Below are 143304 nucleotides of genomic sequence, written 5' to 3'. Positions count from 1 at the left end.
TCTTATACACTTTCCCCCCACACTCAACACACACTCTTATTACACACACACACACACAACAAACAAATACACACACACACACGCACGCACACATACAAACACCACAAAATTTTCCCACATAAATTTTGACTGACTTTTTTTTTTGAGCGAGCAGCGATAATCTTGGAATCGCTGCATCAAATAACAAAATTATTTCTCAACCTCAAACAAAAAAAACAAAAACATAAAACAAAAAACGTTAAGAAAATGAATGAACAAAAAACTCAAAATCAAACAACAAAATAAACATAATCAAAATGAAAACAAAAAAAAACCGAAGGAAAGTTAAAATATAAAAAAAGGAAACTGCAAGCACACGATTTCAGTGTCTTCTATTATCATTTTTTTTGTAGTTTTACGTTAATTTGTATTTGTACAATATATTTAAATGAAAACAAAAATGTTTTAAAAAATAATAAAAAGAAAAAAAAAAAACAACAAAAAACAAAAAACCAAAATTTCCAAAAAGCGGCACTTAAAATTTGTCATAATTTGTATATTTACAATTAATTTCTTTTCAGATATGCATATATATATTTTTTTTTTCTAGCTAGCAACCCAATTTTGTCTTTTCATATTGGATTATGCATATATTTAGATATATGGCTACCCACTGACTTACTAACCAGTTTCTTTTTTTTTTGGCAGTGGTGGGGGGGAAGCATTCAAATTTGAATAACAAAACGCGTTTTCGTTTTCAGTTGAAATTTGAATTTGCATTTGTTTTATGTATGTTTAGGGAGACAGGTTTTGTGCCTAATACCAATTGACTCCGTCGATCTAGAATTAGATATATTAGCAAAAAAAAAAAACAAAACACTAGAGAAGACAACAAAGAAAACGAAGAAGGGGGGGAAAAAAAATGTGAAATAATAAAATCACTTGATGATTTGCTAATTTATATGCGCACAAATCAATGCAAGAAGCAGATGATTAAGTTGATCATCATTATCATCATCATCATAAGGTGAGGATGGTGATGATGAAATATCCCCACCCCTTCCCCCGGCCATGCCATTCCATCTCATTCTCCCTGCACACACACACAATTTAAAACCTGTTCCTCTTTCGAAATCAAAACAAAATCGACAAAAAAAAAGAGTTGCTAATTAATTATTTTAAGCAAATTGCAAATCTCTTTTTTTCGCCTTCCTTTTGGGAAATACCAAACAAAATATATATACATATATCTATGAAGAGATATTTATGTGGCTTACAAATTTGCCTGTACAAATAAATACACAAGAAATTTGTTTAAACCAAATATCATACTCATATATATGTATGTATATATGTAGGTATATATTATTTGTAGGTTTATATATATATACATTTGTCTTCTGCTTCTTCTTTTTGCTGATATTTGTTGCTTTACGAGTTCGATGCATAAATAAGTTTTATCACCCATCAAGGTAAGCGGGCTTCGGACTCTCGGACCGAGGCTGCTGCAAAAGTGGCCCAAAAAACAAGTTAGCTAGGCTCGAGATTTAAAGTATCTCTATCTCTCTCCCCGTCTCACCTGTCTGTCTGTGTGTGTGTGTGTGTGTCTGACTGTGTGTGTGTAACTTGAGCAAACTTTTACTTTTTTGCCGAGGTAAGTGAACTAGTTGCAAAGTGGGCGATTTGCATAAATTGCACACACATAAGGCTAAGGAGACATGTGGAACGGAACCCAATACACAGACCAAAAAAGTAATCCATTCACGCACAGTGGTGCCAAGTTATAAAAAATTATCACTAATTTGTATATGTTTATGGTTTTATTAATGTTTTGATGATCTTGTTTCTTATGATCTTGCCATATTTAGTGTTAGTTAATAAATTACTAAATTAGAAAAATATATAAATATAATATGTTTAAGTGCCTTCTACTATGAAAAGTAATCATAGACGGATCCGGGCGGTCGTGAACACACCTCAAAATGTCAATAATTTAAATAATTTGTAACTCTTTTCATCTCTTATACCCTCAACTAGTAATTCTTTAAGGGCAATTTCGATAAATTCTCAACAAGGATTCTTTGATCGGATCCTCTGTGAATAAATTTTCTAGATCTATTCATGAAAGTATTGTATAATATATATATTTTGATTTTTCAGTGAGAAAACTTTTGTTTTTCTATTTTCAAATTGGTTTTGTAAGTCTAATAATTAGTTGGAAATAAATATATGATGACAATTGTTGATATATAATGGCAAAGTTTCCAAAACTTTATCACTTTTACTTTCCTTTGATTAGCAATACATGTCATACCACTGTGCCAGTTGACTAGACACTGGCCATACTAGACATACTTCTCGAATCTGCTTCCTTGTTCTTGATTGTAAGATTGAAAGGCCGATTGCCCCCTTGCCCCACAAAATGTCAATATGCTTCCCTCCCCCCCCCAGCTCTTGGATATATCACATCATTGACGTCAATATATGAATATGGTTGACATAATGCTGGTTGCCAACTGGACCCAGATGGTGAATAGCTATCTATATAGACTATATGTGAGAGTGTATGTGTGTGAGTGTAAGACGTGTGAAGATCATCAAGAAAACTAAATGGTTGAAAAGTTATACACACACACACATGCAGACATTGAATTTTTTGTGTGTATAATTATGGATCAAAGCGTTGAAAGATCATAGAGAGTGGAGATGAGTTGATGAGTTTTTCAAATGGAAATTGAAAAATTGAAAGTCAAAGTTAAATATTGCATGAAGATAAAGACTAAAAAGAAAGTCCGTTATTTGCTGCAGGCCTTCGAATGCTCTTCGCTTGCCATAAATTAAAGAGATCGAAGAGGAAGAGCAACACCAACAGCAACACCAACAACAACAACAACGACAATAATACCCAAGACTTATGCAACCCAAGTCTCTTTCTGTTGTTGTTGTTTTTTTCTCAATTTTTTCGTTTCGTTTATTTTTTAAATTTTTTATTTTTCTTCTTTCTTTTTTTTATGGTTATGCATTTCTTTTTTTACAGTTTACAGTTTACAGGCTCATCTTCAGCTTTAATTCCATACACATTTCCTTCATTAACAATACCGTTTTGTTTCGTACAGTTTTCTCTTTGCAAACACACATCACGCACACACACATCACACACACACACTCGCACACACACACACACATACATTCAGTTCAAACATTTTGCATACAGGTAAATAATCTTAAATGATCGAAGGACTTTGTAAATGCCCACGCCCCAAAACGAATTCACACTAATCACAGACAGCAAAGAAAAGGGCGTGTCTAGGACAGAATAATCAACGAAAAAAAAAATCAAAATTTGTGCCAATTTTATCTTGGCTAACTTGTTTAAGTTTTGGCAACGACCTTTGTCAAACATTTTAGTCCAACAAACCAAAAAAAAAAAAAATTATGTTAACTAAGCTTCACGCAATTTCTACACTCTACTATATATTTGAGCGCCATCACATAAACTTAGGAAATGAGATCATTACATTCTCTAGAACACACATATGCCATAACTCGAATTTGAATTATCAACTGTTTGTTTAGAAAGTAAGAAATAAACTAGTAGAAAAACTGCTAAATTTGAATTAATGACTGCCAACTATTTCCTGAACTTATTCTTGCTGTAAAAACATATTTGTCATATAGAACAGACGGAAGTTTAGTAAAAATGTCGTCAATTATTAGCAAGATGTATACAATTTTACAATCCAGGACCTCCGCTACATTTTACCCAAACGGCATATATCTATTGATCTAAGATGGTGAAGTAGAATATTAAAATCACTAAAATCGATGTAATAGGCTTTCGTTTGCAATCAAATTAAATACACTTAATACGAAGAAATATGGCAAAGGTTTCCAAAGAAAGATTTTTCTAGATTTAATAACTGAAAGCGGCAAAGTTAGCCAATTGCACGCCTATAGTGCTCAATTGCTTAACGGACAGAGATTTTGCTATATAAATTGATAAATTTTACTCTTATGAATTTAAAATTAATATTTCAGTCGATGTCGTTGTGTTGTTTGCTTCAATTTTTTGTTTAAATCTAGTTACGTTTCTAAATTCCAATAAAATTTGATAAAAACTTTATGTTTTTAGAACAATAAAAAGGCTAACTTTGGCTAAGCCGAAGTTTTTATACTCTTTTAGTACCTTCCCTTTTTAAATAGTTGATTTCTTTAGAACATTTCCTTAAATAAGTTTAATTTTCCAAATATTTTATAAGAATTTTCGATTTCTTGAGAAATTTCTTACTTTAAAAGGTCTTTACCATAGTTCTACTGATTGTAAAATATTTCTTAATAAAGTAGACTTTACGATCGCTGGATTTTATGGCAGCTATATGTTATAGTCTTCAAAGCCGACAAATTGTCAAACTTATTCTATATTGGGAAGTAAAAAACTTAACTGGCAAGTTTCATTCAGTAGCTTCCTAATTAAGTGCGTGACGCACAGAAGGATATGGCTATAACGATTTGGCTTCGGATGCTGATCAAGAATAAGTATATATAGTAAAGGTATATAGTTTTTGGAATCGAAAAAGTTGCTTGTAACAAACATTTGACTAATTTTCTGAATAAAAATTGACATTTTCATTTGCGAATTAAAGTTAATGCAATTTCAACTAAGAAATTTCTAAAAATGTATATACCCTGTAATGACAGGTAAATAGGGTATTGAAAAATCAAATGAAATTAATAGGTTAATACACACATTTACAAAATTCAAATCGCAACGCATCACATCTCAACGTATCGTATCGTATCGATCAGGCATCGATTGGGATCGAACGAGGGCAAACCAAAATTATGTAAATCCGTTAAAAAAAAAAAAAAAAATTTAAAAAAGGTTTTCACTCTTCTCATCTGGCCACGATGCGACCCAATCATCACCATCACCAACAACAACCAACAACATCACCAACATTTTCACTCTAATTGAAAAACCAGTTTAACAAATGATTAAAAAATTAATTTCAAGAGACAAAAAACTCTAAAAAAAAGAAAAGAAAAGAAAAAAGAGTAGGTAATAATAATAATCTGCTGGTGGTGTATTATATCACAAAATTAATTGTAACTTTAGTTTTTAAAACAAAAAAGAAGGTAAACAACTTTTTTTTTTCTTCTTTCTGTTGAGTTGTCTTAACTTTGCTGTTTTTTTTCTCTTCTGTGCTGAATATTTTTTTTTTTTGCAGCTTCTTCGGGCAACTCTTATTGCCAGGCAATGCCATGGCAATTAAATAATTTAATTGTAATTTGTTGCAATTCCAAGAATTCGCCAACACTCACAAATTAGAAATCCACAAATCAATCAGCTATATACATAGAATTGACTTTACGTGCATATATAGTATATATCGTTTTTTTTATGTTCTTGTCGCTTGTCGTTAAGAAACTTGTTTTCAAGTTCAGGAAATAACTCGAAATACTCGTACTTGGTACAACAAATTGCAATAGCATAGCATAGACATATTCCTTCTAGATCAGACGCGAATCAACTTATTTAATTGACTAGAGGCTAGCCACTTGCAGAAATGAACAATTGTTTAATTCATACACTAACAATCTACATATGTACATACATATATATTTGTATATACATAGGTGTATATGTATAGCATGTTTATGCAAATTAAAATCAATGTTCTCGAACTTTTGTGGATTGCAATTCAAAACACTTACAATAAACAATATCTACATGCTACATGTTGGAAAATTTGACTCATTTATCCCTTGAGATATGCCTATAGCATATCCTTTTCCACATCCAAAGACAATATCCGAAATTTCGATGCTTAAAGAAGTTTAGTTATCGACTCCATAAGGGATCAGGTGACATTTGTTCAAATGAAATCAAAATCAAATTAAGAGCTCAGCTGATCTCTAGTTTAAAGTCATTAGACTTGCGTTCTACTTAAGTATCTTGTATATTCAACTCAACTACTTGTATTATAAGTACTTACTTAGTATACAAATGAAGCTCATTATTCATTTCAATGGAAAACGATTCGGCGAAAGTTAGTTCAAATACATACATAGTTTCCTGTTTATAAATCTCAGCATATCCATAAGGATTTAGAACTGTGAATTCGCGCCTTAAAGTATGCAATAGGTAGGGAAAGTATTTTATTATTTGCAACAAATTCATAATTTTTAGAAAGCCTAGTAAAATGTTAGTTTTGGGGATTTTTTTTTATCCACAGAGTATTTCAAAATATGTTTATAATATAAACTTTATATATTTCAAAAAGCGGATTCTTGAACAACTTATTGCATACTTTTGGGAGCAAATTTCCCTTATTCCTCCCCTTTAGATTTGCCTATGCCTTATAAAAATCACATATGCTCATGTCTCATGGTTACTTAGTTTTCTAAAGGTATTGGAAAAGCTTCTGTATAGTCAATATTCATCGAACGATTTTGTCTCCATTTTGCAAATTGGCTGACCTAGGGTACTCATACATATATATTCTGATGAATCGTCAATAAGTAAATTAAACTAACTAAAACTGATCCACTCCATGATTGAAATAATTTTTAATGAATTGCTTTAAGGTCTTTTGCAAATGCCTGAAATATTTTCGTATTTGGGTTGATTAACCCTTGAAGATCTGATAAGATCATTAGTGATCCTAAGTACTTTTGTCTTTTTGCTTATCCCTCTCAACTCAATTTCACAAGCAAATATTGACAGTTTCCTGTGAGGAGGAGCTTGAGCAAAAGTCATGGTAATTTTCACAAAGACGACGGCAACAACAACAACGAATAAAAAACAAAATAACAACAACATTGATTTCATATCCGCAAACATGCACCGTTTTATTTAATTTTGTCTTTTGTGTTTTTTTTTTTGCTTTTTGATATTTATTTTTCACTCTTAACTTGCTGATTGAATAACAGGCCAGGCCAAGCCAAGCCAAACCAAGCCAGGCCAGGCCAGGCCATGCCGGGCCAAGACAGACCAGGCCAAACCAGGCCAGGTAGTTAGCCCTCCGCTGCTTTACATAACATCATCAAGTTGAAGGCAAAAGGAGTTGATGTTAAATTTAAACAATGTGACTCACAGAAAGAAGAGTTCGAGAAAAGAAGCAACAAAGCTACAAAGGAGTTGGAGGAGGAGATGCCAAGCAGCAGCAGCAGCAGCAACAGCAGCATGCGGTTTAATAACCTTTTTATATGTTTTAGCCACGTTAACAAGAATTGGCCGTTGTGTGCTTGTGAGTGGAATTCACAATTATACGAATTGATATGCATGAAATGAGTGTGGGATTGCCTAATTGACAATTCCTTACATGTTCGGGTGAAAATAAAAAGGTAACTAGACAATAAATGAAAAGAAACGTACACACAAGCTCAAAAACCAAAAAACCGAAAACCAAGAAATCAAAAAGAAATAAAAACAGTTACGAAATCGAGATTTCCAGAGAGAGCAAAAGATAATTTTTGTTTTTTTCTTTCTTCTCGGGGGGGTCTGGTGGACGGAGGAGGCCGTTGAATCATACACAAAATACGAAAAACAAATTCAGGGTCAGTCAAAAAAAAAAGAAGATTGATTGATGGATAGATGTATGGATGGATGGGGGGACAAAAAAAAGAGACTTGCGTATGTGATTTATGACTAAACTAAACTCCACCTAAAAAACATCATACATAGAGTTGGTTGATATTTACATAGATTGAGGTTCGTTGGGTGCAGCAGCCAGCAGCAAATATCACCCACATGCATGCACCATTCAGAGACAAAAGGTAAGGTAACCCCACCTGCAAAATGCTAATTAACCTTTCTTCACACTCCAAGAGAGAAAGAGCGAGAGAGCCTACCACACACACATGCAGACATACACACATACAGATGGACAGACAGCCTTCTGGCATTTATTCAATACGTTCCACACACCGTTTTGCCCCGTTTTGGTTAAAAGCTTTTTTTCCAAACTGTCATCGGCTCTGCCGTGTTGAGTATGCAACCAAAACTCACCTCAGCTCACCACCTCGGCTTAATAAATAGAACTCGTTGCCAGTGGCCAACACCTAGTGTAAGCGTGGCTGTCTATATAGGAAGAGTGGCTGTTACCATCAGTTACACTCAACTAAGAAGAAGAAGCCGCCCCTCTCTCTTTTCCACCCGCACCCACCATCAACTTGAATATATACTTGCATTTAAAAATTAAAAGAAGCCACAACAACCAAAAAAAAAGTAAAGTTTTTTTTCATCGAAAGTGATTTTCGTGTTAATTTCCAAAATTATTAATAATTTTTTTTCCAATTTTTTTTTTCGTTTTTTTTCCCATTTTCCTTAGGCGCCTGTAAAGATGGCGCATTGGTGGGCAATTTTAAGCATTTTAATGCTCTCGAGTGCTATAGGTGAGTAACAAATTTTTAAATATAGATATCTATGTACATATATATACATATATGTACATATAGTCGGTTATACTTATATATATATATATATATGTATATATAACCACAAAAGAGTTAGAGCTTAAGCCATTGTTGTGACCTTTGCAGCAAAACTTGAGTTTGAGTTTTGCAAGGTTGCAAAAAAAAAAAAAAAAAAGAAAAAAACAGAAGCCGTAGGAGAAGACCAAACAAAACGACTAAAAACCATAATGAAACAAGGCAAATAAACTTGAAAAATTATATGAAATAAAAGTCAAAGTGAAAAAGGAAAAGTCAACAAGTTTCAATTGTCGTAAATCATTAGCGGCATGCAATCAAAATATCGATCGATCGTTCCGATTATTGATTGATGATGCAATATATATTGACATGAGCAAAATGAAAGAAAATAAAAGAAAAGAAAAGAAAAAAATTGTGATAGGAGGATGTAATCGGAGATAAAATCTTATTTTTTAAAAGTTAAAGAAGAAGGAAGAAAGATACAAAAAATTAGCATGACCAAAAAATCCGGCTTTAAGCCAACAATATTCATTGGTCTTACAGTTCCCCTATATACATACATACATATGTATGTGTATCGGTTTATGCAATATTCAATTTTAATGTTAACCATAGAAACTGGTTTAATAACCACACTCAAATCTGTTGCTATCGTCGCCTGCTACAACAACAGTTAGCCAATAAGAAAAAAAAATAAGAAATAAAATAAAAGGAAAACCAGTTTAAATGCAGACACCTTACACGATTAGGTAGCGGTAGTATTAGTGGTAGTCGTAGTACTACTACTACTACTACTAGTAGCAGATTGTAGGATCGTGATGCCCAGACAGACAGCTTGAGAGACAGACGGATAGACAGATTGTGAGATGGCGGAGATGATGACCAAGAGTCGTGTTGTTGCTTTCATTTGCCCTTTCGTTTTCGTTTCCAAACGAGAGTTGTTTTGGTTGAAGCTATGAAAACCGGTTCAAACTTGCTCTTGCTTCAGACCAAAAAGAAAACCAGCAATAACTTGGTTAAATGACATTTTAGCTTCCAAAATGATGTAATTATAAATTCATAAAACTATATGTATGTATGTATGTTCACATGCATAAATATGTATAAGGAAGCTAACTAAATACTATTTTATTTAAATGCCATGCAAATTTAATCATAATTAATAGCAAGAAAAATCAAAAAAAATCGCATCAAACAATATATGGTTAAATTTTTAAAAGATGTCTTTAAGAACGTTTTCAGAATGTTGTTCTCCACCTTTATATAGTGCTCTAGAACTGTAGAATGGAAACTAATTATATTGTTATTTTTGATTGCTTTCTTTTTTTTTTTGTAGCACAACAAGACAAATTGGAAGGTGTTGATGTTGAAGAAGTATGTGCGGATCGTCCTGCCGATGAGTATTTCCGTTTAGACACCGAGGGCGATTGCCGAGAAGTGTACAGGTAAGTTCAATAAAATACAATAAAGTTTCACTGAAGAGAAACATCAGCAAAAGAAAATCAAAGAAACAAAGACTTCAAAACTCATCACATTTGTCCGATTGTCGTGTATATGTATGTTGAGAGATCTGACTATAAAAAAAAAAAAAAAAACAAAACCAAACACAAACAAATATATTCTCTATCCTTTATCAATAAGATGTGACAGTGCCGGTGAAAATGGTAGCAATCGTTTGGCACCGATCCGTTGTGCCGGCGGCTTGGCTTTCGATGTATTGCGTCAATTATGCGATTGGAAATCGAATGTCAAGAATTGCGATATCAATGAAAGTAAGCAAGATTATTAAAAGCAAACTTAAAAACAACAATAATTTGTAGCTCCATCAAAAAACAATGTTTTAAAAGAAATTCAAACGAAACAAAATGGAGCTAAATATATTTATATGCCTAACCCACATTATATATATAATATATTATATATATATCTGTTCTATCTGTCTGTCTATATCTATATCTGTCTTCTATCTGTGTCTGTGTGTGTGTGTGTGTCACTAAAACAAAAAAAAAACAAAACAAAAAATTAAAGCCAACAACAACAAACACCCTTTTAAGTCATTTGCATACAAAGTCAAAAATCTCTTCATATACCCCTACCCTTTACACCTCCCACCCCAACCCAACCCAACCGACCCCCTAGCAGACTCTTACACAGTGCCAAAGTTCCTCTAGGTAGTCAAAATGTTAGAAATGAGTATCATCCTCTGAAATGAAAAACAAAAAGAAGATCATTATGATCGAACAAAAAAAAAAAACACACTTTACTATTTTTAGATGTACTAAATCGGGTTTGAAAGAAATTCAATGTCCCTCCGGTTTGGCTTTTGATGTGCTTAAACAGACCTGCGACTGGAAGGCCAAGGTGACCAATTGCGATGAAAAAGAGAGTAAGTTTTCCAAGTTTCCAGGGCACCAACTCTTTTTGTATATATCTTGTCGTAGATTATCACAGCAATTAAAAAAAAAAAAAACAAAAAAACACAACAAAAACTTTTTGTTAGATACGAAACTTTGGTAGAAAGAAAAAGTTGACCTAACCCAAAACAAAAACTATTCAACTTCCACTTTAACCCTGAACCACTCAAAATCTCTTTTGATTTCGTCGAGGAAAAAAAAGAAAAGGAAAAATGTTTGCTGACTAACAATAATTGCACTTAACCCCCTCAACCAACAAGTCCAACGCACCGCACTTCTCCTATACCTAAAATTTTATGTAAATATTTTCACATTTCAAAATTTATAGACATCTCTTTGTTGTCGCTAACACATAACCACTTCACCCACCCTCCCGCATAACCCACTAAACTTGCCTCTCCCTCCAGCCTGTTTAAGTATCAGCTAACAATTGTACGTATTTATATGTTTATTAAATAAGTTTAATTGTAATTGTTGCTATTAATCGTTTTTATTATTATCTATACTATATACTGGTAAACATTTCTATAATTATCTTGTTTAGAACCACGCAAAGTCAAACCCATTCTGAAAACAGATGAACCCATCTGTTCTGAGGGTAAATTGTCATGCGGAGATGGTGAGTGCCTGGATAAGGAACTCTTCTGCAATGGCAAAGCCGATTGCAAGGATGAGTCTGATGAGAATGCTTGCTGTGAGTACAACGACAACAACAACAGCCTGATGATTCTAGAGATTGACTGTGTGCATTGTCTGTTTTCTTCCCATTTATTAGCTGTCGATGAGGATCCCAATCGTGCTCCCGAATGTGATCCCACACAATGTGCTCTGCCCGATTGCTTCTGCTCGGCAGATGGTACTCGCATTCCCGGCGGCATTGAACCCCAACAGGTGCCACAAATGATCACCATCACGTTCAATGGTGCTGTTAATGTTGATAATATTGATTTGTATGAGGATATCTTCAATGGACAACGTCAGAATCCAAATGGTTGCTCCATCAAGGGTACATTCTTTGTTTCGCACAAGTATACCAACTATTCGGCTGTCCAGGATTTGCATCGTCGTGGCCATGAGATCTCTGTATTCTCATTGACCCACAAGGATGATCCCAACTATTGGACTGGCGGCTCCTATGACGATTGGCTGGCCGAGATGGCTGGCTCTCGTTTGATTGTCGAGCGTTTTGCAAATATTACAGATGGCTCCATTATCGGTATGCGTGCTCCTTACTTGCGTGTGGGTGGCAACAAGCAATTCGAAATGATGGCCGATCAGTTCTTTGTGTATGATGCTTCGATCACAGCATCGTTGGGTCGTGTGCCCATCTGGCCATATACTCTGTACTTCCGTATGCCCCATAAGTGCAATGGTAATGCCCACAACTGCCCATCACGTAGTCATCCCGTGTGGGAGATGGTCATGAATGAGCTGGATCGTCGTGATGATCCCACATTTGATGAATCTCTGCCTGGTTGCCATATGGTGGACTCTTGCTCTAACGTTGCTTCTGGTGAGCAATTCGCACGTCTATTGCGTCACAATTTCAATCGCCACTACAATAGCAACCGTGCTCCATTGGGTCTGCATTTCCATGCCTCGTGGTTGAAATCGAAGAAGGAGTATCGCGATGAGCTCATCAAATTCATTGAAGAAATGCTGGGACGCAATGATGTGTTCTTTGTCACCAATTTGCAGGTCATCCAGTGGATGCAAAATCCAACTGAGTTGAATTCTCTGCGTGATTTCCAAGAGTGGAAGGAGAAGTGCGATGTTAAGGGTCAACCCTATTGCTCGCTGCCAAATGCCTGCCCATTGACCACCCGGGAGCTGCCCGGAGAGACTCTGCGTCTCTTCACCTGCATGGAGTGCCCAAATAACTATCCCTGGATCCTTGATCCCACTGGTGATGGCTTCTCCGTCTAAACATAAAACACACAAATTCTTCTCCTACTTAAAAATAAAAACCAACAAAATTTTTCTTTAAAAACAAAAAACACACTCACACACACATACACACAAAAACACACGCACACAAGAGAACAACTCTTAAGTAGTTCCACCGAGAGTCTGATAAACTAACAAAACAAAAACAAAAAGAACAAAAAAACCAACACACAAAACGGAAATTTCTACAACAAAATACTCAATTTTAAATTTCTTCAAACAATTTTTTTTTTTTCGTGTTTCTTCTATTAATTTATGTCATCTTTTCTCTCTACTCTGTTAACCACATTTTATCTATGATCTGAAACCGTTTCCTTTTTTCTTTCTGTTCCGTTTTCTATCTTCTCTCTAATCTCTACCATTTCCATTGTTGAAAGTGATTTGTTTTCTCCCCCTATTTTTTTTTTTTATTTACTTCTTGCTGCAAATATTTTCACAAAACAAGCGCCAAAAAAAAACAACAAACATTTTGTAAGCCAACAAAAAAGAAAACCAACCAGCAGCAGCTCAAAATATCTTTGTAATTATATAAGTATTTTTTATAAGAAAAATATAAAAAATATATATAAAAAAAAACCAAAACGAATATCTTTTATGCTTTCTGAAATGTATGTAAGTAAAAAGTCGAATATTACTTTAACGAACTTGTAGAAACTTTAAGCACACAAAACCGAATGAATATTATGATACCTTTATTTACAGCGTTTTGAGTATTTATACGTCACCAAATCAATTACAGTATTTATTAAATTCAGTTGAAAGCCTCATTCAATCAAGTCGATTAATATATAGAGATTGGATTGGAAAGTGGAATGAATGTGTAATGATACAATTTCTCACAATCAGACCGATTAATATTCCAATTCGTAGTTCTATGTGACAGCTTTTTAATACAAGAAACTTTTATTATTATTATTATTAGTATAGGATATAGTTGTAAGCTATCAACCTAACTATAATTTACAAGCATTAGCAACTAAGGCCTTCGGCTTATTGTTAGACGAAAACTACTTTCATACACTAGCCTGGGATTCGAACCCGGATCCTCGTTGTTCAGTTGCCTAGATGACTGGGCCACTTAGACAACTCATCTACCGAGGACTGCACAAGAAACTTAATATTATTAAATGTGTAGGCAGACGGGGACTGCTTCTTATACTGTGTTTTTATAGTGTTTTTAAAAAAATATGACTTTGTTGTTTTTAAATTTACCCCCTAATTAATATAGGTACCTTTGCATTCGTTCGAGCCCCTTGGTCATAGCACTTTTTTTTATTTCTTTAAAGACTCCTCAAAAACATGAACATAGTTTTTGAATTCTTTAACTACTTCTTCGGCGCTTTTAAATCGTTGACCACACGTTTTTTTGGAACACCCACATGGTGAATTGCTCTTTAATTCCCGCCTCATCAGCATATTTCCATGGTTTATAACCTGTGCCAATTTTACAAATGTCTTTTGAAGCATCACAGTCGAATTTTTCACGCAGTTTTTTTTACTCCAATCGACGTTAGATTTTCTTGAGCGATTAATGATTACAACTTTTTTACAACAAAGTTCCTTTTTTTGAACGATGTACAATAATAAACTTAATTCATAAGTCAAAAGTGACCAGAAGGGAACCCTGGCGACATTACTTGATAGTAAAACAAAAGAAAAATCAACCATAATTTAATTTTGGTTATAATAAGAAAGACACTAAATACTTACCTAATCAATTTTCTTAAATTTTGGATTAAATTCAAGATATAAGGAGCTTAGCAGAATTAACACAACCAAAGTCTAGACTTTTATTTAAAAATCCATCATGATGACGTAACAGTTTTGTTATTATTGTCATTAACAACAAATTAAGTCCTTCAGTTCAGATGCTGTGAGTGAATTTAGTTCTTAATGCGCTCAGAATTCTTAAAATGTCTCATAATTAGCTTAAAAATAATGTCCAAGTGTATGTAGTAACGTACGAACACGCCCATAAGTATGCTATGTTTATGGTATATCACGTATACGTAGCAGAGTCCATAATAAAAATCCAATTGATAAACGAAATGTTGTTGAATCGGTGCTGAGTGAAATTATGCATTTTATTGATGCTTCTTCTCAAAGCTACAAATCTTTGTTGACTAATGTTTATCATTTACCAATTTTAGTAATTCGTAAATGTTATTAAACAGATAGATAGATAGAGAGAAAGAGGGAGAGAGTATTAATTGCTAAAGCCCTCGAAATGGAGCCAAATGGAGATACATATAACTGTGTAAATAAACATTAGAGCCACAGGCGAACCTGTTGATCCCAACTGGTTGAGGCCAAACACATTCCATTGGGGCACAGACTGATGCAAGTGATGCGATTCTCGTGACCAGACAATGTGCCTGAATTTAAGGTACCAACCCAAATTCAAATCCAAACAGATACAGCACAAACGAAAAAAAAAACAAAAACAATAAAACAGAGAAGAAAAAAATCAATATAAGTCAAGTGTGCTTCCCCTTCTCCTCTACGCAACCTACCCGTGTGCCTTTGCTTCATTGCATCCCATGAGTGCACATTGCCCTCAATGCCGGCGCACATTATATAGCGTCCACTGGTCGATAAAGCTGTAGAAAATCAGATTAAGAAAATGTCCAAAAGTCAAGGTAAGCAAGGAGAGCGGCTGGCCTCCAACCAACCAACCACCCACCCACCGACACCCACTGTCTTGCTCTTTTCTTTTTCTACGCACCACAAGAAGTGAAGCCAGTGTTCTTTTGTGGCGGCTCATAGAGTCCAATTTGTTGATCCGATCTCAAATCGTACATTCGTGCCGTCTGATCCTCCGAACAGGAGGCAAAACCAAAGCCACTGGGATGGTACTGCAACCAAATAATTACAGGAGGAAAACCAAAAATTAGTACTTAAAGGAAACCCTATCCATTTTGTTTTGTTAAACGTGATGCATGAGAGATTCAGTTATTGCATCATCAGTTGGGAAGAATGTTTTCGTTTTTTTTTCTTTTGCACTTACGCAAACAGATGACACATCCATATCATGGCCAAAGAACATTTGCTTATGACCCTGTTCGCGTACATCCCACAATTTGGCAGTTTTATCCACAGAGCCAGTGATATAGGTCTTCATATCGGGCGATAGCGATAGACCAGCAATATCACCTGCATGTCCATTGAAATCCATTGTCTTGACGCCCTTCTCCAGATCCCAATGGCAACTGGGGCATCAGAGATTAAATTCAAATGTAAATATGTATGACATCATTGTCGAATCACTTACATTTTCATATCACCCGAACCGGTGATTAAATGCCCATCATCAAGAAATCGACAAGAACTAAGGAAACCCTCATAGCCGACCAATTCCCGTACCATTTTGGCCACACCAGATGCATCACGATTGTTTACATCGTAGACGGTGCAAGCATTATCCATGCCACCACAGGCCACAAAGTTGCCCGATGGTGAGAAGGCAACGGTCATAACCCATGCAGATCGTAATGGTATAATCTGCACTTTGTTGGCTGTCCAAGTGTCCCATATGATTAGTTTGCCATCAAGAGAGCCTGTGACACAGTGACGCGAATCGCCAGCAAAGTGTACCGAATTCACCTTATTGATGTGACCTTTGAGAATCTTTTTCGACGAGAAACGAATTTTGGAGACATCGCTCATATCCCCGCATTTGTCACCCAGCGAACAATCAGCCTTGGACTTTTGGTCCTCCTGTAATATTTAATTGGACATCATCCAATTTATACACTAAATAGTACAATAAAATCGAATCGTTAATTAACCTTAAACTTTGCTATCAAGCCATTAATCTCGTCGTAAAGTTTTTGTGTCTCTGCATCAATTTTTGGCATTGTGAATGGCAAATAAAATTTAACACAATTAAAAAAATAAACAATGTTTCTTTATGGAAAATCCGTTATATGTTTTATGCTCTAGACCAAGTGGCCAACTAAACTACAATTTCTCCTTTACAATATAATGATGTTTTTTAGTTTTTCTTTTTGTTTTTGTTTGTTGCTAATGCAATTAACTAATTGGATTAGTTTGGCTGTGCTTAACGAGAAATCGAAATGGTTTTATTTCAAATTCAAGCGGTTAGCAAGAATTACGCATTGCAACACTGAAAACATAGACACAATGGCGCCAGTTAACAAGTAAATTGTTCAACACTGTTTTTTAATTTCAGACAAATTATTGAACAGCTGTTCATTTTGTTTTAAATAATATACATATAATATAGCAAATGTTAAGAAATGTATAATAAATTAAATTAATATAATAATTTATAAAAACATTGAAATAACAGTAAGAGAAAATGAAAAAAACAGTAATTCAAATTGAATTGGCGCCGCCAGCTCAGTGGCGACAATTGTATTAGTTGTTTTTCAACACTTATTAAGTTTTGTTAAATGCTAAACGGTAACACTAAATATCTCACTGAACAGCTGTTTTCGTCTTTATTTATTAACATTTATTTTTTATTTTAAACGTTAGTAGAACAAAATGGAAAACAGTGTCACAATTCCCAAAGAGCAGTTACTCATCTCACTGGTGGCCCAGGAGCAAGCCCTCTACAATCCGAAGCATCAAAACTATAGAAGCACCAAGAGCAAAGATGAAAAATGGAATGAAATTGGAAGTCATGTGGGTTGGACGGGTAAGCGAATGAAGATGATGTTGACAGGTGTAGCGTAGCTGGCGGTGGGTTTTTGGGGGGAGGAGAAGATGCTGCTGCTGCTACGGTTGTTGGTGTTGGTCGAAAGTTAATCGTTCGATATATCATTCCATTCTATATATTACAGGCACTCAATGCAAGGCCAAATGGAAGGCACTGCGGGATCAATACTGTCGCGAACTGAAACGTGCCAAAACCTGTGTCAAAGCCGTAAAATGGAAATACTATAAAGAGCTTGACTTTCTACGTCCCTATGCTTTGGCAAGAAAGTGAGTAGTAGCATAGTGGTGGTATACACATCTTGAAAATGGTATAATCTCTTGTGTGTTCTAGTTACCGGGGAAGGACCACACAGATTGTGGCAGGCCAACAACAAATTGTTTCCACAAATCAATCGTTTAATAGCAACAGCAGCAGCAGTGGAGGTGGAGCTGGTGGTGGCCATAATCTAAATCTCGCTGGTAGCATTAAAATTGAAGATGCCACACCAACTAATAATCATCATTTATTGAGCAATTGTGGCTTTGTCCCATCATCCCAAGGCCAAGGTGGCACAGTGAACAATAATAATAATAATAATAGCAACAACAACAGCGGCGATAAAAATGTCTCATCGACGACAACGACAACAACCTCCTCTTTCATAATTCAACAGCAGCCAACGCAACAACAACAACAACAACAACAGCATCATCAGCAGCAGCAGCTGGATAACAATTGGAATTATCTAACCACAGATGGTGGAACTAATGCAGTACAGACATCGAATGTTATTCATGCCACAACAGTTGATAGATTATACAATGATTATGTTGATTGTCTTCATGCATCAACTGCTGCTGCTATTGCTGCTGCAAATGCGCCTTCTTCGTCTACTCCCTCTGCCGGGACTTCGGGCACAGTGAATGCCGATTTGGAGGAAGATGATGATCCGTTGCATACATTTCTAAACATGGAAACCTATTTTGAAAAGGAACTAATATCGCAAGTACAACAGGAGGATATGATCTATAATTATGGCAATGAGAATTATCGTAATGCAAAATTAAAAATGGAAGTATGGGAGGAAATTGCAAGGAAATTGAGGAAATCCGGTAAATAATAATTCGTCATAAATCTATACCCTTTGAAATCGAAATCTATTATTTATCTTTTTACTCAGTGAAACAATGCCGCCAAAAATGGAAAGCCTTGAGAGATCAATATGCTCGGGAGCATAAACGTCTACGCACATTGATGCCGCATTTGGATAGCATATCATCGCGCTGGAAGCATTATGACTCGTTAAATTTTTTACAAAAATACATACAGCAAAAGACACTGTAAGTGTTGTAAAAATATGCAATCTTATATGAATAATTAATTAAAATTCAATTAATGCAGTGATAACAATAATGCCACGGCCAATGATGGGTCACATTTCAATATGTTGCTGCCCAAACATGTTCCGGTTAGAGATCTAGAAGCCCCCCCAAATACGCCACCGCCAGCAACAGCTTCAGCTCAAAGTACTCAAGTCCAGCAATCGAGTCCTGTACAGACTGGTTTAGCTTTGCCACCGCTCACTGGGCCACATAAGGTCGAGATGGAAGAGGATCAACAGCAGCAACAGCAACAGCAACAACAACAACATCAGTCAGCAAGTGATCTCTGTGTGGCTAGTTATGATGAAATGGATATAGAAAATTATATCAATGGCGATGTTCCACATACTAATGAAGATGATGATGATGACGACGATGTTGATGATGATGAAGAAGACGTCGAAGAGGAGGAGGAGGAAGAAGAGGAATTGGATGAAGATGAGGAAGATCAAGAAATGGTTGTTACAGTAGATGCGCCAATTCAAGCATCACCACAGCAACAACAACAGCAACATCAAGAACATCAACAGCAGCAGCAGCAACAACAACAACAGCAGCAACAACAATCCCAACTTGAAGTCAGCTATAACACAAATGAGAATCCCATTTATATGACCCTCACCAAACAAGAGGAACAACAGCACCCACCAACAACATCTGTTGTGGAAATACCCACAAATTCTCATCCAACTTCCAGCCATGGTAACAACCTCAACTCACGTTACTCACTGCCTGCTCCGACTCTCAATGATGATGATGAAATTGGTGCCTTCTTTAAGGCAGTGGCCATGAAAATACGTAATGCCCAGCTGGAACCTGTGGCCTTTACGGATCTCCAAATTGATATTCTGCATGTCATCAACAAGGCATTAAGGAATCACTAAAAGATGAATCCCATAAATCGGATTCTAAGAGTTGACGCGAATTTTATGCCTGTTTAGTTTTCTTAAATGTTGTTTTAATTTCTATTTTTTTTTCCCCCGTTGAGGTTTTCCAAAGTTATCATTTTTGTTCACATTTGAAATCACACAGTAAGGTAAATACATACATATGTATATATGTATGTATGTATCCTACATATATGTATTATAGAAGCAATTTTTTTTTTCAAAAAATATCCATCTAGATTTAAGAGAATATATTTTCGGAAAAAAGAATATTAAATAAAAACAAAAATAATGATATTTTCGTTTGGAATTAAAAACAATTAACTTAAAGAGTAAATGATAAATATTTATATTAAAGTTATCGATTTATTTATTTATTTATTTGTACAATGTTAGCTTATAGATAAATCTATAGCTACAGGGAGGACAGCCATAGCTGCTAAGGCCTTCGGCTGGTTCATGTTTAGATATTCATTCTTTTAATATAATTCATACAATTTTCTTAGTCTAGAATATATTATTTTGCTATGCTAGCTTATCTTATAAGAGGTTCATAATATTGGTTAGATTGAGGTATTTTATAATTTCTTTTAGATTTTCAGGGGTTGGGTTTATATCTCAAGTTGTTAGGTACAATATATACAGAACAGAAACTCTAGCCAATATATTCATTGAAAAGTATTCCCTTTTAGAATATTACATCGATTAATTGATTTAAACTTTAAAAATTGTAAAGATGTAAGCCAATTTTTGAAATTCCTAACATAGTATTAACAATATCCTGTTAATGAGTAAAAGAGAATTTATATGCAATGATGAGTATAGAGAAAGTTAAAATGAAACCTTTAAGGGATTTCAATAAATTTAAGAAGAATATTTAACTCTGTTTTACGTACAGTGAACATTTTGTTATTCTATGATAATTCTAGATTGTCTGTCTGTCATTTTACAGCATAAAACTTTATGGATTCCTTTATCTGTCTTATCCCATCTACACAATAGAGTTAATCACGCTCAGACATTTAATGTTTAGGCAATAATATTATGCCTAACGTACATATCTGATGAATAGTATTTAATAGACATTTAAAATCTTTCATAAAAGGAAACAAAGAATTGATAATAATTAGCATAATCAGCATTTCGGCTAATGTAAAAGATATCTGCGAGTGCCTCTTATACCCCAATGTCATAAAGGCAATTTTTCCAGGTCCAGTGTAAAAGGAAAATCAATGTAACTTGGCAGTAGTATGTAGTAGTTGTAGTCAATGGCAGTGCTCTTAGTTGATATAACTTCCTTCTACCTAACATCAAACCACCATACCATAGGCAACTCAACTTAACCCAGGCCAGGCCATGCCAGACCAGACCAGACCAACCCAACCGAACCTAACTCAACCCAATCCATTCCCAATCCCATTCATTCCAGATCTCTACACAAACATTTAGACAAACGACACAAAGTGAAGGAGCAGCTGCCACTGCCGTCGTTGCCACCGCTTGGATTCAAGTGGAGCAGCACAGCGCACTTGCCAGATACAAACGGGACCCAACCCCTTTTCCTGTATATACTCTATATATGTATGTATGTAGATATCCTCTCCCTATACCTTCTATATACATGTCTGTATATAATCAAAATTTGTCTTTCATGGCTACCATTTGGCATTGGCTCAACGTCCAGAAACCGGTTTCATTTCTACAACCAATCGTATCGCTTTGTTGCAGTGGAAGCGAGACAACCATTGTATTGTCTATTCGGTAAATAAGGAAAAGGGGCGGAGCAATAATCTGGGTGTGGCCACCACCAACCAGCAGCAGCAATAGTAAAAGAAAGCAGCAGACGGGCAGCTGGTACCAGCTGGTTCCTTCCATCCCCACAAGAATAAAAAACAACAAAATTATGTAAAAGTGAAAATTTTTCATAAACAAAATTTGAAATTTTCATTTTCAAGCGGAAGTTCCGTCCTAATCAGACGGCAGCAGAGAAGTTCGCTTGATTGATTTCCATATGTGGGTGCACACAATTCCCATTGCAATTGGGTTTGAGTTTTGTTGGTTTTCCTGGTTTGTTGCAAATTAATTTCAATTCGTTTCTCGGAACGGTTCAATGGGCGCGTATTTTTAATTAAAACATTTGCATTCAGGAGGTGGAGTTGTCATCAGGTCAAAAGAGTTGGGATTCTTTTTAATTACCTGGCCATAACTTTCAACTGTAAATCATCTGTCTTAAATTTCTGTAAGATTATATTAATTTTTTCTGCCTTCATTTCTAAATATGTCGAATTTACAATGACTTGATAATTTCTTTAAAAGAATGGAAATCGGAACCCAAAAGCTAAGAGCTTTATTATGAAGAAACTTATTTAATCTTTACTTTTTTAAATAAATTTACTAATAAGCAATACATGTCAGCTAAAGTTTAACACACAATAAGACTTAAATTGTTAATATTTCAATCGATGATTAGATCTAATTTTAAATGCTGAAAATACGAAAAAAAGGGTTCTAGTCTTTTTTGAATGTACATAAGAATATAAAAATAATAAGTAATTGAGCAACTCATATTAGATTCTGGATTATGAAATGTTGAATGTTGAAAAAAAAAAAACAAAGTCACGCAGTAAGCAATAAGAATAATGAAATGAGAATAAGAAAAAGACCTTAAAGACTTAAGACAATGTACTTAGTTAATAAACATCTGTTTTAAAGTAATTGATTGATATTTTTGAGGAAAATATGAAATCTGTCATAGTCATTTTGATTGTTGTACTTTTTCTTTTCGCTATCCGATAATGGATTATTTTTATTTTGAGTTTCATTGGCCAATATCGATTGGTAATACATCTTATTGTTTACTTAATTTTCACATTTAAAATATACATGTCCTTTGAATTATGCCTTCTCTTAAAAATAATAGCAGAGCAAAAGTTAGTGTCTAAAATTTTGAGAAATGTGTTGAACAAAGAAACTTGTAAACGAATACGTATGTCTAATCAAATATCTGAAATATATCCTCTTCAATGCTGTCTCTAGCTCGTTTTATCACATGGCTTGGCTTGGTTTAATTTAAAAAGGTTCGAATTCTAGTTAAATATGTTGAACAAATTAAATTAAATTAGAGATTATATTTGCGTCCTCACAATTTTTATTCACTTTGATCAAAAAGTAGTTACCACATATTTTTTTACACAACTTAAAGATAACTTTCAATCTGCCACCCTCTTAACATTTGAGATAGATATATTTTGCTTGCCAATTTCCCCTTAGACACGGAAACTATTTTCGCGGCTCATTTAACGGGATTCTGCTCAGGTCTAACAACTAGAAAAAGAAAATCACAAGGAAAAAAAGGGCAAAATACAAATACATATAGAAAATATGTACTTATTTTTATTTATTTTTTTTTTTTTTATGGCCAAGAGGCATGTTTTATAACACTTAAGCTTAAGTTAAACCAATTTGCAAACTCATTCCAACCGCCCCCCTCAAGTATAACAAATTTGGCGACGATGAAGACCACGCCTCAATGCATTCACGCCTACAGGCTGACAAAAAGGCAAATACTCAAAGAGAGACGGAGAGCGAAAAAGCGAAAAAATTGTTACGAAACTCATTTCCTGTCTTGGAAGAATTTATAAAGATTCAGCCGCCTCAAGCTTTGGGTCAACTTTTTGGATGATGAGGACAAGGATGAGGACGTAGCAGACGAGGATGACGACAAAATGCTGACAAACTGTTGAGTGTATTGGCTTCGTTGCTGTTGTTGCTCTTGTTGTTATTGTTGCATGTGGGTTGAGAACTGTTATCATAAATAAACGCAGCTAAATGTCATAAAGCAAATGCTGTTGCAAGTGGCGCAAAGAATCGACACACAACAGAATGGGCAAAACGAAAAATTTAAAGTAAAACCCATTCACGATTTATTGTTCGATATGTTGTTGTGTTCGATGCGATGCACTCTTTTTCTGAATTGTTTCCGGGAACTGGACAACACGAGCACCAGCAACAGCAACAACAACTACAACAACAGTAGCAACAATGGGGCAACAACAAAGCGCTGAAAAGCTTGTAAAACATTTGTTGCAACTCACAAGTCCAAGTTGAAGTCAGACTCCAAGTTGGAGTTGGAGTTAAAGTTGTGAGAGTGGCTGCTGCTACTGCTATTGCTGTTGCTGTTGTTGCTACTGTCTTGACCATGTTGCTGCTGCAATAGCAACAGCAATAGCAGCAGCAGGAGCAGATCGAAAAGCACAAAATGTTTTATTCATAAAGCCTTAGCGACAAGATCGTCGCCCGGCCCGAATGGAGTGAAGTTAACATTTGCTACCAAAGACTCTACATGTCCAGAGATCCCCATGCTGCTCCATGGCCCATGCTAATTTCATATGCAACTTATCAGCCGCCGCGCATCTTGTCAAGCTTAGAAAAAAAAGGCAGGCCAAAAACCAAAAAAAAAAAAAAGAAGAGAATATATATATATATAACATAAAAAAAGGAAAGGAAACCGAAACTGAAACCAACAAGCAACACACAAAGGGGTGCTAATCGCCAAATTTACAACTTGATGCTCTGATCCATCCGCAAATGGTCCAGAAAACAAAACGACCGCAAACATTGAAATGGCTCAAAATGATGGCTATGGCAATATAGAGGCGGGGATAACGCGGAGGGCGGAGGGTATCGCAAAAACTATAAAAATCAACACACAACTCGGTGAGGCGGCTCCTGCTCCTGCTGTTGCTGTTGCTGTTGCGGCTACAGACGTCCCAACAAAACTTTCACTGGCAACTCCCCAACCCCAAAAAGCATGCTACGGACTACGAAAAATGTTCCATTCCGTTTGAAAAATGTACTTTTTTCCGCACTGTGTCCAAAAAGTGTGAGAAATGTTGTAGCACAAACATGGAAAGACGAATATCCGTGGAATGGGCATAAGTAACATGGCAGGCCAAAGAGAGAGGGTCACAGTGGGACAAAAGAGCTCAAAACAAACTAAAACAAAATGTCACCTGATTATTATTGCTTAAAAGTTAAGACATGATAATCCGTTTCCGGTGATTTGCATCTATAAAGTTATTTTTGTTTATCTTTCGAATTATAATATCAGTTCTACAATGCTAAGGCAAAATGTTCTATTTTTTAATAGAAATTGTTCCTCTTTAGATATATTTTAGAGGCAGTTAACTACCATACAGCCCCAGTCTGGGCCGGCATAGCCAAATGCCTCATTCAAAACTGCAAGGTATCCAAAATAAAATACTAAATATGATTTTCGATTTGCCCTTAACTACTCACCGTCGACTTACATGATAAAGGTCATACTAAATTGCTAGACATAGTCTTCTATCTAGTAATTGTGTACAATGTACATGTTCAACTTATTCCCACAGATATATTATAGTATTAACTAATATATATTAAGTACTAGTCACCTAGTTAGAACAAGGTAAGTAAATTTTCCATCCTTAACATAAAGACCATATATGCAGCCAATATATGTTCCATGACTATTTATAATAAGCAAAAAAAGCTATATAGCCTGAACTCCTAACTTTTTTGTTTAATAATTTCAGTTCAATCCCATTATTGTCAGGATTTATATTTTTATAAGTCGAGTTTTTATCAATCCCTTTTTGACTTATCTGCTGACGCTTTTTGGTTACCTTATTTCGCTTTATACAGTTGCAATTCTCAACTGGTTTTAGTATTGAAGTAGAGGTACGACCTTGCAATTCTCGAGTGGTTAACAAAGTCTGGTGATGAGAGAACTTCTAGACAAAGTGCCTTTTTTTCTCTATTCCAAAATGACTTTAAGCCAGCTCATTCAAAGTATGTTATTCTAAATTTTTGTTTAAAATTTATTTATAATTACTTTAATATGATGTTAATTCCTGTCCTCAAAAACTGTCAATAAAATCAGTTTTTGAGATGGAGATGTCAAATTCGTGTTATTATTCGTGTAAATGAAGTAATTAATTTGCGTATTATTTCAAGTAGTTTGTTCGGAACTTTGTAGAAATGATACATAGAAGTAACTGCCGACGCAAATCACACCATTAAAGCTTGAAATATAATCCAAAAAACTACTTTCTATATTCAATGTTCTCAATTTCACTTAAGAGACAAGACACATGCAACTTTTTTGTTTATTGTTTTACCCACTTTCGACCCAAGGTATCTGAGGGTTGCCGCTTTCAACAAAAAGAAGAACAAAACAAAAAAAAGGATATATGTATTTTACAGCCGCCGCTCTGTTCTGCCCCTTCCATTCGTCCCATCTTAGAAAACGGCAAAGTGGAGTCGTGTACACATAGTGTTAGTTATACAAAGACACATAACAGTTTGTTATTTGCGCTTGACAAAGTTGGGCAACGAGACAAAACGGTAAAAGTGCTTAGTGCCTTAGTTTAAAGCAATTCCTAGATACACAGATATCTATATATGTATATATGTATGTATGTTTCTACATCCAGGGGATAAGAGATAAACGCACACACCAAAACACACTCATACTCACTTACTCGGCGAGTGAAATTGTCGAGAATTGGGTGCTAATATGGTCAAAGCAGGGCGCAGCACTTTTTTGTTCCTTTTTTTTTATTTTTTTTAAATTTTTCAGATTTGCCCGAGCTGATAAAAACCGGGAACAGCGCGTTTGGGCAATAAATAAATCTCATATATAAAGGAAACGGATAACGGATATTTTTTGCGGAATTTGTAGACACGTGTGTGTATGTGTGTGTGGAGCGGAAGGACTTTGGTAGGGTGACTTTTTCGCATATGTTTAAAATTGTAGATTGTAGAACCAGTCAAAGGTAATGGAGGCGGGAAAAATCCAAAACGTTTTGCAATTGCTACAAAAGGCGAGGGAGGTGAAGAGGCCTGAACGGAGGAGAAACAGTACAAAAAGTAGCAAAGTGCCAAAATGCCAGGCGCGTCAAGATTCAACACCTTTGCTTGGCAAAACAAAAATTATAAAAAAAGGAAATGTGGCAGCAAAACTCACAATCGCCGCCACATGCTGCCCCAATGCATGATCCACTCATTGTAACAACAACAACAACAGGGAAACAAAAAACAATATACGAAAACGCGGCTGCATCTTTGGACAAAATGTCAACTTTATTAAAAGAAATTATAAATTGGTATGCCAGTCGGCTGGGCCGGGTCCCAGCCGCTTCACAAAGAGACACCGCGCGCAAAATTCCAGGCTCACACATCATTAAATGAGCAAAAAAGCCAGCAAAAGATCCAGCCAGTCTGGGATTGGGAGTGGGATTGACTTGAACTGGCACTGGCACTGGGTCTGGGAGTTGGAGTTGGACTTGGTGACTGGATGTTTAAGTGGTTGCTCCTTGTGGTTGTTTGAAAGCGCTTTGAGCCATTACAATTACTGACAAAAAGCATCAAGGTAATAATAAAAACAAAGTTTCAGACAACGAGGGTGGTCACAAAAATTTCTGAAAAATTGTTAAATATTGAATGTGACTAAAATCTTATTGACCTAAAGCCGATTAACAACCAGTTTTCATTAACCATTAAAAGTTTAAAGTGTAAACAAAAACAGTTAAACAATTTTATAAATTTTTCATCTAAATACAAATAAAATGAAAGATTTTCTTTAAAATCTATTATAGACTTCTATAATTTTTGCGGTTACTTAAATTAATACCAAGAAAAAGGGAAAATTATACGATTTTTGAAGTTGTAAATAAATTGTAGATAATATAAATGAAAATATTTATAGAATTGCAAATTTAAGATCTATTTAATCAATTAAAAATAATCGGGCAGTTCACTTAGAGCCCTTTTAGCTCTTTTTTCTGTCTGCTTAACTCTTTCATCGACTCTCTTTTGGTACCAAATTAAACCATCTGAAAGAATTCTTTACCAAAAACAAGGCAAGAGCAATGAAAAAAAGGGAAGAGCTCATGTCAAAGCATTTAGAATTATGATAGAGTTTTGATGTTGTCATAAAAAAATTTAATTGAAATACCAAAAATGGCAATCAAAAAAAGTAAAATAAAATAAAATTAAAAAAGCAACAACAAAAACAGAGGCGAAATAACCAGAGGCCGATGCCGCAGAAAAGCAATGAACAGAGCAGAGTAAAGCAGACAAAGATGTGGATGAAGATGTCAATGTTGAAGTTCGACTTTTAATGTGTATATTTTTGCTGTGTTTTTTGTTGGTGTTTGTTTTTTTTTTTTGGTAGGCATTAAGTATTTATTGGCCAAGACAACGTCCACATGTATCACTTCACTTCACTTTACTTGGAGGAGTTCAGTTCAGTTGCGTTGATACCAAGTCGCGCACCGATCCTCAGCTATATAAAAAGAAGATGTCAAAATGAGTCCACTTAGGCGAGAGACCAAAAAGATGATGACAACGATGATAATGATGATCAAGACGATCATGAGGTTGACGATGATCAGGATGGCAATGGATGGCAGCCAGCAAGTAGCCAGACCGCTTGCTGTGTGTGTCTGTGTGGGTCTTGGTTTTTAACTCTTTAAGGTGTCGCCCAGACAAACAAGTTGGCCAACAGCCAGCAACAGTGCGGAGATGCCCCCAGAGGTGTAAAAATATAAGAGTAAAAGACACAGAGAAAATGAAAGAATAAAGGAGGCGAGAGTATGAAAGAGAGAGAGGGAGAGAGAGCAAGAGAGAAGGAAAGGGAGAGAGATAGAGGTGTGTGTGTGTGTGGTGGCCACATTTCAATTATGTTTTGCGGGCAGCTCCATTTAAATGAAAATGCCACACATTGTCAAAGGAGGCAGAGGCTGAAACTGACTGGAAGTTGGTGCACAGCAGGAGCACTAGCAACAAAGTGCCGGCCCGCACACACTACTCTCTCACACACACACACACACACACACACACACACTCACACACATGTTCAACTCGCAGTTACATATGTGCCGCGTCCTGGTGCCCAAGTAAGTAATCATAATCTTAAGGTAATAACAGGCACATTACATGTCACATTAATAAACGCTCGGAGACTCTTTGGAAATTAATATCATAATTCATATGCGTAATAATTTAGCATGCGCCCAAAAACCATACCCAAAAAATAAGAAAGAAAAAAAAAACAACAACAAAACACTGGGCAAAGGGAAAACGCTTTCCTTTCATCGTCCTTTGCTTGCTTATTAATTTTATGTGACTTTCTTGTATTTTGGTTTTTCCTTTTTCCACACTCTTCTCTCCTCACTTTTTCTTTTTGGTTTTCGGTTTTTGGCAAGGGTGAGTTTACGCAAAAAGACCAACAAATATGTAAGTAGCGAAAATTGCGCTTTTATACATTTACATTCAAGTCCTTTAAGCTTGATAAATGAGTGAGTTACATACATTATTTGGGCCACCAGGGGGAAAAGGAAATATAGCCGAACGAAGATTCGCAACAACTCACATGAGGTCATGCGGTGGCGTATGCTTAATTTCTTTACCCAACTTCCATGTTTACGTCAAATTGTCGAAATATACATATACATATATGTATATTGATATACGCTTTCCGCAATTATTTTAGCCTAGTTTACCAGATATAAAGTTAATTTTAATGTTAATATCTACTAGAATCGAATAAAAACCCATAATGATCAGGAATAGTCTAAAAAAATTATCGAGATCTTAAACTTTAAAAAATTGATCAATTTTGATTTAGTTTTCCGAAAGATGCTCAGTATTTTAGCTCTAAAATTTTCAAAATTAACTAAGACTGAAAACAAGTCTGGAAAATTTTGTTAAGTCTTAAATACATCTAAAATTACTTTAAATTTCCGTTTAATGTTAAGACGACTGATCGATCCATAACTCTTAAGCAAGTGGAAGCAACAGGTTTTTGTTTATTGTTTTACAACAACTTTCTGTTCATTAATCAACTACTGAAAAAATATTTGTCATTAAAGCTTTTCAATTTGCATTTAATTTATGCTCATTGGACTCAAGCTAAAATGACTATTGACTTGCTGCATATAAGAGAGAGTGAGACGACTTGGATTTACCTGGTTTGGGTTGCATTTCATTTCATTGACAGCAAACAGCAGAGCAGTCAGAGCAATGGCAGTGCCAGTAGCAGTAGCAAAAGTACAGAGAAGCTCTGTACACAAATGTCAAAAACAATTTAAAATGCCATTTTTACATGACGATTTATTTGTTGACATGTTTAGCAGTGAGTTCGACAGTCGAGAGTCGACAGATCGAAAAGATTTTTACATGAGAGTCTCGCAGCTGCAAACACACGAGCACACACAGACATACACACACACACACAATGTCAAAGATTCGACGCAGACAGATTACGTGTTTTGCATGGACTTGAGTGGGCACTTGTCCAGCCTAGGACCCTCTATTCCGCAATCCTCTATAACCCATAACCACAGCCCAATTTGGTCAACAGCACCAGCAGCAGCAGCAGCAGCTTCTTTTAAAACTCAATTTGCGCTAATAAATCGCCAAAAAAAAAAAGGAGAAACGAAAAAAAAACACGCGGCATTTTGACAGCTTATGATGCTCAAATGGCGTGCGCATAAATCTTTAGGCATTTTCTGTTTTTTTTTTGTTGTCCATTTACTCTGCGACCACTGTGTCTCGGTGCTTGCATTGATTTCCAACGAAAATCGCACGAGCGGCACCCAAAAACCATACACAGAAGCCAAAAGGCCAGCAAGGAGACCACATGAAGAAGAGGAAGGTAAAGGACACAACACAACAACGTACGCACTCGTGTGTTTGTATAAATGGACGATGACAACGTGGACGAACGCTACGTCATTATTTGTTCATTTTTAGCATTTAACATTCCGCCAAAGTGCGCTACGGCCAAAATCGGAAAAAATCTAAAAGACAAAAGCCAAACGCCAAAAGATTTTAGTTTGGTGTAACAGTGGTACAAAAACCAATCGAAATTTATGTGAAATTTATATATCAAGTAATCTTTTCTAAAGTATGTTTTTTAGTTACAATTGTTGTTTCCACATTTTTGTTTGATATTTTGGAAAAACTAGTAGAAACTAAACAAAATTTATTGTTCAGATAAAAAAGATGAGTACTTACAATCTACGTACATTGAATACCAAGGAGCTCATGGAAGTTAAGGAATGGCTGAAGGTGCATAATTACGAATTGAATGCGGCCACTCGTCGCGATTTCACCGATGTCTTTGTGGTGGCTGGACTGATTAAGAATATACATAATAAACTAATCAATTTGGATAACTATCCGCATAGGGATGGCACAACAAACAAACGTGAAAACTGGGAGACATTCAATTATAAAGTGTTGAGAAAATTGAGGCTAAAGCACACGTCATCGGCTCTAGAGAAACTTGCCAAGGGCAGTGTGGGTGCCATTGAATCACTGTTCTATGATATAATAACAATGGGTAAGGCTCGACAAGTCACAAGCCTCCGACAGCGATCACAGTCTTTAAAATCACCATCACCATCATCACAATCACAATCACCATCATTGAAATCGAAATCATGTTCTGTGGGCAAATCTTGTTCGGCTCATTCTATAACAAATTTGCGAAGGGTTGTCACCATAGATGTGGAGGAGCTAATCGATGGTGAAATTGTAAAGACAACCAAAAAACTTGTGGCCTATGATGATTATCTTAAGGCTCTAAGGAAATGCCAAAAGAAAGATCAATTTATAAGCCTCATGGATAGTAGAATTCACCGTTTGGAGAGCATTTTACGAAACGAGCCGGAGGTATCTGTTTAAGCAAATGTTTTTTTTTTTGGTTTTGCCCATCAGGATCAGCATCAATTTTTTAAAATCCATCAAATACGTTTTATAATGTGAATGGGAAAAATTTCATAGGATGCAAAAGTCCATTTTGATTACTATTATAAAAATTTTGTTTTCAATTTTTGTAATCAAATTAAAAGCAAAAATCAAAAGTTAAGCAGTACAGTGGAAATTTAAAAAAAATGTTTTTCTTTTTCATTTTCATAAAAACAATACGAACTAAGTGCATTATTTAGATATCCAACGTAATGTATCAGCATCAAAGATCATAATATAATCATGAAAGAATGACGTTATATATCTTATGTTTGTACCAAGAAGTTTTCCTTGTAAGTAGATTAATTTAAGTAAATAGCGAAAAGGAGCAAATATTAACCTGAATTAGAACATGAAACACATGGAGTATTTTATATATTTTAGCTTTTTTTTTAGTGGAAGTGATTAATATTTAGATTTCATATTATTAGATTCGATTTATATATTTTTAAAATGTTATCTTATCCACTGTACACTGTACTAGAGGAATTACTGGTTTCGTTATTGCTTATTTGATCATATGGCTTTAACTTTGCCACCTCCTCCTCTCTATCTCTCTCTCTCTCTCTCTCTGTCTTTCTTGCGCATTAGCCTCTCTTCTGATGAGTATTGTATTCAATTTTTTTTGGCCAACAACTTGGTTATTGTGATCATCATCATTCTCGTCGTCGTCGTCGTCGTCAGTCTGTCTACCATGGCTATAACGTTTTTTGGCTAAAACTTCTTGTTCTTTTTCGTGTACTCCCATTGGACTAATTAATTCCCTTAGGGCAACACTTTTTTCTTGGCTTATTCTTGATTTTTGGTTGGCTATGGAACAAAATTTACATATACGCCCTATATACATAGATATATATGTACATATATACAAGTAGTTGGAGAAGCAAAAGAGCCTAAGCCTTTTTCTTGGCCATTGTATGGAAAAGTTTTTTGGTATTCTTGAGAAAAATCAGCTCACTTACACACCAATGCACAGACACACAAACACACACATACACAGGTGTTCGATAATAATTTTTCAACTGGGCAAACAACTTTTCCTCCTGTTGCCTGTTTGTCTGGCTCTGCTCCAGTTGTCTCTCTCTCTCTCTCTCTCTGTGTGTGTGTGTGTTGTCGTTGTCCAAGTCCAAGTCCAAATCCAAATCCAAGTTTGCATTGCAGTCGGAAAGTCCGAGTCTCTCTGGTTTGGTTGGGCAATCTCCTGGAATTCCATTTCAGTTGGGCAGTCGCAAAGCTCAAAGATTCTTTATAAGCGCGCACAAAGTCAAAGACAATCAAAATATTTGCATATTACCAATTTTATATGCAAATATCCTCCTGATGTCAGTCGTGAGGCGGCGGGTTTGTGTTTTTTTTTTTTTTTGCCTTCTCTGCCTTCTTGTGTTATGTTGTTGGCTTTTTTTTTTTTTGTTCGTTTTTTGTCTGTTTTGGGGCCGCTTTGGCGGCTTTGGAAGTTTACATTTTTACTTTACACAAAAGCCTTGGGACTGCAGAGAGTCGGCAAGAAGGGAGATGGGGGAACTACATAGGTCTGTGAGTGGGAGAGCGAAGGAGCGGTGGGGGGTTATAGTGGTTGTACTTACTCCTCGTACTTGTGCCAGCAAGTGGTGTGACAATCGCACGTTAAAGTCCAATGTTCGACGACGCACGACAATGCATCCCCTCCTCCGAATGAGATGAACAGAAGAAGAAGGGGGCAAGCGAGAGATATGGGGCAGGGTTAAGCTGTTTTGGGCCAAAGGGCAGCAGCAGCAACAGCAGCAGCAGGCATGGAAGGCGATTTATATAAACAGAAGACTCCCCAAGATTGGGGGAAGACACACGAACTAGAACTAGGAGTGTGGCAGCGACTGGGGCAGGGCAGGGAGTGATGTATGTATACATAGACCATATGGGGCAATTAAAGTAACGTTATTGATGCATTCCTTAAGATCATTTCACATTCCCCCCCTTTCTTCTTTACCCTTCCTCAATAACAATTGATAATTGATGACAGGGGATAAATGGGAATTGATAAACGAAACTCTTAACATCAATACATATATATAACAACAAATTCATTCGAAATACAATATACAATAACTAAAATTTTGTAATTCATATTATTTAGATCATCAAAAACAGAATTTGAGTTGCAGAAGTAAGAAATTCATGTATTTAAAAGGATTATGATATAAAATTTACCACTAAATCTATGCCAAAACTTTCTTTTAATCATAATAAATAGGTAATTTACAAATATTGAAGAGACAATGCAGAAAGAAAAAAGTTATTTGATATAATATCAAAACTTCTAAAAATCTTACACATTTACTAAGAAATTTCTTTCTTAAATTCTAATAGATTCTATTGATATCAAGTTGAATTAAATTTTGCTCTTATATTTGTAGAGTACAGAATGGGGCTAAACGTATACAAATTTCGAGCCATAATACTCAAATGTTTTCAGTCGACTCTTTTATATGGTCCTAGTCATTCTCTCTTTGTTACTCATGATGCTCTAGAAGTGATTAGTCGTCTGATAGCCTTGCAATTCACATTGTTACGAAATTGTGTCTCTTTATGAGGCATGAAGGCGGTATTTTGGTAAAGCGAAATGTGGTAAAGGATGGTAAGAGGGTAAAAGGAGAGACACAACAGATGCAATCAGCAATTGAACCAACAGTCAACAGCAACAGCAGCAACAGCAGCAGCAGCAATAGCAATGACATTAGCATTATGTCAGTCAGTCAGAGTCTGAGTCGTCGGATTCATAGTCAGTCTGATGTCCTCTCTGCCGTGTCTTTTAGGCCGTCATATTGTTGCAATAATGTTGCTGCTGCTGCTGCTGTTGCTGTTGCTATTGCTGCTGCGATTGCTGCTGTTATTGTTATATTGTCATTAGCATTGACAATTGACAATTCGTCCCCTAGCCCCATCTTCACTCCTCACTTGCCTCAAAACAAGTTGCATTTCGCGCCAGGTTTGTCTGATTGCAACTCTAAATGTTTCCACCCCTAGCCCCTTCCCCCTTCCTTCGCTTACGCATCAACCTCATTTTCAAGTGTCAATTTTCAACACCAACAACAACCCTCCCAAAACAGAATATAATAATAAAAAATGAGTCAAAAAACAAAAGAGGAAAAGAAACTGCTGGAAAATCCCTTAAATTTCACGCGCTTTGACCTTTTCCGTAATGCTCATGCTTACTCCACTGGTATTTACAAGTTTCTTTTCATTTACTTTTTTTCCGGGTTTTTTCGTTGCCCAGAAATTTTTATTTTATTTCGTTTTTTTTTTCTTTTTTATCTCTAATGCTTTACACATTTAATTTGATTTCTTTTTGAAGTTTGATGCGAGCTCACACTTTACCATTGAACATCCAGATGGGAATGTGGCAACAGAGAGATGGGGAAGTGCATGAAAGCCAAGAGATAAAGTGATAAAGTGGAGCGTAGTTTAAAAAAGCGAAAAAAGGAGTTTTCTAGCTAAATTGGAAGGAAGATGTACATATATTATATGCCTAAATAATCAAAACATTGCAAAATATTTCACTAACGGATCGGAATAAATGATAAGCAAAATGGATAGATCTATAGGGATCAAGAAATTGTTGAATGTTTTCTTCGAAAAGACCTTTATGAGTCAATATTTTCCTATTTTTTGATAACATACTTTTGGGAGCTGCAGGAAATGCCCCTTTTGTTAGCATCCGCCCCTGTCGTTACTGTCGAACTTCTTGACACCAGGAAAACTCCCACAGGTGTTGCCACCGCTTTACTTAGCTTAGCTGCTCATTTAGCTGGAGTGATTGTGAATCTGAAGCCCACCCACCAGCTAATTGTCCAAGTTGCCTCAAATTTTTGTAACATTATTTAATTAAATTTGGACCGTTAAGATGAGGAATTTTTTGATGCTGATTAAGTGGCGACCGGAAAAAAAGAAGCGTTAACAAAAAACCAAGAAAATTCAGTAAGGAAGAATAAAAATCTTTGAAGATTTTCGTCCTTTTTTCTCTCTGTTGCTTTGCTTGGTTCACAAACTGCGTTAATTGGCCAAAGAAGCGCAAAGAGAACATTTCTCCACCGAAGGAAATTAAAAATTGTGCAATGAAAAGTTGAGAGACCATCCAACCGACCTGCTGTCTACCCATCTGTCTGTCTGCCCACTGTTATTTTTTTTTTTTCTGATAATCTTTTTTTTTTTTCTGTACTTCTTTTTCTCTGCTTTGGACACTTGCAAATTAAGTAAGTCAACAAAAGCACTTTGCGGATTTAGATTTGCCATACTGGCGAGGAGCAGCAACCAACGAGTCTGATGTGATACCCACCTATGGTATATATTTAGTATGATAAGGGGAGAGGGGAGAGCTGGCGGGGTGGGTAGTGGGTAGTGCGATGGTGCGCGTTTTGGGAGTTATTTTGATATGCCCAACCAATTCTATTTGCATTTGCGGCCAACGCAGACAGATTTCGTATTCCAGAACCTAACGAACTCGAAATAATGCGTTTGAAATTTAAAAAACGTGCAATTTATGTTAAAAATTTAAGCAAATACAAAGTGTGAGAAGATACATGGATCTCCATCTGAGAGGGAAAAATAAGCCAAAAGAAGAAAAAGATTTCATATGTATGTATGTATGTACATATTTCTGTTTCATATGGATAATTAATCATATTGGCTTCAATTGCCATTCCCTTCTTGACCACCATATTTAACTTGTCTATGAAAATGGCATTAAAAATCAACAATTGTTGTTGGACAAGCCAGCCTACTTTATTTTTCTTGACTGCGGCCAGCCAACCAATTAAGAGAGCCAACTGGCCAACACCAGAACCAGAGAGCGACCATGGCCAAAACCAGAGTCAAACAGTTCGTATAAATCGCATTAAGCTGCTTGATCGACTGTGGTATGAGGATTGCCAAAGTGAGGAGGGGGGCGGAAAAAGGGGTGGTACAGCTGTTCGAATTGTGTTTCGATTCGGTTTTCTTAATTGCCTCGCTTAACAAAATGGCCCCAAACCGAAAATGGTGTTTATTAAAATTACGAACAAAAAAGAAAAAAAAAATAGTACAACAAACAAAAAAAAAACAGAGAAATCCAACAACAACACACAGAAAAAATACTCATAATTGTAGAAAAGAGGAAACTGAAGAGTTGAAGAGACGAATGTAGTGGTGGCTGCAAGCCGTCGACATCGTCTGATTTATGTTGTTTGGCCATTTATCATTTACGAAAAAACAATCATCGAAAAATTGTGAAACAAAAATAAAAAAAAATACCAAAAGGGTTAATGCGATTTATAAACAACATTTCAATATTTTTGCTATGAGCCATTCAAGTAAGAAATCAAGAGATTCGCATATGCTATAGAAATTTTAAAGTGACAGAGAGAAGAGAGAGAGAAATTTCGAGTAAGACAAGTCTTAAGTTTGATCTACTAATGGCTAAAAGGAGAATCTTTTTCTACAACTAAGTTAAATACCGTTAGCTGCCTATGGCTCACAAAGACTACAAACTTTCCCAAATAAAAATGGTGTTCGTATTCAACTTTGATAATATAGAAAGGCTAGTGATGGCAAATCAAAATCATTAATCGATTATTCAATCAAAGGTGTGCGATTATTAATCACGTCTAATTGATTTCTATTTAGGCATCAAGAAAGAGTAGTACGGACAAGTGCTGAATCCGTTCCTCTTCTCAGTGGAAGTAGGGACTTTAGGGATAAAGAAACAATTTCGACAAGCTAAATCGTTTAAAGTTAAGATCGTTTCGAAAAAGTATCTTTGCCTTGTGACCTTGTGGCCTTGAACATCTTTTAGACTTTTATTTGTTATTGATAGTTTAGTTATTTCTGTTGTAATATTTTTATAGACATCAAGATCTTGAAAATTACTTTTTTTTCAAGCCTGAAATCAAAAATATTGTACACCAATTTGATCTATAAACGATTCAATTAATCGAAATATAGGATTCGATACAATTAAATCTTAAACTTATTATAAAATTAACTGTGCCATCACTAGTCATGTCAAGACACAAAATATGACTAATTTAATATATTATTATGAAAATTTCTAGACCAAAAATTTACAAACATATTCTACAATATTTTTGTATTCAATATGGTCTAAAAATATTTACTACAACTAAGCGCAATTGAGAGCATGACCTTATAATCCATATGAATGCAGAGAAAGATCTAAAGAATTAGTTGATATTAAACATTTGCTCAATTGGCAATTGAATTCAAACGAAATAAATACATGCCAGACCACCCATGACCAACAAAATAAAGGAATCTATATAATCATCAGCATCATCATCAATAATTGAACTGAAAGCAGAAGTAACGAAACGAGAATGAGTGGCCAATGGGGCGTTGGGGAAATGGGGAAGGGAGGTTGGGTGGGTGATAGGGGAAAGTAAAATAGCAAAATCATATTTCACTAATATCAAAAGAGCAACAATTTTAACCTCAATAATAAACACAATAATAGTAACAACAACAATCGCAAGTGCGGACAAGCGGATGTATGAACGACCGCAGTTGTTGTAGTTGCTATTGTTATTCTTGTTGTTGGTTTTGTTGTTGTTATTGTTGTTGTATGCCATGGGATCACCATAAACAAATCGGAAATCAATTTCAACATTGAAAAGTATAACTCACAAAACCAACAAACCAAACGATGCAAAGGGCGGGGCAGATAAACGAGAGGGTAACGATTCGGCGTGCTGCTGCCATATGGTGCCACCTTTCGACTGGCAAACCACACACCCACACACACAAACACACAAAGAAGGGCAAACTGTGTGTGTGTCTGTGTGGAGTGGGAGGAAACTTTAGACTATAGCACGCGTGAGTTCTATGGCACTCACCTACAACAACACACTCTCGCTCTCTCTGCCTCAATCCCCCCCTTTGTTGGGCATCCCTCATAAAAAGATTAGTAAATGGGGGGAAAGAACGACGAAAAGTGAAGGGGCCAAGGGGTTTCAAGGGCTAAGGTGTTGGCGTCTTAACCCCATCTGAAAAACAAATGGCAATGCCTTTTGAAAATATTTCAGCTATTTGAACAAATAAAACGACAATTTAATTTGTCTGACGTTTCGCTTGCTGCCTTGCCTTGCCTTGCCTTGTGCTGCCAACGATTAGCGTAAATTTCATTTCCAGTGACACACATTAAGCTGTTACATGTCCCCCTACCCACCCCCACCCCGACTCCCATCCCTTCCCCGTTCATTTTTTGAAGTTCTTCTTCCGTGGTCTCTTCTGCTTAATTGCACTCATTATTATTGGTGTAATATCATTTTCCAACCCCTTTTAACTGAGCGACGACTTTTCTGACTAAAAGTTACCAAGTCACGAGTCATCATCATCATTATTCTGCTGCCACATTGCTGTTCTCTCTCGCTCTATCTCTTCATTTGTGTCCTTCTCTTATAGTCGTCAGTTCTCTTGTCTGCCGGCTGTTTGCATTTGGTTTTTATGTTTGCTGTTCTTCAATGCCCTTTAAACATTCTTGTTTTTGTTATAACTTTAAATATCTGACGCCACATAAAACGGCTTGCAAGTGAGACTGGGTTGAAAGGGTAAGAGTGTGTGGGGTGGGGCGGGAGACTGCTAGTTAGGGGAACATCAACAATTTGGCGTGAAAATGGCCAAAGTGAAGTGATTGGCATGGCCTGAGATGAAATAAAGGCAATCGTTGGATCATAAAAAGCAAAGAGACAGCTGCTTGTAACATAGTTTTAATGCCCTTTCGATTTATATAAAGTAAATAAAGTTTATATAGTGTTTTGATTTGAAACAATCGATTGCATCATTAATACTTTTAAAGCAATAGGTGAAGTGAACTTATATAGACCTAAAAACTCAACATTCTTTAGGAATAGTTAACAGGTTACCAAAATAAATTTTGGTTTTACTTTCGAAATATATTTTTATACGCTTGCAAAAAGGGTATATTAATTTTGGTCAAAAGTCTGCAACGCATAGAAGGAAGCATTTCCGACCATATAATGTATATATATTCTTGATCAGTAGGACGAGACGAGTTCATATAGCCATGTCCGTCCGTCCATTCGTCTGTCCGTTCGACAACGCAAACTCCTCCCAGACCGTAAGAACTACAAAGCTGAAATATTGCATGCAGGCTTGTATATACTGCAGAATTTGTACTGTGTGCCGAATTTGATAAAGATCGGGTAAATATATCATATAGGTCCCACAGGAACGATCGGTGGAAAGCAGTGACTTTGATGTCTTTGATATCTTCGTTATTTCCTATGTTAAGATTGTAGGCCGTTCTTTCGGAAACATAAGCCTTTTTAGCTTAAATGTTTTTCCACTTTGATGGCTATAGGCAAGGAAAGAGTTACCAAAAAAGTTGCAAGGGTGTACAAACTTTGTAACTGTCCACAACCTTGCCCAATTTTGATATCTTTGCAAAACTTCTCTCTTAATTTGAGAATACTAGAAAATATATGTATGTAGGTTCTTCCTATAAAAATAATCGGTTGGAATACAAATTTAGTTCGGAAAAGCCCTTTTTCTTCTTAAACAACTATTACCAAAGCAAGTAACAATCATATATACATAATAATTCGAATAAATTTTATAAAAATCTTATGACTATAAAGTTCCCAAAAAATGTATAATAAAATTATATGCTATACAATTTCTTTATTTAACCTTAGGTTTTTGGTGGTTCTTAAGTAAGATAATACCTGTAGGCGCCTTTTGCTTTTCATAATACCGTCTGTTATGGTTAACAAATCATAAATTGAAGCACTTTAACTATTTTGTGAAACTCTTTTTTGATTAGAAAGTTTCGCATCTAACGAATTCTCTCACATGGAAAGGCATTACAAATTGTTAAGCTCACTTTTCTCCTGCCACACACACACACACACACATACACACACACGCAGACCGCCCTACGCATATTTTGTAAAAGCAACTGTTGTTCCGTTGAACTTTTGACCACCAATTAATCAAAGCATACCAAAACCAAAATTTTTGAACAAATTCATTTTTCGGTGCAACATATGGCCAACAATAAGAACAATAGCAACAAAAACGGCAGACTCCACTCGATACGATTCGACACTATGCAACACAGACTGCTTTTTGTAGTATAGTAAGTATCCATCATGAGTGTTAAAATCGAAAATCCTTTCACTCACTCCTCCAACTGCCCCATCCCCTCAATTTAATCGTCATACCACAGATTTCAACATGAATAATTCGCTTTTAATTAGGTTTTTACACACAATTTCTGAAAACACAGCGCACAACAACTGAATTACAGAGAGGGGTAGATGGTCGGTGGGTAGAGGGAAATGGAGAGTGGGTTAGTGGGTGGCAGTGGGCGGCGTATGTGTGGACTGGCCATTATAAATAATTTTGTATAATTAGACACACTTGCCGTCCACGTTTGGACATATGACATATGAGCTCAGCATTGACGACAGGCTTGACTCTCCTGCTTTGGCTCTGTCTATCGCATTGCGTGTCAAATCGGGAAAACCCGCATTTTCTCCCAAAAGATCTCCACACCCCGTTACGAGATTTTTGTTTATCTTCTCTAACAGGGAAAATCCTTTTTAGCCTGATGCTGCTGCTGGGCTTAAAGGACAAGCACACACACACACAAATACACACAGACAAAAGCCTTTATCTGGTAAATTAGCCACAGAGTCTCATAAATTTTCCAATGACAACAACATGAAGAAGGCTTTGTGTGCCGCTTGGCGCTGTTGCTGCTGCTGCTGTTGCTACTGATGATGGTTGGCCACAAAACTATTGGCCAAGTTATTTTAATGCACTAAGCCAATTAGTGGTCGGTCGGTCGGTCTCGGTCTTGGTCTTGGTCTTGGCCTTGCTTTTAGTCTTCTTCAGTTCGGCTTGGTTCATTTGTGGTCCTAGAGCATCTTTAAGGATTCTATCTGGATGTCATCAGGAACACGTGCGCATAAATAAAATTGTTGTGCCTCCCCCCTTTTAGTGAGAAGAGTGAGATGAGGTGGAGGGGTTGCAAACAAGGTACATGAAGAAAGAAAAAGTTCATCACCCAGCCTACAGTTGAACGTGTGAGAAACTTTTATAATATAGTCACACCGTTTCGCTTATATCATTCGATATTTTAGTTCCGTATAATAAATCCTTCATCAAGAAATACTATGGCCAAAAGACAACAGGACCAAAGTTTAAATTACTGCACAGGCTGTCACATAGTAGACAACACACAAAGAGAGAGAGGAATAGAGGTGGAGCTAATGCGGGGTGGTAATCGAGCGGGACAGCTAAACATGTGTGAAAGATGAGTAATACTAGTTGGAAACTTGAATTATGATGATACATCAAATTATGTATGAGGGGTTAGACTAAATCTATTAGAGATGGCACACAGGAAAGTCTCCAAAATGATCTTATAAACATTTTACAAGCTCCTAAGTCTTAATCTGTAATTATTAATCTGTCTTGAGAATTTATTTTAAAGATCTTCACAACAGGACTTTTAAATATGTCTGTATAAAGTCTCCATTTTACAAAAAGTTCAACAAATTCGATCGTATAAAGTTATTAAACACATTCGATGCTTGCTTCGCATCTCTGGGAATTCTCCAACCTATGATTCTAGCTATAAAATGAAATTATCGTTAATATTATTGCAGTTTAAACCGAAATGTACAATTTCCACAAAGGTAAAAATAAAGCAACTCTACAAATCTCTAAAATTTTCAGATTATCCTATCAAAAAGAACTCTACATATTAGAAATTTGGCTTCTAAACATACATATAACACTTTGCCATCTCTAAGATGAAATGTTTAATATAACTTTAATGGCTCTTTTGTCCATATCCTTGCGCATAAACACACACACACACACATACAGAACAACAATAAGGGACACTGCGAAGGACTTCTACGAACATTTTCCCCCTCTTATTGTCAGTGTCATTGTCATTGAAGTGACCACAACAAATTGAGCTTATCATTGACGGATTAACACTAAACACACACGCATACACACATGCATGTGTATGTATATTGTCTGCTTGACTAGGATGACTTGGGTTGTGTCCACTTGTTGGTAGAATAGGAAGAGATACACATATAAATCTCGACCCACACGTATGCTGGCTTTTGCCGTAGGTTGACTAAACTTGAACCAAAATTAGCGAACGAAAAAGCATATTGATGAAGCGTTAAGTCCGGTTGAACCCATCTGTAGAATGAGAGATACTACTGGGCGCATCGCATTTTGGATTCGGAGTTGGAGTTGGAGTGGAAATGGGAGTTGAAGGTGGTGGAGAGTAGGTGTGAGTAGCGTTTGTCGCTTGTCGTTGGGTGGAAAATCAATGCCCGACGACAGAAACATGACAAGTTGAGCCGTTTAAGCCGCAAGTTATGCCAGCCACGCACATCATGCCACAGGAAGACACACAGAGAGGAAGGGGCGACCATAGGAAACAGAGAGGAAAAGAGATGGTTGAGGGTTGACTTTTTTCGTGTTCGGTTATTTTTTTTTTCACTCTCTACTTATTTTTTTTTTCCCCTGGTTGCTGTTGCGTTTTTCTGTCACTTTCTGTGTATGTTTCTGTGTGTGTGTGTGTGTGTGTGTGTGTGTGTGTGTGTGTGGATGTGTTTGTGCAAATCCTGTTAAAATTGCATTTGGAACATGTCAACATTTTGGACCAAAAACCACAAAAAAGAAATACATATAAAAAAGAAACGAAAAATCCAATTCGAACCTTTCTTTTTTTTATGATTTTCGCTTTGTTTCATGGTGCAAATTTTTTCGTACATTTATTTCGCTTGTAATTCATTTCCATTCCATATTCAACATTCAGAATCGTTTGAGTTTGGATTTTGTCTGGGATTTGTGGGGGATTCACACTTGGTTTTGCCAAGTCGCATCTGGGTCGTTTTTTTTTTTTGGGAGTTTGGAGGAGTTTGTTGGGCTTGACTTTGACACAGAGCAAACGATTTTGTCACTTGGTTGTAATGCGGTTTCAATTAATTTGAGGGCGTGGCTGAAAGAGATTGGCATGAGCCAGCTACCAGCTAGCAGGTGTTGGCTCAGGGGTTGACTGGGACAATGGTAAGGTGGGTGGTGAGGAAACTATATATTTTAGATTGGCTTGAATGGAGGATTGCAAGAGGATTACAAATGGTAAATTAGAATATTTAGTATACGATAGATTAAGAAAATTTGAAGGGGAAGATATTTTGTGTATTCCAAAAACAAGCGTGCAAGGGACAACTTAAAGCATAGGTCTTCTTTTTATCAATCAAAACAATCCTTGCTATACCCCTGCAGAGGGTATTATAAAATTGGTTTGGTTTTTGTAAAAAAAAGAAGTGTCCAGAGATGTGTCCGAAGATGATGATTTTCTACCCGTCCATCTGTCTATATAAGTGTTATGTATACGCCACGTATTACAATCTTTTTGAACCGTTTTCAACCTCAACAATTATATATGTATTCTCGATCAGCATAAGAATATACATACTTATATCCGTGTCCGTAAGTTCACATATTTCAATCAATCTCAAGCCCTTAATTACCATAGAAAAATACCATAGAATGGGAGAGTTGACCACCATAATCTATTTCTGCGGTTGGAAGACTCGGACACAAAAGATGTCAGTGAAAAAACGAGATTCTTAGCTCTTTTAAAAACAAACGAAAAAAAATCATTCATAATATTAAATTAAAATCCTATATTCACAAGCTCCAAAGAAAATTTTAATGCTAAGAATAATTTATCACCAAAAAGAAACTTTAGTTCTTATGAAAAACCTTTTTGCTTGTTGGAATAGACGATTTAAGACATTTTTTTCTCCATAGATAGCTTCAAAGCCAATCGAGAGTACGACTTTGGTAGTTTTGGTTTTAAAGTAAAATACAATTTTCTACGATTTTTTTTTAAATATTGATAATTGAATCATGACAAAAGTTTTGAAATGGTTGACTATTCAAACCTTGCGACTCGTCGACTCCAATTAGTAGAAACGAATTGGTTTATTTAGTCTACTCTTTTTTGGTTCACTATAGTCGAAAGTTCTACTAATTATTTATTCCCTAATTATAACGTATAATCGGAATCGGTACTTTAAGATATTTCATTTACTATCAGAGTGAATAATGCCGACATCAAGCAAAATCAGAAATATTACACATTATAAAAATGAAATTGATTAATTTGAAAACTGAAATAAGGAACATCTTATAATTAATGTTTAAGATTACTATTTTAAGACTTGTTTTTATATATCTAGATTGTTTTTGTTTTGTTTATAAATGGTTGGTAGAAATTTTGTACTGCTTAAGGCATAAATTAATCGAATCAACACACAGCGTGTGTGTGGGTGTGTGTGTGTGTGTGTGTGTGTCTTAACCATCATAAACTATTTAGCAATTAAAATCCAATTTGCACTATATTTATAGACACATACTAAAACCTAAAGCAAACTACATTAAATTATAAGAAAATGATTTGCCACAAAATTATTAAACAACTGCGAAAAGCTACAATAAAGAACAAAACAGAGGAAAAAAACCAACAAAAATGGAGAAAAAAAAGAACAACAACTCTCAAGTGGCAGCTGCCTCAATGGCCACTACATAAATTAGCTGTCAGAGCCAAGATGTGACAAGTTGTATATACCTACATACATATAAATATATATCTGGTATATATCTTTATATATATGTATATACATACATACATATGTATGTATGTATGTGTATATGTACAAGACATATCTAGGTAGATGACAAAGACAACGTCGACAAGTTGCCTGTATATATACATACATACATATATAAGTATTATATATATATATAGAGCCACACCCACATGCGCCCATAAAGAACAAGTATTTAATTTTGTAGCTGCTGTGGAGACGACAGAAAAAAAAAAAGAACAGAAGGTTGACAAACTGACAAAGACCAAAAGAGGAGACTAAGAAGAAGTAGAAGAAACAGCATAAAAAAAAATAGCGAATCAGCAGCACATAAATAAAATGAAAAATCTACTGACAACGCACACAAAATGCAGTACAAGCAAGTCCTACTGCTAGTCCTGCTCCTTGGCTCCTGCTCCTGGCTCTTGGTCTTGACTCCCTGATGCTGCTGGTTTCTGGTTAGTTACTCTACTCTGCTAGCTCACTTGCCCCACCATCCTGCCCCTTGGCCATGGCTATGTGTACATAGACACATAATGTAGGCTACCTCCAACGTTGTATTCTGTGTAGGCGCATGCTCTGAGGAGTACCCGTAACGCTCTCTATCTCATTCTCACAGCAATTCTCAACCGCCCATCATCATCTATCTCTATCTACATGCATATGTATATGTATGTGTGTTTATATATGTAAGTTTCTCTCGCCTTTCATACATTTCTCTTCCGTCTCCTCCTTCACACTTCTGGCACTTCTTCACTTTGGTTTGTTGGCCTGTAATAAACCAAAGTCGGAGGCAACTTTCTGGAAATTATCAACTTGCGCACAAAGGAATTCTTAAAATGTAAATTTAATGAGCAAAAAATTAGATGGAGAAATCTTGGCTACCATCAGCCAACCAAACATGGTCAAAAGAAAATTTACTAGGCTTCAATTAAATATATATATATATATATATATATATGTATTTATATATAAATGGTGGGGGGAGTGTGTACGGTAGGTGACAGACAGGCCCCATAAACATGTCAAAAGGTTTGCCTCTTCTCTTTCATTTTTTTCTGTATTCTTCATCGTTTTTTGTTGTTCGCGTTTTTGTTCTTGTGTCTCCTTTTTATTTAGTTAGTTCCAACACATTGCTAAATCACAGTAACAACAACAACAACAACAACAAGTCATGAGGAGTTGGCTTAAAGGCTTCTTCTTGTGGTTGTTCTTTTTTCTTCTTCTTGTTGTTGTCCATGTTTAGTTGAAGTGCTTGGTTGTTGTTGTTTTTATTAATATTCTGTGTCACAGATATTTTCAATTTCCGACAGTGGAATGAATGAGTGTGAATAGAAGTGGAGTGAGGAATGTGTGCGTGTGTGTGTGTGCAAAAGACCTTTCTAACTTTCTTATCCAGTACTGGACTGGACAATAAATCATACATAGTTAGCAATCAAAAGAAACTAGATTATTTAGTCATTTTAGAAATTAGAGAAATTTTACATATGTATATGTAGATACATTTATTGAAAGATCGAATATAGATACAAAGAACGATTAATTGAAAAATCGAATGTACTAGTCATTTTGATTATGAAATTGATTATGAAATAAAAAACGAGAGAGCTTTGTTCGTCGTCCATTTTTAGTTGCACTCTTTTTTTACGCTTTTGAAGGGATTTACTATATCGTCTATAATACCTAATCCTAAACTGTGTTTTAAATAATTTTAAATTAGCTTTCATTTATTTGTTTTTATTTTCTAAAAATTCATTAAGAAAAGAAACAGATATTCTTTCATGTTGTACAAAAAGTACAACTTTTTACGGAACTTTTTCAGGTAATATAAATATTTATTAGATCGTACAATTAGAGGGTAAGAATTAGATACATACATATTTAAAACAAAGTTTTTTTTTTTAAATTATTTTTAAATTTTTTAAATTTGTACGATTTGCGTTAATTTAGTTGTTTTTTTTTTTATTTTTGGTTACATTGTGCGATGAGGTTGGTATTACTCCCTGTCTAACCAAAAATAATGAATAATGGCTTAAATATTTTCAGGATATATTTAGCTGCATAAGTATTAATGTCAAACCTCTGAAAAAAGAATTTTTGATCCAAAAAGAATATTCTAAAATATCAAAGTTTCTAGTATACATTTTTAATCCCCTTACTTCTGGGCTTAAATGAAGAAGTAGTTTATAATCCTAACCCGTATTTGCATCCAACATTTTTGACGATTTTTTCGAATAGTGCAAAACGAAAAGTGCTTAAGTCTTGAATAAAATAGAAAATCTTAACATAAAAAGAATACAAAAACAAATTTCATTAAATTAAACGTAAAAGCAATTGTACAATTAAAAAAAATCTATATAAGCTGACCGACTTGTGACTTAAAAGGTACTTTCCTCTACGAAATAGTCATTTAAAAGATTAACCTGTGAAAACTCTGACGCATAAAAAAATAACATGACCAAACTTTTACATTCTACGAATCGAACTACTTTATTAGTTTCTTAAGCTTTTCTTGATGTTTTCATACAACATTATTTGTTAAGGTTTTTTTTATTAAAGTTACACTTTTCTCAAAGAAGTAAATTTTTCGTTTCGTATTTCTAAGATATTTATTTTTTTCTAAGTTTTTAGACAAAGTTTCGAAGATAATCATGGATCATCCGCCATATCCAGGATCTATGAAACGAAATGTCTATAAAATCGAATGTTGACCCATTTTATTTATAAATGTATTAAACATAATAATAACGTTTTCGAATTTTTTCCAAAAGAAAACAAATTTCAGATAGAAGCTTTTAATATAATGGCGAAATAAAGTAATAAACTGAAAATCCTTTAAAATAAGAATCTTTCGGCATAAAATGTTTGATTCAGCATAAATTGTTTTGGAAATTTTTGTACATTTTATTCATCTATCCCCTTCTCAATATTTGTCAGTCACACATTTTATCCTGGTAGATACCACAGTAATGTGGCAATATTAAGTGTCCGGCAGACAACAACAACAAAAACAACAACAACAACACAAAAAGCAACAGTAAAAATAAAAAGAGACTTCCAAGATACTTGTCCAGCAGAGAAGTGCCCAACCAAGGGAGACAACACTGAGAAAATGCCAAAGCCAAAAGTGGGAAAATGCTTCTCATACGGTTTATTTACACAAAATGTCAGATGAAGGATGAGAAAGAGTAAGCGAGAAGGAGCCATTGAATGCGGGCGAGCGACAGAGAAGGCGAGAGAGAGAGGGAACTGCTGCCCAGTCCCAGGTGCTGGCAGACAAACAGGCAGATAAACAGACAAACAATTTTGCCAACCATTTTGGAATAATAACAAACTCTTCAGCACTCCCCAGCATTCCCCCTCCAACAGCTTACCCTATCTACCTACCTAACCCCCCCATCACCATACCACCATGCATCCCGATGCACGCCCAGCATTCACCTACCGTTGAGACTCCCCCGTTTTCGCCCACAAATCGAGTGAAGTGTATTTGGTATGTACGAAAAACCCGATGGGCTTGCACACCGACAACATTCATGGAATGGTGTAGAGCATAGGATAAAAAGAGATGGCACATATGGTATATAAACCGGTTCATATGCCCTCTCAGCCAATCAGCAATGGAGAAATGTCGTCGACTGCGCAGTAGCTAGCTGCTGCTGCTGCCAGTCAGGCAACTAGCAAGAAGCAGAGACACAAAATTCGAATTGGAACTACCAACACCAACTGCAGACAGCCTCAGTTGGACTTTTGCTGCGCGTACGTGCGGGTGCGAAGCGAAAGGAAAATCAAATTCAAATTCAAAATCAAAAAGGAAAAACAAGTAACAAAAAAAAAAAACAAACAAACAAGAAAGTCTTAGAAGAAAAAAAAATCAGTCAGCTGATAATCATAATTTAATTTAAGAAAATTTTAATTCTTTTTTCCCGACGCGCGTTATTTTTTGAACAAATTCTCTCTCCCTCAATTTACATACAACCGATAAATGGGCAATAATTATTTACCAATAAAAAGAAAAATTGTCCATTTTAATTAGTGTGGAAGAGAGTGTGGAAAATATATATTTAGATATATATATACATATATATATATATATATATATACATGTGTTGAGGTTATGTTTTAGTGCCAAAAAATTGAACGAGAAACGAAGAGATATTCAGTCTTCCCATTTAGATGGAAAACAACGCATTTGGCAATAGCCATTTGCCATCACAAGCGCTTGTTGTTCTATCGGAGGCCGCTTCCGGTTTGCATGAGGCTTTGCGTGGACAACGTCCGTTTCCATCAAGAGTAAGTAAAACTACAAAACTACAAAAAAATGTACTCCCGAAAATCAAAATTTAACTCGGTGTCCCCCAAAATATAAACTCTCCAACTTCAAGTTGAAGAAATAATCAGAATAGGAGAGAGAAGGAAAAAAGACTGAACTGAAGGACGACTGATTGCATATCGAGGGGACATATTTATGACAAATCATAAAGCAGAAGCCAGAGACGTGGCGACCCATCTTCTCAGACTCAAATCCAACTTCAATACCACATCGAACTGCAGCAGTAGCCCCCAATGCCCCAAAAAGATATTCAGCTATAAATCAGACGATCACACCGAAAGCTACCGCAGACACAATGGCCCGCATTGTAAAACCACAAAAAACGAACTTCGATGCCAAGTCCAACAAAAAAAAAAAACAAAAAAGGAACTTAGTCAGTCAAAAGGCAGATTTGAAACGCTGCTAAGAGAGAGACAGAGATAGAAGGATAGAAAATAAAACGGTCAAAACAGTGAAACAATTAATAGAAACAGCAAAATACTTAATATTTGGAGTAAAGATATGTCAAAAGGCAGCTCAATCGTTTAGAAGGCATAGAATTTATATAGGTACTATTCGATCTAAGCTTTTAACTCTCATTGAAAAAGACCACCTTCACCTAAACGTTGAGACAACATTTGGACATGAAAGTTGGAAAGACAAAATTGGTCAACCTTGCATGGTCCAGATATATATATCTATGTAGTTAGCTTTCAAATTCGTCAAATTTTTATACAACTCGATTTCACTGTGCCCCTGTTTTGCTTCTGCTTCTACTACTGCTGCTGCTGCTGCTGCTGTTGTTGCTGTTACCTCTCCTTGCCTCATTCACATTCCGATCGACGAATGCGTTTGCAAACGCCCCATTGTGTGTAGATTTGTTTTTTTTTGCCGACGAACAGATTTATGATAGCTACCAATACCAATTCCAATTCCGATTCTGATTCCAAACTACAAAACACAAGCAGCACCAGCAACAACTACAACAACAACAAGCATTGGCAAAATCAGATGATGATGATGAAAAGAACGTCATCTTATGGTAGAGAGTCAACAAGGAGCTAAAGTTGCCTTCGAATTGAAGTTGGAGTTGTGGAAATTGAATTGGAGTTGTTTCAACTGGTGGGAGACAGAGAGATTCAAGAGTTTTCTGTCATCATTGTAAACATGAGCAATGATCTTGACGCTGATGCTACAAATGATGAAGAACTCGAACGCTGATGATGTCGGCGGCAAAAGGTTTCCATGTGCCATGCCTTTCCTTTTCGCATCATCTCCTACATATGTATGTACATATGTATGTATGTATGTATGTGCCTTTTGTTCTTGTTGAATAACTCGATCTCTCTGGAATTGAAACTGGTTGTTTGGTAGTCAAGTAGTGCTGCATAACATTGAGTAGCGTTAAGATATGTTAAACATGACAACAATATGTCGGCCTTCGCCAAACTGGATGATTCGCAAATTGGATGCAAGAAAAAAGGGAAAGTGTAGTCCAAGTCCAAGTCAAAGTCCAAGCCATTAGAAACCCATTTGGTCAGGAACGTGACAAATGTTTTGGCCTCTAAAATACACCACCATTGACCTCCCCTCTTTTGGCAATTCCCCCCAAAAAAAAAAACAGATGTTGGCCCCTTGTAATCAGAGATTTCTGAACAAAATGCAACATCATGTGGGTTGAGGATACAAATTGCAATTTCTCTCTTCCTCTGACTTGCAGGATGATGATGGTGCGGATAATGATGATGATGATGGGGGTCCAAGGATGAGAATGATTTGGCTGATATCCTATCGTCCTGGCAGCATATGTTAAGCTCCAAAATTGAGGTGCTAATTAGTCGTTTTGATAAGCCGTTATTTATGGCACTTCATTTGGGGGCGTAATGCCAATTTAAATCGATGGACTGAGAAATCAAAGAAATACTCTCTCTTTTTCTCTCTCTCTCTCTCTCTCTCTGTCTCTCTCTCTTTCTTTCAGCTAGTTATTCTCTCTTTACTGAAGAACTCATTTTTCATAGTAAATAATAAAAATTAATAAAAACCAAGCCAAAAGCATATTAAATGCTATATCAAATATGGTTTAATATGGCCTTTGGTCCGTTTGTTCTCTCTCTCTCTCTATATATATTTTTTTTCTTCCTGTCGGCTAGCAATTTAACCACCAACAGATGAATAAAAACCGAGTCGATATTTTAATACCCTTCTAGTTCCAGCAATTTCATTCAACTTTTTAAATGAATTGTGCGACATACTTGACGTTATATCCATAAAAACATATGATTTTTAATCAAGAACACAAGTTTCCTTTGTTTATAGTCTTTTCTCCTATTCCCCAATAGATGATCAGTGGGTAGAAAAAGCTTTTTTGCAAACTGTTGGCAAAAATGGATATAACCTTTAAGGCAAAGGGAGTGTCGAGAGTGGAATGGTGCACAACCATAACAATTTTGTAACCACAACAACAAAAAGGTAAACGGACTGACCCCACAGAGAGTAACAACCAAGCAGCAACATAAATGGAGGGAGAAAGCGACTAGCGGTAGTAGCCGGGGAGAACGAGAAAGCGAAAAGAGGAGGAAATATATATGGTCAGAGTCAGAGTGGCATCAGACACTACCCTAGCGTAAAATTATGAGACTGAGGCGGGACTAACATATGAAAAATAATTCTTGTTTTGTTCAGGCAATGGGCAATGGGTGTTCCTATGTGTGTGTGTGTGTGTGTCTGTGTGTGTGAGTGCGCTTAATTTAATTTGATGCAATTTATCAAGAGGGCAAACTCTGAGGTACGAGTAAGAAACAACATTCTGCACATTCAACGAGCCGTATAACAAGCTCTGAGCTCAGCCAACTTGCTCATAAAGTGTAGGCAAAGTGGGTGGTGGATAGTGGTTAGTGCTTGGTAGGAGGCTTAGAGAATGGCGGAAAAAGTTACTAATCAAAACGAAGATAAATATTCATTGAATTTGGTAACTAAAACACCTTCTTACACCTTCTACACTCTTGATTTTGTGTGTATTTGGTATAAAGAATTTGTACGTCTTAAAACTGACTTAAAAAACCTAACTCTATCTATGTGGCTAGAGAATCAAGAGGATTCAAACAAACTAATTAAACGTTTGCAATATTTTAGCAGAATCAAAAGACCAAATCATATTTGATGTTTAAAATGTATGTAATATTTCAATTAATACTTCATAAAGACAATAATTCATGATTTTATATTTGTGACAGATTTATAAATCATTTTAGATTTCGTTTATTGAACTTAATAATTTTAGATGTAACAAATGTTTTGGTGAAAATTTGATCAAAATTAAACTAATTTCCCTGTTACTGTAAATATTATAGCCATTTGGTTTGAGGACAAACAAAATTGTTCAAGGAGAGCCATGGGCAATGTCTAGTAAAGAGATAAACAAAATGAATTTTGATTCAAAATATGAAATAACATGAACAATCGATTATTAATTTTTTTTTTCTTTTTTGCATTAGGCATAAATCTAGTTTTTGTTTTTGTATCAAATCTCTGGTACTTGGAATTTCGAGAATTTGGCATTTATTCAATTGATTTATGGCTTGTTAATCAGTTGCCAGCGAGTTGTAGCAGGTGCAACCCTCTTTTTGGTCCCCTTTGTCCCCGCCATCGCGCACTGTCACATATTGTTTGCCTTTCTATTAGAGGGCATTAAAATTGTAAGCGAAAAAGCGGGTGATTTGTTAGATGGCAAATAGTATATAGAACATTCCGCAGATATTTTTGAGGGGGTTGCTGCTGCTCATCTGGAGATTTGCATAATGCGGACTTCTGACTGTTGTTTGCTTTTAACACTTGAATTATTGTCTTTGGACCCCCAACTCCAATACGACCAACACCACCAGCCACCCCCCCCTACCCATTCTCCTTTCTATGGTTGTGTTGTGCGCCACCACTGTGTAAAGTTCTCCATTCTCAGCTGCAGCACCAGCAAGAGGCAACAACAATAAACAGCTTAATTACAACAACATCGATAACGAGTGGCCAAAAACAGGCAATTGTCATCGTTGTCTACATACAATTGCCAATTTCGTTTAACTTGGCCATAAAATACTACAAAACAGACAAGCTACAGATAGACTGAGACAACGACACAAAGACCACGACTACAACAACAACCCACCATATGCAAGAGAGAGAGAAAGAGAGGGCACGAGCGTATGAGCAAACAAATAAATCTCAATTTGTGGCAGTGAAGGCAAAGAGAAAGAAAAAAAACAAAAACAAAACAAAAAAGTTAGTACTGTAAAACGTTTAGCAATTGGCAAACTAAATGTTTATGGCCAGCCTCTTAACCTGTTTGCCTTTTCGACTTTAACTTAACTGATTGCTGCAGGCAGGTGGATAGACACTTTGCTAAATTCCCATAGCATACACTAAGGCGCCGAAGCGAGAATAGCGTTCAATTATTTTAATACCTACATACTATAATAAAATTGAATTAAATTATAAAACTTCTTCATATAGTTTCTGGTCTGTTGCCATTAGCCAAGGTTTATAATCAACCTCGAAATATTTATCAAATACCAAAATAATTTTAGTTATCAAACAAGTTAATCTTTACTTAAACTTAAGACTTTGTGTTCTTAAAAGATTATCCGAACTTAAATAGATGCTAAAATTTCTCATATAAATTCAGGGCAACAAAACATAATCACATCTTTAAGGATAAAGTCAATAAAAAGATAATTAATTAAAATCCTCAATAAAAAAAGGTTTGCCTGGTAAGAAGAATATATATTTAACTTTTCTTTGTGATTAACTGAATAATAAACGTTTTTATATACGATACAACAAATCAGATGGGTTTGGCTTAAGTGGACAAGATCCTATCATCTACAAGGATCATAAGCATCTTAAGCTAAAACTAAATTACGATACTTAAAACAGAAATTAATTGTTTGAAGAGGTTAAAACGTCTTAATTGCGATTACATTTTCCCTTCATTAATTCCAAATGCCATTGCCTACTTTTTGGGGTCGAAAATTAGAGGTACATAATATGTATACGCCTGGTTAACTGAAATTGAAATGTTGCTAAAGTTTATCAGTTTGGGTTAAGTCTTCCCAAATTGCATTTTTTGCTCAACCACAATATTTAACATTTTCCTTCATCGTTGTCGTCGAGGATTTTTTTTCTTTTTCGTATCATTTTCCCACACTTTTTCTTTTCTTGTGCAAAAAAACTTGCAGACAAATTTGTATGTAAATTTTGTTGCCTCCAACTTTTTTGAGAGTAAGGATGAGATAATGTCGGCGTGAGGGGACTTAGTACTTGTCACACATGTCGTTTGCTTATGTTCTCTATCTTGTCCTCAGCCTGACGACGAAAAGCAGCAGCAGCAGCAGCAACAACAACAACAACAATGAGAACAACATTTAACACTCTTCATCAGCCTCAATTTGTTATGAACGATTTTGGAATGGGTATGCATGTGTGTGTGTGTGTTTATCCTTTGCCACATTTTATCGCTCAACGTTCTCCCCCACCTACCCCCTTCCCACCATGTACCCATATCATTTGCAAAAAGATTCTGTTTTTTTTTTTATTTTCGTCTTTTTCTCTCGTTATTTTAACACCCCATTGACAGAGTGTGGGTAAGGGGAAGATGTTGCTTCGCGGTGTAGGAAAACTCCCTCCCCATCTCCTAATATATATACATACATATATCCCACATGCGTTTTTGTGGCGCTATATCGTAACTCTAAAATCTCTCAATTTTGTGCCGTTTAACATTTATTTGTCGTAAATTAAACTTTTCCTCATCATTTTCCTCGTCTATTGATGTGTGAGCGCAAATGGTTTTATATAGGAATTTCGATCACATTTTCTAGGGATTATTTTTGTTTGCCACTCTTCTATTTTCTCTCATGTGTTTGTTGATGTTGCTGCTTGTTCTTGTCGTCGTTGGTTGTGTATTACCTAATCGGTAATATAATCTGCTGCAGCAGCATTTTTCCTTTACCTTCATTATAATTGGCTAATTTTGATGCCAAGTCATGTCGCCGCAATGGGTGAATTTTGAATGCTTAAATTTAACGCTCACTTAGTCGCACGTTTTCACAATATGGGCGGGAGGGTGGAATTTAAGGAAAAGGCAATTAGAGAGTAAACAAGTTGGAAACACGCAGGAAAAGCGTGCAGTCCATACAATGTAGTATTAAGCGGGGAGCTTAAATATTCATAGATGCAATAAGTTATGCTCTTGCGTTTGTTTTTCAAACAATTTATCACCTTGATTCGCTATAAAATCGTATGCTTTTTAGACATTGTATTTTCGTACAACTATTTAAACAAAATTTACCAATTCGCAATACGATTTAGAAACTACCAATCCTTAATCTTGTGTATCACTAACTACTATTATTGTCTCTACTACATTCACTGACTATCCATTTCAAATCTTGTAAGGTTTTCGGTTACAAGTGGAAGTATATAAAAAACCAATGGCAAACCAAATCGTTTGTAAAAAGAAAGATTGAGATTTATTGTATCCTTCATTTATTATTGTTGTTTTACTAATTTTCTATATATTTTTTAAAAAATTGCATTAATTTGGAAAACTTTGAGTTAACTGGTTTCATCTACATGTATATTTTTGGTTTATGTCTTGTTATGAGTTCAAGAATGCGAAAACATTTTCATCTCATGAATTGTTGATTTGGAAATCCTGATCCTTCCATTGAAAATATTGAAAATGTTTATAAATTTCTCCACCACAGCGACTTAGAGTAGATTAAAATGTAAAATAGCATCCATAGCATTAAAGACCGTGTTAATTAGTACTCAGTTTTTTAACTAGGCATTAGCCGATCTAAAGATTTTAACATATATTTATTTCATTTAAAACAAAACCTTTGTTCTGTGTGTTTATCCACATTGCCGTCGCTCGCTGGCTTTCTTGAAGTTTTATTTTTGGCACTTGATTTCGAATTAAAACTAAATTCTATTTAATTTCTTTTTAAAACATTGGCAACTTCATTTCGATATTTGAAATACCTCGTTAATAGCTTTTTTGTGCCGTTAAATTTGTAGAACTCGACGTACTAGATAATAGTTTTATGTAGAGAAGTGGTAGTATATTAAAAACCAATGACAAACCAAATCGTTTGTTAAAAGATTGAGATTTATTGTATCCTTTATATTAAAAAAAAGGCTTCATCAACATTAACCACTCCAACTCTCTTTGGCTAAATGATTTTAAGCTTCTTAGATTGAAGAAATAAAATTAAATCGCATCATTAGACAGTGAAAATCCAAGAAATTCGTAAGCAATTTTAATATTTTTTTGGCATAAGCTTCAAAAACAATAAAATTATTCTTACTATACGACATAAGAAACATATTTTTAAGGCCGAAACAAAGCACCGATGTATTTCAAGTTAAGTTTTTTCATAATTACAATTCTCAGAGTTCAATCAAAAGAGAATCCATCCGCAACACACAAAAACTTAAAAAAAAAATTAAATGGCACATATATTTTTGTTAACGCAATAAATTTGTTGGTGCATTCGTCTAATTTGTTAGTTATTCGGACTACTTGCAGTTACCTGACGCCAAAGATCTACACAATATGTCACTAGTCAGCAACTATGGCACCCATTTGCTGCACAACTTCCATCCGCATCTTCTCCAGACTCTCAATCATGGCATGCTGGCGGCAAATGGCGCCGCAGCTGCAGCTGCTGCAGCGGCGGCTGCCTCCGGGGGAGTTGGGCCAACTAGTTATTTTGCCAGCAGCAGTGAAAGGAAGCCGTCGGTTCTGACGAATTTCTCGCTACCATCGGCATTTTCGCCACCCAAATATATAGGCATATCGTTGGATCAGGTGAGTGGATTCTCGTATCCGATATTCGAATTTTCGGCTTACTACGATTGACACTTGTCATAATTGAGAAATTGCCTTATGTTGTTCTCTTTTTTTTCGTATTTGCAGAATCTTTTCAATGGCAGCGAATCATTTCGCACGGATTCGGCCAGTCCCACATGTACATCACATGAATCCATGGAAGGATCACAGGATTATGATGCCATTGAAAAGGGTGAAAGTCCGCGCAGCAATAATTCTCAGGATCCCAGGGATTTAAGGCGTAAGTTTGGGTTTCCCTTTTATTTTTCGCAAAATTTCACTTCAAATTTGCATGTGCCGACCAACCGATAAAGTACAAAATATCGAGAAAAAAAAAGGAACAAAAATACTTCTATCCTCCCTTCTTCTTGGTTTGGTTTTTCCTACATTTTGTGTTTGTTTGCTTGCTGATAAGAATCTTTTGACGTATTTGTTTCAATTTTACTTTTGCTGAAAGCAATTTTAACGCTTCAGTAGGTTAACTTTGACTGGCAGGCGTAAGGATAGATGCAGGACAGTATAGGATTTTTCTCTTTCCTTCGTTTGCTTTTTTTTTTTTTTATTAGTTTTTCAATTTTCCTATATAAAATTTCCACCTGAGGGTGGATGATTGCTTAAAGTGCTCCGCTTGAATTTGCCTAAAAGTAGGCTAAACAAATTTGTTTGTTTCTCTGTCTGTACGTGTCTCTGGCGGTCTATCTGTTACTTTTGACTCTGACAAATGCGTTGCTAATTGGCTTTGACTGAGAGTTAAGCTTCTTAGCTACAATTTTGAAAGGCGACATCAGTAGCAGCAGCAGCAGTAGCAACAGCATATGAAAATGATAAATATGATAAATAAGAGCTAAGCGAAGGTCACTGAGACAGAGGCGTCATGCTTCAACGGGGTGAAAAAACCCTGAAAGGATTTGTATTAATGCTCAAACTAGGCATTCAAATATCTAAATTACAAACTAATTATTGTAGTTCAGAGATAGCTATAAACGTTTGATAGTGTTTAAGTGCACTTACACTATTAATCACTATTATTATGGTAATTATATTAAAAATTACACAAAATCCTGAATGAGCAGGCTCGATGTAAATTATTGTAACCAACAAAAATAAGTAGTGTATCTTTATAGAGCGTTCTCAAGAACTAAATAATTCTCTTATAAACAGCCTTACCACTCAAGAATTACAGTGCTATAACTAGTTGTGAATTACAACTCGACGAAGCGAAAAGTGATTTTTAGATGGGAAGCCAATTGTTTGGTTTCATTTCGATCATGTTTTTTCGCATTAATAAGTTTAAATTCGTTTTTGTAACTAATTTACAATGACTTTTATGAAGAGTAATGAGAAATACTTAAAGCGTTCTATTTATGTAATCTCTGTAATATTGTAGTAAGTCTGTTAATTTTTTCGCTAAATAAAGTGAATTTTGAACCCCTTTTATATTGCTGTTGTTGTAGACACCCCTGTTCAATTTAAACATAAACAACTCTTTTATTTAACTTTCATATTTGCATATGAATTTAAAACCGGAAAACCAGTTTTCCAGCCTGTTTTTCTGCCACCATCGCCACCCTTACATTGTACTTTTCCTCCTATGATCTTTGTATTTAACTTTTGGCTTATGACACTCTAAAGCCATAAATTAAATGTATTAAATAATACACTTTTAATTAGCTGAGTTTCATTTTCAAATATATACATATATGTACATATGTATATAGAGCAGCTCTCAAAACTATGTACACTTGTACATCCTCATACATACATATGTATACATGTATATTTACATCAAGTAGATTTTCAGCTGCCTTTCTTATGCTTAGCCTGTACGTTACACGATTGCCTCTTAAAAAAAACACACGCAAAGAGCCCTTCGAAAGGGTTGACACAAGGTCTGGTGTGTGCCTGAACATGAGTGTGTGTGTGTGCCGGCATCGAAAAGTGTTTTAAATGGCTCCGCCGATTCCCACTTGCATATTGAAATATAAACCACTTACCCTTCCATTGCCACTTAACTACAAAGTCAAACCGCATAAGAGGAAGATGCGGCACAAGGCCACGACGCGCCGTGCTAGGCCAGGCTGGGCCGGCTCGGGCTAATTACTTATGCTCGGCAACAATGTTGCAACAACTCTTCTTAGGCCAATTATAAATGAAACCAAGTCAAAACGTAAAGCCAAACGAACTGAACTCTACTACCATTACCCACACTCTGCCTGATTCCCTCCCTCCATCCAATGGCCCGAAATTTGAACAACCCTCATAAGGATAAGGATTGCTTTGCTCTTTTTTTTTTTTGCCGTTCCTTTTTTTGGTGTGTATGTGTGTGTGTGAGTGTGTTTTGTTTGTCGAGTTCGTCGTGTGTTTTGTTCATCGTTGACTCAAAAGGATGCGCAAGTGTTGCAAATCGCTTTGATTGCATTGTTTGAGTATTATGTATTATTATTATTATTATTACGATTATTGCTCGTTGGATGATGTATTATCCGAATGCACACTTGGAATTTTTCATATTAATTTTTTTGTCGGTAATATTAATGGGCGGCCGCAAAGAAGGAAAACTCATATTTTATCGCTATTTATTGAGAGATGAAAGCAAAGGGAAGCACATGACAAAAAGCTGAAATATGGGAATGAGGTTTGGTTAGATATGGAACAAAAGCGCACTCATTGCCAACAAAAAAAATGAAATACAAAGGTGTCGAAGAGTAGTTCCAAACTCAATATTTTAGTAAAATTCTCAATTCAGTATTTCTGCAGGGTGTCTTTGTCTTAAAAAGATTACAATTCGTTTGATAGACAAATTGTTTTTTTAATGCTAGTTACATAAAGTATAAATTGATTAAGGAATAAACAGAACAGAATTCCCAACAAATACAAAATATTCCTTTAATTTATCAAAGTAATTTTTCAGGATCAAAGATCTTTGTGAAAGCAAAATAAACTTAGACCCAGGTTAACCAGGGAAAACCCTGCTGCTAACTAAAGAAGTCATGATAATTTTAAAAAAAATTATAGCTTATGTTAACGAATTCCATGCAATTTCGTGGCATTTTGGTTGAATTTAGCAGAATTATAGTTTATAGTTTTACTCCAATTAACACCAAGGACTTAAGGAACCATATTCGGTGACACTTCGACGGAAAAAAGCAGTCTTTGTGGAGCCTTTTCAATCACAAATACCAAAAGATCAACCCAAGATGCTCGAAAATCGTTTTCCATGCCAACATCCATCGTCGAGCTTGCGGAACCTTCATCCACCTGTGTATCGGGCACACAGAGTGCACTCACGTACACCTTCTCAAGGGCACTACCCGACCCCTCTGCCAGGAAAATCTAACCGCAGAACACATCCTAAACTCCTGCCGTTCCTTGGAGAGCATTAGGGTCTACCATTTTGGAACCCTAACCCCCTCCAACCTTTTGAATAATCCTTCTGTAGACAATATCCTTAAAATATACAATTTCATCAAAGAAACACATGTAAAAATATGAGAACAAATTAACGAGTCGAAAGCCCTTGCAGCTAGTGCTCTTTTATAAATCATTTGGTTTAGTAATTATTACTCGATTTAATTTGTTAAATAAATAAAATAAATAATAATATAGTTTATTATGACATTTATTAATTTGTTATCATCAATCTGGAAGACTAAAATTATATTTCTGATCGATTATTCTCATAAAAGCTATACGATATAGTCGTTCGTTCCGTTAAATTCGTGGCTCGTAATTTCCGTTGGGCCAATATAGTCCTTTGATCCGGCTGAAACCTAAATATACAATGTTTGCAGTAGCTTGAAAGTTCTACAAGTATCTAAACAGATGAACTATGGCTTAATAAACTTGTCTCGTTGCGCTGATCAAGAATATATATGTATATACATATATGGTATGCTTTCTTCTGAATAAAAATAAATATAGGTATATAATTTTCTAAAATTATAAGACGTTTCTACGATATAAGTACACTGAATCGAGCGATCATACGAGTGGCTGACCTTTTTTCCTTTATACGATTTATAGCTTTCACTCATAAAAATTGTAAAATTTGCCCTACCTCTGTGTTTGTTTAATAATAATATCATACTATTAACATTCTTTTTCATAAAAAAAAGTGACAATCTATCGCTCTTTAACTATTAACAATGAATAAAATAATTTGGATTAAGGGAATATTAAAAACAGACAAAACTGGATGTGATATCTTGAAGTAAATTTGTAGTAAACAATTAAAAATTGTTGTTAAAGTTAATTTAAATTCAGCCTTGGCCTTGTTAGCTTCACTCCCTCCCAATCTCTGTATCTTTTTATTAGACTCTTTCTCTTTGCCCTTGCCGTGTTGCGTCCTTTTTCTCCTCTGGCTCTGTGTTGTGTCTGTTTTTGTTATTCGCGGTTTGTATTTAGTATTTCAACATTTGTAACTCATTTTGTTCGTTTTATTGTATATTTATTGTAATAATATTTTAATTGCACCACACAAATACCTACATACATACACCATCCGCACACACACACACACACACACAGACACACATACAACACAACAACCAAAGTCACGTGCAGAGATTTTTTGGTCAAAAACAGTTTGTATTTATTGTGGCTTGTTTGCCATTTTGCTTCCTAAATACATTTTACGTGTGTGTCTGTGACATGAGAAATCGGGCATAAAACATATGAAATTACGAGCCACAATTAATTTTTCCTGTTTCACTTTTATTTTATTTTTTTTTGCTTTTTTTTTTTTTTTGGTTGTGGGTGCGACGTGTTAAAATTTTCCTAGAGAGAAACAGGAATAGAGAGAGAGAGAGAGAAGAAAAAGGTGGGAGGAGGAGGAGAGGCGACGTAATGGAAGTGGGCAATTAGAAAATGCCTGGAGAAATTTATGGGCTACATTTTCGGTATTTGGTATTCCAAAATTGAAATCAATGCCAGGGTAGTTGGAATTTACAAATTTTTATTGCCTTTCTGAATTGGCCATACACTTGATTGATGATTGCCGCACTGTACACACATATATTTCGATGTATTTAGGTATTTACATACATATGTATGTACATAGAATCACAGCCCTGGCATCATTTTTGGGGTACACGAAATGATAATGCTCCAGATGAGCCAGCGTGATGGATTTGTATTGAATTGAATTAAGAAGCTTAGAACAATATATATTTCTAAAGGTATTTAAAGTATCTAAAATTTTCGATTATAATATTAAGAAAAAAGGAAAAAAAATCTCCATTTGGAATTTTCATTGTATTTGTTGGTGTCAAAATATTTATATAAGTTTAATGGGAAAGTGTTGAAATTTCAAGACATAAATTAATATAAATTAGCGATTTTAGCCACAATTTATTGAGGTGAGGCAATTTGTTTACCTTTAACATTATAAGTTATATCGAGATAATTTAATTTTTTCTTCTTAACTTTCTTTAACAAAGGTCATTAATTTGTTATAATTTAATAGAAACTTTGATGAAATATTTTGTTAAAAAAAATTAAAATCAAAAATAATGATTAAAAGAGGTTTTTTTGATTGTTTTTGCTCAAAATAAATTTCAAATTAAAAAAAAAAGGGCTTCTAATATTTTCAAAATATGAATTTTCGATAATCTTAAAAAGATAGAGGCTCCTAAATGTCATTTTTGGTTTGTTTCATAATAAAATTGACTCAATTTTCTTATTATTTTTGAGAGAGGAAGAGAGAAAATAGCAAACATTTCTTGGTTCGATTTAGGATATATAATTTAAGCCTAATTCATCCGTTAAATAAATTGCTTTTCATTTCGCTTGTTTCTAGATCTCCATGGCGGCAGTGCCAATAAAGGAGGACATAACCCAGCTGCAGTTGCCGCTGCTGCGGCTGCGGCCGCATCATCCTCGGCTGCCAGTTCTTCATCGTCGTCATCATGCTCTACTAGCTCTTCCCTAGCCATAAGTACAGCGGCCACTACCATGGCCACACATCATTTGACCTCTCCGCATCATTCGCATCCGGCCCATCCTGCACATTCACATCCGCACGCCCATTCGCATGCCCATGCACATGCACACCATGGCCATATAGTACCCACATCGACGCATCATCATATGGTCCATCCGCATCCACATTCGCTGTCCCATCATCATGCAGCTGCAGCGCATCATGCGGCCCTGGCCAGTTTGAGTATGGCTGGATTGCGTGCGGTTCCTGGTGGCTTGAGTTTGGTCAGCGGACTGCAGGCAGCGGCCGCTGGCGGTGCCATACCAGATATGTGTCCAGTTTGTGGTTTGAAACTAAGTGCTGAGGAATGGCATACGCATTTTCTCACCGAACTCGATAGACTCTATAAATTGAGTTCGGGATTCGAACGAGCCAATTTGCAGGCAACCTATATGTTTGCGCCACCATGTCCAGCACAAGAGAATGCCATACGCACCAGTCACAATCGTTGGGAGGTTAGTTATTAGTTTATTTCATAAATTGCAAAACATCGGGGTCACCAATTTGTTCTTTTCTTTCTTGCTCTCTCCTTATTAAACAGACATTCCAGCGTATAAGAAATAATCGTCAGAATCGTTTGCGACTTAAAGTACGTAAACGTAAATATGGGGAAATGTATATGATGGAGAGTCTATATTGCAGTAGTTGTCCAATTTGCAAGAGAAAATATGCTTTGGAAACGGGCAAAATACCACCAGAGGTGAATGACAGAGAATGAAATTGAAAGGAAGTTTTAAAACTAACAGATTTGCTTACACGTTTGTTTAGGACGATTCCAAAATGCAAGAGGAAATCGAAACTGTCGATGTGGAAAGCTGTAATGATGATGTTCCCGATTCTGGTTCAGAATTAGCTGCTCCCCCGCCTCCCTCATTGGCAGTAATGCCTCAACTTCCACCTCCCTCTAGCAGCACCGGCAGTAATAGTAATAGTATGCACAATAGCAATGCCCAGCCGGGTAAACTAGATGGCATACTTTATCGTACGGCTTGTGTGATCAACCAAAAGGATGAGCAGGATGTTAGCACCAATGTGACCACGGCAAGCAGCATTACCAGCAGTTGGCAGTCTTCGTCCTCATCGTCTGGGCAGGAGTCATCCACATCCAACAGTGCGACAATATCAGCACCCCAAGCACATATCAGTGGTGGGTTTAAACATGACGATTTTTTGTCTGTTTTTTTTTCTCTTTCAATTTCATTTTTTTGTCATAATTACTCCAATCTCCCTTTGTATGGATTGCCTCCTTCTCTTTGCTAACAATTTAACTCAAACTCTATATTCTCCTTTCTGTCTGTGTGTGTGTATGTGTTTCAACAGTGAAAAACGTCAGTGAGCTGTCATCTACCACACATCACTACTACAACGCCGACTCCTGTGGCGGTGGCGTAGGCGGAGGCGTAACCGACAACGGCAGCATCAACTCACAGCAAAATAATAATGGCAATAGCAACAAGGAGCTAATGATGGATACGGCATCGTGCCAAAACGATAGCGATGAGGATGTAATTGTGGATGATGATGAGACGACAACAACAATGAAAATGACGACCAGCAACAAACAGGCGACCTATGCAAAAGTACAACAGCGCCGCCAACAGGAGGAGACCACTATAGGGAGCAGCAGGTGAGAAAGAGTAAAAAAAACATACTTAGCATGCCTAATATTATTAAGCGTTTTACTGACATCGACATTACAATCGATAAAACAATTAATTAGAATTCGATTACTAAATATCCAACCAGCATTCTATGTACAAAGATTCTGATCTTTTTTTAATCGTCTGTCTGATTCAAATAGTCATAAATGAGCTTCATTTTTATCTTTGTCTAGAGATAATGTAGTCATAGTCACGTTGGATATGATCCCTTCTTTTAATTAGTTTCGACTCTGTTTTGGATCGTAATTTTTAATCAAACATGGCTATAGCTTTATATTTGATATTGTACCTTAAATAAATCAGATTTTATGCATATTAAAGTGTAATTAAGTATGAAAATCTTCAATTATTGATCAACAAATAGACTCATCAAGGTGACGTCTGATAAAACAATCTTTCGAATGCTGTGGGTTTCCTTATTACTAATTGTTTGACTGACATTGACATAACAATCGCTTACAAATTAATTAGAAGATTTCAATTGAAAAATATGGAAAATCTAGAATGATTTCGAAATAAGAAAATACAAAATTAAACATAATCGTTAGTTTTTACTCTTAAACTGGGGTAACTACTTCAATGTCTATTGGGTTTTTACAAGCTACCGATCTGCTCTTTTTTTGTATAACTGTAATTAACATTACGGATTATTTACACCATTCAGTATTATATTGAATATTTACTAAATGACATCAACAAAGATGGCTAAATAGAGCCAATTGAAGGTAGAATTCAATTCCTAGAAAACACAACAGAAAATTTAACTTCAAATACACAAATTTATTCCCAAAGAGATAGTTTACATAAAAAATGTTGAAGTTCTTTAAAAGAATGCATTTAATGTGACAAAATTTATGTTTTCTAAACTTATAGATCAATGGAGAACATTTCACCGATGGAGGAACGTCCAAGGTCTGAGCCCCAAGTCAGTAGCACTGAGCCCGGTCCCATGGATATTACACACAATAACAACAATATAAATATTAACAACAATTCATCGGCTAAATATGGGGAGTCCATGGATAATAGTCTAACGCAATTGTCATCGATGGGCGTCAGCATGCCGGGATTAACGCAATTGGACACAAAGGTGGGAATTAGTTCGGATTTAAAACCGGACGATGAAAACAAATGTTTCATTTGTAAGGTAATTTCTCAGTTTGCTTTAGTTCAAAGACAACATTTAAAAAGAAAAGAAAAACGTTGAAGCACGACCCACACTCTCTCTCTCTCTCCCTCTCTCTCTCTCTCTCTGTCTCAGTCTTTAGTCTGAATCTTTATCTGTATAACCCATTTCTCTATCTCACGCTCCAGTCACCGTCCTTGCCGTTGTTTTGTTTTCTCAGTGCACTTGTGTATTTAATTTTGTTTTTGTTTTGCATGACACTACTGCACTCAGTTGATCTGGGAGTATGATATATATGTATAGCACATGGCTTATCTTTGGCTTTTTATTACTTTCTCTTTCAAGACAGGCATAAAGGATCTCAATACGGATGCATTTCTACGTGGACGTAATTTTTATTTTCATCAAAGCTGTGCCAATGTCATGAGTAGCTATCGATTGAATAAAGAGTTACTTAATCAGCAGCAGCAGCAGGCTCAGCAGCGTACGGCGGCGGGTGTTGGAGGTGGAGCGGCAGCTGGTTCGATTTGTCCCGGATCGGGTGGAGCCGGAGGTGGAGGAGGAGATTCTGTGACGCCGCGTAGCCTGTCGCCGGCCCAATCGCCGCAGCAAAGTGTCGAGTAAATTGCAATCAATATGTGCGAATTTATCAAGAGTGTGTGTCTGTGTGTATGTGTGTGTGTGTTTTTGTGGTTAGCTAAATGGAACGAGTAACGAGTAGTGAGTAGCATATACCGACTAGCAAGTAAAGCGTAAAGCGAATAAGCTCGTAACATAATATAATATATTATACATATATTAATGTGTTTTTTTTTTTTTTTTTTTTTTTTTTTTTTTTTTTAAATAAAAAAGGAAGAAGAAAAAACAAACCGAAACAAAAAAAAAAACAATTTAGTGCAATGTATTGTGTGTTGCCTTTTCACCAAAATTCGTGTAATTTTTTTTTCTCTCTCTAAACGTGCTATAATTGTTAAATATATTTTAAATAAACCAGTTGAAGAACAACAACAAATGAAAATATGCAAAAATCATGCAAAAAGAGATCATAACTAAGCAAATAAAAGAATTAATTATACACTTCTAAGCATAAACACAAACCGACAACAAATATTTATGAAAAATCCAAAATAAATACATATAAAAATACTAAAAAAAAAAAAAAAAAAACACCCCACTACTAAGCTTCTTTTTGTTGATCATTTGATAAAAACTTCATATCTTTAGCGAGGTGAGTACACAACAAAAGACGCTTAAAATTACATTAAGCATTATTGTTACTTAAAATGGTAATTACATTTTTTAAAACAAAGTTAAGTCCCTTTTCTTATGAGTAAATTAAGTAGCAATTACAACTTTGAATATCTTTTGAAACCATAAATGAATCTAGAAAATATTTTCGTGGAAGTTCCTGTAAAAATATCAACATTTTCGGCTCACTTATTTCAGTAATTTTGCAATTAAGGCATTTCTTTTAGTACAAGAATTTATTGTAATTGGAAATAAATTGCCGAATAAAGTTAAAAATGAAATTTCCATGTTCAGACTCTGAGGACTTCTGGATCCGTCTATGATATATTATAAATACGGCACATGATCGGTCATATAACAAATCATACTTATTGAGCTGCTTAGTCCTTCTTTTTTATACATTCAAAAGAAATCGAATTGAATCAAAAGTTTGCAAGTCTGAGATAAAAGTAAAGTTACTGAAACATTTGAAAATGCTTCTATGGAATATATAAGGTATGATATTGAAAAAATGTAATAAACAGTTTTACTTCAGAATAAAATTAAAACAACTTTAATCTTTTTTGACTAAATTTGAGTTAGAGCCTCGCTAAATATAAGTTTAGTGAAACAGTTTAAAATCACTTAACTTGAACTCTGTTTTTAAACGATCTTTCTAAAGGATCAGAAAGCACTAACATAGAAATCAACATCTTCATGTTTCATGTTTAGAGGAAACCTAATTTACATTAGTCTATTAAAAACTTATCCTAACAATAGACAATAGATCATGATAAATCTGAAAAACAAGGTTATTACTTCATTAATTATATGAATTGAATACAGAAAGAATAAATATAGAAGATTTTACTGATCGGAATGATATTAGTTTTAAAGTATTGATCTAAATTTTGTTTGCTGATCGAATAGTGCCTTAAAAAATTAATAATTCCTTTTGCAAAAGAGTATGAATGATTGGTGAAATACAAAATAGAAGCTTTATTTATTGTCCAAGCTTTTTGATCTCAATTGAGTAATGGAAAATTTTTGCTGACAAACAAACAAATAACAATTAAAGTAAAGTATCAGATGAGCTATTTATATAAAATTAAAAAGCTGTAAGATGATAGCAACACCAGTTCCAGCTAAGCTTAGCAAATACCATACCCAAGTGAGAGACGAAGAGAGGGACACAAAGAGAGGAATGTGAAAGATACGGAGAGAAAGAGAGAGAGATAGAGAGAACGAACATTGCTGGGGGCCTTCTTCTTATCAAAATATAGGGTATATATAAAGCTGCCCGACCCAAGTTTGAGAACTTTCAGTAAACCAAGAAAGCGTTTAGCGAGTGGATGTGTTTTTCTTTGTCTCTCCCTCTCTCTCTCTCTGCGATTTGTGACAACGGAACGAAAACAAAACAAGTGTGCGTCAAAAGTTTAGAATAGAAACAAAAAATGTTCTCCAAATTGTGCACACGTGGTTTGACCACACGCGTCAGCTGTTTGGCCCAAAAGGCTCAACCAAAAGACCAGGCCAACGTAGCCTCTCTGGCTGTCTATGAACGTGAACAGAAATATGGAGCACATAATTATCATCCATTGCCGGTAGCCCTGACCAAAGGAGAAGGTTGCTTTGTCTGGGATGTGGAGGGCAAACGTTATTTTGATTACCTCAGTGCCTATTCGGCTGTCAATCAGGGACATTGTCATCCAAAGATCATTAAGGCCCTAACCGACCAGGCCTCCAAATTGGCCTTGACATCGCGGTAAGTAATAAACGGAATGCACAAAAAGTTTATTCAACTTTCTATAAGTACGTAGAATGTATAGTCAACACAAAAAAGGAAAAAGACGTGCCCCCATTTCATGAAAGCTTATCGTTTCGAAGCTTTATCATTCGATGTCTCAATCTATAAAACATAAATGTATATATGATATACATATATTTATTATTTCAACCTTGACCACAAAAAACAAACACTCAAATGGTTCAAGTTCAGTCTCACATTTGTTGTCAACTGAAAAGTTCTTAATTAATCAATTGATTTTTGTTGAGGGCGTAAAATGTCAGCCGGATTTTGAGTTTTTCAAATTCCCACCTAGAGATAGCCCTAGTACGAGGCGGAAGTTTTTATTTTCTTTTTTTTTTTTTTGGTCTAAGTATGTCTAAATAAGATTAGAATTGTAATTTAACGAGCAGAAGTCAAAAAGTATTGTGATTTAGCTAAGAAATCTGTTTTGGCAAAGAAAGAAATTAAACACAAAAATCAATGAGTTCATAAAAAAAGTCAATGAAATATATGTCTTAAAATATGGAAATGGAAAATATTTAAAAAATAATTCTAATGATGTATTGCTGTTAGACAAGGATTGCATTGTATTGACAAATATATTTTTACCGTCCTTAACAACTTTTCAGGCCACCCTCGTTTCTTTAATGAATGAACACAAATTATTCGCACTTGTGATTTAAACGTTATCGGTTATTTTTTATACCAGGTCCAGTTTAAATTGGTTTGTTTTTTATTTGCGGGTTGCCAAGACCAGATTATGTGTTGGCATATAACATTTGGGCAAGTGATGATTGATTAATGACTTGTTATTGCAATGAATCTAAATTTGGAATGAGCATATTTATATTTGTGTTTTTTTCTTATTTTGGTTTTTGTATTTGTATTTGTAGTGCCTTCTACTCTGATGTTTTGGGTGAATATGAGGAATATGTGACAAAACTTTTTGGCTATGAGAAAGTTTTGCCCATGAATACTGGTGTAGAGGGCGGTGAAACTGCCTGTAAATTGGCTCGCAAATGGGGTTACCTCAAGAAGAATATACCAAAGAATCAGGCCAAGATTCTCTTTGCCCGCAACAATTTCTGGGGACGAACTCTTTCCGCTGTTTCGGCCTCAAATGATCCCAGCAGCTATGAAGGATTTGGACCATTTATGCCAGGCTTTGAATTGATTGAATACAACAATTTGATCGCCTTGGCAGAAGCTCTCAAGGATCCAAATGTTTGTGCCTTCATGGTTGAGCCCATTCAGGGTGAGGCCGGTGTTGTGGTACCCGATGAGGGTTATCTCCGCAAAGTCCGCGAGCTGTGCTCACAACATAATGTTTTGTGGATAGCCGATGAGGTGCAAACCGGTTTGGCCAGAACTGGCAAAATGTTGGCTGTCGATTATGAGGAAGTTCAACCGGATATTTTGATTTTGGGCAAAGCTTTGTCCGGTGGCTTGTATCCCGTTTCCGCTGTACTAGCCAATGATGATGTAATGCTATGCATTAAGCCCGGCGAACATGGTTCCACATATGGTGGCAATCCCCTCGGCTCACGTGTGGCCATTGCTGCTTTGGAGGTCTTGCAGGAGGAGAAATTGGCGGAGAACGCCTTCAAAATGGGTGAACTATTGCGAGGAGAATTGAGAAAGCTGCCAAGCGATGTAGTTTCTGTCGTTCGCGGCAAGGGTCTACTCAACGCCATTGTTATCAATCAGAGTAAGTAGATGTATGTATGTTTATAAAAAATCACAAAATTTACAATAGGACAAGCTACAAGCATTTAATTTCAAATCTATTAAATTGATACTTCAAAAATAATTCTTTAGTATGTATTCGTTTGTTTAATTTACAATTTGCACAAAAAGTTGTTAAATCCAAACCTTTCATGATGATTTTAGAAACCAATTTAGAGTTTTAGAAATGTTTTTATGGCCTTATTTTTTTGTGTTTTTAAACACATAAAGGAATAATGGCTTTAAACATTCCTATAAAAATATTATAAATTTACTTTAAAAATATCTAAATTCATATTATGTTTTTCTATATAGAAAAGCGTAAAAGAGATTCAAAAATAAATAAAACTAATTAACTATTTTATATTGTGTACCTATTGCTTAATGATATTTATATTTTGTTGTTTTAAACTTTACAGAATACGATGCCTGGGAAGTGTGTCTAAAACTAAAGGATAATGGTTTACTGGCTAAGCCAACACATGGCGATATCATCCGATTTGCCCCACCATTGGTCTTGAATGAAAGCCAAATATTGGAGAGCATTGATATCATCAAGAAGACCATCTTATCTATGTAATGAAGGAGACAGATGGAGTGTGGAAACGTTACAAATATTTTGAGTGTGCGTGTGTTTTTGTGTGTCTGTCTGTTTTTATTACGTTTTTTTTTTCGTTTCTATAACACTTTATGTAACACTTAAGTTTAAGTGGAAAAAGTCTGAGAAAATATACAACTAGATTTCAATACTCGTAAATTTATTCAAAGTATACTTGTGTATATATTCTTCATGGCCATTAAATCCGCTTAACATTCTCCTCTTGCGCCAATTTGTATGTAATCTAAAGCATTTTCAATTTGTCTGTCTGTTGCCTAAAGGCATCAAAAGTCAACATTTCTCACACCTGTCAAGGCTTCAGCTGCCGCTGCTGCTGCTCCCCCATGGGATGCTGTGTTTACCCAGCATCATGATGAGCATTAGCAGATTTTAGCTGTTTGACTTGTGTCATTTGCCATATTGATTTTAAAGATTTTCCCCGTTTTCAACAACAGGTGACAAGGCAAATGACACTTATAAGTAGGCTATGGATTTTATTTTTACTTTTATTGCAAAGCAAAGCGAGCCCGAAAAAGTAGGCAACAATTTGTTGAACCGATTTCAAAATTGGTTTATTTTCTTTTTATTCGACTTTTTAATTTTGTTTTTTTTTTTTGCGTTTGCCTTTCGTTTGCTAATTAAAAGTTTTTGCATTAAAGAAAACAGCATCTTATCTTTAAGACCATAAAAATAATAAAGAAGAACTTGCATCCTGTAAAGGTTAAAACTACCAAATCTTATGAGTCTGTGTCTTGATCTCTGGCCTTTGTCCATTTTCAGATGGAGTGGGGGGGGGGGGGGGGGGGGGGGGGAAAGCTAGCTACTTAGAATGTGAATGGAGAGATGATGACGAGGGCAGGCAGCTTAGCAATGTAGTGCTTTCTGCATACTGCTGCATGCTGTGTTTTTGGGGGTGTCCGGGTGTTAGAAACCACACTTGGCCACTTGGTTGCCCTTTTTTTCTTTCCTTTTTTTGTGTGTGTGTGTGTGTGTGTACATGAGTTGCCGTGTTTGTCCTTTCTACCCCACATAATCTTTGGCTTTTTATCGCCGCCCATCTGTTGATGTCTTTATTATTAAAAAACAAGCGACAAGCAAAGAGAAACTGTGGCCGGGTGAAAAAAAGAAAAAGAAAGTGGCAATTTTTAGCCCATTTTTTTGTGGGTTTTATTGCCGGGAAAAGGAGGACTCAAGTCGACTCCTTAAGCATTTTATTAGGCAGTTTTCAAGTTGTCTCGTCGTCTGCACACATAATTAAATAAAGCGTTAAAATTAAAAATAAAGATTTTTCAAAAAAGATTCTTTTTACTTTGCTTTCTAAAGGACATCCTTTTTGGCCTTTTGCTTTCGTCGCAGCTCGTTTCTGCTGTTTGTTGTCGTTAGGTCCTTTCAGATAAGCATTACACAATGTCGCCGTTAATTCGTTTCATTCTACTACATTTTTTTTTATCTCACTCTCTCTCTCTCTCTCGCTCTCTTGAAAGTTCTTGGCAAAGATAAGAGGGCAGCGGCAAAAATGTTGCGACATTTTCCGCCTTGTAATTGTCCTTTTTAGGCAGGATGCCTCCGAAGTTTATTGCCTGACGACAATGTCCCCGTCTCCGTCTTCGTTGTTGTCGACCGCGGCACGTTCATTTTTATATTTTAATTAAAAAAGTAGCTCCTAACTGAATGAAAGGAATGTGTAGAATGATGGACGAATGAATGGACAACGATTTCACCAGATGCTGATACCGTGAGAAGCGAGAAAATGGATCAAATTTCAAAAGTAGTTCACTTATAAGCATTAGTTATTTTGAAGAAGCATTGTTGACCTAATTTAATACCTTCTCCATTAAGCCCTCACTTATGTATTAATATTTTTCCAATTTCAAAATGTTAATTATAAAATAGGCAATGGAATTTTGTTAAAAACCCTATTAATTTAACTTTTAATCTATCATTTTGCTTACAAATCAATTAACCCAACTAAACTTATCTTTGATTAATCGTTTATATATTAATATTATAGTTAATTTATCATGAAATCAAATAAAGTATGCTCTGAATAAAATGCCAACGATGTTCAAAGAATCAAAATCATGTACACAGTCTCAAAAATCAAACGCTAAAACGATCTTAGGTCTCATTAGTTAGTTAATGGTTTACCTTAATTAAAATCTTAAGCTACTCCACAAATACATATATGTACAATGTGCATACTCTTCAGTAAAGTGTCATTTAGATACATAAACACATATATAAAGATGACTCAATATTTGTTAACATTAAAGATTGTTTTAACGAACAAATTTCCCTATTTTCAGCTAAATCTCATGATTATCTAACAAAAATTTTGGAAACTAATACAAGTTTTTGGACTATAAATAATTGAGAATAAATATGGAAATAGAAAATGTGTGCATATGCAACTTAAATAATCATATTGAATGGAAAAATATTGTAATACAAGTATAATCTCTGATTAGAAGGCCTATCCCATCTGCAAAAACTTGTAAAAATCAGCATTTTAATAGGAAAATGTGGAAATTTTTTTGGTTATTCTTGTTGTTGTTGGGCTCGTAAATTTATTAGAGCTTAGTCTTAGGCCTCATTTCAACTACACACACACACACACACACACGTGGTGTGAACAGGCAATTTTGCGTTGATTAAAGGGATTTGCAAGCGCCGAAAAAAAATGCATGAAAAAAAAACCAACCAAAACGATAATAAAATGTTTAAGGGAGGCAAAGAAAAAAAAATGATAAAAAAAAAATCAAGCAGACGCAAATGGGCAACAAGAGGGTAAGTGGGTGGTTTGGTGTCGGACTAACAACGAAAGTAGACACAATAAGGAGATATAAGTAGCAATATTTTTATGCTTATGAAAAGGTCTTTTGTGTTAATAATCATCATAATCTTGAGGCGTCGTCATAAGCTGAGGGTTGAGATAATTCCATTAAGATTTGAGGTTAGGTTTTTCAGGTTTGGTTAGATTGAGGTTAGACCAACATTTCTAACCACTCTCTCACCATTTTTTATTCTCTCATTTCTGACTGTTTGCTATAAAAAAAAGTAAAAAATAAAAAAAATTCAATTGTACAACTCACAGGGAACAATTAAAAATGGAGCCAGGACTCTGGGACTTGTTGTCATGCATATTAAATAGTGTTGTGTTCTGTACACACACACACACATCTCAACCCCTTCTTCTTTGCAAATCACGTTGTGCAACACATTTTTAAAACGCCCCAATATGAAATACAACAACAACAATAAAAACTACAACAAAACGTGAAGTTCAACGCGTCAGAGAGGAGGACACGTGCATTAAACAGCCCAAAGGGACACACTCACCGACAACTAAGGACGAACAACACAACAGGCGAGTAATTTACAGAAAAAAATAATGTAGGAAGGGGGAAAAAAAACGAGAGTACCAACAGTAAAAAAAAAAAAACAAAAATCTCCACACAAAAGTTAACTTCGCGCTCTGGTTTGTCTGTCGCGCGCAATTAGGCAATTGACCTGACGCCCCCAGCTACCCCCACCCCTTCTTGAGCAGCCCTCAGCCCACCCGGCAGACTTGTGATTCTGCTCCTCCCCGCTCCTTGCCCGTTCATGCGGCAAAAATAAACCAAAAATTGATTTTTTATGTGTGTGTAATGAGTTCCACTTTTTTGTTGGCCATGCTGTCGCTGACTGCATATTAAAAAGTGCGTGCCTCTCTGATGGCCAACAAGGACTGTCAATTTTTATCAAGTTAAATTGCCGTGATGACAGCGGGGGAGGGTGGAAGTGCGGGTAGAGTTGAGGAGTTGAGATGAGGTCAGGTGCGGTGAGGTGCCGCAAGGTAATGAAGCGCATAATTTTAATTGGGTTTTTAATTTTTTTTTTTTTTTGATATTATCAATAAAGCATTATTAATGAGCCAAATGTTGGCATATGGCCTATGTATGTATGTATTTCTACTTATTTAATTTAATTTAAATATATTGCATAGTATATTAAAGCATTGGCCAATTAAATCAATTAGTCGCTTACCTGACTTTTGTGGGGTAACGGTGTTTTGCTTCACTTTTAACATATGCAAAAATTTCACTTTGATGCAGCATGATCATTGCGTATTTGAATTTGCCGTTCGAATTTATAAACAGCCGTTATGTAAAGTTTTGCCGATAGGTTTGTCTCTATTGACACAGTGGCGCCATCTGTAAAAAAGAAAACGTTTAGATTTTGGCAAATGCAATTATTTGCTTTTGTTGGGCAAAAAAAAAGAAGTTTTGCAAAAGCAAATAAGCACTATGCACTATGCAGCTAACGGAACAATTGATTAAATAGTTTTTTTTTAAATTTATTTGCCGCCACAGCTGTCTGAATGAACATATACTCTGCATTCCTTTTGATTTCTTTGGGATTTGGTTGATATCGATTGGTTTTTGCCCATCTACTTATATACGTATATGCAATTCGATTTGTTAAATTAAAATCCACAATAGATTTAATAAACTCTTACCTTTAACTGTGTGTAATTTTAATTTCTGCAAAAGTTAGTTTTCGATAACACTGATACGATACGATTGCAGCGCCAACTGGAATATGAAATGCGTGAAACCTATCGATAACTATCAGCTGTTTCTTGAGCGAACCAACTCATAGAAATGAAAGAATTGCCTTAGTTGACTTTTTTTTTTTTGTATTGCAAAATAGTTTGAAAACAAGTTGGAACATGTCGCAACAGCAGCAAAAACGTGCCAGTGCCTCCGATGCACCCCACAATGAGATTATCAATTTAGACGATGACGACGAAGATGGCAATGGCGATGGCGATGAAGATGATGTGCAATATTTGGGCACAGTTTATCAACAACAACATCTCAATCCTGTCACTGTTCCAGTTGCAACAGTATCAACTCCCACAACGGATCTCTATGTTTCGCCATCCACCTCGGCTCAGGCGCAGGCTGCCTCAGCCTCCTGCTCCTCCTCCACCTCCACGAATGCCACGGAAGAGACTACAGCAGGTAAGTCTAGTGAAATAGATATCAATTTCATTTGCCATTTGCCTTAATCATTTCGTTTTGCTTTACTGCAGGTGATGCTGGCGGTGCTAGTGGTTGTAGCAATGCTGTTGCTCCCTTGGAGTGTCCTATATGCCTGCAGACTTGCATACATCCAGCTCGTTTGCCCTGTGGCCACATATTTTGCTTCTTGTGTGTTAAGGTAAAATACGGAACCAATTGCCCAGGCAGGTCACGTCTGCTGGGTTGGGTTGGTTTGGCTGGTGGGAGCCGGTTAAATTTTGTTTTCTTTTAAATATTTTTAATTTGGGCAAGCACGTACCAAGTTCAAGTTGAAGCTTCCGCCTCCTAATATACATATAAGACGCATAATGGAGGTCTACACTGCCACCCTACATCCAATAGGAATTACGAAATTTTCGACTTGTGTTTATCATTTACTTTCTTTGTTTTTAGGGTGTTGCCTATAAGAATCGTCGCTGTGCGATGTGCAGACGTGAAATACCCGCCGAATTTCTAGATCATCCGCAATTGGTTAATGGCATTGATGACATTTGTGCCACACGAGCCACCGAGGATGGCTATCAATGGTATTACGAGGGTAGAAATGGTAAGTTAAATGCAATGAATACGCAAAAATGATTAGTAGTAGTTGGTGGTGGGTGATTCCACACATCCTTATCCACATGCACCCGCAACTCTGCCCATCGCACAATCCATTCCATTCCATTCCACTTACCGTTTAGGTGGCTGGTGGGCATTCGACCAGAGTACCAACGATGAAATTAATTTGGCCTATCGAGCTTATCAACAGGAACTGGCCAACAAAAAAAAAGCCCAAAAGCATTCCAAACCGGCAGAAAGTACTAACCAAATAATTTCACTTTTCGCTCAGTCACGTGAGAATGATATTATCGATAGTGATGATACCGATGATGACGATAATGATGTTACAATTGATGCAAACGAGGATGAAATGTTTATGGAGTTTTTAGAATCCGATGAATCCGATGATGATATATGGGCAGGGATTGAAGAGCCTGGAGAAACGCCCCTACAGCTTGGTCAACTTCGGATTCTTATCTGCGGGCAATTGTATGTCATTGACATGGTTCTTATGCAGCAATATCCTGCAAATATGCCCTGGAAAATAAGAAAATTGACGAAAAACAAATACAATGAAACGAAGCCAGCTGGATTTAAAGGCATAGCCGGGTTACACGCTCCAAAAAAATAAATTCACCTTTCCCTCTCATAACACCCTCTTACCCCTAAATCCATACCACATTCCGCTTAAACGTTTCAATACATAAACATAATCTAAAATAGTACTTAAAAAAAAAAAAATATAATATCAATCCAATCCTCAGGTTGGTGGCAATATGATGATCGCACCAGCCAGGACATTGAGGAGGCTTTCAAAAAGGGTGACAAATCGTGTACAATTTTAGTTGCTGGCTATGTATATATCGTAGATCTAGAGCAACTCCTGCAACAGCGTCAAAATGAGCCACAGCGATGTCGTCGGGTTAAACGTGATTTGGCAACCATACCTAAGAAAGGAGTTGCCGGCCTTAGGATTGAGGGTAATCAGGTTACCAGTGAGACTGTTTTCAGTAGACAAACAACCAATAGCAACAGCAACAATCATCACAATCCATTGACAACTGCTGGCAATGTCATCAATCATCAATCATTAAACACTGCCGTTCCCATTGCAATACCGGCCACAACATCCTCCTCATTGGCTGCTGCTGCCTCCAGTTTCATTTCAACAATAGCAGCTACCGATGCTGCCATGCGAATAGCCAGCGATATTATTGGATCAACATTGGCCCATGCTGATGAGCTTACACGTGGCTTGACCTCCAGCAATATAAGTGATGATCCTGCTGCCACTATAAGCGGTGAGCAACAACAACAACAACTACAACAACTAGAGCAGGTGAACAATCCAAATCAATCCTCTGCCTCTATAGCCTCCTCTTCGTCGCCACATTCCATGCAAGATCTCATGTATATGGTATCAACTGAAGATCTTTTGGATACCACACAACAGGTGATAGCAACCAATCAGCATACCATAGATCTCTTCGAGCAGGCCTTGAATGATTTTCAAGCACTAACCATGCGACAATATGTGGACTCTAGCGATGACGATGATGATGATGACGACGATGAAGACGACGATCACCTTAATAATGGAGTTATCGGCAATGGTATTCAACGGAATGAGGACCAGCGACAACAGCATCGACAGAATGAGGGAGAGCTTGGGGGGGAGGGCGAGGTAGAGGAGGATCATATACAGCCACCACACCATACACAAAATTTCTAATTGTAAACACTTGTTCCTTACTTAACCAAAAGCGAAGAAAACACTTTAAGGGAATATGTTCACTAGAGAAATGCCGGCGCGTACCTGAAGAGCATATACACATTCATTTAATCAGAGAGAAAGAGAGACATACAGATAGTTAGAGAATGAAAGGCAAAGAAAGTACACACACACACACCCATAGAAACACACATACATATACACAGGGTAGTAAAACAGGGTAAAAATTCCTTTTAAAGTCCAGTTTAAGAAAAAGCGATTTCCAAAGTTTGTGCGTGGTAGTAAACAGATATATGTATACTTATCTATATATATGGAACAGATTTCATTCATAAATCACAAGATATACTTATACACATAGACATAATTGCAAAAACTAAATCTTTTGAGCTCTTGTGTTTACCTAGCCAAATTGATAAAATCGATCAAAAATATTATAAAGTAATTATCTTAACAAAATGAAAGTCCACACACCCAAAAACACATCATATCAGAGATACTCGTATATCAAAAATTTCATTTTAAAAGTAATTTTACAAGAACATTTCTCATACTAACCGATTGAATCTTGAAATGGAATTTATTGAATTTCATTTTTTTTAATCTAATGTAATTATACAAAAAATCTCAGCCACGCATTAACCGAAATTGTGGTTATTCCCTTTGACACACTCTCTTTCTGTACATAATGATCTTACACATACATAGAGAAAATTATTATACTTTATTTCCAAAAAAAAAAAAAAAAAAATACCCAATCTCCTTTTAACCACCAAGAGCTAGCTAGGGCGGCGTAGTGTGAAAACGACAATACATAAAAAATTTTGAGTATTTCAATGAGAAAGGAATATGATGTAGGAAAGAGATATATACATATATATATATATATATATCACGTATTAGCTGTGGGAGGGCATCATTCTTAACTTGAAGAGAAAAAAAAGCATACTAAATAAAAACTCGTAGGTATATCTAATTTAAAAATAGGTATCAAATAAGTCGCCTTCAAGTGCGTTAAACAAATAATTAACAATGATAACAACAACAAAAAAGTTACCAATCAAGTTCTGTGAAAATTTTGAAATACATATATGCATATATAATATATAAATTAGATATTTAATTTAAGAAAAAATTACTTAATTTTTAGGCTCAAAATATTCTTTTCAATCAAATCTTCTGAAGCTATTTCAGTAATTATTGTTTAGTTTGTTTTTTTTTTTTTAACTTTTTTGGTTAATTTATTTTTTGTTTTTATTATAGATACGTTATTCCCGTTTTATCGTTGCTTACCACCGATACCAACCATATGCCTTTTCGTTGCTTCCCTAATATCAACTATATACCTAAAGCTCTACTGAAATCATCCGAGAGCAATATCCATCTCCCCGTAAACAATCTCCACATCCACAACCACAACTTCTCCCTCCTGGTAAAAATTTTTACATAATTGCCTTTGATATTTATGTTTTCCTTTGGTTTGGTTTCACTTTCTTTCTTATATTTACCATAACCATTTCATTATAACTGATAAGTTCATGTTGCTGGAAATGATGAGAGACCCACCCACCCAACCACTTTAAACCAGAAAACATTGCGTCATTCACACATTTCACATTAACTCTGTTCCATTACATATTATCTCTATAATGATATGATTCTTCTTCTCCTTTTCCCTCCTCATGGTGACAGTCGAAAAATGTTTCTTTCTATTTCCCTTTTATTGTTTTTGCTTTTGAACATCTTGATTAGAATTTAAATTATAATTACTATTAAGAAAGCAAAAAACGAAACAAAAAACTATCAATTATAATTACAATTAAATCAAACCAAACTGTGCCAAGCGTTAATGGTACTTCTAACAGCACCTTAATTAATTTCATTAAACAATAAACAACAAAGATTATTATAATAATAATAACAATAATAATTGTATTTGCTCTACAAAGAATCCGTACAGAGAAAACGTAAACGTATTGTTTAAATATACAAACATAAATAGATTTTGCTGAACAATTGAAGTTAGTTATCCTAAGACACAGCATATTTCGATTTGTAATTTAAGTTTAAATAAAAACGTATAGATAATTAACATGAAATCGAAAACAAAATTAAACATGTATTTTTATTATTTAATGGCTTAAATGGGTTTCTAAAAAGTTGTCTATATACAGTTGGACCTCGATTATCCGGCCACCCATTAACCGGGCACTCCTATTATCCGGGATGAAGTTGAATTTGTTTCATTCTCTCCGTGATTACCTGAATTATCCTTGATTTCAAACGAAATTTCTTTTCTTTCGAAAGCAAAATAGAATATTATTTTCTAATAAATAATTCGAAGAAAATAATTTTTAGTACATATCTTAAGAGTATTAGCAATATATCTTTTGAGATAAAAGCTAAAAAAGAGCGGTTACTTAAGCGGAACTTAAAATCGAAATAATTTGATATAATATTTGACAACCTCAGCGAGTTGTGTGATAATTTTAAAATCTAAAAAATTTTTTCTTTAAAATTAGAATTGTAATTTTTAAAATTTCCCTTTTACACTTTTGTGTGCATACCCAATTAGAGTCATAACATTGGAATTGCTTTGAATAATAAAGAGATATCTATGAGATGCAAATAACTAATTTAAACAATCAATTTAGGTAGAGAAACCATACGGTAAAAAAAACTCTTAAGGTAAGAGATATTTGCACGAACTAAGCCTATTAAACGTAGAAAGTGAATGAAGAATAAAAACTCAAATTCTCCTAAAATCCTTTCCACATATGCACTTTCATTGACTTTATTTTTATATATAAACATTTAATTTTAATACTTTTAGTTAATATATAATTTATAAAAAGAATATTAAGGGTTGTTTTCGGTAGTTCCCGTAGTTGACCTTTTCGCGGAAATGCCTATATACCACCTACAATTATTATTCATTGTCCGTTGATAGACTCTCAATGTTAAATTGGTTTTGTATTCAAGTCTTTATTTTTATACCCTTGCAAAAAGGGTATATTAATTTTGGTCAGAAGTGTCCATAGAAGGAAGCATTTCCAACTATATGACGTTATATTTTGACATATGTATTTATTGAACTAATCATTTATGAATGCTTGTAAAAACAAAAGAGTTACGAATTTGTATGGGTTTGCATTGTATCGGCCGACAAGCAATTCGCATGTCCATTCAACTTGTCACATATGTAGGTAAAACCAGGTGGCAAGATGTTGATATGTAGGATATGATAGCTCGAATTGAGAACCGGATTGATCGTCCACTGAAACAAGGAACAATACTAGCGACACTGCAGCTAAGCAAAGGAGAAACAATTAAAAAACATCTTCAGATTTAAATAGAAACAACAAAAAGTTTCCAACAAAAAAGAACAACTATCCGGCAAAAAATGAACAAATTTCTTTAAAATGATGTCTTTACATGCCCATTTGATTAGCATAGAATGCCAATCTTAAATAGTTTGAATAGCAAAAACAAAGAAAAGGAAACATACAATCGCTGAGATGGTAAAATTACAACGCCGTGGATAATATGATGTCTTTAATGCTTATTTGATTGGTATTAAATGAAAATTTAATACAAATAGCTCGAATTAAAAGGAATAAGGAAAAAAGAAAGTTAGTTGTGGTTGTCTCGGGAGATTGAGTTCAACTAAATAATTGTGCCGCAAAATACTGATATTTATACCAAAAATTTTGACAGATCAGTGTTGGGTAGAAGATAGTGTTGACTAAAAAATGTATTCCATAGTGTTAGAAAAAGCTGTCTGTAAAATAATACTACTTAACAGATAGTTTCACAAATGCCGATAGCATTGCAAAATCACAGGGCACCATTCTGAAAATATCTTGAAAGTAATAAATTGAAATTAAAGAAGACTCCGACGGTCTTCGAAATATATTACATTTGTAAAAAAAACCAGAGGGCCGGGGCTAACTTCGACCCCGCCAAAGTTTGTATACCCTTGCAACTTTTTTGGTAACTTTTTCCTTACCTATAGCCATCAAAGTGGAAGAACGTTTTATCTAAAAAGTCTAATGTTTGCGAAAGAACGGCATACAATCTTAGGATAGGAAATAACGAAGATATTAATCAAAGTCACTGTTTTCCACCGATCGTTCCTATGGGAGCTATATGATATAGTTACCCGATCTTTATCAAATGATAATCAAATGATAATAACAGATATATTAAAGTAACAAATGTTTAATTTGAATCGACCATAAAAAGTATATATATTCTTGATCAGCACGACGAGACGAGTTCAAATAGCCGGCCGACTGTCCATCTGTCCGTCCGTCTGTCTGAATCAGCGCAAGTTGCTCCTAGACCGTTAGAGCTACAGAGTTGAAATTGAGCATGTAGGCTTGTATATACTGCAGGGGTTATATATCTCGGATTCAGCCGGATCGTATCACTATATCATATAGCTCCCATACAAACGGCAAAGTCATGAACTGTGACTTTTCTCAATAACTTTATTTTCGGGGGAGAACAGTGAGTTTGAAAATTCACTAGGCAAGGTAGTAAGCAAAGTCCATAAATTATTATTATATTTCATTATTTTTCTATTACGATAAGTCAGAATAATCGGTAGGCAAACGAGTCTGCCGTAATCGTAACTTTTTTTTTAACATTTCAAAATGTAAATTCGATAAAATAAAAAATATATATGGGTCATCTAATCGATAAACTCAAATTCGATCGTCCAAAAACATAGTTTAAGGCAGTTGAATCTCTTCTTGATGATATCCGCACTGTCCGCATCCATCCAGATCGTAACCCGTTCATTGGGGCAAATACTTGTGACTGTAGGGGGTACATATTCCCGGCTCACCACAGCCCACTTCTCCGTCTTTATATCTGAGTTCTGACGTTCGAGGAGCGTGAAAATTTGCAGCAAACAAGTCTCTACCTTTGGCCAAGTAACTCTGGCTTCAACTTTAACTTCAACTTCGATACTTGAGTCTGACACCGAATTATCGACTAGTGGAAGCGCGATATCCTCGGCCTCAAGAGTAAATCGTATCAAGCACACAAAATTGTTGCCTTCATAGCAAGACACAATCGGCTTAATTTGTTCGTTGCTGCCTAGACCAGCAACTTCTGATAAAAGAACTGAATCGGCCAACGTTGCATCAGAAGTAGAAATCTCCAATGGTTCCTGAATATTGAGAAGACTCTGCAGCTCTCTCTTAAGTTCGTATATACTAGCTGAGATCGGGAGCTTCATAACCAATTGCTGGAAAAGAACACTTGGTCACGATTATGAAAAGTAATATCCTCACGTTTACTAACCTCTCCGGATTCCATGATCAATTGAACAGTCAACATATTTTCACTTTTTCTCTTTTTTAATATTCAGAATTAAAACAGTTTTTGTTTTATTTTTGATGTTGACTGTATGAGTTTTCGAAATAGAATGATTGAAGTACTGTACCCCCTTGACCAGGTCGAATTTTACAAACATCCCAGGCCTTCTTGGATCTCAAAAATATGTGAATTGCTTCCGTCTAGCCGAAAGTACTAGATACTTTCGAAAATAAGCTGAGCAATTGTCATATATTTCTGTCTCTTTTTATACCCTTGCAAAAAGGGTATATTAATTTTAGTCAGAAGTGTACAACGCATAGAAGGAAGCATCTTCGACCATATAGAGTATATATATTCTTGATCAGCATGACGAGACGAGTTCAAATAGCCATGTCCGTCTATCTGTCCGTCCTTCCGTCCCTCTGGATCAGCGCAAACTCCTTCTAGACCGTAAGAGATACAGGGCTGAAATTTTGCATGTAGGCTTGTATATACTGCACAGTTTGTGTATCTCGGATTCAGCCGGATCGGACCACTATATCATATAGCTCCTATACAAACGCCAAAGTCACGAACAGTTACTTTTGTCAATATCTTCGTTACTTTTGACGCGATTGCTTTCAAATTAAACATTTGTCAGTTCTATATATCTTTTAATGACTATGCCAAATTTAATTAAGATCGGGTGACTATATCATATAGCTCCCATAGGAACGATCGGTCGAAAACAGTGACTTTGATCAATATCTTCGTTATTTCCTATGCTAAGATTGTAGGCCGTTCTTTTTCAAACATTAGCCTTGTTAGATAAAACATTTTTCCACTTTGATGGCTATGGATAAGGAAAGAGTTAACGAAACAGTTGTAAGGGTATACAACGGTCGAAGTTAACCCCGGCCCTCTGGTTTTCTTTTTTTTTTTTGTAACAACGTTCTAAACACTATGTGCTTTATTGACGAAGCTAAGATAATTATACCATATACCCATAGGGTGAAATGGTATTTAATATAGTCGCCAAAATGTATGTAACAGGCAGAAGGAAGCTTTTCCGACCCCATTAAGTATATATATTCTTAATCAGCATCAACAGCCGAGTCGATCAAGCCATGTCCGTCTGTCCGTCCGTATGAAGGCGTAGATCTCGGAGACTATGAGAGATAGAGCCACCAAATTTGGTATGTAGGCTCGCGTAGTATGTAAAGTGATCACATATTAAGGTAACTTTAAAGAGCATTTCTAAAAATAATAGTTTTTAAAGCTGCTACAATAGACGGCCAGGACATTCTCTCAAAGGTATCTGTAATCTGTATTTATATTTGTGTATCTGTATTTCCCCTACGTAAATCTGTAAATTGGATGATCGAAAATGAAATTCTCTTTCTCTGTCAATTTAACATCTGAGATGTACAACTCAGAATCAGTTCTACATGCAAATTTTCAACCAACCTAGACCTTTAACGGTCTAAAATGAGTTCGGGAGGAGCTTCGATCCAGACGTCCTTAAATTGTCTTAAAAAAAACTGCGCTTAATTTCTAGATAATACAGTGTTGAGAAAAATCCGACCAAAGTTTCATAATTGTAACTAGATGCAAACACTTAATCTAGTCTTGTCGACAACTCGTTCAATTTGGTTGGCTAAACATATTTTTAAATGCAATCTTCTTCATGGAAGTATTTAAACCCTATATAGACAAAAACTTAATAAATTACTCCCACGAAAGGATCATTTACCGATCGATAACAATAGATACAAAATTCGAACAATTGCCATTGAGATATGATATGGTGAGATGATGGTGAGATTTTCTAAGCAATCAATTTACGACTCTTGGGTTCACTTTGTTATGGTATTTAGGCCAGGACAGGGGGCGGGGGGAAGGGGAATCGATCCCTACTGCCACAAACACACACACAAACACAAAATGACTCATCTGACGCAATGGACCAGAAGAATGAAAATGGATCCAAGAAACGGCACGCAGGCAGCATATTTATTAACTTCATTTATTTTTCGACCTGTTGGACATGGGATATTGGACTGGGCCTACGTAACAGAACACCAGTTTGGTTTGGTTGGGTTTGTTTTGGACGACGGCGATAGAGGAATGGGGGAGCTGGATGGTGGAGTGGGATGGGGTGGAGTAGAGTGTGGTTCTCTGATCATGGAGAATTCCTTTTCCCCCCGTCATGGCGTTGGATGGCGATGACTCATCTTTGTTTACATAGAAATTATGCTACCTGCTGCACTTTTATTTGAATGTAGTACCATGTGTAGGTATGTATGTATGTATATACATACATATATTCAGTTTTACCTGCCTCCTCAGCAGTAAAAGCAAAGTGAGAAAATCGTCAAGTCTAGCAGAAACAAAAAGAACATCAACTTGTATAACGTGTTTTCTTCTCTGTATTTTTTTTTTTGACGCTCGACCCTTATCAGTCACAAGTTGCATTGTTTGCGCACAAATTTCAAATGTCATCATATGGATACGACCTTAAGATACCTTTTGTATAAAACATGTATGGAAATGTATGCCACTTTTTGAATTTCAAATATTCAATAATTTAATTTTGCTGACAAATAAAAACTTTGTCAGAAATATGATCAGTTGGCATTCCGGAATTTTTAGCTGGTCTCCAATATCTAGGTCTAGATCGACTTGAAGAACTTGCGGATCACAAACACGATAGAGATTCGCATGCATTTTGGTGGACTTAATGTACATATACATATACTCGTTAAAATGATGGGTATAAGTATATTAAAGAAAAAAAAGGCAAAAAGGCCAAAAACAAATAAACAAAATCCCACAAAGCACTCTATGACGTTCTAAGCGTTAAATGTGAGCACAATATTATACTATTTTTAGATACATACATACAAACATAGAGGTATAAACATATATACAGATATAAGATAGTATTTTCCATTGAATCAAGTGTTTTCTGAGTACCTTAAATGATTGGGGTAACTACAAATGCACAATATCTATTAGATATTTACTTTAATTACCAAAATTAGTTAGAAAAAAAAGATTTCCTTTATTTATGATTACGACATTGATCTAGTGTTTAGATATTTGATATATGTATGTTTGTATCTTCTCTAAGCATTAAGTAAAACATTTTATTTCTAATGATGATAACTACTATCATAATATGTTCACATTAAATTTTTTTCACCAATACTTAGAATAATAGAACATTATTTAAAAGCCGTAATTTTTATAAATTTTTATGAAAATTTGCAATTACTTTGAATTCGACTGACTCAAACACTTTGAAACCGCATAATTTGACTTGAAGAAAAGGTCTTAAATACAACAAAAACATTCGCAATCTGAAACGAAAGCAGGACTGAATATGTTTATAAGTATGTATGTATGTATGTATGTATGTATGTATGTATGTATGTGTATGTATGTACATATGTGCAGAGGCAAATGGTCGTCTTGTAACTTAGTTTACTTTTGTTCTTGTGGTAATAGATTACTTGATATGCAAAATATAAATATTTATACAAATAAATATACATTAATATTTGTCTTGGGCTTATGAAATTGATTCGATCACAGTTTTTTTATTAAAGTTATCTTTATTTCTTTTTTTAAAGTAAGAAAGTTCAGATTTTATTTTTACGATATTCATTTGTTTCATTCCTTAATCATTCCTTGTTCTTTGTTTAACAAAAATTGTGGGAATTTGTCAAGTCGAATCAAGTTTTTATGTACGATATTCATTTTTATTTAAAAAATACTATAAAGTTTAAATTTTTGTACTAATGACAAAGTTAGTACAATAATATCAAATAAATTCTTATGTAGATTCTGCAGTTAAGACACTTTTGCTTGACATTATACATATTTACGATATTTATTATGTACAGAGATTTACATGGCATTCTTCTTGGTTGATTTTTTAGTTTTTAAGTTCTAAAAATGTCATAAATACATTTAAAAAATAAACGAATTCATATTTTTAATCATTACATTAACTACTTGCATCTAAATTTTTTTGATATCGCTTTTACATACTTTACATTTTATAGGAAGACAAACTTTTTTCAGGTAGCTGGTTGAAATAAGCTGTGAGCCACTGTACGAGGAATGTCTTATTCCACATGAACCATAATACAAATGTATGTATGTATGTATGTACATACATATGTACATATTTCCCCAGTATGTACAAAATCCATTTCATATTTATTACGATATTCATTTAAGTGTATGTATGTACCTATTTTTTAGAATATAAGGTTCATGGTGCTTTTGTCATTTACATAAGTATTATAACTACTATAATTAGTCCTACAGGTAAACTGAAATTTGGAATTACGATATTAATATTTGACTTATTGAATGAAATCCAATGTAAGTTGACTTCAGTTTACGATATTCGCCTTATATTCTTATCATGTAGCCACGCGCACCCACTGTAAGTATGTTCATACATACATATACAAAAAACGAAAAGCTCGCTAGCGTAACATGATCGTGCATGCAAACAAACTTAAGCTTCTCTTGTACTGGAGAATGGATGGGTGGATGGATGGCGAGTGGCGAGAGGGGTTTGTAATAAAAACTCCCCACAATAACAAACAGAGCGAGCGAACCCCAAAAGCCAAAGCCAGCTTCAGCTTGGCTGCTGTTATTGCTGTAGCTGCTGCTGCTGGTGGTTGTTGTTGCTATTGTTCCTGGTGCTCTCTGCTCGCTGGTGTTGGTGCTGGCCATGGCTCGGCTCGGCTCTCGACTCGACTCACATTTGGCTCTCTCTCTCTCTCTCCCGTCCACTCTCGCACACACATGCGCACTATATGCAGACAGCAGCAGAAAAACAACCTGCGCTCCAAACTGGTTTTGAGGGAGGAAATTCACTGTGTGGTGTAGTTCGTCGTCGTCGTCTTAGCTGTGTATGGTGGTACATACCAAAATTTTTATGCGGCCCAGAGAGTTGGTATTTTTTTGTATTCTGTGTGTTGTTTTTTTTTTTCTTTTTGTGTCTTTTGTATGTTTTTCGGTTTCTCGTATTTAGTTGATTTGTATCTACCTTTGGTGCGGACGCGTTTCTGGGGAGTAGTTCGCGTTCCCTGGGTATAAAAAAACCAGTTCAACGTTTTATTTTTTTTTTTAAATTTTGTGTTGTGTTGTGTTTGCTTTTTTGTGTGTTAAACAAAAAAAATAATAAAAACCCGAATTAAAAATTCTGGAAAATTATATATATTTAAGAAATGTAAGCATATTAAAATGCTAAATGGCTGAATTAAATCATGTGCGATATTTCTCTCTTAGAAATTGTGATGTGAAAATTATGTATAAATTTTTTATTGATTTTCGCGTTGACAAAGAAGAAGAAGAAGCAGCAGCAACAGAGCACAGAAAAACGTCTAAAAGCTGCGCTGTAAGGTTTCCGCACACACACACACACACTTGTTTGTGTGTGTGTATATGGTGCATGTGTGAGAAAGAGAAAAATCGTTTGGGTGTGCGAGTGTGGCAAAATTTCATTGTTGTTGTTGTTCTTGTCATTGTGTGTTCTAGCCAAGTTAAAAGCAAAGAAATTAATAAATATTAAACCAAAGCAAAGCTTCGAAAGAGAACAAAAACAAAAAACATACTTCTCATTGTGTGCAATTTACCTTTTAAAGGCATTCAACAAAGTAGAAAACAACAACAACAAGCATAATCAAACGGTGTAATAACACCTCGAAAAGCTGCCGCTACTGCTTTTTCTTCTTCTTCGACTCCATTCGTGTGTGTGTGAGTTTTTTTTTTTGCGTGGGCGGCGCGCACTGTGACGTTAATAGAGGCCCTCTCACTCTCTCTCACACACACATACATTTGCATCCTGCTCACTCGCGCTTTGTGCTCTTTTGACGTTTCCACTTATTGATTTTAACCTCCCTCCACCCCTCGCATGACCCCTTCATACCGGTCCTCCCCCCCGCGTACCAACAAAACATCCTTTGACCTCACCGCCATCCATTCATTGTACCTAATTCTGTTTCAACTTTTTTTTTTGCTCTTTCATTGATAAAAGATTACAAGTTAATGCGGATGCGTGAGTGTCCTTCAAGCCATTACCCATCAGAATGTCGTAGGGATAACAAAATACATTTACCCCTTCGGCCATCCTCTGCGGATACACTCACACCAATACACACATAACCACAACACAGACGCCGACACAAGTTTAAAACGGGGACAATGCAACCGTTTAGCGATAGTCTAAGCAAAAGTCGTGATGATTTGGTCAATGTCATCGCCTCCCGGCAACAGCAACAGCAGCAACAACAACAACAATTATATGGCCTAAGGCGACATCATGGCAGCAGTCCCAATTTATCGCTAAACCAAACGGATAATCTAAGAAGAAGGTAAGTGAAAAAAAACACCATATTCCGTATACGCCGTGTAGAACATTTAAATAAGAAAAGAAGAAAAAAAAAACAAAAGCAAATATCTCATAGATACACAAAATGAACTTGTATATCTCTATGTAGAGGTTATTCACAGTTTACTTAAGTCTGTATAATCTACAGATTAGAAGCATCGAGTCCACTTAAAGAGTTAGACAAGAATACGATACTAAAAACCGGTTAGTAGTCGGTTTTAAGTCGTTGTTTTTGCCCCAAACCGGTACACAAACTATTTTCCATTAAATCGGTATAACCCGGGGGACAGAGTTCAATCAAAGCTTTAGCTTAGCCAAAGTTCATTTTGTTGATCAATAGATGGGAGATGGGAAATCGATAGGATTTAAAACTGAAAAACCCAAGCTTCAAATCGTTAAATTACTGAAATTCTATATCAGAATTATCGAATGGACTAGCGCCCCCACCAGGCAACGACCATATTCGGCTTGTGGAAAAACGTTTATATGCATATATGCTACTTTTTGTCGGATTTAGATCAAATTTGTTAAGTATAAAAAATTTGATTGCATAAGCAAGTATATATACCAAATTTGGTGTCTTTCGCTATTATAGTCTTTAAGAAAATCACGATTGTTTAAATTGAGGGAGCAGAAGGGGCAAAAATTTTAAATAAACTTGATCATTTTCAATACTTAACGAGTCTATATACCAAATTTGGTGGATTTTATAGTATCTGAGATGTATGTGTTCATACAGACGGACGGACAAGGCGAGATCGACTCGGCTGAATAGTATACATGCCTGTTACATACATTTTGGCGACTTCAACATACCATTTCCGTTTGGGTGCATGGTATAAAAACTCTACTACCCAAAGCAATGGGAATTGCTTGGCTTGACTTTTTCCATATCTTAGTGAATACAATAAACAAAAGTATTTAAAATATTCTTTTAAATTGGTCGTACAATCAATTAGTAGGGATTTTGTTAATAGTATTGCTAATTTTTGGTAAATTATCTTGTTTATTATCATAGTAATATTTAAATAATTTCATAGAGTTATGACATACAACAATAAACTGTAATAACTATTTCAACAGACCATAAAAATGTTTCGTAATGAAATGGAGAACTTTTCAAATTTAAATAACGTCATATTACAAGGTTTAATTGGCAGGTGTGTAGCATACCCTACACTATGTTAATTAAAAGCATGATCGATGGCAAACAATTTGTACAATATACAAAAATTGTACAATTCTTAAAATAATATTTCAATAATATTTTTACATCTTGAAATTTCTTTCCCTGCGACTCAATTCATCAATTCACAAACAAAACATTACTCTTTTTGCTATAATTTTTTCTTCTTCTTCCATCATTCCGTAAGCACAGCACGGCACGCATACACATACAGTTCATGTAGCGTTGTGTCTGTGTGTGTATGCATGACGTAGTAGCTAGCTGCCTGTCCAACTACCAGCCCTTGAACCGATTTATATTGAGTGTAACTTGTGGTCTATTTATCCGATCAGATTAAAACTTTGGGATCTGAGGTTTTATATCCAATACTATTACTAATTGAGATATAACCGATTTGTATGAAAATGTTTCTTCTAGAGCTATATGATATCGTGGTCCGATCCTGATGATTTTTATACCCTTGCAAAAAGGGTATATTAATTTTGGTCAGAAGTGTGCAACGCATAGAAGGAAGCATCTCCGACCATATAAAGTATATATATTCTTAATCAGCATGACGAGACGAGTTCATATAGCCATGTCCGTCCGTCCGTCCGTCCGTCCGTCCGTCCGTCTGTCCGTCCGTCTGGATCAACGCAAACTCCTCCTAGACCGTTAGAGCTACAGAGCTGAAATTTTGCATGTAGGCTTGTATATACTGCAGGCGTTGTATATCTCGGATTCAGCCGGATCGGATCACTATATCATATAGCTCCCATACAAACGGCAAAGTCACGAACAGTGACTTTGCTCAATAACTTCGTTATTTTCAGAGCTATTGTCGTGAAATTAAATATTGATGAGTTTATTATACATATAAACGACTATGCCACATTTGATCAAGATCGGGTGACTATATCATATAGCTCCCATAGGAACGATCGGTCGAAAACAGTGACTTTTGTCAATAACTTCGTTATTTTTAACGTGATTGCTTTCAAATTAAATATTTGTTAGTTTAATATATCTATTAATGACTGTGCCGAATTTGATAAAGATCGGGTAACTATATCATATAGCTCCCATAGGAACGATCGGTGGAAAACAGTGACTTTGATCAATATCGTCGTTATTTCCCATGCTAAGATTGTAGGCCGTACTTTCGGAAACAGCTTTTTTCGATAAAACGTTTTTCCACTTTGATGGCTATAGGTAAGAAAAGAGTTACCAAAAAAGTTGCAAGGGTATGCAAACTTTGACGCGGTCGAAGTTAGCGCCGGCCCTCTGGTTATACTTTATCTTACCCGGGTCATAAGTAGCTCAAATCCCAATAGCTCTTAAGATGGCTGAGTAGAATGTATACGCACCGACGGTGGGACAGACGGACATGGCTATATCGACTTAGCTTCTCATGCTGATCAAGAATATACATATATACTTTATGGAGTCGGAAACGTTTGCTTTTGTACGTTACAAACATCTGACCAATTTTATAATACCCTCTGCAAGGGTATAAAAAACACAAAGAAAAAATACCTTTTGAAAATGCAAAAACTTTGAAATTATTCGCCAAAATAAGTCCTTTAACTGATGTTTCAACAAATCAGGATAATATCCATATAGATTGTATAGATAAATTGTTATTAAAGTTAAATATTGAGTATTTCGAACTTCAAAAATAAACTAAAATAGAACTCAAAAACTTCGTCTCGAAAAACCCAACAGGATGGTTTAGGGATATTTTGTATGTTGTTCAGGCCTGTTTTCGTTTCCGAGTCAATTTCAAACTCAAATCGATAGCAATTACGCACGGTTTTCCAAATTGCTGGAATGCCAATCGTTTTCGAAGCCATGTTCGTTTTCCCTACAGGATTACAGGATTTACCGATCTTTTTAATTATTTACCTATAAATTTGGTTTTTAAACGCAAATCCTGACAAAAATAACTCAGGTTTACTTTGTGAATGGTTTTTAGACTTATTCTAATTTGGCTCAAAGGCGAGAACAAGTCTCAAATCGGATTCCGACAAAAACATTCGGAATCCGAAACGAGAACTGGCCGGATTATAGGAACTTTGAGTTTTGGTGTTGGGCAGTGCTAGTTGTCTCGATCTTTGAACCCAAGGGCTTTATGTGCCTGACATTTTCAGCTTATTGATTTGAAAGGCAATGGATAGGCTACTTGCAGCATGCTGAGGTTGACCCATCTGGATTCTGTAACCTTAGGATCATGCCCTCAGACCTCGGTATGGATGGAATGCTGGTTCTATCCACAACCTCCTCCGCTTGGCCTATGCTCAGAAGACCCTGCATGCTGAGATGTACTCCAGGGTGGGATTTTGACTCCTTTTGTCATCATCAAATGCGAGTGGTAGGGTATCCAGAGTCGCCACCTGTTTCTACCGCTCCCATCGGAACTTCTCTGCTGCTCGAACTTTTATTCTGTCATTCTTCTATCGTTCGATTAAAATGTGTTTAAAATCAGTTAACAACTTTCGAATAGAACGTTAAATTAAAAATATATACATATATAAAATGTAAATATATAGTTCAGTTAAAAAGAAAGGAATAGACTATTTTAACCCGGATAGCAAAAGAAAATAAAAAAAAAACAGCAAAAATAGAAATCTATACAGTGCACCTGCAGCAATAAAAATGAAATACATGGCTATACATACACACAAATACAATAAATATGGAATGTATATTTGTATCTTTCGATAAACACGTGCAAAATGGGCGAAAAAAGCAGCAACAATAACAACAAAATATAAATAAATAAAAAATGTGTTGTGGTGAAATGATAAAAGCAAACATAAATGCCTCTCTTCAAGCACTTGAAACTTCCTTGTCACCCACGAACACACACACACACAACACACACAAGCAAACCACAGCAGAGAGAAGAGAATAGAAGAGAAGAGACTTGGCCAACGAAACGATCATGTCCAGACCAAGGCCGGATTTAGAGAAGTGGAGGCAACAAACTTATAAATCTGGTCCAAAGGCATCTTTTCTCCTCCCCTAAATCCAGCCCTGATGACAATTGAAACTGGTTTGGATAGCATGGATAGGGTGACCAGATATAAGCCTGGCAAATTGCAGGCCAAGCAACTAACCAAAAGTCAAATAATCAGATGGCTACCCTGATTTCACCTGATAAGACAAGAGATGCCAAAAACGAATACCAACAGAGAGAGAGAGAGAGGGAAGAAAGAGAGTAAGCCGACACAGAATGCGAGAGAGAGTGCAAGAGAGCGAAAGCTGTGCTGATAATGTGAAGCTTGTTGTTGTTGTTGTTGAACTGAACTGGAGCCTATGCTCCATCGCTCACGCTCGCAATTTTTTTTTTCGTGTTAGTTAGCAAAAATCAATCGCGTCTGATGGTCGCGACGACAAAAAACAAAACAAAAAAACACGAAAATATCGTACTGTATCGTTTATGTATGTGTGTGTGTGTGTGTGTGTGTGTGTGTTTGTGTGTATGAGCCTGCCTTAAGGTTCACGTGTATGCGTGCGCAGCAATAACATTAACAACAATTGGACGTATTGGCTCTTATCGCTAAGTCCCCCACAATCCCCTTCCCGCTCCCTCTCTTTCGAATGCAAAAAAAAAAGAAGAAAATATACAGACGTGAAATTAATACAATTTTTAGTGATTAAATGTGCATTAGACGGCAACCCCCCCACAACCCCTGACCACCGACAGGCCGATCGACCTCCTCCACACACAATTACTATTTTGTCCAACAACAACAACAACGACAATAAAACGAAAGTGTTACGCGTTGATCTTGGAGAGTCTTGTAATTAACCAAGCAACCTACCAACACACCAAGCAGCAACAACAACAACTAACTTACCTTGACGTCATTTAGCGACAATAACAAATACAAAAACATAAAAAAAATCAAGCAAAGTTGTCGCTGTGTATGTGTTTTTTTTTTTTGGTGGCTGCTGGTGCTTGGCACGAACGTTTTTTTTATTTTTTTTTTTGGTGTTGTTGTTTTTATCAAAAAGCTGCTGTGCGTAAAAACAACAATAACAACAACAACAGTCATGTAAAAACAGCTAGCCAGTGAGAGCGACAAGACAAGACAGAAAAAAGAGAGAGAGATAGAAAGCAAGTGCGAAAAAAGCGAACGTAAAAAATTTGCATTTATGCACACTGTGACCAACAAAAACGTATGAATGAAATTCTTGTGGCTGCTCAACAACAACAACAATAATAACAGCAACAACCTTTAACGACAACAACAACAACAACAGCAATAACTAATTACAAAAGCAAACAAAGGCGTAAAAAAAAGAAACCAAAAAAAAAAGAAAACTGGGAAAATCAGCAAAAAGAACGAATACACCACAAAAAACCACAAAAACTTAACGCCATGGTCTATTATATATCAATGTTTGGCCAAAACGAGCCACCGGATAGGATAATTACCAATGAAAAGAGGTAACAAATACAAATACAACAACAACAGCCACCTAGCTTTAACTTTATGTCACTTTATACTTACAAAAGGCATTATCATCATCATTTAAAAAAAAAGGGAGAAAAAACAAAATAATTATCATGAATGTCAAGTTTGCTTATCTTTAGAACGCAAAGAAAAAAAAAATTTATCAGACAAACGATGATGTTTTTTTTTTTGTTCTTTTTTTTTATCAAAAGATATCGAACCACCCTAACCATTTACTCACTATCCTTTGTAAAAGTCAACTTTAATAAAAACAACAGAAACCTCAGATAAAGCTCATTCCTGAAACTGATCGATCGTAGGTTCTATTTCATATTTCGGGATTTATTCTAATACGCACTTCTTCTCATTAAAAGTTTCACCAATGCCCTTTAAGTTGAGTTTTTAACCCTAATTCCTTGTTAAAAACCTCCCTTCGAGTCACTTTTAAATTTAATTAACCAAAATTGGTATATATTCAGTTTTTATTTGTGTTTTCATTATGTTTTAGTATTTGTCTTTATAATCAGTGCACAAATGCCGTCTGCGTCTGCGTTGTAGGGACACAATTCACAACGAGCACGTATTTTCGGGTTGGTCATAAGATGCTTCATTGCTGATCGTTTTTGGCCTAATGATGGCAGTTGAGTTTGAACATTCCTGACGAAAGCAATCGCATTTTCTGGGCGAGACCTCTTTTCTCGTCGAAGAAAAAGCGATTTGACTAGCTTATATGCTTATACTCTCGACATATTTCATTAAAGCATATCTCTAGCGTATCTTTATGAAATAAAATTAGGCCATTCGGCACGTTTGCAGTAGAATATACCCACAATTTGATGACAAGTGTCAAAACCTTCTTCAAGCATCTTCAACACTGACGTCCTTCGTGTGGTGCAGTGTGCTCAACAAGAGGAAAACCCGGTATTTGCAAGCGCAATTATCCTCTGATGTTTTTAACTTATTTGTGTCTATTTACCTATCGAGTTGAATTGATAGATTCTTAAATCTCATTAATATGACGGTCGGTTCTGTATAGTAATAAACTTTCCCATCTTCGAAGACGGAGACTGGATTTTTGTGACTCTTCCAAGTCTAAATTTATGGGATCCCCATTAGAAACAATTTTTTTATTTTCATCAGAATTGTAAGGGGCAAGTTCATTTTAATATAAAGTTTTCACTGTGGACTTATTTTTTTGCATCAGTTTTACATCTGAACTCTATAAGTCTACTAAGCAAAATGATTTATTGTCTCCACACAAAATAACAAATTATTTGAAGACATGTTATAAAACATCAAAGCTTTCTTCGTGAAGATTTATTTTAGGACATGCATCTTTCGTAACGTATCCGATTGGATTTTCATGTGGGATGTAATTTGAGCCCAACAAGGAATATTTAAAGAAAAAACCAAAAAAAAAGTATCAAAAAGTAAGGAAGTAGGGTTAAAACGTTTGACCTTGCCACAAAGCAATATCGATCTGAGTGAGAGACAAAAACTCTCTTGAGTTCTTTATTCCTCATTGATTTTTTAGTGGACCAAAAATGTCTTGGTGGTTTCATCAATGGGGGGCGGAGATGTTGGTTGGTTTCTTTTGGGTGGGTGTGAGTCACCTGCTGAGCTATGCAAGAAAGCGCATGTCGAAAATTTCCGCGTTCTATGAACTAAGCGCGTAGCGTCAGAGAAATAAAAAAAAAACGTAGTCGGCCCCCATTCAGCGGCAAAAGCGTCGTAAAGGTCAAAACGTGACAATGTTCTACCTTAATTTATTTTCATTTAATAAACAATATAAAAGGTTTTTGACATTAGTTTGGCTGAAAGTGAGAGAGAATGGAATGAAATGAATTGAGAAAGAGAGTGGGAGGGAGAACAAGAGATTTTGGTGGGGAGCATGAGAGACGCCTGAGTGCAAGCGTGATGCCTATATTTGTACCTATGTATGTATATAGTACTTACTAATATGAAGGCAATGACCATATACATATACATACATACATACATATATGGGCCAAAAATCTGCACAGAACTTTTTATGAAGAATTTTTTGATGTATGGGAGTGTGTGTGTGTTTTTATTTTTCAACACTAAGTAACAGGTGATTTTGACTTTCCTCAATGTGTGTGTGTGTGTGATACAACATTTTTCCAATTGTTTGAATCCCCTTCACCCGTGCTCCTCTCTTTCTCACTCTCTCTTTGTCTTTCTCACTATCACTTGCTCTCCCCACCCCTTATCTTATCGCTGAGCAAAAAACACACACACGAACACACATATTCTAGCCAACCCAAACTCGACTAACAGGAAGCCTCTGCCTCTGCCTCTTTGCCCCCTTGGGCTCTAATATTATTGTCTTTCTCTCTAATTGCCATTAAATGGTGCACCATTCGAAATACCCACTTTTAGGGCTTATAAAAAACGTCAAGACGTTCAACAGATGAAGCTTAAACTAATTTTTGTAGATTATAATAGACATGGACGTATTTTCAAAAGGCGAACAAAATCAAATTAGACCATTTATAATGGGATAATCCTTTATGCGTTAGGCTTAGTATAATATCGATACATGATCCATAAAAAAGGAAGGAAACTGTACGAATTTGTCAGTTCAAAGATTCAAACATCGGAGGGGGTTCAGAACGCTTTTCTGAAAACGAATCGCTTCATCAAAATCGAATTATTATATTAAATTTGTTGCACAAGTATTCCAAGTATTCCTAATTTCAAAATGTGACAAAAAGGCGTCAACTTTTTAGTGTTATATACATGTAGGTTCAGTTCGATTCTCGCTTTATCTGAGAACTAATACATATTTCATGTGGCATACATTTTAGTTTCATTAATATGCCCCCATTAACTTTCCATGGGTATCATAGAAGAACTTGAAATCAAACCCCAAGCTCCCATCGTACGACTCTCTCCCCCCCACCCCCGTGTTCCGCCAACCATCGCCATCGCCTTCACCGTGTTGTCAATGCGCAAAAAGATAATGGCGAGCATGTATGTATATATACATATATACATATATGTATAGAAAAAGGCCCGAAATGACAAAAAAAAAGAATGCAAACGAAGAACGAAAAAAAGCAAATAAAACTACAAAACTAAATAAACATTTACGATTATCATATATAAAAGATTTAAGAGATTTATAATAACGGTCTTTTTGGACTATATAATACATACATACAGATGTATGTATAGCCCCCACCTAACTTTTTTTTGTTGTTTTTTTTCGAATTTGGCGACGTTCTCTTTTTTTCTTCTTGCTCTTTTTTTCATTTGTTTTATTGCCTGTATTTATTTATTTTTAGTCTTTTGAAAAACCGGTTATCAAAAAAAAAAAAAAACTAAGCTTTACGATAAACAATTTTTTATAGGAACACATTTTTCGAGGAAATGAAAATTATTTTCAAATTATTTCACTAAACAGGCAGACGGCAATTCCATTAGATAGGCCCACCAGCGGGATCGATCATGTGATCTTGAATTAATTTCATCATTGTGCATCATGTTTTTATCATCATTGCCATATATGTACCTATATACATATGTACGTAGTTATAGTATGTATGTATGTAGTATATAGTCACTTAGTTCAAGTAGACGCTAGACAGGAGCAAAAGAGAGAACGATCTACAAAGATTATCTACATATATTAATCTATATAGGCTGAACTGGATAAAGTTCTAGATATTTGTTTTATAGAGAAAGTTTATATAGATGTTTCGAATATATACTTACATATGTATGTATATAGGGTCCCCCCCCCCAGTTTCGGATGCATTTCTAAACTGCCATAACATGAGTTCTAAAAGAAATTTAGACTATTACACAGAAGAAAAGCATGCCGGTTGCATTGTCGGTTTTTCTGTTGCTTACTAATTTGAGAATCTCAAATATGCACCAAGGGTTTCGCGCAAAAGCTTCATTTTGTGAGAACTAATAGAATAATACTCATATTTATTTATTTATTAAAAGCTAATCTACAATTAAAATTATATGGCAAAGTAGGCCTTCAGCTCATATAGTCCAGGTTCATATGCAGGTACACACTTACAGAGTAACTAGTTTTATTTGGGGTTTGAATATAATGTGTGTCTTGTGTTATTGTCTTAAATAGGTTTGTGTTTTTTAAATATTCTAAGATTTTCAGTATGTTAAGTGGTGTAGGGAATGAGAGGCGTAACAGTGGGTTAGTATTTTGGAATATTATGTGTCTTTGTGTTTTCAAGATGTTTCAGGTGACGCGAATGTGTTCTATTGAAATGTTTTGGTTGCAGTAAGGGCATTCACTGATCGAAAAAGGATTTTGACTTAACGAAACGTGATTGTTTTTGAATAGGTGGTAGCTGTTATATTTCTTATAAATCATGCTTTGGTACCAGTTGGAGGTATCTGAAAAGTGTGTTTGTAATTTTAAACGCTGTCTTTTTTATTAATGTATTTCAGTATGTCCTTCATGTTATATGGTTGTCTTTGGCTACTTTGGCTTCTTTCTCGTTTCATGTAATTCCTACGTGCCCTGGTATCCAGAGTATTTTGAATTTTGAGAATGTTTTTTATTAAGTGTTACTTGGGTATGTGCTGTAGTATTCGCTGTTGTTTGTGTTACTTATTGCTTCTAAAGAGGATAAGGAATCCGAGCACATGCAATACCTTCCCTTTTTGTCTTTGAAAATGTCTATTACTTCGGCGATTGCGATTATTTCGGAAGAGAAGACAGACGAGTAGTGTGGCAAAAGGTTTGACTTAGTAGGTGTCGTTTCATATGTTATTATTTATACGAAAAACTGTCGAAACGACAGCTAGAAGAACTTGAAAAATTATTTTGTCTTTCAAATTGACAACCTCATTTATTGTAATTATTGGATGTAAATAAAAGGCTAGAGAATAAGCGATGCTTTTATTATAATATAGATTGGACATTCCGAAAAAGGCAAAGATAAGTTATATTTTATGTCGCATAAGATCTTTTAAACGTTACAGATAAAAATAATTCTAGGTAATTGTTGTGTACTTAACGAGAACTCTTACTTTACACACATAGAATTATTAATGGCAAGATTAATCAAACGATACAAAATAATCGATTATTTCGTTAAAGTTTACGATTTAGTTCTATTGGAAAATAGCTTTGGATTAATTGAATCGTTAATCGATTGACACTTGAAATAATCGCATTCATTTCAAAGGTCTTACTGTTACGGTCTTAAAGGACATCAAAAAAAAAATACTAAATATTTTTGAAAATATTAAAAATCGGACAACATTTAAAACAAAGATTCGTTTGATTAATCGATTATTTTGATCTTTCTTTCAACAATCGTGATTAATCATGAGATGGAATAATCGATTTAATGATTTTTATTTGCTAGTGATGGAAGCTACATATATACATATACATACATACATATGTAAATCGATAATTCGTAACCCGCTAAATCAAAAACCTCAATATTTCGTAGGAAACTTCGTCCCTTCGAAAACCCGGTAATTCAAAAACCTCTGTAATTCATAAAAATTCTGTCCCCTTGCCATTTCGAATTATCGAGACTCGGCTGACATGTTTTAGACATAAGCAGTAAATCTTGGCACATCTTTCAGCTAATTTGATTGTGAAAATGCTTCGATTTAAGTAAATGTTCAAATGTCCAAAAAGACTCTGTTCAGTAAGAAATTCAATTTAGTATAAAGTTTACTCAAAAGCGAACTTGGTTTATGGATCTTACAGAGATTTTTCCAAACTATTAGATAAGAGTTTCACATCCTTTCCAATGGCAAATGGGTCCTTGAGGCTTGCCTTGAATTGTATTTGTTGTTAAGAAAGGGTATCAGCGAAATGATATGCATCTATACATCCCAAGTACTTGTAGTCCCAATATAAATGATCCAATTTCGCAATTATACGAATTCTTACTAAAGATCGGTTATCCATGAAGTTTCCTGGGTAAATCATATGTTAAACTAAATGTATGTATATGTATGTAGGTACTTACCATTGTATATATTACTTATGCAGTTATATTAATAAATATTTTCCATTTAATCTTTTAAAGCATGGCCTGCCTGCAAGATGAATTCGGACACCTGGGACTTGCCACAACAGATTTGCCATTTAAATCAGCTGATCTCGATCTTGATCTGCAACGATCGCCGCCACATCATCACAATAATTATGCTGAGATAACTGATAGCAGTGCCGAGAATACCACGTGCCAGCAACAACGTGGCATAGCCGGTGCCTTTGGACATCATCATCCGGATAAACCAATTGGCTGGATGTATGGCCTATTGGGATGCATGAAGCCTGTGCTTTCCTTTATCGGCAAAGCCGGTGTTATTGAGGTGAAAAACCAACGAAGCGAAGATTGGGAAATACCATTTGAATCCATCACAGATTTAGAATGGTTGGGCAGTGGAGCTCAAGGAGCTGTCTTTAGTGGCAAATTGAAAAATGAAATTGTGGCAGTTAAGAAGGTCAAAGAACTGAAAGAGACAGACATTAAGCATTTAAGGAAATTGGATCATGAGAATATCATTAAATTCAAGTGAGTAGAATAATCATAAAAAATAATAATAATTGAATTTTGAATGGTTTTTTTTTGGAATTTTCAGGGGCGTTTGCACTCAATCGCCAGTATTTTGTATTATCATGGAATTCTGCCCATATGGGCCATTACAGAATATACTCAAGGAGGAGCAGGTCATGTTGCCGTCCCGTTTGGTCTCTTGGTCCAAGCAAATTGCCCTGGGTATGCAATATTTGCATTCCCATAAAATTATACACAGAGATCTCAAGAGTCCCAAGTGAGTGTTAAATGCAAAAAAAAAAAAACAAAAAATTGGTTAACTAACAAAAACACATTGTGTTTTTTTTTTTGTTTTAGCATCCTGATTAGTACAAACGAGGTGGTTAAAATTAGTGACTTTGGCACAAGTCGCGAATGGAATGAGATTAGCACTAAGATGAGTTTTGCCGGAACTGTTGCCTGGATGGCTCCCGAAGTGATACGCAATGAGCCATGCTCCGAGAAGGTAGACATTTGGTCATATGGCGTTGTTCTATGGGAGATGCTAACATGCGAGATACCCTATAAGGATGTGGACTCATCGGCCATCATATGGGGTGTTGGTAACAATTCGTTGAAACTTTTAGTGCCCAGCACTTGCCCGGAAGGCTTTAAGCTGCTCGTGAAACTTTGCTGGAAAAGTAAACCACGCAATCGTCCCTCGTTCCGGCAAATACTCACACACTTGGATATAGCCGGACCAGAATTATTACGCAAAACGGAAAAGCAATATTTCGAGACACAGAAATCATGGAAAGAGGAGGTGCGTTCACATCTCAAGGAGATAACACAGAATGGCACAAGTATACACAAATATGAGCAGGATTTGATAAAGCGGCGAACGGCCGAATGGCGACATGCCCAGGATATACGTATGGTTTATGAGGATAAATTGCAAAAGACAAATCAATTATTCTTTGAGCTAAGCGAATGCATGTCCCAGTTGCAAGAGAAGGAAAAAGAAATTGCCGAGTAAGCTCACCACCTGCCTCTCTCTTTTTCTTTCTCTATACTAAATACAATGTTATTTTCATATAAATTTTAGGCGTGAACGCAAGTTGCCAGGAGGTGTTGGAAGCGCTGTCGTTGGATATAAGCCAAATCGACGTCTGGGCAATACGTTTAGAAAAATGCAACATTACCGCAGGCGATTGAATGCTCCACCACCAACTGCAGCGATACAATCATCGACACCAGATCCAGAAACAACGCCAGAGGTAAGAAATCATCACGTACATATTGCATATTGAAACAATGAAATTGTAATCTTATCTTACGATTTACAGTCACCCGTAAAATGTGTACTTTATGCCCAACTGGACAACAATTTGCAACCCAAATCGTATTTGGGTAACATCATCGCTGGTAATAATGTTGGTGGCGGCGGCAACGGTGGCTCCATTATGGGTAAAAAGACTTTCCGACATCGACGAAATGGTTCCGGCTCATTGGCTGGTGCACCGCCAAAATACAGTCCCACCCGTGATCGTCGCTATCAGAGTGAGCCCGAGAATCGTAAAGTTCAGCTTGTTGAGCGACAAACCCAAACAGATGCCATGGATGTGAGTGAGACGGATATAAGTCCTAGTGGTGAAGTGCCACCGGCGCCACCAATGCCAACGCCACCCAATCATCGCCAGCTGCCGCTGCAATTGCAACGTGTACAGCAAATAGCTCAGGCACAGGCTGAGGCCAAGGCGAGAGCTGCCACTGCCTCACCGATAAATGCGACAACACCGTCGAATGGCAATTCGTTGAGTACAAGCGAATTAACTTATCAGGATGCATGCTCTAGTCCCGATCAGCTACTCGATGATGTTATGAATAGCAACGAGCGATTGGATATGACCGATTGTTGTTCCGACAATGAGAATCTAGAGAGATTGGGACGGAAGGTAATTGAGTTTATCACCGAGAATCGCTTGTCCATACAATCCAATACGAATTCATATACGAACACCGAGAATGGCAATCAAGGAGGAGGAGGAGGAGGTGGCTGCAGCAGCGGCGGCGGAGCAGGTGATAAATCACTGGATACGCGACTCGAGTTAAGACAAAGTCCAAGTCTAAGCAAAAGAAGGTCCCACTCAACTGAGAATGCCAATGGAGAGACGCAAGAGTTGGATCATGATCAGGATAGTTGGTCCGATGAGGAGGGCGAGGCCACAGACTATAAATATGCACTAAGAAGAAGAAGGTAATTGCCTTTTCTCTCTCACTTTCCCTTTGTGTCCATCTCTTTCTACTTTGCCACACACACACACACACACAATCGCTCTATCCCTTTCTATTTGATTGAATTCTTGTGTATTTTTTCTTTATTTCTGTAGCATTGGCCGCTTACCCATTGGTCGTGGCATGCGTCCACGTCGTAGCTATAAGGCTCCATCAATGATGTCACAAAAAATAGCCATACATAAACGTAATGTGGTCATAGTATCGGATGAGGAGGAGAATACATCCGAATACAGTCATTCGCCAGCTTCCAGTCAGCACTCAACACTGGAGAGCAACACTGATATGCCATCGGTAATGAAGCAGCAGCAGCAGCAGCAAAAGAACACTGTCTCCACCTCCACTTCAACCAACAGCTCCAGCGAACCTGAAGAGGATGACTCAAGTGACTCGAGTGAAGAGGAGGATGAAGAGGAGCAGGTGGTAGTGGACAAACGGCAAACGAAAAAACATGAGGCAATTGCAACAAGTGCTCCATTGCCCATGGGAGCCATACGTAGCAGCGATATTATATCCATTCCCACATTTGAGGCTGATGGAGCTGTTAATATGGTTTAAAATTAGATATAAATACACACACACACACCAACACACACACACACGAAAGGAGAAAGAAAACAGACACATTATTAACTAAAGATGCAATTTTTTGATTCTATATGAAACATATTTACATACACATACAATTCAAAGTCAACAGATTTTCGATGCTGGGCTAATTAATTATTAATTGTCATTATTTTGTACTTATTTTGTGGGCATAGAAAGACTTTGAATGTTCATAGGTTTCATTTAGAGTCAACAAATTGATTAAACAACTATCTCTATATACACACATACATACATACTAATATATACTCAAAAAACAAAAAGAAAAGAAAACAAAAAAAAAGAAAACAAATCTATGGTATTAACTATTTCCAAACAAAGATCGAGAGAATGGGAAAGTAAAAGCTTTTTCACTTGAAATCTTTATAGAATTCGTGTGGAATCGGGGTAATCGTCTTTAAAACGTTGATCGTTTTAAAGTAATCCGATATATATATATATATATATACCCAAAAAATTAAAAACTTCTCAATGTCTGCTTTAAACAAAAAAAACAACAAACAAAAATTATACATGTATTCTACTCTACTCTATATTCTATTCTATGGCTAAATTTGATTTTGCATTATTATACTCTTACAATTTATGTCTGTTTATTTTTGTATGTGTTTTTTTTTTTTTTTTTGGTTTGTATTTTATTTTATTTAAGCCTCTGCCTTTGTAATATATTTTTGAGAAAACAAAAAATGAAATGCCGTAATTGTACGTATATATACATATATAGATATAAACATATATATATATATTTTATAGATTTAAACTGTTAGCAAATAAGTCGCATTAGTTCCCCCCGTAATACACCTAAGAGCTTAAACTACAAAAGAAAAAACAAAAGAAAAACAAAAAAAAAACAACGCCCCGCTCTCAAAAATCAACTAGCAATCATAACGAGAATTCAGATTTAAAAAAAAATACAATATACAAAATATATAGAATTGGCGGCCTCAGGCAACAATTTTTTATAGTAGAAAAATGAAAAGACAAGAAAAACAAAAATTTAACGCAAAATAGTCAGGGATATTATTCACTTTAATTTTTGTCTTTATAAATTCTTGTTTTTTTTTTATTTCAAATTATAATTATAATAATTATAAATTATAAAAAATAGTTTCCAAATTGCACAAAATTCAATGCTTCAGTGCCTTAAAGCAAATATTAAAAAAATAAAAAACCAAAACAAAAAGAGAATAATGAAAATCGATATGATTAACAAAAAAACACAAAGCAAAATTCTATGAAAATCAGCAGTTAATGGCTTTGAGAAAGAGATGAAAGATGAAAATGAAAAAAAAGCCTTCATGAAGCTTACAAATTTAAATTTAAAAAAAGAAAACAACAGAAACTACCCCCTACCTAACTTCCACAACAAAAAAAAAAAAACAAAAGGAGAAAACAAAAAGAAAATATTTCTATATACACCCAATATATATACACACACTCACACACACATATATATGTATATCGATATATATATTTACACACTTTGGAGTTAAATGTTTAGCCTAAAGTAAGTTCTGTGCTACATACAAATTTCTCTAATCTATGTATGTACATACATACATATATGTATGTATGTATGTAAATGTACAACGTCCTCCTCGCTCCCGGGCCCAGGCTGCGCCCACCCCTCCTCATTCACCCGATTAAGTTTAAATTTAACTCGACTCTTACGAATTAGCAATAATAATAAATATAAAAAAAAAAGAAAGAAAAACAAACAAACAAAAAAACAACAAAAAACTCAACAAAAAAAAAATAAATAAAAACCTACAAAAGTCAAAGTTAAAATTTGTTTTTCTGAAAAGTTAGATCAAAAGGAATTAACTATACTTAATCGATACTTAAAACAGTAAATAGTTAAGGGGCATAACTAGATAGTTCAATTTATTTGAAGAGATTTCATAAAAAAAGTTATCTTGCCACTCAGGAATATCCCTAATGCATTAGGGATAGACTCCTCTTATAGAATTTTCGCCCAAAAAATGGATGGTTAGGTATTTAGATCCACCACTCATTGAAAACTTTTTTCCAAAACACTTACAATTAGTATTAGAATATACAGTAGAATCCGGTTATAACGACGCTCAAGGGACCGACAATTTTCGTCGCTATATCCAGAAGACGTACTAACCGGAGGCCCTTTCATATAAGTTTGTATCTAACTTTAGTCGCTATAACCGGACGCACGTTATAAGCGCAGTAGTTATAACAGGATTCTACTTTAAACCAAACCACGATTTAATTAAGATATACATTTTTGAAATGGGTCACATATTGGAAATAGAGTCTGAGGAAAATATGTGGAATCACCAAAGATTATTTTAAAACTATCTACCTAAAATATTCTCAGATTATCCTAACTGTGGGAATCTGTAATTCAGTTAATTTTTGACCTATTTTTAAAATCCTAAAATCTGCTTCAAAACCTTAAACCCCAAAATTTGGACAATTTTCATAAAAATATAATACTTTTGGGGTTAAAATTAATTTTTTTCAGACATCCAATTGTTTGATGCCATTTTAAAATTCCAATTTAATTGATAAATGACTTTTTAAAATCGTTCAGAAATTGACGAAAATTCAATATATAAAAAAAAAAAACCGATTAAACGAGAAATAAAGTAAGTCGTCTCGCTGACTTTGGTATACCATGTACCAAGTAAAGAAAACGTTTTAAATTTATAATATCAAATGTATGTATGTATATCTGGATCACTCCTACAAGCACAGGAGCACACTAGCGCCGCCACCGGCCAACAACCAACTCCGTTATTATGGCTGATAACTTGGCTATTTTCAGTACGATTTTGATGAAATTTGGTACATTGTTGGGTATTAGAAACAGATTTTGGTGTGTCAAATTTAATTGCAGTTGTTAATAAATTACGGGAGATATTCGATTACGTGGACGGAAGGGGGCGTGGCAAGCTTCTGCACAACAAGAATCTGCGCTCTTTCTAAATGATTATATGATGCCAAATTTGATGTCTCTACGTATTATATTTAGTTTCTGAGAACACCAGTTTTGCTTAAATTTCGGAGGCGAAAGTGGGCGTGCCAAAATTTGTAAACAATAAATATCTCCGTGCTTACTAAGCGAGTATAAACGCCAAATTTAAAATTTCTGGCTTTTGTTTTTAAGAAAATAAGTTTTATTTAAAAAACGGGGCTAGAAGGGGGCGTGGCAAAATATACTTGATCGCCGTAGGTACTACACGAGTCTAGGTATCAAATTTTTTTGGCTCTAGTCCTTATAGTTTCCAAGATCTAGGTGTTTATACGGACGGACATGGGTAGATCGATTTGGCTGTAGATGCTGATTAAGAATATACATATATACTTTATGTGTTTGGAAAAGCTTTCCATTTCTTACCATTTCACCCCATGTGTACATGGTATATTTATGATTAACATGATCTTTGCGAATTGTTTGTGACGATTTCCATTCGTTTTCTAACTCTCACATTAAAAAGTGATCTTCTAATTTGCATTTTGAACCCGAAAATCTCTATATATTTTGGTTTTGGGATTGCTACATGTCACGCGCTGACTCAAGCCGACTTAAACTGACAAGATGTCCTGCATTAAGAGGTAAAAAAGAAGACTTCCCATTGCTTAAGATTTACACATTTCCACTACAGTTCCGAGTTGGGCTAGTAAATTCTATAATATGTTGATATACATAAATGATTGTCACTTACTTGTTGAGATATTCTTAAGTTCAAGCAGACTTTAAACCAAAATGAACTGTGGATCGTTTTAATTACCCTGCAAATGAATATACAATCGATTTAGAACTTCATCCATACAATAGCTTGGGATACAAACCTGGATCCTCGGTTCGGGCGATTATGTGAATGATTCTCTTGGAAGAAGCCAAACATTTTTTGTATAAGAAATAGTTTTGTAAACTTTGTTGCATATGTTTAGCGGTAAGAAGTGACTCTAGAAAACATAACGAAATTGTATATTATGGCGTCCACAAATTGTCATTTACTTCTAGAAATTTTGAGTTTAGATTGTATATAAAATATTACAATAGTAAAAAAAAGAAAAAAAAACACAATTAATGATGTAATTAATGCAATGAATTGCTTTGAGTTTCACATTCGAGGAAGCTCTCAAAACGGCGACAGGACTCATCCAGACGTGTCCGTAGCATACGCAATGCTTTCGTTTCCCTCGAGTCAATCATGTGGCACACCACCTTCGATTGACTGGGAAACGGGACGAGTCCCGCCTGGCCACAATTCAAATCCAGATGACGAAAACGATCAATGTTACAGGTGCAGCCATCGAAGACATAGTAAGTGGCCAAGGATTTGATTTCTTTGTTGGGCAAATGCTTGAAGACCACATAATTGCCCCAGGGTGTCATAGTTAGGACACGGCCGGCAACTTTGAAAGCTGAACTCAATAGACGATGCAGACTCTCGACGGTGCCACTTTCCGAACCGACCACTGCCAGGACATGAGGATTGCGTGTGAATCCCGGATAATTGAGCTTTGCCTGCTGCTGAGTTGGACTTATTGTCATGTGTTTATCTTGGCCGCCTTTGCACCAACGAGAATCTTTTTCGGCACGCTGCTGCTTACCCTCCTCCTTGGGGGATTCCAATTTGAATTTTCCAACCACAGAGGGATAATGAATCGTTGGCTTGGTAGCAGGATACTTATTCTCATTTTTATTGACATTTCGAAGAGCCTCACGTGGCGGAGTTGGCTGGTCTGCTGAGATGACAGGATTTGTCCCCCCCTTGGTCCTCTGTTCTGTGGCACCATGAGATTTGATCTGATCTTTCTTCTCCTCGATTGTGAGTTTGACTTGCTTCTGCTGTTTTTCATTGTCGTTTTGTTTTCTTGGACTGTCTTGAAATCTTTTGGCCATTGCAAAGGTTCCACCCAAACCTTTCCTAATGATGGTCGTCGTCCTCATGGGTTTGATTATCTTGGGTGTTAAAATTGTATTTTTGCTCTGGAATTTGAATGGTTTTTTCGGTTTGCTAGCCAATTTGGATTGGCTATTGGAGAGAGCAAGGGCAAATGCTTTGGATTTGAGCATTTTCTGTTCATCTCCAGCGTTTACTCTTTCTCTTGGTGCCTCCCCATTGGCATAGTCATCATCATCATCCGCATCATCATCATCATCATCATCATTGTCTCCTTCGCCAAAGTACTCATCCTCGGAGGAATCCAACAACTTGAGATTCTCCACTGATTGTGAAATTGTTTTGTCCATAATATCTGCCTCATAGTCACTGATTTCCATTAGAGATTTGGCACAATTTGTGGCTTCCTGCTGCTTAAAGCAGATTCTCTCGTCCAGCGATTGCACCTCAAACTCCTGACCCTTGGGCACCGGTTGCAGGGCATAACCCCGGGGACATTCAGCCAGATTTTTGATCCTAACCACATGTATATAAAATTGACTCTGACGATTCGATGCTTTAAGCACCTGCTGGAATACACTGAGCATTGTATGAAGATCACGAAACATGCGAACTGTCGCCCATTTGGCATCCAAGGCCTTATCCTCCAGCACATGAGTGCCCATCACATGATGGCGATACGGATCGAGAAGATAATAAAATGAGTCCTTTAACCAAATTGCATACATTTGATTATTAATTTGGAATAGACAATTGGAGAATTGTTCCAGTGAGGCTCGAATATTATGCTCAAAGTTGGTGCCCTGCCAAAAAAAAAAAAGAAAATCCCAAAATGATCTCACAAGCTTAATGTAAAGCGCCATTTTGCTTACAATCGATAACTGTTATCGACAACAACTGCTTCTTTTATGCGAAAAGAAAAGAGAAAAAAACCTGTTTCTCACCTGGATACGAATGCCGCACCGCCAATCGGAAAGACGAACATTTGGTATTAGCTTTAGCTCAATCACAAATTGACCCAGACGCAACTGTGTGGGAAATGTATCCAGATCAATGGGATGGGTTTTCACCCAAGATTCGGCCCACAAGGAGCGGCACAATTCAACGCCATAGCAAATGAGTTGATCCAACATATTTGTATTCCATGTGGCCGGATGATCGATTTTCGATGCCAAAATGGCGACAACACCCACCATCAGAGCACTGCGATTCTTGAGCGGTTCATTTGGATTTGTGGACAAATGGAGATTACTCTTCAGATAGGCATAATTCTTGTCGATCAAACGAAACTCAATCGAACGTTCTTTGGCATCACGTAGAAATATACGGCCATCCGGGGTAACCAATCGCATCACGACCAATTCACGTATGGTGAATTCATCTTGGGGCTGAATGCCACTTAAATTGCTAGCCAAATGGACAACATTATCGATGGTCTGCAAGCAGACCAACATGGCCACACCATGCTCATTGACACTGGACAAATCGTACTTGCGCCTGCCCTTCACATCCAACACGAAATAGGCATGACGTCGCCGCTTCCAGATCAGCAGATGACCCACCTTGGTCAACAAGAGGCAATAGCATCCAGTGCGAAAGAAACTCAAGAGTATGGGACGAAGATTCTTCATTATATGACGTGGCTGCAGTTCCGCTGGTGTCTTGGCATCGCCCCAAAATCGTGGCTCCAAAGCCAATGTAAATGTGTGTCCCTCCAAGGTGAAGGTACGCTTAACCCTCAGCTCGGCATCGGTGTATATGGTAGGCTGACGAAGTAATAGATTGCCAATGACCGCCTCATCCTCCGCCCCCTCATCCCCCTCACTGGTCTCATTGAATAGATCGGCGCCCTCTTGCAGCAACATATCAATCTTTTCCGCTGTCCAATCTCCCTCGGGCAAAACATAGATCAAGGCGAATGCCTTCAGATAGGTGGCAAAATTGAGAGCATCTGCCTCGTCTCGCTTCATTTCATTGAATTCACGTTCAGAGGACTGAACTTTGACATTCGAACATACCAGACCCACAGCCTTGCCCACCGAATCGGCCTCCACACGCGAACGATTCGGTATACTCAATTTCCGATGGCAATTGGATGGAGGCTCCAGATGAGCTGAATAGGCTACATCCAGAGGACTTGCACTGTAATATTGATCGCACATTGACTGAGAGAAATAACTGCAAAAGCTACCAAAGAGAGAGAGAGAGAGACGCACTCAAAAGATGCTTGAAGGGATCAACGTCCATTGATTTTAGTTACCTGCGACTTGTGTCACTCTGACCGGAACGCTGGGAACGACAACAACTGGGCATACTGGATGGACGGCAAAGCCGGCGGCTGGAACTTCCTTTACTTTTGGCCATATTTACCTCCCGACTCTCTTGGTCCTCTCTTGCGTTAGAAATATATGGTTTTCTCTTTTTCTTCTTTCTTTTTTTTGTTACCTTCTTTCTGTAGACGTTTTTAAAAAAATAAATAGTACACTAACACGATTTTGGGCATATATCAAATGAAATTTCCATGACATTGTTTACAAAGTAGTCGAAATTTTGTGATTATATGGAATTCGAAAAAGTCAAATCACAAAACCACACCGCGCGTCATTAGGTTAGTTCACCTGCTTGGCTTAATTTGATTTTAGCCAAACTGAAATAGCTAAATTTAAAAATTTTTTGTTCCATTCAATTCTCCACTCAGTAAAAACAAAGACTTTAAATTTCCAAAAATGAAGTTGAAATAATTTTGCTTGATCCTTAAGTGATTCATTAACAACAGTAATATGACATCGTAGTATCCATATTTCATTACCAGGACACCTAGGATCGATAAAAAGAATAGAAAATGAACAGAATTATGGGTTATTCATAAGAAATCTCTGTAAACTGATTACTTATATGCTGTTTGAATACTTTTTGAATCATTTAGAATACTCGTCAGAGGCGCTGCTAGTAGATTTGTGATAGTCTCGATATGGGATACTTACTTAGGAGCTGGATTAAGTATAAAGTCAACCTTATCAAGCAGTCGACAAGTGAAGGTGATCTAATTTGATGACGCGGAGTGTATGTTTTAGTTTCTCTATAGACACATATTCCCTAGTCATATGTAAATCATCACATCTATTTCTTAAAAGTTTAAATTTTTAGTTTTTAATCTTACGACTTTTTAACCTATACAATTCTCGTTGTTGTTGTGTTAAATAAACAAAAAAAAAAAAAAAAAAAAAAGCAAAAAACGCATAATACAAAATGACATAAATTTAATTTATAATATATTTTATCTTTGCTTGTTTTGTTTGTATTTAAATTACATTACTTAATTAAGAGGATAGTGGTGGGGGGATGTAAGGAGCGAAAGGGGAAAGCGGGTGGCGAATTAGAGCGAGAGAGGCGGCTCAGGCGAATAGAGTAGGGAGTTCTTAGCGGATGAGTAGGGCACAGGGAATCCCCCATTAGTTTTTACAGTTCGTTCGCTGTCGATGATGAGGTCACTCTCAACATTCCATGGCCAGGGAATTGGAGTTCTCATTCAGAGCCTTAATGCCATTCTCCATGGGCATTGCCAGGCTATTGTCATCATCGGGTAGATTTGAATCCTGTCCAGCATGCTTATTCGATGTGGATGGACCATCGTCGTCCATCATTTGATTGTCCTCGTTGTGGCCGTTGGTGTTGCCGTAATCCCAATTGATCTTGAAGCGGGTCACACGAGGCTTACTGGCCAAAATGTTGCGCGTTAGCTTGTCAAACAATGGCTTCGGCGGGGGATTTTCGCGCAGCTCCTGATCGGCATAGTCATTGTTCACATAGTAGCCAACACGAACAAATTCCTGGCCACGGTATGAGCATGTCAGCAGTATGATTGTCACACCGACGGCATCCGGTTCTGGGATTTTGCTCACATCTGGTGGATCGGCCTGGAAAACGAATATGTGACGACCCTCGGGCACCGGTCCAACGTAAATGGTGTCCAACACTTGATCATGCTCCTCCGATTCGGCCGAACCCACATAGATCATTTTCCATTCCAGATCCTCCTTCAGCTCCTCAATGCACTCGAAAGTCAACTCGAATTGAAATGGATTAAAAAAGCTGCTGGGATTATCCAACACGACCACATTGGTGATGTGCACCTTGGCCATGACACTGCTGTTACTGCACCGACTGTACCTTTAGAGGAGATCGAAATGTCAAAACTTCTTTGAATGCGTCTGCTGAGATGACACAGAGCGGCGGCGGCAGCGGCAGCGTCGCGATTTGCGGCGGGCTTTCTACTTTTGTTGCGAAATTGTTTGATTGCAAGTGGAATTCGTTGCACCAATAGTCTGACGTATTTGTTTGTTTGTTTTCCGTTATTATTTAAGTTGTTTATTTCTTTTTTTTTCTTTTGTTTTATTGCTTGTTGCAAACGTTGTTCTTTGGCGGAAATTTTATTGTCAAAATGATTGCCTTGCCTTCTATATGGAAAATATTACAGCTGACTGGCTTTCCCGCGCTTAAGAGTGACCAGGACAATGTCATTCACATGGTAGCGGTATCGTTATCGATAACGCCAACGAAACGCGCGAGCAATGGCCAAAACGCGTGAGCAAAGGTCGAAACGCGTTAGCAATGGTCTAAAACGCGTGAGCAAAGGCAACACTGTGCGCTCGGCTGCATGCTGTCAATTAATTTAACAAAAAGTTTTTGTTAAATTTTTTTTTTGGTTGCCACACTCCACATAAAAACGGAGTTAAGTGAAAAAAGAGAGAGCCACCAGAGTTAGAGTGAGAGCGAGAGAGAGAGTGACACAGAGTGAGAGTGCGAATTTAAGATTAAAATTAAATCGATTCCGATTCCCAATCAGAATCCAAAATGAATAGCAAATATACGCACATTTTACAACGGGAGTTTCCGGCCATGGACACCGAGTTACTTGATTACATTGGCGGCGTGTTAACTGGTGGCGATGAGGAATTCGAGACTGGCGACGATATATTCGATGCTGTCGGCGATATCCTGCAGTCGGTCGATGGCGAACGAAGTGAGGATAGCATTAGAGGCATCTGTGAGGAATTCCTCCAGATAATGAGGAACGATTCGAAAAACGTGGAACGTAAAGTGCTTAATGCTCCGGTTAATATCGAAGAGATGGCCAAGAACATGGAGCGTATGGATAAGGATATGCAAAGCATTTGGGTGGTCAATAAGGATGGGGCTAATGTAAGTGAATCAGATAATTTCCCCACAATTTTTGCCACAATACATTTTTTTTTTTTTCAATCCTCTCGAGTAGAAGGTGGACTCGAAGAAGCTAGAGAAAGCCGAAGCCAAACTGCAGCAGAAACAGGAGAAACGGCAGGAAGTAACCAAATATGGGGTTGTTCCGGTGGCAGTGAAACTGCAAACGGCAACTGCATCTCAGGTCACAAACAAGAAGAATACAAAAATGGATCAGAAGGGTCTCAATCGTTCCATGGACATAAAAATTGAAAATTTCGATTTGGCCTTTGGTGAGAAGTAAGTATAGACAGACAGAGAAGATTGAGATTGTAGATTTGACTGATCCTATTTTACTTTTTGGCAGAGTTCTACTGCAGAATGCCAATTTGCTGTTATCCTTTGGTCGTCGCTATGGTCTGGTTGGACGCAATGGCCTGGGCAAGACCACATTGTTGCGCATGATTGCCGAGCGACAGCTGCAGATACCCTCACATATTTCGGTCCTGCATGTGGAGCAGGAGGTTGTCGGCGATGACACATCCGCTGTGGACAGTGTCCTTGAATGTGATACGGAACGAACGCGTCTCTTGACACGCGAAAAGGAGATCTTGGCCGCCTTGAACAGTGGCCAAGTGCAGGATGCATCGCTCTCAAATGAATTGAGCGAGACATATGCGGCCCTGCAGAATATTGAGGCTGATAAGGCGGTGGCTCGTGCATCTGTGATATTGAAGGGTCTGGGCTTCGATGCCGACATGCAATTGAGGCCAACGAAATCATTCTCCGGTGGCTGGCGTATGCGTTTGGCTTTGGCTCGCGCCTTGTTCTCCAAGCCCGATCTATTGTTACTCGACGAGCCGACCAACATGTTGGACATCAAAGCTATCATTTGGCTGGAGACTTATCTGCAGAGTTGGCCCACCACAATTCTGGTGGTGTCTCACGATCGCAATTTCCTAGATACAGTGCCCACCGATATAATACATTTGCATGGCCAAGAGCTTGAGGCATACAAGTGAGTTTAGAGAGACAATTAATCAACAATAGATTAGAAAGTCTAACTAAGAAACTATCTAAGAAACGTCTTCCTAGCCGAAATTAAAAGTAAGCTTCAAATCAACTCAATAACCCGGGGAAATAGAGGGAACTTTGACCCCTCCACGAATTAGTTTTAAAAGAAGAGTTTGATAGCTAAATTATATTCCATTCCTTTCCAAAATCAAGACCTTTGATTGATGTCAATCAAAATGAGCGAGACAACAATAATTTGAAAGAGAAAAAGAACAAATTGAACAATTATTAACTTTGACCAATATTTATAATCATTAATACCAAACACAATTCCCTTTTAAAGATTTTCTACCACTAACTAATTAAATATTTATTCTTTATATTATTTTAGGGGCAACTATGACCAATTTGAAAAGACCAAGACAGAGAAACTGAAAAGTCAACGCCGTGAATACGAGGCACAAATGGCACATCGTGCTCATGTTCAAGAATTTATTGATCGTTTTCGTTATAATGCAAATCGTGCCTCATCTGTGCAATCGAAAATTAAAATGCTAGAGAAACTGTAAGTAAAAGATTTGAAATTCCATCTATGATATATTTAATCAATATACTAAAATTCTGTTGCAGGCCCGAACTAAAGCCTGTGGAAAAGGAGACTGTGGTTACACTTAAATTTCCCGAAGTTGAACCATTGAATCCACCCGTTTTGGCTATATCGGAGGTATCATTCCGTTATCAACCAACAGATCCATTGCCCATATTTAAGGGTGTCAATCTATCGGCTACCTCGGACTCACGTATTTGTATTGTCGGTGAAAATGGAGCGGGTAAATCAACGCTATTGAAAATTATCGTTGGACAATTGAGCACAATTTATGGTAATATTGTATTGCATCGCGGCCTGAGGATCGGCTATTTTGCTCAACATCATGTCGATCATCTTAATATGAATGTGACTTGTGTTGGTGTACTGGCTGAACTCTTTCCGGGACGGCCCGACGAGGAGTATCGACGACAATTGGGCAGTTTTGGTATCTCGGGACCATTGGCATTGCAGAGCATTGCCAGTTTATCTGGTGGACAGAAATCACGTGTGGCCTTAGCTAAAATGTGTATGGGTAAGTGATCATCATAAGTTGTCTCGTCAATTCATTCCATTCATATCCTTTATCTTGACTGTAGCGGAACCCAATTTCCTGGTGCTTGATGAACCGACAAATCATTTAGATATTGAGACCATCGATGCCTTGGGGAAAGCTATTAATGCATTTAAGGTGAGATTTCTCCAAAGATTGTATTGCCTTATAATCAAATTCATTTTGTATATATATAGGGCGGCGTTATTTTGGTATCCCACGACGAGAGACTCATCAAAGTTGTCTGCAAAGAGCTGTGGGTATGCGGTAATCGCACTGTTCGAGCCATTGAAGGTGGCCTGGATGAATATAAGCGAGAAGTATACAAGGAGATTGAAGCCAACGGTTGAATATACTTGAGCTAAGCCCCACCCCCACACCGTCGTATCCCCATCCACCCTTCAATCCACATAAACTCTCATTTTTGTGTTTTAAACAATTTAGCAATAAATTTATATAATGCCAATGACGCGCAGGACAAAGATGATTGCAAAAGTCTTTTTATATTCACTTTTTTGTAAACTTTAGTCATTAACGGGCTAAATTGTCCACATCGTTTTCTATATCGGCCAAGTCAAGATAAGATTACTCACATTGAATATATCGAAAACTATCAAAACGGAAACGCTTATAAGTTTGACCTTTTTATGAGCTGTTATCTTGAAGTAGCTTAAACAGAGTTAGTTATTCCTATAATCAACTATCCTTACTACTATCTTTACTGTTACTATCTTAACAAACATTGAATAGAAAACTGAAATTTTAGATAAACTTGTTACCAACTTTTACACATTTCTAATTTAGCTAGTGATTTCTAGGCTTTTCAGTATCTTTCCAAAATTAAATTCTTTAGCGATTTTTGAAAATAACTAGTTATAAATAGTCCTGGAATAGAATGAAACAGGATTTGGATACAAAATGTACAGAATCATTTGGAATTTAACGCGTTCTATTCGAAATGTCTTTTTGTTTCTTTTCATTGTAAAATCTATATAAAGATATAAGATCTTATATAATTCCCAAATGTTGGCAAGGATTATCCAAGTTACGAGTCTGGTCCCTGCTCGTGCGCCATGATCCTTCGGATACACATGGAAGATGGCACACAAGACTCTTTAACTCTAGTTTACCATGAAACCAATAACACAGAAGTTTCGATTTAACGTTATAATTCGTTTATTAATCACTTGATTGTACTTCTGGTTTCGAGGCCAGACTAAGACTCCGGAAATTGGGGCCTTAAATATACCTCTAGAGGGCGGATCAATGTCTTTTAAGAGTATGTCGCACTGGTCGGGATGCAGGGCATGCTTCCACTTGCTCTGAAGGAGTCGGCGTATTGCGGAGAAACGCGTGTGCTAACTTTCATTTAGAAAAACAATCCAAACAACATCCTAGGAAAATGCATTTAATCTTTGGGTTTTTCAAATGGAATCTTATGAAATGTATTGAAAGTAAAAGAAGTAAGATATTGAAAATGTGGATAACGGGATAGGTTTTATACCAAGGCAAATCAATAAACGTTTTTAAAGTTCATTACTTCCGGAAAAGTGCACAATTAATGTAAGTCAACAAGGAGGTTATTTTTATTTTTGATTAATCATTAGGCAACTACACTCTCGTAACTTATGTTTGTTTTAGTTTCCTGCGTAGTTCAAAGAGCAATAGGGTCAAGGCCGAGGCCACATTAAGGCTATCCGTTCCCTCGGCTAGTGGTATGTAAACACATTTACCCTTGTTCTGACCCACCAGATTCATGAAACTGCAAAAAAAAAAGGGAGATGGGGAAGTAGTTTCATTACATCATTCAGAGAGTCTTGCTTACCTGTAAGCCTCTGAGCTGACACCGTGACTCTCACCGCCTATGATCAGGATTTGATGGCCATTTGGAGCAGCTGGCATATCAGCATACTCAATTGCTGTATGCTCGGCCAGCTTTTCCAGATTATTTTCTGCTATATAGACATGACAATTGTCTGCTGTTTCTGGCGGAATTGTCAGAGCCAAATCATCCCAGGCAATGTCATCGCGTATGGGCAAACGGAATTGTCCACCGCAACCGCCACGCAAAGCCTTCGATTCCCAGGGATCACAGGAGCCATGAATAACTACAACCTGATGGCAGGGGAGGGCGGCACAGGTTCTGATGATGCTGCCCAAATTATTGGGTTCTCTGATATTGTCACAGACCACAGTGATGGGTAGAGACGACGATGTGGGGGTAGTCTTGGCAGTTTCCAATCCTCTGGAGGAGGGACGCTCAAATATGCCCATTACACCAGGTGGCGTGACCAATGTGGACCATGTTTTCAGATCATGCTGGGGCACTTTGTAGATCTTTGTCTGAGTCTTCTGTTGCGCCAAGGCCACTTCCTCTCTGAGCAAAGCGAGCTGCTCCTTCTGACTAAAGATCAGGGTCTGCATTTTGAGGCCACATGAGAGAGCTTCACGTATTAATCGTCTGCCCTCAATGATAATCTGACGGTTCTTGTCTCGCCGCTTGCGGGATCGTACTGTAATCATCAGAGTGCTAAGCAAGGGATCTTGCAAATTAAGACGGACAAACTCCAAATCCAGATCCTTGTCTCGAATAACTGTCGATGGGGTGATTTGGGGCGCAATACGTTGACTTGGCTGGGGAACACGCGGAACACCTGCAGTAGGAACAGTTTTCATCGGCGCTTTTCCTCCATCTCCTCCTCGACTCGCTCTCGATTTTCCCGCATTGTGCTTGCGTAAAGTCTCCCGCGTGTTAACCGGCTCATGTTGTATTGATGAATTCTCAAAGAGATTGGCTTCAATGTCCAGGGCATCTTTTATTTCCTTGGAGCTGCTGCTGCTGCTGGCTAAGCGGTAGACACTCAGACAATTTGTATTGATCTGCCGGCCTAAGGAACGTTTTAGAAAATTTGCTAACATTTTGTTTTTGCGGCAGCTGAAAATTAATCGATATACATAAATTTTCATCGATATATGGAAATATCGATTGTTCTCTGAGCTCTATCGATTTGAAATTTACCGTTTATTAACGTAATTTCTTTGAACTTTGCATAAAAATATTTCGGCGTTTAGTTTAATTGTAGTGATTTTAATTTAATTAAAGTTTTCCACATTGTCACTGCAAGTTTGTGATAATTTAGTCATAGATTCGTAGAAATGAATTTGAAAAAGTGTAATGTGAATATTTTTGGTTTCTAAATTGCAAAAGGTGAGTACCTAAACATTTTAACTAAGGTTATTTGTAAGTGTACATTTATTTATGTACATACATACATATGTAAATCCATTTTAAAAACCCAAAAATACATATGTACATATGTATGTATGTACATTTTCTAACCAAATATCTAATATTTCCTCCACATTGAGTTAATCAACATAAGATGGCCGGCAAAGGCCTACGTTCTCTTTATGGCTCTTTATGGCCAATCGAAACTTCGGGTGAAGCATGTACCGTTACTGAAGCTCTCAAAGCAACAGCTTGTGGAGAGAGAAGAGCATCGGTAATTGGCTGCTGCCAGAATGCGCGAATATGCGTGTGTCTGGCCAGTGAGCAACAGCGATGCTTGCTCACAGAAAACAAAAGCTAAATTTTAGAACTGAAAAAACATATTTTTGAAAAAAGATACGCACGATTTATGTTCCTAACATTTAAAAATTCATTTTTGTATGAGCTTTCCTTATAAAATACAAAGTTATAAATGGTAAGTAATGTGAAATAATTTTTGCGCCAAAACAAACTAGATTAAAAAAAAATTAAAGCAAGAATAAGATCGAACTTCGAAAAAAAGATATCCAACAATTAACTGGTTAAATTTGCGCTCAATTAACAAAATTAAGGGTTTGTCCGAAACTGATTGAAAATAGAAATATGGAATACCTATTACGCCGACAATTCTCCAGATTATTAACAAAAATAAAGTTTAAAATCCCAAAAACCAATTCAAATAAGTAAGATTTCAAGCCACAAATTTGCATGGTTATTACTTTTGAAATAGGCTAAATTTAGCTTTGAATAAGCTAAGACGACAGCACTGCTCTACTGTCTTCCGATCACTCTTTCCACTCTCTCTCTCTCTCTGTTACACAGCAAGAGAGTCCTCCGCGCTCATGCAACGGTAAATGTAACCGCGAAATGAGTGGGCTGAATTTTTTTTTTGTTTCTTTTGATATTTTATTCTTAAAATATAACCGTTTGTTCAAGCGAGGCAAAAAATGCCAGCAAAGTATTCCAATAAACCTTAAATTCATAAAGCTCTAATTTGGTAAATGTTTGGAGTATTTGAAAAATTGATATAGGGGAGAGTGGGGCTAATCGGCGCATTTTTTTTTAACCCTTCATATATCCTGATCGGATGCTCGTATCCTCTCATATGAGCACTTAAATGGAAGGTTAATTCATTGTCGAACTATTGTTCAAAGATACGATTCGATATAATTTACCGTTACAAAGCTATAGCGGTTTTTTCGTACATACCCCAAATTGGCGTTGTCAAAAATAGCGGGGCAATGTGGCGCATCGTTGTTTTACAAGTTTTTTATATAAAAAAAAGCGATTTAAAAAAAAAAAACTAAATATAGCTTAATATGAAAAAACTTGTTTTATAAAAAAACTTTTTTTTCACCAAAAATGTTGATTGGTTTAGACTTTTAATTATAATTGTTCATTTCATCGTTTGTCCATTAGCTACCATTAGCTATATGATATAGTATTCTGATCCGTCTGATTCTGGCAAATGTACTGTTTTTATCAATAATTAGTTTATATATCGGACTTTTATTCAAATATAGCTATGATTTTAAAACGTCATTTTTAAATTTCTACTGGTGCGCCACTTTGCCCCACCCTTAGTTTTAGCATTTTAAACTTAATATTTTAAAAACGTGTGAATTTAAAAAAAAAAACGAAGTGCACAGCATAAGTTAATACATGTCGGAACCTATTTTAGTTAACATCTATCAAAATTAAAAATTTATTCAATGTTTTTAAAACCAAAAAAATTGATTTTTGAGGTTAAAAATTACATAATCCCAAAAATTTCGGATACTACGAATTGGATACGTCTAAGTTTATGATCCAAATATAGCCTACCAAAATGCGATCTTAGGACACTTATCACTTTTTGGATCGTGCTATTATATTTCAAGATAATTTGACTGCGCCGGATTGCCCCATGCGCCGATTAGCCCCACTCTCCCCTACATATGTATATTTTTTTAAAATTAGATTATTGTCTTTCAATATGCCGATTTGTTGAGTAAAGTCAAATCTTCCGGAAGAACCTCCACCTCTCTATCAGGCATACTTTCAAAAAGACGCCTCGCAGTATGATCCATTAAATCCTGGAGTTTTACTTAAACAGATACCTCTGTTATAATTTTATTTGCCGTTACTGCTTCCTTTTTGGCAAATCCAATTTTTTTTGTATCCGGGAATAACGTCGACGTAAGAACTTTTTAAGGAACTCCTTCAAATTTCGTACTTCTCCTTCGTCAATCCCAGGTCCATAAATAAGGAAAACGCCTCTTCCTTAGTTTACTTAGTGGCAACTAAGTTTGGTGGGGGTACTTTCCTTAATCCTATTTAGTCGAATAGGACTGGCGATCTTCACAGCTTTCGTAATGCTCACTTTTGCCCTCTCTTGTTTCTTTGTACTTTGAAGAAAGTGCTTCTGAAAGACGCTTCCTTGTAATGCTTTCAGTAGCACCCAGAAGCTTTCGTTTCCTTGTAAACGTTGAACAATCTTCTATATCTTTATCCAGCCTTCCTCTTCCTCGGCTAGTTGATGGTTGAACATCTTCCTGCTCCGAATCTACGAATCTCGTGTACTTCTTAGCCCCAACAATTTTTTTTTTGATCACCAGCAAATAAAACAACCAAAACGGAGCGCGAGCCAAGCGGCTACACATATAAAAGCTTCGCTGGCTAGTTTTAAGAAAAGCTTTTACTTATCAAGCAAGGTAAGGGCGGGGGAGCCTCTCCTCTAGCCTTGAGAATCATATACTCTTTTTTTTTTACTCTTTCATGCCCGTCTCCTCAGAACTTTTCTGGCCAAATGTCTCCAGTGGGCTTCGGTCCGTTTTGATGGGCTTGTCTCTCATACGGCTCTCTTTAGTCGGCTGACCGGCTTAGACCCATAAATCTAGTCTGGGAACTAGGTGCCAATTCTATATAAAAAAAATTTTCTTAATACACACATTCAAAGGCGCTCTTCTCTGGTATTTACCATTTCATTTGGCACCGGATTAAAAGTATATATTGCTTTCTCTCGGCAATCTAATTCACCAGACTGCCCATATGCCTAAAAGACGAAAATTGTTCCTAAATATCGCTTCATTTTTTCTCATACTAATTTGCGCATTGATATAGCGCCGTACTTACATTTACTTTCTTAACCTTTTCGACCCCAACTTTTTTCCTGTGGAATGAAAATTTTTTTTTTACTCTCAATCTTTTTATATCAATTTTAGAAGAATTTAGGACAAAATTTTAAGTCGCCACGCCCACGGGTTTGGGGGCTACGGAAAGTTGCTTGTGAGCAACATTGGGCCATGGTGGTATAAAAAACAAAGAAATTTTTTTTTCAACAACTTTAAATGATTTTTATTGATTTCAAATAATTAGGTATGAAAAGTCAAAAAACAGTTTTTGTTGTTATTACAACAAAGGTTGACTTTACATTTACAGCATTTGGACATTGGTGTCGCAGTCTTGCACAATTTGCAACGTCCTCTTTCACCAAAAACACTATCACTCACTAAAAACTGTTCGCTTCGAATTCACAATTTTAATTTAAGACTTTTCCCACAAAAAAAATGAGTTTTCACTTTAACTTTAATTTTTGAATTTTTGTGTCCGCACTACTCGAAAGTGACTTGAAAAAGAAAAGTCATTCCCATGGGGGCCGACATACTTGACTAAATTTCCAAAAAGGGATTTCTAATCCCTTAGTCCTCTTTGGACCCCTCTCTTCACCTTGATTACCCCTAAATTTCCCTGATCCCAACTTTAGAGGAGCCTAGGGGGCGCTACAAAAAAACCCAAGAGAACGTAATCGGATTCTGAACACAACCAAAAACAAATCTCGAAATCGCAGTTCCTACTTTTCCCAAATTTTACAATGTTAGGCTACATTCTGTTAGTTTTTTATTTTTTTGTGTATTTTAGCAAGGAATCGATTCACAAATGATCTTAACGAAGCTTTTAACTTAACATAATGTAATACGCCAAACAGTTACTACTAACAGTGGAAATTTTAATCTTATTTATATACATAAATCTATATTTTTAGTGGTATGTTTTATTTAGTTATACAAATCAGTCAGCAACTTTGCGTATCATTGTAAGATATTGCCTTCTCTTCAGCCTGTGGATGGTCTTTTGGCTCGCAAGGGGTCTCGCCAGCCGGTTAGCATGTGTCTGCAGCCTGTCATTATACCTGCTGGTGTGGCGATTTATTTGGTCTTCTACCGTTTCCACGTCAAGATCATGGTGTAGTGATGCGCCTCGGATAAACCATGGGCACCCTGTCATCTGCCGCAGAGCTTTGTTTTGAAAAGTTTGCACTGTAAACACCTATTTATTAAGTAAAAATGATAAAGATTAGTTTGTATTGGTCGGATTCAATCTTTGGGTTTTGCGCAGATGCAACTTGCTCGTTGCATCGCCGGAAGAGAAGAGAGAGGCCGTCTCTCAACCTATCGAGGACTTATCGCTAACCATCGATACTTATTACTCACAATCGATACTTATCACTAACAATCGATACTTATTACTAACAGTCGATACTTATTACTAACAATCGATACTACAATACCGGTTTCGGTATATACATGAGTATTTAACAGACTTTAAATAATTGGAATCTTACAGCACCTTTTTTCTATTGGAATCTGCCCCAGATTTGGACTCCATATCTCCAAGTAGGAGCTATTATGGCATTATATATGTGATGTGATCTTTAAAAGTAAGGCGTTTGTCTAGGACTACTCCCAGGTATTTTGCCTTTTCTTCTGTTTGTAGCACCACTAACCATAGAACACATAGATAGGACAAACTCATGATTTTTTGATTGCAAACGCTAGCCTAGTCATGGAACCCCAGAGAACTTCGGGAAAACCCGAACGCTCTCACTCTCAATGAGAGTGTAAAATGGGGAGAGGGCAAAGCAGCTACGTGACGTGAAGTTGTACAACATCGCATTTCAATAGCTCGCTCGACCAAAATTTTTAATTTTCGACAAAACAGCGACAATGCGAATAAGAAATGCCCCTGTGGAAAGAATATCAAGAAATATTGCCATCTTCTTCGTATGTATCCCGGTGGCTGTAACGATAGAGTGCTCGCTTCGTGATGTGACTTGGGGAATGTCCCTGGTTCGATTCCCCACTCGAAATCATTGGCTTATATAAGGTTTTTTTCTACTTTATAATTTTGTTTTTTATTGTGGATTTTTTGTTTCTTTATTTTTTGTTTATTTTTCTTTTTTATTCATTTATTATTTATTTATTTTTTATTTATTTATTTATTAAAAAATAGAAAAAAAAACCATATTGGTCGGTTCCGAAGTGGGAATCGAACCAGCGACATTCCCCAAGACACATCACGAAGCGAGCACTCTATCGGTACAGCCACCGGGATACATACGAATAAGATGGAAATATTTCTTGATATTCTTTCCACAGGGGCATATCCTATTCGCATAGTCGCTGTTTTGTCGAAAATTAAAAATTTTGGTCGAGCGAGCTATTGAAATGCGATGTTGTACAACTTCACGTCACGTAGCTGCTTTGCCCTCTCCCCATTTTACACTCTCATTGAGAGTGAGAGCGTTCGGGTTTTCCCGAAGTTCTCTGGGGTTCCATGACTAGGCTAGCGTTTGCAATCAAAAAATCATGAGTTTGTCCTATCTATGTGTTCTATGGTTAGTGGTAGCACCTTGCCGTTAAGCCATACACAGGAAGGATTCTTTCTTCTCAATATTTTAGCATTTGGCCTGATTTAGCATTATATTCCATCTGGGAGCCCAGCTCTCAAGCAGATGGAGATATTCTTGCACTGCATCAGCAACAGAATAATCACAGGACGAGGAATAAAACATACAGACATCATCTGCATACGAAGCTATTAAGGACTTGTTTTCTTCCTCAGGCCTGGGTATATCAGAAGTATATACCGTGTATAGTAGAGGACCGAGAACACTTCCTTGAGGCACGCCCGCAGCCACATCATAAACACTGGAGACTACAGATCTTACTTTAACTTAAAATTTTCTGTGTTCCAAGTACACTGGTCGGCATATATGTATATTTTGACATAGCGGTGCCTTAGTTAATTTTTTTTTCAGCAGAAAGAACTGACAAACATAATAGACAAAATATTTCGCCAATTTACAGTTATTAGTGTGCACTTTGGCATTCATTTTCGCTTCGTTAAATGAAACGGTACTTGAAATGTGAAATGTAAATAATGTCAATATATATGGCGACCAGTGTAGGAGCGAAGAATGGGGTAGAAAGGAGCAGGCAGCTTTCTCTTCAGTTTTGCAGAAAGGCCAACATGCCAGACTCTATCGAAAGCTTGCTTTACATCTACGAAGACTCCATTGCAATACTTTTTTTTCTCGAACGCCGTCAGAATACGATTGACAACTCGGTGCACTTGTTCGACAGTGCCATGTCCCTTTCTAAATCCAAACTGATGATTTGGGATGTGTTGCATGTTTGCAAGTCCAGAAATTCGAGTCACCGTTGCTTTTTCCCATACTTTAGAGAAAAGAAAACTGTTTACTTTGAATTCAAAATTTAAATTTAAGACTTTTTCAAAAATAGTTTTCACTTTTATGTCAATTTTTCAATTTTTATGTCCGCACTACATCAATACATTTCCATTGGAAATAACAAAGAAAATTTTCTGATCACAAAATACGAATCTCGACATCGCAGTTATTGTTATTTCAAATTTTACATAGTAGACTAACATTCTGTTAGTTAGTATGACGCTAATTAACAATGCAAGCAGCGCAAGCAGTGTAAGCAGTTTTTTTTTTTTTTTTTTTTTTTATTTAAGCGCTGAATCCATACATACAAAAATAGTATCATAACAACACAAGTAGATGATATAAAAAGGACCAAACCTCATTGGTATACCCAAGAGGACTATAAATATTATTGTTGATGTTGGTTAGCTAATATTTTTGGCGAAGCCCTTTCTTTTTAGCCGTCTAAGAGGCCTGGCAGGTAGTAACCGTCTTGCGAGGATACTGCGGTGTCTAATAAGTCAAAATTTAAATTTAAGACTTTTTCAAAAATAGTTTTCACTTTTATTTCAATTTTTCAATTTTTATGTCCGCACTACATCAATACATTTCCATTGGAAATAACAAAGAAAATTTTCTGATCACAAAATACGAATCTCGACATCGCAGTTATTGTTATTTCAAATTTTACATAGTAGACTAACATTCTGTTAGTTAGTATGACGCTAATTAACAATGCAAGCAGCGCAAGCAGTGTAAGCAGTGAAAACAGGTTACTATCTGAAATATATATTGCTCGCTTTTAGGGATAAAACGTTAATATATCGTTTTAGTTATAATAAAAAAAAATCATTCCTACTTTTATTTTTCTTTTTCTTTTTAAATAAAAACGGTAAAAACGCTACTACAGAGTATACACACTTGAGATTTTTTTTTTCTAATTGATTGAATTGTTTTAACGTCATATTCTTTTTGGCTTTCTTAAATTTGAATTTTCATTCTATATTTTTGCACTTTATGTTGCTATTTGCCATTTTCTTCCTCCTGTTTCGCCCTTCTTTGGCCTGCTTCCGCGCTTTGTTGTTCTGCTTTGGTATATTTTTTGTTGTTGTTAGATTTCCCCTAAAATGGCCGTTAAGTTTGAAATGGCCGTTAAATTTGAAATGGTCTGAGGCACGTGTGTGCATTTTCAGACCCATACACACACACAGGATAAACAAGGACCAAAGTGGGACTAAAACAAAAGCTAAAACATAGATGATAAAATGTGCGGCAAAGGGGGCGATTGTGGGGAGAGTGGAGGCGTATGGAGTATACCCACCCATCCATACATAAAACCTACACGCGGCCTGAAATTAATACGAATTTATGACAATTTGAAATGCATTTTCAGAGTTGCCGCTCTCGCCGCTCCTCAGAGGTCATAAAAGTTTTTATGTATTTGGATGTCAGGCTACAGCCACCCTCCTACTCATACAGTTTTAGCCTCAAAAACAAAGCCAAAAACATGCGCGAATTTTTCTTAGCTCTTCTTCTTTTCGTCAAGTTTTTATGTCCCGATCTGGCCGGCCACGCCTACAACATCGGCAAGGCATATGTTTGATTTTTTTCTTTGACCGATTTTATGAGCCACGCACAAATTTGCAAGTCCATTTTCCGAGAGAGGCTTTTGTCTTACGAGCCGCCTTACAAATAAGGTCTTGCCGGGGTGCCGGGCGGGGGGGTGTGGAGATGGGGTGTGCGTTGTTGTTATAATTTTTATGGTTTCCATTTGCTTTTGGCACGTACTCGTATATATTTTCTCAACTCAACTCAACTCCGACTTAGTATTGCACTTTATATAACAATATAAAATTTCCTTGTTTTTTTGTTGTTATTGTTTTCGTTTTTACTCTTCAGAAGAGGAAGCATTTGTGTAGCTCATAAATATATTTAATGATATAAACGTTTCGGGGGTTATCTAATCCCCTGCCATCCCCGCCATTGTTTATGCATTTTTATTAATTTGTCACAGATTGAGAGCGATAGAGAATGAGAGGGAAAGTACGAAAGGAGATAGGAGATTGTATTTAAAATCGAAATGAAAATGAAAATTGATTTGTTGGGCAATTATTATTTTTATAGGTAAGAGAATGTAAACTTAATTGAGTCGATGAGAGGGTTGTCTAAAAGGTTTTAAAAAATGGCAATTACCACGAAGAAAGAGTTTTTATACCATACACCCATAGGGTGAAATGGTATATTAAAGTAACCAAAATGTATGTAACAGGCAGAAGGAAGCATCTCCGACCCCATAAAGTATATATATTCTTGATCAGGCGCCAGAGTGCTCGTGTGTGGGTAGAGTAAGCGAGATAGCATATGGTATGAAGCAATTTAAAACAATTTAATAGACATACATTTGGTTTTCGAAATTTGAAATATTTGTTTCTTCTGGTGTATGGTATACCCAAGTCGGCGAGTCGACTTACTTACTTCATTATATATTCAAAATCAATTGGACCTTAAATAGGAGCTGAGTGCTCTCAAAATGTATTAGTTCACTAAAAATACGTTAGGCAGTGAACTTTCTACAGCTATTTAATTGTCGTCCTTGAATCATTGAACTTTCTAGCTTTCTTTAGATCATCTATAGTAGTTAAGTTTTGCATCTGCAAAATCGTAATTTTCGATTATTGTAGTGGAGGATTGCATCGTCCAACAGTAATTTCCATTGTCGCGATGGAATCCTTAAACTTTCGGTTTTTACTTTATCGATATGGTACCTCAATTTTGTGTCTTTAGAACCAAAGTCTACGTTTACACACTTTTCCGGATTCTCCATTCAAATATATGGTAAAGGCAAAACTCAGGCTTTTTAGATGCTATAAATGTTGAATTAAGAATTTCAATTTGCCAAAGATCGATTTTTCACTTGCTTCAAGACTACACGATGTGTTTAAACACATTATAGGTTGCCTGTGGATCAAGCTATTCTATTCCTTTCTTCAAAATAAATGATTTTTAAAAAGAAACGATTATTTATAGCGAAGTCTTGTTGTTGGGTGATATGTGTATCCAAAATCAAAATTCATTCCATTCCATTCATAGAATTTACCAAAAAATCATCAAACAAATCAGCAAATTCACAATGTAAACAATCGTGAGAAAAGGCCATAACACTCAAATTTGAACTGATTGCTCCTACAAGACCTTTCTACAAATTATCTTCCGAATAGTTTTCAAATTTGGAACCGAAGTAAAATAATTCTTAGTGAGATGATACTCTTTAATGGTAAAAAACAAAAAAAAATGAGAATATGCCTGGTTAGGACTTAAAAGGCAACACAAATAGAAAAATCATTTTAACATAAAGTGTTAAAGTGTTCAGTTAACAAACTGCAATGAATTAGCAATTTCTAAATAAAGAACTGTTTTTTGAATAACTTAAATCAGAAAACTTTTGGGAAGGGTAAGGTACAGGACAAGCAAACTATAATAAAAACTTGACGTGCTAGTGGCAGTATTGTAATGACTAGAAAAATGGGATACATTTTTAAGAAGACCCAGTTAAATTCACTTGAAAAGAAAAAACTTTTTGAAAAAAAAGTGCTTTCCCATCCTCGGTGAATAGGGCATACAGTTATTATAGTCGGGCAATGTTAATATTTAGGAACACACTATCGATGAATATTTTATAAATGTTTTTGAATAAGAGGGCCTTTGTAGTAGAGGGCCTTTTGTTTTTGGGATGTAAAAATGTTTTATGAGATGTTTTAGAATAGGGAAATATACATTTTTAAGAACTTTGATTTGATCTTTTATTGGAATAAGGAAAAATTGATTCAGTTGTTATCCCAACAGAAGGAAGTGACTGAATGAGTAAACCTGCAAGTCGATGCAGTATTTATAAGATTTTCCTAACAAATTTCTTTATGGCAACTTGATGAAAATGAAAAGTTTATGTATTATGGCCACACTGAAATTGCTATCGATAACTTTTATTGAAATTGTCATTTTAGTAATTTAAGCCCGATTTCCACTGGCGACCATCCACCATCTCAACCATTCCGCAGATGGATCGAGTGGTAATCGAATTAGGGCCCGATTCCCACTCGATCCATCTGCGCGGAACGGTTGGGATTAACGGTGCTCTATTTCGCTGCCGCTGGCAAGTCTATTTTGGTCAAATGAAATTCCGACAAATCTTAAGAAGTTGGCCTATGGTGTTTCTTGGACCAATATTTGTATTAGTTTTGGTTAATGTACATATGTAGATATATTATTTTCTTTTATTTTTTGTTAATTAGGGAGACCATATTCACATATCCATCTCTAACTTCGATATTAGTTATCGAAGGCAAGGTCAGTGTTGGATAATACTTAAGATGTTGGTTTTTCATCAAGTAGTCATGGACATTTGCCTTAAAAAATCTTATAAATACAGGGACAGCTCATACGCTTTAACATTCATTCACTGCCCTCTGTTGGGGCAACAACCTTATATTATTCCTTATTCTTATTTTAAAACTTTAATTACCCCAGCATAACTAAACATAATAAGAACGGCCTAATTCTATTCCTCGTGATATTGAGGCATTGTTCGGAGTCAGCCTTTAACAAAAGTTTTCCTTGTAAAACCGGCCTTTTTAAAGAAGTACTGCTTGTTGAAATTCCTAACCTTAAATATGTAGTTTGGTGCAGTAGTAATTATTTGTGAACTACAAATGTAAAAAATTTACAATTTATTCTCTTTTGAAATCCAATTTTTTTTTGTAAACCGTTTTTCAGTTCGTTATCAAGACGCTAACCCAAGGATTGAAAAAATAATGTGTTGTATTTTTTAAACAAAAACTTTTTTAAAACTTTAATATAAAAACGAAGACTTTTATTTTCATTCCCTTGGAAGATAAAATAGTAACAGTAATCTTAAAAGTAAAATATATAAATTTAATATTCCTACTTTAAAGGCAATTTGTTCTCAGCAAAGGGAGGCATAGTATTGCTAAGGATACTTTGAGTTTTTTCAACGAATATTTTTTTTTTTGCTAAAATCGATAATTAATATTTAATCCATTGATTGTCAAACGCGGTTTTCTTGAACCATTGTGGAAATTCTAAATTTATGCATAGACGAGTATATTGTTTTTTTGGATTTTATTTTTATAATTTTTTTTTTTTATTTTGTTTCTGAACGCACAATATCTCAAGAATAGTGTGTTAAAATTTTAGATTGATCCCAGTAAAACTTCTAAAGTTATGGGCAGTTGAACGCAGGACGGCCGGCCGTTTTATATTAGATATTTGGGTGCCCAAAACTTTAAAACGCTCTCCTGAAAAGTTGCCATTTTCAAAGTCGGTGAACACGATCCTGCAAAATCTACTGGACGAATCGTTTTGAAATTTTGCACAGTACTTTTTCACTAAATTATTTTTTTTTTTTTTAATTTATTATTAAATAACTCGGTTTTTTGAGCGAAAAACGAGGTTTTTAACTTTCAAGTGCCTTTAAAAATCGAAAAAAAAACAGCGTTACTTGGGAAATTTTGTTCTTCAACAAATGCAATTAGATTTTTTCATTCCCGATGATTCTGTGACGAGTTACGATGTTCACCGCAAACCACTTTTTATTCGAGGTCCCGCCGGAGATTGCCTATATCTCACTCAATTTTCAATATTTTTGGACGAAAATTTTCACACATATTGTCTTAATATTGTAATATCAAAAAATTGAGCTGAGACTATCCATATCGCCAATAGAAATTCTTAAAAAATTAAAGTTTTTTGCATGAATTAACCATACCCCCCCATAAGCGCTTTGATACCAATCTTGCCCGGAGAGTTAGAGTTCTACTGCTAATTGATGGATTTAACTTATATTTTTTTCGCTTCTAGCATGATGATCTGTTCGAATTTCATATTCACAATGAATAGCGGAAAACCCTTTTATTTTTGAGCAAATCATTAATTAGCAGTTGAACGACTCCTTGGTTTTTTTACAATTTCCCTTTCTTCCTCATAAGAGTCCGTACTAATGGACTTTAAACACCTTTAACGTAAAAAATTATATTCAAACCAAATATCAAAGAAGCTAACTTTGGCTGTGCCGAAGTTAATATACCCTTGCAGTCCTTGGCCATAATATTTTTACATGTTCCAAACTCTTTGTCAGTATCATCAATTCATCAATGCACAGACAAAACCTTCCAAATATCATTTCCATTTCTTTTTCTTCTTCCCCATGCTGCATGCTGTGATTGGCAAGCATACACATACAGTTTACGTAGCGTTGCGTCGGTGTGTGTATGCGTGTGCTTAGCTGCCCTGTGGATTTCCAGCAATGACGTGGTAGAGCCGATTTATATTGACTGTAATTTGTGTTATATTTATCCGATCTGATTGAAATTTCGAGATCTGATGTTTTTTATCCAAAACTATATATAAATTTCATGGGAATACTCCGATTTTTATGAAAATATTTCCTCTAGAGCTATATGATAGGTCCGATCCTGACAATTTTCATACTTTATCTGCTCCGGGCTATAAGTAGCTCTGCAAGGGTATAAAAATATACTTTTGTGAGACTTTAAATGTTTTTGACTGAAAATATACGAAGCGTTTCTACTTTTTTCCCAATCAAATTACGTGATAGTTTACTATTAAGCATGTAGAAGAAAAAGAATGAAAACAACAGTACTACTACCGCAAATTCTCAAACAGTGATTTTCTGGCCGGACAATTTCAACAACCGAGTCGTTCTCGCCATGTCCGTGCGTCCGTCTGTATGAACACGCAGATCTCGGAGTCTATAAGAGCTAGAGCCACCAAATTTGGTATGTAGACTCGTGTGGTATGTAAATGTATAGAGTTAATTGGAATTTTTGCCACGCCCCCAGAATTTACATAAAACTGTTTTTCTTAAAAAGTATAACAGATAGAGACATCAAATTTGGTTTATATTCTCGTTTAGTTAGCGCGCAGAAAATAATTGTTCCAACTTTTTGCCACGCCCCCTTCCCCGGAATTTATACAAAACAGATTTTCTTCAAAACTATGAAAGCTACGGACATTAAATTTGGTATGTAAGCTAGCTTAGTGACGCGCAGATATTAACTATTATTAAAAATTTTTCCACGCCCATTTTTTCAAAAACTAAAAGCTAAAGTCACCAAATTTGATATGTATACTGGCTTAGTATATGCGCAGAATATATACATATATTTTAATCTGTTGCCACGCCCACTTCCGCCTCCGTAATTTAGAAAAAACCGATTGGCTCTTGCAATTTTTTGTTTCTCGCAATCAAATTTGCCAGACTAATTAATCTTATCTATTTCTACCAAATTTTATTGAAATCGGACTAGAAACATGCAAAATATGCGTATGAACGTATAAGGCCAAAATAGGCCGTTGGCTAGTGGCGGCGCTAGAGTGCTCGTGTGTTTGTAGAGTGAGCGAGATAGCATATGGTATGAAGCATGTTAAAGCAATTTAATAGACTTACATACATTCGGTTTTTGAAATTTGAAATATTTGTTTCACCTGGTGTATGGTATAACCAAGTCGGCGAGTCGACATACTTACTTCATTTTTTAAAAATAATATTAACCAGCAAAGGTTTAAAGAATCTTTCATTACTTTCCCAACTGCATTTACATCTCTCTCTGTTGCTTTACCTGGGTTTTGTCCATGTTTTTGAATTTGATCGAAACTTTAATGCCCCAAACGTATTTTCATAAAGTTTTGCTTTTGGGTAACTCTTAAAAAAATGAATTGCTGGCAAAATTTTCTTTATTTTCGACCCTTATGTGTGTTGCCTACTTTAAAATCTGCCCTCTTATGGCAAAACGCATTAATTTTAATGCTTTAATAAAGGAGAATTAAAAACAGTCCATCAAAGCGCTCAGCGAGTTAAATTGTTTCAATAAAGACATAAATAAGTAAATGCTACCAGAGGGAGTTAGAAAGAGAGGAAGAGAATATTGAATTCATTCATATTGAATTGAAATCTTTGTTGCTATTTACTCGGTAAAAAAATATTTCAAATGGTTTGGGCAATAGTTACTCGAAAACTTCAAACTACTATTAAGTTTCAATTTAAAGTTTTCAGTGCACTTTTGTGACAATTCGTTGAAATAGATTTTTGTTTCCTTCTATATTCTATCATCTCTCTTTGTCTTTCGGTCTCTTTCAAAGTGCGAACTAATGCGAAAAACAAGAAAATTATCACGAAATGCGCATCAATTGATTTTTTTTTTCTGTATTTCTATTTGTTGTTGTTGCTTTTGTTTTATTTAAGTGAAATAAACACTAAAAACGATTGATAACACTAAACAACCAAATATAAAATCCATGTAGATTTTTAATCTATCAATGGTGATCTCAGGATCTAAAAGGAATATTTTCTTGGTACAATTAATCACAAAAGTCCTTAATTTGTTGTACTGAAAACCGAAGTTGGGTCGTCTAGTGTAGTCTTACGAGAAAACCAAGCACCAAGTTTTAAGTATAGAAAAGTTTGCAAAAAGAAAATTTGGCCGCATCGAACATTTTGTACGTTTTGTTCACCGATTTCATTTTCATATCTCGCAAGTCAGACAAGTTGTAGGATTCATTTTTTGTTTTGGTTGTCGAAAGAGGAAATGAAAATAAAAATCGGATTGTACATACATACATATATGGGGAAGGAGTAAAAGGCAGGCCACAATCTGGGCACTTAGTGCCCGAAAACTAAGAGCGGCCTTTTAAATTTATTACAGGGAACTTACAAGGCTTTTATTAAAACCAGAGTGCCAGGGCTTACTTCGACCGCGTTAATGTTTGCATAGCCTTGAAAGTTTTTTGTTACTCTTTTTCTACCTAATGGAAAAACGTTTCATCTAAAAAGTCTAACTTTTGCGAAAGAACAGCCTACAATCTTACAATTAGCAAAGAAAATAACGAAGTTATTGATCAAGTCACTGTTGACTACCGATTGTTCCTATCGGAGCTATATGATATAGTCACCCGATCTTGATCAAATTCAACACATAAACTCACAAATTTCACGACAATAGCTTAGAAAATACCAAAGTTAAGAAAAAACCCCATTTTGAAGTCATTTTCTATGTCTTAAATAATATAATTATAATTATATAGCTTTATAAATGCATGTAAAATTCATTGATACACAACCAAGTATGTTCAAAGAAATGAAATCATCCAAAGTTCTGTGGCGGCTAGTCTTTTTTTTTAAGCGAATTCGATTCCGCGCAGAATTGAAACTGACAGTGATTTCTGTAGCAAACCTGATAGATTAAAAAAAAAATTTCAGTTTGTAAAAACATTTTTTAGAATTTTTTTTTTAGCATATTTCTCTAAAAATATGATAGAGTACAAAATGTAGAACTGCACAAAAGTTTAGACTCTAGAGTCTTATAATTTGGAATTGCGTTAAAGTCGAAAAATAAATGAAAAATTTGAATGAAAAGTTCTTTTAGTTGCAGTTTTGGTTAACAGACAGAACAATTCCATATCGGAGTGCTACAATGCGAATATGCGAAATCCAATCGAAGTTCAAGTTAGTCTAAAACTTGATAGATATACATATGTACATACATATATGTAGGTATATACTGTTATTACACTTTCTGATTTGTTTTGTTCATAGTAATGTAGACAGAAAAAATAATAAGAGGCGACTTAATTTAGTTTTTACCATGGTTGGGAGGGTAAGAAAATATGACACTTGTTCTTAAATATTTAAGTCATTTATATATTTTCTTATTTAATCACTCCACCCAGACAAAGAGTCTTTGGAACAGATGGTCGGACGTTATCGTCATTAGGTACTTTAAATAGTTGCCTTAAAAACATGAAAAATAATGTTTCAAATAAAATGAAATATGTAAGTCAACTCAACAGATAACTCAATTAAAAGAGTTTAAGTTATCAAAGCCTTGCTTTTCGAGTCCTCCTTAACTTGCAGACGACGACAGACTTTAAAAGTCAGAAAACTTTATTTTACTAAAAGCAGCGGCGTGGCAGAGCGCCAAAGCAGTCAAAAACTAAAAGTCAGACGAAAGAGGCTAAAACAAAACATTTAAATGACTGATGAAATAGCGGTGGGCGGTCGGATGGGCGGGCGTAAACAGACGGACAGAAGGGACAAAAACGTGAAGATTGAGATGAAGATGTATCCTACATACACCGTACGTACTTTTCCACTACCCAAGTATACAAAGAATAATTTAGTTTTTGGCAGCCGCAGCCTAATTGAAAGGTATTTGTTTAGCGAGTGCAAAATTTTCTCCTCCCCCCCACCTCCATGCTTTCGTTCTCCTCTTTTTAACTGCTTTCAATCTTGTGTCGCGAAACTGAAATTAGAAATTTTGTAGACAGAGGCAAACCTCAGAGACGAGAACATTTCCAAATGCTTTCCCCTGATGAAAGCAGACACTGTGGCAAGTAGCAAAAGTCACACACGGAAGAAAACCGGAAACACACACACATACACAGCATAAGGATGAACGTGAAAAAGCGGCAGAGAGTGAGTTTAAAAGGATGGGAAAATGGAACTGAGCTAAGACACAGCTCCAACAAAGAAAACGTATAGTATTTCTTCTCTTTTTTTTTTGTACTTTAATTTTTTTTTTACTATTCGTTTTTTTTTTTTGCTGCTTGGCACGAAAAATTTTGCATATTTGTTTTTCCTAATTGGATTAATTTTGCGGAAATATACATGAAAGTTTACCGCTTAAGCGATTGTGTGCACAGTTCTCTCTCTCTCTCTCTATTTGGGCTAGACAAATTATCATGATGGTTTGCAAATAAAAGCGGATATATTAAGCTCTATAAATCCTTGATCTTAAACTATTCTTGATAGTTTATCAGTTTCCAAATAACGTCGTTTTGATTTTGGCGTGATGTGGACAAAATATATGTTCTTTACATTCGGTTGTGTTTTTTTTTGGTAATAAAGCTTCAGAAATTTTCTGTAATTCATTATAAAATGGTAGTATGTAGTATCTGTGGCATGCGATAAAAACATTTTTGAGAGAATCTGATATTTCAATGTTAAAAGAGGTTCCCCTAAAAGTAAGGTTTTCTCCAAAACAAGAGCAAAACTAAAAAAAACAAGGTAATTTTTGGAATGAGCGAGCAAATTACCCTAGGAATGAATATGACATCCTTGTACCAAACTGACCGAACCTTTGTGTTATTCACATTCAACTAAGAAGTTTTACTTACGGTTATCAATTAAATTTTACTGTGGTATTTTAAAAAGAAGTTAGTAGTAATTAAAGTATTCATTATTTGCTTCTTAAAAATAACTCTTAACGGCAAGAATTAGGACTTGATTGCGCTTAACAATGGGAAAGTCATGTCTGAATAATGAGTCTAGTTTCAATTTTTCAAAAACAAGACAATTTCTTTTCGATTTTTAACACAACCGTTCCGTTTTCGAAATTTCTCAACTCAAATGTCAATCGTGTTCGGTTTCCAAGCCAAGTACGAAGTATATCAGTGCGAATTCGGGCAAAAATAATTCGGATTTCACTTGTAAATAGTTTTTAAACACAATTTCGAACATATATCTATCTATTTGTCGTCTATTAACAGTGGAAAATGAGAACAGGACAATTCCATTTCAACTGCTATCATAATTTTTCACTTTTAATTTTTTTGGCTTGGTAGAATTTATAGGAAATTTTGCAATCACTTTTCATTCCATTAACTCAAAGGCAAACGATTTGAAACCGAATAATTTGGCTACGCACTTTCATTCTCCTTTAGATGTCGTGTATTTATTACTAGGACCGATCTCTATCATTGAACGACATTGCAATGCATTGGCAAGAAAGTGTAGAAAGAAAGTTTTAATAGGAAATGAATAACTAAAAAAAAAGTATAGCTCAGTTTTTAGCGTTTCCTTATGAGTCTTTCAACATTATTCAAAGAATGTGTGTCAGTGAGTGTGATAAATTCTATATTAGTCACTCTTTCTCATTCTTTTCTCGTTAGTGTCATTACAGCATTATTATTAAATTCGTTTTCAGGATAGATATCTTGTCCCTATATTGCAGAGATTTGTGTATCTACTTGATTAGGGTAAAAAAAAACTTTTAAAAATACTATTTTCCATATCTTAAAACAATTTTCATTATTTATTTAGGATGGGTATAGGAAATATTTACCTATCGAATTATGTATCACTAATAGATAATAATTTTTCTACACTACAAATTAAGGAATTTGTGATTATTTCGTTTAGATTAAAGCAAAAATCAGAAGAAAAAAATGACTTCTTCTGATTTTTGCTTTAATTGCAATATTGTTTTACCCTTTTAATGTTTTTCATATACATCTTTAAATTGCTAAAAATATATATGTATTTATAAAATGTATATATCTCTATTTGCTTTGTTTCGTGTTGCTTCGGTTTAATGTTTATCCGCAAAATTGAATTAATTTACCAAAAGTGACCATAAACTTATGTACAGCAATTTAATTGAAAAATTTTCCACATTTTTCCGTAACACCTTGATGATGATAAAGCTGAAACTGCATGCAATTGCAACAAAAAACCACAAATATGTTCAAAATCAATAAAATATTTGACAAAATGCCAAAATAACAACAAAAGTTCTCATAAACAAAACCAAAAAAGCAGAGCCGAGGCAGTTAAAAGGCAACATAGAGTTGGCTGTTTAAGAGTTGGAGTTGCAGTTGGTTGCCTTGCACTTGGTTTTAAGTAACTGAAGGATGGATTGAATGTATTGCATTGCATTGCTTTGCTTAGCTTTGCTAACACAATCCGCACACACACTCTCTCTTTATCTGTATGGAAAAGATACATTTGTATCTATTTTGTATGCACTTTGCGGTTGCGGAAATACTCACACAATCTTTCATTGTGTGCAGAAGCTACACACTAATAAATTTCGAGTTCATTTATTAAAGTTGCTGTAAAGTTGCCATCAAATGTCTAATCATGCCGGATTTGTGGTTAGCTTTAGTCAAGTGTGGCTTACATTGTGTTTGTTTGTCTCACTATCTTTCTCTCTCTCTCTCTCTCTAGTATGTGTGTGTGTCTTTGTGTGTTAGTGTTATGTATCTTTTGGATACAAAAACTTATAAGCCAATGCATCTACACAGTGTAAATATCTAATTGAGCGTATGTACTTTATTTTCAAGGGGATCCAGAAACAAGAATTTTCGATACTTCACAGAAAAAAAAAATGGAAAAGGGGGAAACAAAAAGATGTCATGCCAGTTCCTTGTTGTCATCCGAAACTTCGAACAAGTTCAAGTTTTTAAAAAAAGGATACAAAGAATACAAAAATTTTAAGTTGATAGTGATTCATGCCATAAAGTGAATAATTCTTATTTTAATATTCAAATACCCTTTTGAAGACTCGTTTTGTAACTATAAACTAATGGAATATAAGAAAAAATTCAATCGTTTTTCAAAATTTTTGAAATTAAAATACGTTTTACTCTTTTAAGGGTTAGAAATTATGTTAAATAAGTATTGATTATGTGATCGTTGCAAACTAATTGTGGAATTTTTTTATTTATTCCAGATATAACCACAAATAGATTTCAAATAGACAATAAATTAAGCAGTCAAAACGGGTAAGAAATCTTTCAATAACTAATTTTTAATGATGTGATAAAATTGTTGGAAATCTCAAAGATTATACCTTTCAATGCGAGTGTAAATACCATTTGGATGTAAGCCCCTTATATGTACGTCATTACACCGCCTGTGAATACCATAATGCACAACCTCTCACACACACACACACACACACACATACACACCAACATATACAAAACATAACATACACATACAAACCCCTAACATAATACAAACAAACAAAATGCCACAAAATGTGAATGCTCAGCGATTGGTAAAGAGCTCAATAAGGGGGAAAAGGAACGAATCACATTGCATGTGTGTTTATGTGTTCGTATGTATGTGTGTGTCTGTTTGTATGGTTTTTTGAAGAGCGTTTCTCAATAACATGTCAATACAAATATATGTTTATTTTGAAATGAAACTTTACTGTGCAATTTTCAAGCTAAATACCAGTAGAAATGAATAGCATACGAACAGTAGTTATATAGAGTGTACTCTCTATTCAAAAGTTGCAGTTGCAAATGCCTAGCCAAGTGGATAATTGCAATGGACACATAGCAAAGTGTTTCAAATTGTTGAAATTTTTGAACACACAATTTACGGCATTCAAACTGTTGCAATCAGAGACCAAAGATCACAGCTCAATTCAAACAATATAAAAAACCTTTTGATTTTTAAATGGTCAATATATATCAGATTGGTTAAACGGTAAAAAGGTATGTATTTATAATTTTTGACTTTATTTAGCGAAATCTGTTTAATTGGAGAAGAAGAAGTAAAACTTTTTGTAAACTAATTAATATACCATGCAACGAATGGAGTGAAATGATGTATTGAAGTCGACAAAACAATTTTTTGTTTTTTTTTACGATCTGTTCGTTTCTTTGTGTCTCCTTGGATACTTAAAGAGCTGGATCCATCTAATTTAATATGAAGGCTTGTTCGTCTTAAATTTTTGACAAGCAACAACAGTAGTTCCTGTCTTAGAAAGTACATTCTTTATAACTTTAAAATTACTTTACAAAAAATTTTCGTAAATATCTTGTTAATACAACATATGACTGCTGGTAACCTATTTCTAACAATAAAACAATTAAATCCAATCAAATAAATCTTAAGAATATAACTTGCAACTGGTTGTCTGTATAGTTATTTTGAGAAAATACCAAGTTCTTTCATCAGCAAACTATGCTAAAGAACTTAGAGTTGTATCGGACATACAATATCTGCAACGCTAAGACTAGTTGGGAATTTTGACTACATGAAAATGTATTTTTCCAAAAGGCCGAAATTTAAATAAAAATCATGAAAATCAATGCCTACTTTGATCTATTTTTTAAGAGTATCCAACTAATTTTTCGACATTGGATAATCCAAACCGCCGAAACCGATAAGTACCTATCATCATTTTAAATTGAGAAATAATACTTTTAGTGCACAAAAAAGTAGGGTAAAAAGGCTAAGGTATTTTTGACAAATCAAAGAACAAACCCCAGCCGAAACTATTATAATTAATCTAAATTTTTCGACGATATTAATTATAACGTGTTTCTATAGGTACCAAACAACTATTATTTATTTATTTTTTTTTTTCTACCTAATCTATTATAAGTATCGTTCATAGAATACTTGGATTTAGTAGACAATTTGGGAGAATTTTTAATTTAACACAAAAGTTGTTAATCTTTCAACTGCACACGGTCTGATGCGCCTTGCAATTTTTTGTATTATTTTTTTTTTTGTTGCCGTTTTCCTTTCTTACCATTTTCTCTCGTTCTCGGTTTCCCCGAAGCAATTAATCAACTGGATTTTCATTTAATAGTACTTTGTACGCTTCCACGAGCGTAAAACGTTAACAAAGTTGTTGACTTTATTGCACAGTCGCCGTTGTCGTTGGTCGTCATAAATGCCATTACAGCTCACACGCCACACAACTCTTAACGGCCGACATCTAACCCCAACCACCCTTCTCCTCATCCCCCTTTGCCTCATCTAACACCTTCCTAACGCCGCTAACTTCAATTTCTGCACTCTAACTAATGCAATAGCAGTGCTATGAGTGCAACATTTACCACCTGACTGCATATTTGTTGGTTTTTCTTTCCC

The 143304-nt window shown here is 35.9% G+C and overlaps 14 protein-coding genes and 1 long non-coding RNA gene across 22 annotated transcripts in view; 9 read left to right on the top strand and 6 right to left on the bottom strand.

Moving 5' to 3' along the window:
* The window catches only part of LOC6645411 (chitin deacetylase 1), an 8141-nt gene extending 7664 nt beyond the window's left edge, over positions 1–477 (top strand). Inside the window, exon 4 of the mRNA XM_002068208.4 lies at positions 1–477. This exon is cut by the window's left edge and continues 1257 nt beyond it. The gene's annotated coding sequence lies outside the window, so the exon portion shown is untranslated.
* Positions 478–8316: 7839 nt separating this feature from the next.
* On the top strand, positions 8317–13352 carry LOC6645410 (chitin deacetylase 1). 2 transcript variants are annotated; one of them, XM_015177817.3, is made up of 5 exons: positions 8317–8376; positions 9752–9860; positions 10689–10801; positions 11374–11523; positions 11605–13352. In XM_015177817.3, exons 1-5 carry the CDS (start codon positions 8325–8327, stop codon positions 12753–12755), a joined length of 1575 nt encoding a protein of 524 aa, XP_015033303.1. In that variant the 5' UTR covers positions 8317–8324; the 3' UTR covers positions 12756–13352. The 2 variants fall into 2 exon arrangements, with proteins under 2 accessions (XP_015033303.1, XP_002068243.2); XM_002068207.4 differs by lacking the exon at positions 10689–10801 and adding an exon at positions 10057–10187.
* A 1473-nt stretch (positions 13353–14825) lies between these two features.
* Positions 14826–16702, bottom strand: LOC6645409 (guanine nucleotide-binding protein subunit beta-2). The gene is made up of 6 exons (XM_002068206.4): positions 16565–16702; positions 16048–16493; positions 15784–15985; positions 15502–15631; positions 15290–15376; positions 14826–15151 (listed from the first exon to the last, which is right to left on the bottom strand). The coding sequence occupies exons 1-6, from the start codon at positions 16631–16633 to the stop codon at positions 15045–15047; spliced, it is 1041 nt and encodes a 346-aa protein (XP_002068242.1). The 5' UTR covers positions 16634–16702; the 3' UTR covers positions 14826–15044.
* A 541-nt stretch (positions 16703–17243) lies between these two features.
* Positions 17244–20005, top strand: LOC6645408 (putative uncharacterized protein DDB_G0271606). The gene is made up of 5 exons (XM_023177397.2): positions 17244–17439; positions 17585–17726; positions 17791–18551; positions 18620–18779; positions 18841–20005. Exons 1-5 carry the CDS (start codon positions 17286–17288, stop codon positions 19703–19705), a joined length of 2082 nt encoding a protein of 693 aa, XP_023033165.1. The 5' UTR covers positions 17244–17285; the 3' UTR covers positions 19706–20005.
* Positions 20006–30760: 10755 nt separating this feature from the next.
* Positions 30761–31444, top strand: LOC6645450. Its single transcript, XM_002068204.1, has one exon. The coding sequence runs from the start codon at positions 30761–30763 to the stop codon at positions 31442–31444; it is 684 nt and encodes a 227-aa protein (XP_002068240.1).
* A 17898-nt stretch (positions 31445–49342) lies between these two features.
* Positions 49343–66925, top strand: LOC6645449 (protein Teyrha-meyrha). 3 transcript variants are annotated; one of them, XM_023177446.2, is made up of 9 exons: positions 49343–49482; positions 57084–57365; positions 57474–57627; positions 63184–63821; positions 63908–64066; positions 64135–64513; positions 64687–64993; positions 65901–66117; positions 66499–66925. In XM_023177446.2, the coding sequence occupies exons 1-9, from the start codon at positions 49366–49368 to the stop codon at positions 66775–66777; spliced, it is 2532 nt and encodes an 843-aa protein (XP_023033214.2). In that variant the 5' UTR covers positions 49343–49365; the 3' UTR covers positions 66778–66925. The 3 variants fall into 3 exon arrangements, with proteins under 3 accessions (XP_023033214.2, XP_046867793.1, XP_046867794.1); XM_047011837.1 differs by having other exon boundaries at positions 65901–66174; XM_047011838.1 differs by having other exon boundaries at positions 65901–66174; positions 66503–66564.
* A 1771-nt stretch (positions 66926–68696) lies between these two features.
* LOC6645448 (ornithine aminotransferase, mitochondrial) lies at positions 68697–71651 on the top strand. The gene is made up of 3 exons (XM_002068202.3): positions 68697–69145; positions 70063–70877; positions 71314–71651. The coding sequence occupies exons 1-3, from the start codon at positions 68835–68837 to the stop codon at positions 71472–71474; spliced, it is 1287 nt and encodes a 428-aa protein (XP_002068238.1). The 5' UTR covers positions 68697–68834; the 3' UTR covers positions 71475–71651.
* Positions 71652–76107: 4456 nt separating this feature from the next.
* Positions 76108–80593, top strand: LOC6645447 (E3 ubiquitin-protein ligase rnf146). 4 transcript variants are annotated; one of them, XM_047011840.1, is made up of 5 exons: positions 76108–76498; positions 76570–76697; positions 76952–77105; positions 77866–78402; positions 80097–80593. In XM_047011840.1, exons 1-5 carry the CDS (start codon positions 76204–76206, stop codon positions 80192–80194), a joined length of 1212 nt encoding a protein of 403 aa, XP_046867796.1. In that variant the 5' UTR covers positions 76108–76203; the 3' UTR covers positions 80195–80593. The 4 variants fall into 4 exon arrangements, with proteins under 4 accessions (XP_046867796.1, XP_023033081.1, XP_023033080.1 ...); XM_023177312.2 differs by lacking the exon at positions 80097–80593 and adding an exon at positions 78475–79609 and having other exon boundaries at positions 76109–76498; XM_023177313.2 differs by lacking the exons at positions 77866–78402; positions 80097–80593 and adding an exon at positions 77242–77859.
* Positions 80594–83392: 2799 nt separating this feature from the next.
* On the bottom strand, positions 83393–84224 carry LOC111519006. Its single transcript, XM_023177526.2, has 2 exons — positions 84147–84224; positions 83393–84090 (listed from the first exon to the last, which is right to left on the bottom strand). The coding sequence occupies exons 1-2, from the start codon at positions 84180–84182 to the stop codon at positions 83530–83532; spliced, it is 597 nt and encodes a 198-aa protein (XP_023033294.1). The 5' UTR covers positions 84183–84224; the 3' UTR covers positions 83393–83529.
* Positions 84225–90201: 5977 nt separating this feature from the next.
* Positions 90202–105717, top strand: LOC6645446 (mitogen-activated protein kinase kinase kinase 13-B). Of its 2 annotated transcripts, none has more exons than XM_002068200.4 (7): positions 90202–90538; positions 102240–102731; positions 102799–102990; positions 103071–103724; positions 103798–103969; positions 104039–104949; positions 105083–105717. In XM_002068200.4, the coding sequence occupies exons 1-7, from the start codon at positions 90369–90371 to the stop codon at positions 105543–105545; spliced, it is 3054 nt and encodes a 1017-aa protein (XP_002068236.1). In that variant the 5' UTR covers positions 90202–90368; the 3' UTR covers positions 105546–105717. The 2 variants fall into 2 exon arrangements, with proteins under 2 accessions (XP_002068236.1, XP_015033304.1); XM_015177818.3 differs by lacking the exon at positions 90202–90538 and adding an exon at positions 96057–96176.
* LOC124460660 lies at positions 101542–102246 on the bottom strand. The gene is made up of 3 exons (XR_006954667.1): positions 102180–102246; positions 101913–102126; positions 101542–101845 (listed from the first exon to the last, which is right to left on the bottom strand). It is a non-coding gene; the product is annotated as an uncharacterized LOC124460660 (long non-coding RNA).
* A 3849-nt stretch (positions 105718–109566) lies between the features above and the next one.
* On the bottom strand, positions 109567–113025 carry LOC6645445. Its single transcript, XM_023177371.2, has 3 exons — positions 112746–113025; positions 111430–112672; positions 109567–111288 (listed from the first exon to the last, which is right to left on the bottom strand). The coding sequence occupies exons 1-3, from the start codon at positions 112847–112849 to the stop codon at positions 109675–109677; spliced, it is 2961 nt and encodes a 986-aa protein (XP_023033139.1). The 5' UTR covers positions 112850–113025; the 3' UTR covers positions 109567–109674.
* Positions 113026–113744: 719 nt separating this feature from the next.
* Positions 113745–114984, bottom strand: LOC6645555 (histone chaperone asf1). Its single transcript, XM_002068198.4, has one exon. The coding sequence runs from the start codon at positions 114625–114627 to the stop codon at positions 113980–113982; it is 648 nt and encodes a 215-aa protein (XP_002068234.1). The 5' UTR covers positions 114628–114984; the 3' UTR covers positions 113745–113979.
* Positions 114985–115103: 119 nt separating this feature from the next.
* On the top strand, positions 115104–118324 carry LOC6645554 (ATP-binding cassette sub-family F member 3). Its single transcript, XM_002068197.4, has 7 exons — positions 115104–115687; positions 115761–115984; positions 116052–116702; positions 117090–117263; positions 117329–117819; positions 117884–117975; positions 118035–118324. Exons 1-7 carry the CDS (start codon positions 115340–115342, stop codon positions 118185–118187), a joined length of 2133 nt encoding a protein of 710 aa, XP_002068233.1. The 5' UTR covers positions 115104–115339; the 3' UTR covers positions 118188–118324.
* A 1071-nt stretch (positions 118325–119395) lies between these two features.
* LOC6645553 (rRNA methyltransferase 3, mitochondrial) lies at positions 119396–120798 on the bottom strand. Its single transcript, XM_002068196.3, has 2 exons — positions 119663–120798; positions 119396–119599 (listed from the first exon to the last, which is right to left on the bottom strand). The coding sequence occupies exons 1-2, from the start codon at positions 120754–120756 to the stop codon at positions 119464–119466; spliced, it is 1230 nt and encodes a 409-aa protein (XP_002068232.1). The 5' UTR covers positions 120757–120798; the 3' UTR covers positions 119396–119463.
* Between the last annotated feature and the right edge of the window lie 22506 nt (positions 120799–143304).

The sequence above is a fragment of the Drosophila willistoni genome (genome assembly GCF_018902025.1).
Source record: "Drosophila willistoni isolate 14030-0811.24 chromosome XR unlocalized genomic scaffold, UCI_dwil_1.1 Seg143, whole genome shotgun sequence".
In the NCBI taxonomy this organism is placed as follows: domain Eukaryota; kingdom Metazoa; phylum Arthropoda; class Insecta; order Diptera; family Drosophilidae; genus Drosophila; species Drosophila willistoni.
This window is presented reverse-complemented; position numbering and strand designations above follow the sequence as displayed.

Coding starts and splice junctions, on each gene's coding strand:
- LOC6645409 (XM_002068206.4), bottom strand. CDS start 16,633: ATGCCAAAAATTGATGCAGAGACACAAAAACTTTACGACGAGATTAAT. Junction 15,632..15,783: donor TGGATGTGTCATCTGTTTGC/GTAAGTGCAAAA, acceptor ATTTGGTTGCAG/TACCATCCCAGTGGCTTTGG. Junction 15,377..15,501: donor CACTGGCTTCACTTCTTGTG/GTGCGTAGAAAA, acceptor GATTTTCTACAG/CTTTATCGACCAGTGGACGC.
- LOC6645555 (XM_002068198.4), bottom strand. CDS start 114,627: ATGGCCAAGGTGCACATCACCAATGTGGTCGTGTTGGATAATCCCAGC.
- LOC6645553 (XM_002068196.3), bottom strand. CDS start 120,756: ATGTTAGCAAATTTTCTAAAACGTTCCTTAGGCCGGCAGATCAATACA. Junction 119,600..119,662: donor GTCAGCTCAGAGGCTTACAG/GTAAGCAAGACT, acceptor TTTTTTTTGCAG/TTTCATGAATCTGGTGGGTC.
- LOC6645445 (XM_023177371.2), bottom strand. CDS start 112,849: ATGGCCAAAAGTAAAGGAAGTTCCAGCCGCCGGCTTTGCCGTCCATCC. Junction 112,673..112,745: donor CAGAGTGACACAAGTCGCAG/GTAACTAAAATC, acceptor TCTCTTTGGTAG/CTTTTGCAGTTATTTCTCTC. Junction 111,289..111,429: donor GGTGCGGCATTCGTATCCAG/GTGAGAAACAGG, acceptor TTTTTTTGGCAG/GGCACCAACTTTGAGCATAA.
- LOC6645448 (XM_002068202.3), top strand. CDS start 68,835: ATGTTCTCCAAATTGTGCACACGTGGTTTGACCACACGCGTCAGCTGT. Junction 69,146..70,062: donor AAATTGGCCTTGACATCGCG/GTAAGTAATAAA, acceptor TTGTATTTGTAG/TGCCTTCTACTCTGATGTTT. Junction 70,878..71,313: donor CGCCATTGTTATCAATCAGA/GTAAGTAGATGT, acceptor TAAACTTTACAG/AATACGATGCCTGGGAAGTG.
- LOC6645447 (XM_023177311.2), top strand. CDS start 76,204: ATGTCGCAACAGCAGCAAAAACGTGCCAGTGCCTCCGATGCACCCCAC. Junction 76,499..76,569: donor CACGGAAGAGACTACAGCAG/GTAAGTCTAGTG, acceptor GCTTTACTGCAG/GTGATGCTGGCGGTGCTAGT. Junction 77,106..77,865: donor GTATTACGAGGGTAGAAATG/GTAAGTTAAATG, acceptor TCCAATCCTCAG/GTTGGTGGCAATATGATGAT.
- LOC6645554 (XM_002068197.4), top strand. CDS start 115,340: ATGAATAGCAAATATACGCACATTTTACAACGGGAGTTTCCGGCCATG. Junction 115,985..116,051: donor GATTTGGCCTTTGGTGAGAA/GTAAGTATAGAC, acceptor ACTTTTTGGCAG/AGTTCTACTGCAGAATGCCA. Junction 117,820..117,883: donor CTTAGCTAAAATGTGTATGG/GTAAGTGATCAT, acceptor TCTTGACTGTAG/CGGAACCCAATTTCCTGGTG.
- LOC6645446 (XM_002068200.4), top strand. CDS start 90,369: ATGCAACCGTTTAGCGATAGTCTAAGCAAAAGTCGTGATGATTTGGTC. Junction 103,725..103,797: donor AAGGAAAAAGAAATTGCCGA/GTAAGCTCACCA, acceptor TATAAATTTTAG/GCGTGAACGCAAGTTGCCAG. Junction 103,970..104,038: donor ATCCAGAAACAACGCCAGAG/GTAAGAAATCAT, acceptor TACGATTTACAG/TCACCCGTAAAATGTGTACT.
- LOC6645450 (XM_002068204.1), top strand. CDS start 30,761: ATGAGTACTTACAATCTACGTACATTGAATACCAAGGAGCTCATGGAA.
- LOC6645449 (XM_047011837.1), top strand. CDS start 49,366: ATGGAAAACAACGCATTTGGCAATAGCCATTTGCCATCACAAGCGCTT. Junction 57,628..63,183: donor GGATCCCAGGGATTTAAGGC/GTAAGTTTGGGT, acceptor GCTTGTTTCTAG/ATCTCCATGGCGGCAGTGCC. Junction 64,067..64,134: donor CGGGCAAAATACCACCAGAG/GTGAATGACAGA, acceptor ACGTTTGTTTAG/GACGATTCCAAAATGCAAGA.
- LOC111519006 (XM_023177526.2), bottom strand. CDS start 84,182: ATGTTGACTGTTCAATTGATCATGGAATCCGGAGAG. Junction 84,091..84,146: donor TGATCATGGAATCCGGAGAG/GTTAGTAAACGT, acceptor GTTCTTTTCCAG/CAATTGGTTATGAAGCTCCC.
- LOC6645410 (XM_002068207.4), top strand. CDS start 8,325: ATGGCGCATTGGTGGGCAATTTTAAGCATTTTAATGCTCTCGAGTGCT. Junction 9,861..10,056: donor GATTGCCGAGAAGTGTACAG/GTAAGTTCAATA, acceptor TTTATCAATAAG/ATGTGACAGTGCCGGTGAAA. Junction 10,188..11,373: donor GAATTGCGATATCAATGAAA/GTAAGCAAGATT, acceptor TATCTTGTTTAG/AACCACGCAAAGTCAAACCC.
- LOC6645408 (XM_023177397.2), top strand. CDS start 17,286: ATGGAAAACAGTGTCACAATTCCCAAAGAGCAGTTACTCATCTCACTG. Junction 17,440..17,584: donor AAGTCATGTGGGTTGGACGG/GTAAGCGAATGA, acceptor TATATATTACAG/GCACTCAATGCAAGGCCAAA. Junction 18,780..18,840: donor TACATACAGCAAAAGACACT/GTAAGTGTTGTA, acceptor CAATTAATGCAG/TGATAACAATAATGCCACGG.